Source organism: Cibotium barometz, chromosome 30 (genome assembly GCF_041138505.1).
Source record: "Cibotium barometz isolate CiBa-2024 chromosome 30, ASM4113850v1, whole genome shotgun sequence".
NCBI classification, from domain to species: Eukaryota; Viridiplantae; Streptophyta; class Polypodiopsida; order Cyatheales; family Cibotiaceae; genus Cibotium; species Cibotium barometz.
This window is the reverse complement of record NC_141075.1, coordinates 27889267-28033445: the sequence shown is the minus strand read 5'-3', so window position 1 is coordinate 28033445 and position 144179 is coordinate 27889267. Positions and strand designations below refer to the sequence as shown.

The 144179-nt window shown below is 39.8% G+C and overlaps 2 protein-coding genes across 3 annotated transcripts; both read right to left on the bottom strand.

Moving 5' to 3' along the window:
* Positions 1 to 20020: 20020 nt before the first annotated feature.
* LOC147621344 (uncharacterized) lies at positions 20021 to 21470 on the bottom strand. The gene is made up of 3 exons (XM_086824542.1): positions 20902 to 21470; positions 20688 to 20804; positions 20021 to 20111 (listed from the first exon to the last, which is right to left on the bottom strand). Exons 1-2 carry the CDS (start codon positions 21403 to 21405, stop codon positions 20754 to 20756), a joined length of 555 nt encoding a protein of 184 aa, XP_086680668.1. The 5' UTR covers positions 21406 to 21470; the 3' UTR covers positions 20021 to 20111; positions 20688 to 20753.
* Positions 21471 to 37523: 16053 nt separating this feature from the next.
* Positions 37524 to 105454, bottom strand: LOC147621343 (homeobox protein knotted-1-like 1). Of its 2 annotated transcripts, XM_086824540.1 has the most exons (5): positions 104678 to 105449; positions 104467 to 104589; positions 104250 to 104385; positions 49321 to 49577; positions 37524 to 37962 (listed from the first exon to the last, which is right to left on the bottom strand). In XM_086824540.1, the coding sequence occupies exons 1-5, from the start codon at positions 105176 to 105178 to the stop codon at positions 37795 to 37797; spliced, it is 1185 nt and encodes a 394-aa protein (XP_086680666.1). In that variant the 5' UTR covers positions 105179 to 105449; the 3' UTR covers positions 37524 to 37794. The 2 variants fall into 2 exon arrangements, with proteins under 2 accessions (XP_086680666.1, XP_086680667.1); XM_086824541.1 differs by lacking the exon at positions 49321 to 49577 and having other exon boundaries at positions 104678 to 105454.
* Between the last annotated feature and the right edge of the window lie 38725 nt (positions 105455 to 144179).

Here is a 144179-nt window from a genome sequence, read left to right as displayed (position 1 = left end):
CGACTACACATTATTAAACTTTCTAAGTCATTACATGCTTCCAAATGAAAATCACTTTTGCACATCTATTGGGAAAACATAAAAGAAACAATGTTGTACTGGATTTATTAGATCTTTGTGAAAGGACAGAAATAAAAAGTTTGATAAATTTTACCTTTTGGTTTTTTCATTAAGCTTACAAGGAATACATAACGTTTACAATAGGATAGGATATTTTATATTTTATATAGAACTAAAAATGGATAAAAGCACAAGAAAATTTAGAGACATTTACAAGCAATAAAGAGAGCGTGGAAACTCATAAGTATGATGAACAATGCCTCGCTAGTAGCTACTATACTATAGTAATTTGAGAGAGAAAAATACATTCCTTCATGTCCTTTCCATGGCTAGGATTGAGGCTAAGAACTCAATGAAACTTGTAAAAAGTCGTCTTCTATAAATCCCTATGTACCAGCAAAGGCATAACTAGGATTCAATTTGAGAATCAAATAAATTCCTAAAAAATTATCATCTTAAAATTCTCATGATTCACCCAATCCTAAGAACACTAAGCTTCTACATTGATTCAAGCTAACTAGTACATTTTTTTATCAATTATGTTGATCCATGCTAGTTATAATATACGTCACAAAAATATCTTCTTCTTTTTCTCATGAGGTATTATTCCATTCCCAGTTGCACATGGGCATTTCATTTGGTTGCACACACACCATACTAGTCACCATATACACAATTTTAAGAACACTAAGCTTCTACATTAATCAAAGCTAACTAGTACATTTCCTTTATCACAAGTTCACAAATACTTACGCTAATCCAAGCGAGTTATTTTATGTCATAGAAATAACTCTTTTTTTTTCATGAGGCCTTATTCTATTCCTAGTTATGCACGAGAATTTTACCACACACATACCATACTTCTCACCACAAACACCCGAGTACCACGAGGGGTACCACCCTTCCAAATACCCTTCCTTCACACCCCTCCCATACCTCCTCCTTCCCCCTTCTTGCTCCGAACCACCGTCGCTCCAAACCCTTTTCGCTTGTCCTCGTTGCCTCCTACACTGCGCATCCCCCGCATGCGCCCTCTTCTGCCCCCCTGGGCCCTGGCTGTTCCATTTGTGTGCCTCCTCCTCTTCCCATTGTGCATCCATGCCTTGTACTTGTGCCTGCAACCCCCACGAGTAGCTCTTCCACCATTTCCCCGTGCTCGAGCCTACTGGTTCTCCCTGCGCCCTCCTGCTTGCCTTCGTTGTCTCCTATCGTGCCTCTCGCCTTCCATCGACCGCCGTCTCCTCCTTTGCGCACTGCCACCTCCTTATGAGCTCTCCCGGTCCTCTTCCGTCTGCATGTCGCCTCCCATCATTTTTGCTCCCCCTTTTCCTTTCATTTTTAGCACGTCCTGCTCAACCCCTCTCTCCTCGTCTCTATTGTGGGACTTCCCCACTCCTGTTCCTTTGTAGCGCATTTCTAGGTTTTTTCTTTTCAGTAGTTGAGGCTTCCACTTGCCTTATTCCCACATGAGGACTCCATCTTAGCCGCTCCATCACCAAATCCACCCTCAAATATGATCTACTCCACCCTTACTACCTCTTCATTGGCCTCACTAGAGGCACGCACCTTGGTGTGCAATTTTTTTTTGGATGCCATCCTGCTCCTGGCCAAGTCTGAGATCTCCTTCAACGAACTCCTTCAACGAGCTTCCATCGATGAGCTCCGTGGTATCACGGACATCTAGCTCCTTGGCAATGGGTAAATTCAAGTGGCGTTTTCCTCTCCCACCGTTAAGAGAAGACACTGTCGCAATGCCGTACAAAGCTCCTAGACTTACTTTTCCCCATGGAAATCCTGTTTCTACTAAAATTTGGACCCATTGGCGGAGGCCATTGGCTCGGGATCCCCAGCAGAGGCTATTGGCTTCTCAAAGACAATGTTCTTCATCGACCTTCCCAAAGTCGTCGCAGTTGCCAGGGCAGCATGGATGCTCATTACTATCCATTCAAGTAATACTTTCTTTGCCACAAAATTTCGACACTTGGAGATTAACATTCATTTTCAGCCGCTTGAATTCTTAAGCCTTCTAGGGGAGTGCTCCATCTGGCAACACATGGGGCACCTTGAGCAATCTTGTCCCCACCGATGCAGTAGTGAGAGGCCTCCACAGCTCGAGGAGCACAATGATTGCAGCCCTCCACCCTCCCCTTTTGCTTAGATACTTCCTCATTAGAGGTAGCCTGTTTAGGGGGGGTTTTGTTCCTCTCACCATCCTTGTGACTAGCTATAGGGACTGGAATGTCACATCCCATGTTGTTAGACTTATTGCTTGCGTAGGCATGGTGGGGTGTGCCTAGTACTCAAGACCCCTACTCGTAAGGGCTTGGCCTAATCTGCAAACAACATCTCCAGATCCTAAGCCTGGTGAATGTTAGGATTCAATACGTCCCCTTTTTTGGGGAACCTCACATCCACTAACCCATGGGTGCTCTCACATCCTTGCCATCATCTTCCCAGAATCAATTGATGAAACAATGTCAACACCTCAGTCTATTACCTTGAAATTCAAGTCTTGGCACTAAAACCCAATGCATCACTTAAGCTGTGAGAAGAGTTTTCCAAGTTCTATCAGGAACACAATTACCAAGCTATTGAGCAAGTCACCTGTCAACATTGAGCAACAACATCTCATATTTGCAATCATAGCCAAACCTACAATGAGTACCACTAAATTCACTTTCAGGCAACACAAAAGGAGCTATTGCGATGTCCCTGATCCGTGAACCATGAAGAAGAGTCAAAGAGAATCCATAGATGATGCTACAAGCTAGTCATCAATGAAAAAGGATTCTTTGGAGCCCGGAGATTGTCTTTACCAAATACTATCATTGATGGTGGAAGGTTGTAATTCACCAACACAACTGGCCACACGCTGTATGCGGTGCTTTTGAAACCAAATGGATTCACTCCATCCATACCTAGGCCAAGTCTCAAGTTTCTGGGCTCTGTTTTAAAGCTGGGCCACTCATCTTCAATATGCTTCCAAGTAGGAGTGTCTGGGGGAATTCTCCACATGCCATTATCCGATCGATGTGAGGAATGCCATGACATGAGCTCTGCTATATAGATTTACACTTAAACATGTGTTTGATGCGAGGAATTATAGGAAAGTGTCGCAAGACTTTACGAGGTACATCAAAACTCTTCACATCTGTTCTATACCTTGCTTCACCACAAGTGGGACAATGTCGAGCCTCCTTATGCGTCCCACAAAAGAGAATGCAATCATTGACGCATGCATGTATGCGATCAAAATCCAATCCTCCAAGAGATGTCACATAGCGTCTCGCTATGTCTCTTGAGGTGGGTAGTCTATTCCCCTTTGGAAGCATGTTTGATAATAACCTACATCCAATATCATCAATTAGTCCTAAATCCTAAACCCTAAATCCTAAACCACTAATTCAAATTTGATGATCCCATTTGCATATGGCTTGCCTTCACAAAATCATATGTGCTAGCTTGCATTTGTGCTTTGATGCAATCATGTATATACTTTTATTTTTGCAGATTCTTCATGGATCCAGGTTCTTCATCCGATCCATTTGCATACGGCACTTGGATGATGGAGATGCTAAATCATTTTAGGCACCATCTTGGTCCAGTTGCGCTTACAGAGTACATGTATGCCCATCCCCCTCCTGGATTGCCTAGTATCGATACCCCGCCCCCGAGTATCCATGTCACTCCACTGCCGTCTATGCCTGCGAGTCTGATGAGACGACATGTAGCTTTTCCTCTTCCACGTCCACCGAGGAGACATACCCCGTCCCAAACACACTCACGCACACCCTCCCAGGCACCGTCACATCAGGGCTCACAGCCACCATCACGTACTCCCTCACAGCCACACTCACGTAGACAATCCCCCACTCATGACTCCACCCACAGTACAGAGAAGAGCAAACGCTGCAGTAGGAAGAGTGGGAGTGGAGGATGCGGCGGGTGCTTTGGTAGGGGAGGTAGTAGGGCGCATGGTGAGAGAGGAGATAGAGGGAGAAGAGTTAGAGGAGAGAGTGAGGATGAGGAGGAGGTGAGAGAGGTGGAGAGAGTGATCTGCTATGATGTGACGGATAGGGACGGACAGTGATGGATGCGAGGGGAAAAGAGGTAATGGAGTACATGTGTGGGGTAGTATCAAACTTGTATAGAAATTGTTTTATTAGATTTAAAGATCAAAATAGCCGATTTGTTGGGAAGGTGATAGATGTTGTACATAGTCGGTATCCCAATCCCCCACATGCGACATTCTCGGATATATGGGGAAGGACGCGAATCAGGGAGATCTTAAGTAATAAAAGATCTCACCTTAAGAAACTCGCGTACGATGATAGGCTAAATGTAGCTGTGGGTGGCTATCCTACCGAGAAACCTGCCACTATGCACAAACGCGAGTGGAAATAGGCAAAGAAACAAGCAGAGGCTGGCGTGAAGAGCAGGCAGCATGTGGAGGCACGACGGATCCAGATGAAGACCATTGGATCTTCGCATTTCGGATCTGGCGGTGTCGAGTCATGGAAGGCAGAGTTCGTATCTTGCCACTTTATTTGATTGTTTACTTAATTCATTGATTCTATGATTGTTTTAATCTTACAAATTGTATTGATTACGACGGGTTATGGGGAGGAAGCCCACAGCCCACGATACTAGGTATGCTCGTCGACATAGCAGACGTGACATGTGGGCCCTCTTCAGAGCCGAGGGACGTATTACGGACACGCAGTTTGAGATGGCCATGAGACCATACGATCGACAGGTACTTGAAAACTCTAAACGAATGATTTTGGTTTATTGAATTACATATATATATACTTATATACTATATATTACTTGAACATGCACAAGCTGCTGCTGCACCTGCTGATGATCCTGCCACTGATGATCCACTCGCCGCCACTGTAGAGGGTGGACGTGAGCACTACTCATCGGACATTCTGACCGATGTGAGCTCATCTGATCATGGAGGGAGCAACGAGTCATCATCTGGGTCTGAGTAGTACTCAGACTTATAGTATCACATTCCATATTGAGGATGTGGTTGTATATATATTTTTGTAACTGAAGCCATGAACTACCTCGACATATGGACTCCCTTATATATGTGTACACATAAAATTTTAATAGTAATATTGAATCGTGAATTGATAGTATTGCATTCATGTCTGTCTTGAATTGTGTATTGACAATGTATGCATGAAGGGACATCTTATGTTATCCCTTCTAATTCTAGGGAAACATAAAGTAAAGCATATGGATGTTTATCTCAAACCGTTGATTGATGAGTTGGAGGAACTATGGAGAGGTATCGCGGTGGTGGACATTAGTAGGCCTCCCTTCTCTCGACACTTCGACTTAAAAGCAATGTTGATGTAGACAATGCATGACTTTCTAGGATACAACGATTGTTCTGGTAAGAATTCTAATTACCTCCCTACTCTAATACTATTGGCTATATTAATTATAACTATTGACTTTATTATTCTAACTTATATTTATATTTTAACAGGTTTGAAAACATCGAGTAAACATGCATGTCTTGTTTGTGGCCCTTCGTTAGTACATGAGTATGCTGACGATTTGTGTAAGACCATATTCGATAATCATCATCGATTTCTCCCGTCAGATCATCCTAAATATGTTGCTAGTAAGAGTAACATTCCTCCACAAACATGCAAAAGATTGAAAGCATATTTGGGAGTCTACAAATATTCTTCCTCCATATGGCATGAACAAGTATAGTAGTGTTTTTCAATCTTGTTTTGTGTAGTCTCTAATTGGATTAAAGATCACATAGAGCAATCCCTTGTTTAGGTACTCCATTTTTTTTCGGCTACCATATTGGACCCATCTTAAGATCAACCATCTTCTTGATCCCATGCACATCTTCAAGAATATGGGATCTGGTATTTGGGAACATGTTATTGGTAAATGAGATAATGTTAGCGTACAAGAGGACTTGTGGATCGCAGGACATATGAGTCAAGCTTGGCCACGAGAGGAGGGTGGACACGTTCGTCTTCCGCCTGCACCATGGATTATATCAAAGAAAGAGGAGAAGCAGGTAAAGCAGTCCATCACCACTTTGCGTACTCCCACTAGATGCATGAGATCATTGAAGGGAGCCTTTACAACCACTAAGAAAAGAGGCGCTGAGTAACTATATGGGATAAAGTCCCACGATTGGCACAAGATGCTCCAAGTAAGTGTTTTCCAAGTCTTGTACGTTGAAATTAAATTTTGTAATGCCATAAACCATACATACATGTGCTCTTATGTGCGCAGTTCATACTACCTACTAGCATCGACCATTGTGTAAATAAGAGTTTGAAAAAATGTATTTATAAGATGGGCGAGCTTGTGAGGTATGTAAAACCCATGTCGGATCACCCTTCATTATACTTTGCAAAATGAACGTGCATGAGGTATAACGTACTATTCATTTATTTTTACATATGTTAGTTCCAAAGCAATTGATCCAGCCACGTTGGATGATGCGCGTGTCATGGCAGTGGAGGTGGTTTGTTTGGTAGAGAAGACTTTTCTGCGAACCATTCTCACAAGTCAACTACATCTCATTGTGCATTTAGTGGATGAAATTGCTTTATGTGACACTGTGCATGCACGTTGGATGTTGTTTATAGAGCGCTTCATGAAGACCTTAAAAGACTTTGTGACGCAAAGTGCAAGGCCCGAAGGAAGCATGGCCGAGGGTTGGTTGATACAAGAGTCTCTTGTATATATTTCAGAATTTCTTGGTCAGGTGGACAACTCTTTGCCACGACTATGGAGCAATGAAGAGGACTTAAGCATGACCCTTATTGTGCCTCAAGGAAAAGGACAGAGTAAAGTAATTGACAGAACCTTGATTGATGATCTCAATTTCACTTGCATCCTTAATAGTGATGTGATGAGCAGATGGGTTAAAGATATGAGGATGCAAAGACAAAAAGGCAAGCAGAAAGAGCTCTCTTTCTTCGGAGGCAACATGGCTCTCGTAAGGCGTACCCTAAGTATCTAGAAACACTTCCGAATGATATCCATGTTGATTGGTTGCATGAAGAAATGGAGAGAGCAGAGAGCGACGAGGGGCTGCATATCACGGCGGAAGAATAGAAGTATGCACGAGGATGCATGTTAAAGGTACATAGAACTAATGTTTTGTATTAGTTGTAAGTGACTTGCTTTTAATATTTATTCATATGGCTTACACAAATATTGCTTCTATTTTGGTCCAGTGCACTATGTTCAATGCTATATGGTGTGAAGGCAAGCATTTTCGAACACAAAGAATTGATGAAAAAAGGAATACACAAGATTACGATGTCATTAGTAGCTTTGAGAGAGCTAATGGAAAAATGGATGATTATTGTGACACAATCCAAGACACATTTAGGCTTGACTTTCGTCGCTTTGTTGTGTATGTTTTGGATGTCAAATGGCAAATGAACGTGGTGGAAAAAAGACCTAATGCAACGATAAAACGCCATGCAAGTGGCTATGTAACTATTGACTCTACAAAGTTTTGGCAAACAAAGAAAGATAGGCTCGTATTGCCATAACAATGTGAGCAGGTACGCATTTTTTTACTAATCTGTTTCATGTATATATATATCTAAGCTCGTGTACCCCTTGACTTTTGATATGCTAATTAATTACTACAATATGTGTATTTGAGTAGGTTATCTATCTACCAATGGTGCATGACATTAAATGGTGGTACGTCATCCCTATTACACCACGTTCCAAAGTGATGTATAATACATTCACTAATATGGAGCATTGGAGGATGTAACAAGCCGCAATGAAGATGATGTCGAACATGCCAATGAAGATGTTGTGATCGATGATCAAGAAATAAGAGATGATAATGATAATGAGGATGAGCGTACCATTTCTCATGATCATGAGAATGACCCTACCATTGAGGATGATGGTGATGTTGATGAGGATGATCAGGACATCGATACCATTATCAATGGACAGATCCCACTCCAACATCAAAACAATGGCTCTAGCCACTTCTTTCAATGCTCATAAGCATGGTCATCACAAAAATGGTTTTCACCACTCGCAGCAGCATCATCACTTCAACCCTAAGGGGGGAACCCACAAGCATTCTCATGATAGAACCCCTTACTCCAATGTGCAATGCACATATTGCCACCATCATGGGCATAAAGAGAATGACTACCGCACAAAGCAACGAGCACTCTCCAACAATAACAACAACAAAAATCACAACAACAAGAGGCCATTTGGTAGGGCTCACTTCACTGGGATTCAAGAAGGTAATCCAGATTCTACTCCTACTTTCTATAATCCTCTTACTTTTTATCATTACCCTCTCCACCTATTTACTACTAGTATTTTACATAATACTCCTCCTCCTACTATTTGGTACCTAGATACTGGTGCAATCCACCACATGACCTTTAATCTCTCATGGCTATCTAACTTTACTTCTCTTCACAATCCCTTAGATGTCGACAGCCTACAATGAGCCAAAGGATATGGTGAAGTTGTCATCACTCGACCTAATGGAAAATCTACCTTACTCAAGAAGATTTACTATGTCCCATAGTTAAGGAAGAATCTCATCTCTATTAGTGAGCTTAATGATCAAGGTATTGAGTTCAAATTTGTCAAAGATGACTGTTATATCATATCTATAGATCATAATGGCAAGAAGATTACCTTTGTATGTCCTAAAGATGGTAAACTTTACCCTCTTGGCACTACAACTACATCAGCAAAAGCCCTCTCTACCGCCATCAACACCCCTATAGAAGAAGAAAACTTACTGTGTCACTATCGGCTCGGCCACATTTTGGTCGATGCCTTGCATCAAATGAAGCATAAGAAGCAAAGCTAAACACTTTCCCTTCCCAAAATCCTCATCACGAGCTTCTAAGCCCCTTGGCTTGATTCACACGGATCTCTGTGGCCCCATGCAAACCACATCATTAACGGAGAATAAATATATGCTTCTATTTACAGATGATTATACAAGATACATGTGTATATTCTTTCAGAAAAATCATCTACTTTCATCAAGTTTACATTTTTTCAAGAGTAGGTGGAGAATCAACATGATAGAAAGATCAAGACATTAAGAACCGATAATGGTGGTGAATACGCTTCCAATGTCTTCAAGGAGCATTGCCATGCACATGGCATACGCAATCAATTTATTATCCCTGACCATCCTCAACAAAATGGGGTGGTAGAAAGAAACAATCGCATGCTTGTGGAGGCCGCTTGCTCCATGCTCGTTGTGGCTCGTCTTTCTTATGCCTATTAGGAAGAGGTCATCGCCACCGCTTGATATCTTTAGAATCAATGTGCCACTTTGACATTCCATAGAAGAACCCCATACAAACTTTTGTATTGTCATGCACCTACTCTTTTTCATCTTCGGATCTTTTCCGCTCTCGCATACCCGCTCCATACTGGCCATCAAGCAAAGTTTGCCGCCAAATCCTAGCAAGCTGTGTTCTTGGGTTATGGTGATTGTTTTGGGTACAAAGCATAGCGACTTCATCATCCTCCCGAGAGTCGGCAATTCAGCTTCAGTCGCTCGATCATCTTCAATGAGGATTCCCTCATAGGCTGGGCGTCCACTTCTTCCACGAACACGGGCTCGGCATCAACATTGTCCACTAGCTTGCCATGTTCTTCATCCGATAGCCCAGCATCGTCCTCGCTTGGTAACCCCCATTGCTTACTCAACTACGTCCCCTCTACTTCCCACACCACCCCGGCCCGCTTGGTGTTACTCCCCACTCGAACAACCGCATTACCCATCGCATCAAGCCTCTCCAACTCCCACCAAATGTTTTAACGACACCTCTATCACTTCCACTGTTGCTTCAAAGACCCGTCTAAATCTGGGAAGCCCTGCCTACCCACCTACCACCTGGCTATGCAGGGCCACCCATCCACTTCCACTCCCCCTCTACCTTCCCCACCTCATGACGCCCAGCTCTCTCCCCCTTCACAACTACAACATGGCCATATGTAGTCATTTTCAACTTCCCCTAGCTGCCACCCGCCGCCGGCATTGCATGGCCATATGTAGTCATCTTCAACTTCCCCTAGCTGCCACCCGCCGGCATTGCATGGCCCTGTGAAGTACCTCAGGCTTCCCCTCTATAGTGCAGTCCCTTATCATCTACTTCAATCCCATTCACACTTTGTATGCAGGCTCAAAGGCCTATCTATGGCTTGAAGCAATCTCCACATCAATGGTACCATCGCATGCATGATGCTCTTATTTCTTGGGAATGGCAAAGATTACTCACATATCACAACCTCTATGTCTTGCATCATACCAATTGGTGGGCTCTCATAGGTCTATATGTAGATGACATCCCTATCACCGCATCTAATGAATATATGATGTATCTAGCTGAAAGTATGTTTCAAAGTGAATTTCCAATCACTGACAATGGGCCTATAACATATTTTCTTAGTATACAAGTTATACGTGATCCCCATGGAAACTTTATCTCTCTTTCCCAAGAAAAATATATTGAGGAAATACTAGCCCATGCTCATATGTCTCAATCTACTCCTACCCCAACCCTTATGGTAATTAATGCTCATCTTGCACCTGAGGATCTCCCCTATATTCACATAGATAGAAATTTTATGCATGATATTCCCTATGATCATATACTTGGGAAAATCCGTTATTGCATTACTTGCACTCACACGGATGTATGCTACACAAGACACAATCTTTCTAGAGCACTGTATGAGCCACGCAGGGTGCATGGTGTAGCCCTCAAAAGGTGTCTCTGATACCTACATGCTACAAAGGCACATACCTTAACCTACTTTGTAGGAGCATGCCCTCTATGTTTATCGGCCTTTACAAATGCCGATCGGGGAGGCCATGATCCTCAAATAAAGAGCACCTCAGGTTACCTCTTCTTGCTAGATGGTGGATCCATCTATTGGGAAACCAAGAGACAACTTTCAGTATCCTCTTCTACGCCCAAAGCAGAATATGTTGCCGATTCCCTCGCCGCCCAAGAAAATATGAATTCTCATCTTTCAAATTATTGGGAGGACATATGAAGTAAAGAGGTTCTCTTTTTTATCCCCCCACAAACAATAATACGCCTTTATAAGCCTTTGAATTTACATTCTTGCACTTTGTTGTTTTCAATTTGGTGCAAGCTTGACACCAACCCATTCTACTTTTTACCTTGGGTAGCCTAAGATACTAAAAGAGTATGCTTAAACAAAGGCTACGGTTAAAAGAGACACTGGTATTTTTTTTAAAAAAAAAGAAGAAGAAGTCGCTTCGTTTGAGCTTGACATCGTCTGATATGGGTACGTTTTGTTCGATAGTAAGATGAAAGCAAGCATGGCCACAACATGCATGAGTTAAATATTCAGTCTAAGCGGTCATGCTGGGGAGGAGGGGGTATGAGCTTGGGTGAAGGCCTACCAACAGGCGACGTAATTATGCCTCGCAAAATTTCGACCGTGATCATACTCCTGCAACTTTGGCACCACAGCTGATCGTGAAGTACTGCTCCACTCGCTGCCTGATCACTTTTAAAATCAGTATTGGCTGTTGCCTGCATTGAGACATCTAGCTGGTTGTGATGTCGGGGTGGATCCTTGCTCGGATTAACTGAGCTAAGATCGCTTTTCCCTTAATTGTTGTATTCTATGGAGGCGGCTTCCTGATTACTTAAACTACAGTACCAGAATCACCACATCCACGTACCGACCTACAAGTTGGACCTACAAGTCATTGCAAACTTGCACCAAATTGAAAACAACAAAGTGCAAGAATGTAAATTCAAAGGCTTATAAAGGCGTATTATTGTTTGTGGGGGATAAAAAAGAGAACCTCTTTACTTCATATGTCCTCCCAATAATTTGAAAGATGAGAATTCATATTTTATTCTCATCTTCTACAAGCCCATAAGCCAACAAGTCCACAAGCCGCTAAGTCTGCAAGCTAATAAGCGGATAAGTCTGTAAGCCATTAATCGCATAGTTTTGCAAGCCAGTAATGCTTACAGTTTTGCAAGCATGTAAGCCTAGAAGTTGATAAGGCGATAACCTCGTAGGTATGTAAGCCTATAAGTATATTATAAAGTAGTAAGCCCGCAATCTTGCATGCTTATAAACCTACAATCTTGTAATTTGGCAAGTCGTCAAGCCGTTGATCATTCAAGCCAGTAATTCCAAAGATCCACTAGCCATTAAGCCAAGCCGATATGCCAATAATCCTGAGGTCCCTAAGTTTGTAAGCCCGCAAGTCCACAATTTAGAAAGCCGGTAGTCCCACAACTCTGCACGTTCACAAGCCGACAAAAGCCCATACGCCAAAAAAGTCAGCAAGTCCACAAAGCTTGAAAGTCTCGAACCCGGCAAGTCGCCAAGCCTACAAGCCAATAAGCACACATTTTCGTAATTTTTGATGCCTATAAGCCCGCAAGGTCATAAGACCACAAGCCAATATGAAACCACCAAGCCCACATACTCGCATTTTTTTAAAGCCACTAATTTTAAAAGATGGTAAGCTCCCAACAATCCCATAAACTAGTAAGACAAATTCTTAAAAAGCTCACAAGGCTACAACCATGCAAGTATGTTAGCGCATAAACCCCCAAGCATGTGAGCCTACAAGCTTACAATTTTACAAGTTAATAAGCCCATAATTATGTGAAGGGATAATCATTTAGCCACAGCGGCTGTTGGAATGTGTAGGGGAAATGAGACCTGAAAACTGAGAGCAGAATATGCAAAAGTGCTGGAGAAGAGATGTGCGTTGAAACTCTGATATATACGCACTATATCCGGTACAATATGTGGGGGGGAGCAAGGTGCCCCTATACATATGTACTAGAGTAGCGAGTCAGCTTTGTATAAACAGGCCAACAGCCCGTACAAGGCCCCACGTCCAGGTATGACCTGGTCGACTCGCCCAGACCAGGCTTGGCTTGGTTGCCTAGCCTCTAAGTGGGCCCCCATAGCGCTTAAGATGGCTGAGAGACATGTGAAGATCCTGACACTCCCCACGTTCCCAATAGACCGTCAGTTGGATGGGAATAACTACGTCATCTGGAAGGTAATGATGGAATCTGTTCTGGAGTCTTATGACTTCACTGATTTCATTGTTGTTGGGGTTCCACGGTCGGAGGTAGAGGAAGGGGAGTTACCGTCGATTCGTAGGACCAAGAGGCTCAGGCAGAGTTGTGGGACCGTGTCAATGCCAGGGTCCGTTCATTCATTTTCCTCAACTCCACACCGCAAGTAATCAATCATATAAAGCATACGACGCTGGCCAAAGGTATATGGCAGCATTTGGCTTTTCTTTATAATAGGGTATCGCCTATGAAGAGGAAGCTCATACTCATATATATGTAAGCCCGCCACCAAGAAAGTATACAAACTAGTAAGCCTACAAGCCTATAGGCTCGTAAGCCTACTAGTCTCTGATTTGGTAAGCCATTAAATCCTTAAACCTACAAGCTAGCAATCCCACACATCTGCATGACATTAAGCAAAGATGGTAAGTTGATAAACCCGCATGTCCTTAAGCCCAAAAGTCACAAAACTTCAAAATTAATTTAGCAAGCTAATAAGCGTGCAACTCTACAAGGCCATAAGTTGACAAAGTCAACAAGCCTGCAAAGCGGTTGGCCCATAACCCGATCACAATTCAACAAGTCTGCAAGTCGATAACCTTGAAATCTTAGAAGCCAATATTTGTCCAAGACCACAAGCCAATAAGCCCAAAATTTTTAATTTTTGGACGCTTGTATACCCACAAGATTGTAAGCCCACAAGCTAATAGGATTGTAAGATGCCAAGCCCACATGCTCCCAATTTTAATGGTAAGTATCATTAGGCAAAAATATGAACTCTCATTTTTGTCCCTTAAGGATTTCCACATCTAATCTCTCTAGAAAAATGGACTCAGTGTGAAATTTTTATAAATTAAATCAAAAGATGGAGAAGGTTGCACATTTGGAATCTACTCATCGAGACCTTTCCAATGATATATAGCATGATGGAAAATTTTGATTATTCAAGAAGTTTTCAAATTTATGATGATGTAGCATGTAACATCATCACCAATTTAGGGACTTCTTGAATAGTCGAAATTCAAGAAGTCCCCAAATTGGTGATGATTATTCAAGAATGACGTGATCACCAATTTGGAGACTTCTTGAATAATCAAAATTTTTCATCATGCTATATATCATTGGAAGGGTCTCGATAAGTAGATTCCAAATATGCAATCTCTGCCAACTTTTGATTTGCTTTACAAAAGTTTCACCATAAGCCCATTTTTTTAGATAGAGGAGGCGTGAAAATTCTTAAGGGAAAAAAATGAGAGTCCATATTTCACCTAATGGTGGATCCACAAGTTTCAAGTCTATAAGCCCACAGTCCCATAGACCAATAAGCCAAAAAGATAACAATATCGTAGATCTACAAATGGATATTTGTTTTCTAGTAAACGCACAAGCTTGTAAGCATTTAATCTCATAGTTTTACAAGTCTACAAGGCTATAAGCAAAAAGTGCACAATTTCATGAGCTGATAATCTTGACTGTAAAATGACAAATCCATAACTCGACGAGATCACATGAGAGGCAAGGCTTCAATCTTACAAGAATATAAGTCCATAAGCCATTAGTACTCTCTTTTTTCCTAAATTATATCGCCTTGTATACATTCTTCTAAGACATTAGAGTTTTCTAATATTCATTATGTGTTTATTTATATGTAAGGAGACATTGGAGCTCTCAACAAGCTATGACACACTTCTGACAAGCAAGCAATCAATCCCTCTTGTCCTAAGGTAAGCATCACCACCTTCTTTTTTTTAGATTGATGACATGCCCTCAAGTCCTTAGAAGTAATTTTTTAGTAAGGATTTTACACCCTTCATACTCACAGAGAGCTTCTGATGCATGCATAAGAGCAATATTCTTGAATAAAATCTCTCTAATCTTCTAATGCATGCATTAGCGCTCTCTCATATACAAGTATAAGAGTTATCTTATGCAAGAATATGAGATATAATGATAGATGTGGTTGCATTAGATCTATCTTATGTAAGCATTAAAATCTCTTAATGCATGCATTTAGAATTAGATCTATCTTATGCAAACATTAAAAGCTCTTAATGCATGCATTCGAGCTCTCTCATGAATGCATGCATTAGAGCTCTCTCATGGAAGCATTCGAGATCCTAATGGAAGCATAACTATATGCATGAATAAAATCTATCTAATTCATAATAATTTTATGTGTCTAATATCTCTATTGCATGCGGCATGCATATCCACTCTTTATTAAACACAACTTACTCTCTCTCAACATGGCCAAACAACAAGGATAAAGCGGGTCAGAGAAAAAAGGATTTTAAATTTTTAAATTTGAAATGAAGGTATAAATTTTCATGCAGGGATCACACTTGTCACCTATACATGCATTTTACGGATTTCTTGCTTGGAAAGAGCTCTTAATACATGAATAGATCTATTAGGCATATATAGGCATACATGTATCTCTCTTATACATGCATTGTAGAGCTATATGCATGTGTATGGATCTTAAGCATGCACTAGGAATGATCTTATGTATCATAGGGCTCCAAATATATGTATTCTAGCTATTAGGCATGCATAAACATCTTATGCATAAATTAAAGTTGCCGGATATACATATAGGTGTTATACATATATTAGGAAGATTTTATTCAAGTATACAGTGTTAACAATCCTAATATGGGATTTATCATGGTGTTAGACAAAAGATTAAGCATAAGATTAAGGTAGATTGAACCACACCAAGAAAGCCATTGCTAGAGAGAGACTAGAGAGTGCACTCAACAACACTCCTCTATTGCATATACATATTGTTAAACCATACAATAAGACTTCTAATATAGGCAGCCATTGAATCAAATAACCTTTATATGTAGCGCTGCACTCTCCACATTCGTTTCCACCGCACACAAACCACACACTCAAATATCTATGCTCACTCTTGACTTTTACATTCATCCATACAATTTAGCATTACTACGCGTGCAATGCATCTTTCAACACTTCCCCTCAATGTGAAATTGGAGTGTCATCTCAAATGCACCTAGACTCCGTGAGGCTACTCATGCATGTGTCAATCCAGGTCTAGAATTCACTAGAAATCAATTTGAGTGCCACAACACTCGGCAGTACACCCGTTTGATGAGCCAGCTACTTGCACATCCATCTCAAATGTAACGTGAGATGACTACACACACAAACAAATTTTCTTTTAATCTCTCATTGTCTTGGATAGGAGAACCCACATACTTGGATGAAAAATTATAAAACATTTTGGTCGAAGTTGGGTAGTAGACCGGATGTAAAAAATCATCCATGGCTTTCTTTTTTTAAAGCCGATATTTACCCACTATTTTAGAGCAGCACGTTGATGAATGAATTTTCTACAAATCCGTTTTAGCCACAAGTTGGCAAGAAACCCAAGTTTAATTTAATGCGTCTGTGTGAACCAAACTTAATTAGCACAAAGGTAGGATATTGCTAGAAAATGGTTACTTCATTATATGCACTGTTTTACACATAGCCTCATTATATAGGCTTTTGATACATGATAGATTTTGGCTCACATTAGTAGAATCACAACCAATGAACTCTAATAGAGCTCACTAATCAACTCTCAGCCTTATTGTATTATGCACTCTTTAAGCTCTCTCTCTCTCTCTCTCTAGAAATGCCTTTCTTAGTATGGTTCAACCCACCTTAATCTTATGCTTAATCTTCCCATATTAGGATTATGAACATGGTATCAAAGTTAAGGTGATTCAAGGCTAGGAGCCATAGCTCCAATACCATGTTAACAATCCTAATATGGAATTGATTATGGTAGTAAACAAAAGATTAAACATAAGATTAAGGTGGGTTAAACCACACCAAGAAAGCCATTCCTAGAGAGAGAGAGATTAGAGTGTGCACACTAAACGACGCTTGTCTATTGCATATGGATATTTTGAAAGCATACCATAAGGCTTCTAATATAGATGGCCATTCACTCAAATCATCTTTACATATAGCACTGCACTCTCCATATGAGTTGCGGCCACACGCACACACCACATCTTGAATATCTCTCCTAACTCTTCACTTTTACATTCACCCATTTATCCATACAATTCAACATTACTACACGTGCAATGCACGTTTCAACATATAGCCCTTATGCAACCAGTATGCATATAGCTCATATCCATGCATTAATTAGAGCCCAAATGCAAGGATTAGAGCACATAACTCATATCCATACATTAAGAGCTCTAATTGATGCATTCAAAGCTCTAATGTGGAAAATACATACATTTTAACTCTTATGCTTATATAAGACATATCTTATACATGCATATAGCTCTTATACATGTGTGAGAGCTCTTAATTCATGCTTATGCTTGCATAAATGCTACATAAGAGGTACTATCCATGCATGAGAGCTCTTATGCATGTATTATCCATGCATGAGAGCTCTTATGCATGTAAGATAGAGGTTTTAATGAATGTATTAGAGCTCTTATACAAGTTGATGCTTGCATAAGAGAGCTCTTATGCATACATTAAGGGCTCTAGTGCATGCATAAAAGTTCTCCAATGATCTAATTTCAATTTTTTTTTGTATGCTTTTTCTTGTAGGTATTTCTTAAAATAACTCAAGCTATCACCCCCTCTTGACTAAGGTAAGCATCACGACTTTATCCTTTAAAAAAAATTAATGATGCACCCTCTAATGCTTGGGAGCTTATTTTAAGATCTAAGCACAGTATGCATGAAGGTTTCTCTATGCAATTTAAACTATTTTGTTCTTTCGTTCTAATTTTCATGTGCAAATAGCTTTAGATATGGCCTGTTTGGGTGCCCACAAGTTTTATCTAAACTCTTTGAACAATGAGTTACATGTTTTGGATGAGCAGGAGCATTGGACGAATCACAAGCCATTCACATAGTGTATCTTGAAATAAATTATTGCCTCTTGGATTAAGAAATACATGATGTGAAGTTGATGAAGCATGTCATTTTATATGCCCTAATGCATTGAAAAGGATCACCACATGATGGAGAACAAGAAGGAAACATAGATCGGATCTAGGCCAACCCAAAAACCAACTCTATCATACTTAATTTAATAACATATTTTTGTTTACACCACTATGTATGTGAATTTAATAACATGATAATAAGAGATCCATATTTACTTGTTTATTTTGCATGTTTTATATTTCTAATATAAATTAGCAGTAACAAAATTCATGTTTGGGAGATTTCTCCCAATCAGTTCTTTTTTTACATCTATACAAGCTCTAGTATAACCGCCGATCCATAACACTTACATTGATGCTGAATATATGACACCGTCTAAACCTCGATACTTTTTCTTTTTCTTCTTGAAACCATTGATATAACCATTAAAACACCCCCATAAGTAATAGTGGGTTTGCATGTCACACCCCATTATGGACTCTAGCAATGATTGTGAAGCTTAAGTAAATTTTGAAATAGTTGTGTGTTCAATTCTTGCCATCGCCCTGTTAGTGCTATTGGCATAAGAAAAAACCTAAAAATTCCTATATGCACTTAGTCATTTATTTCATTTTTACCACCTAAAATTATGAATACAATATATGTGTTTGCAAGGCATATATGGACCTTCCTTTATCTCCCTTTGGGTGAAATCATTGCATGAACATCCAAGAAGTTTTACGTAATATGTGTGCTGCTTTACTACTGGCAAGTGAGATACATGCACTTCAATGGGCATAAAATATTCTCGTGTACCATACCACAAAAAACCACCCACAAGTTAAATGCATAGTTATAATGAACCATGCATTTTAAATGAGTCATAATTTGAGGACCATAGTGCATTAGCTTGTAGAAGCTACCTTGTCTATCTGTTAAAATTGCATATGGTGTACAAAACCTTACAACTTCTAAAGTCAAACATGAAGTCCAGACATGCCCAAATTCATAGTGCAAGTAACTCCATCTCTATTAAGAGGCTACTAGGATCTAAGTCCTACTAAGGTGTGTGTCTTACCATAATGACATTGAAACAAGGGTCATAACCATCAAGAATCACCTACAACTTAGCTCTAAGAAAATGAATACAATCTCAAAGTGATACAAGCTATACCACCAACAAGAATGTGTCACAATCTCAAGTAGTGTTACTATCTTGACTTAAAAAATTACAACATTATGATTATGTGAATAATCTCTCTCTCTCTCTCCCTCTCTCTCTCTCTCTCTCTCACCTAAGGATAGATTTTGAGGAGGTGTGGGGATGAAAGTCCCAGCCCCGCCGCTTGACCAATTTCTGGCAATGGCACACATAATTTTGATTGGTGCCCAAAAAATATCGTGCATACAAAAGTTGTATACATTTGTGCAAGGTGTGAACCAATACTCTTGCCTTCCCATACGCGACCTGTATCGACTATGCTACACAATTCATCGTTGATGTATCGGTTTTGAAATTAATTTTAAAATGATGCGTTCTGATTTTTTAGCCAACGAGTCAAAGGAATCATTGAACATGGGACGAATCATGAGAAGAAAGGCTAAAATTTAACGGCTTACCCTAACCTTTAATTTGCAGGCCATAAACTAGATTGACCTTCACAAATTAAATATGTATGTTTTTGTCTAAAATTTATTTTTTTTCCCAAAATAGTGAGCTTTTTTGCAATCCTATTTTCTAAGAAGCCTTCTCTTGATGCCCTATGGAGGCTTCAAATTTCAGCATTGGTGAGGAGGCACCCTTCGCTAGACGACTAAGATAACCCTCCCAATAAACTCCTCTCTCTCTCTCTCTCTCTCTCTCTCTTCCCACACATACACACACGTACCCACGTTTGAGCACGCACCTTTTTGAGGCTTGGCTAAGCGTCCTGAGTTGCATCTCAATGTTTCTACGACTTCTTGGAACGGGTGTGCGAGTTGATCGTGATATCTTTGTAACAAATCCGAGTACGTGTCCTGAAACCAGGCTTTAAATTTGGCACCCGTACGGGAGCCTTTCACAATTTCAAGTGCCAAATGGCACCTCCGTTTTCTGGTAAAAGTGCCAACGTGGCACTTTGAAAAAACAAGGGAAGTGCCCAATGGCACCTAACCTTAGGGGTCTAAGTGACCAGGGGTATATATCCTATATAATATATATAATATAGTAAATATATATAATATAGTACACAATACATAATAAATATGGAAAGTCTTCAATAATTTATGATGCCTTTAAAAATTCTCTTGCTATAATGTATTTTGTGTGATGAGAAGACGTCTATTGAATTGTGAAAGCTTAATGCACTTACAAAACTAATATGTTTTCATTACTCAAAGTAAAGTGGTTTGTTATTAAAAGGGGCACTCAAAATTCTAGCCAAAGGTGACATTTTGGCACCCATGGTTGATGGCAAAAGTGCCACTAGATTTTCTATGGCACCTAGACTTAGGTGCCAAATTTAAAGCCTGCCTGAAACACAAGTTCGCCGTTAGGAACGGTTCTTTCTGAATCCGATGGTATAAAAGGAGAGGTCAAAGTAAAAAACAGACCATGAATTTATCCAATTCTGGCTGCACTCCAATAGCACTAGGCGTTTCTGATTGGAAGTGCCGGAGTTAGTTTGTGAGTTCATCTAGTCTCCTTGAAACGTCTGGCGTAGCACCAAACTACGGCTCGTTGTCAACATGAACCCTTGTTAGCTTAAAATATTTTGTCGGGATGTCCAGAAACTGGCAACGACGGAAATGGGAGAAAATAGCTCACCTTGCGGCAATTCGTGTACGCTAACACGAGCCGAGGGTAGTAAGGGTGCGCGATGATCTGTGCTTTTTTGCTATCCAAATCCAAATCGGGCTCATGTAATGAAGTTGTAGGGGGGCTTAAGAACCTTGGCAAACCCAACGTTCGACCTTCCACCTTCACAATTTGCTCGGCTTTGTGCTTGCCGTTGGAAGCCATCGTTCCATGGTCTTGCCCATCGAAGCGTCTCACACAGACGTGATTTTGAGGCTCGGCTTGAACAAGATTACTAGCTGTAGTGGGATGATTAAACACACAACTTTCAGGGCTAGGCTCGTTAATATTGTTAGAATACGTGATCAAAGCCTCCTGAAAGGCCATAGCTGCATTAAGGTGATGATGTTGATCCGGCCCTTGCACTTGCTCTTGCTCCGTGATGAGAGCCATCAAGGAACCGCCGGAAAAATTAGCCGGATCAAAGAAGGGCAGTTGTACGGCACTGGATATGCAGTGGCTGCCGCAGTCCATGAAGTTGGAACCTTGAAACCCTACAAGCAAGCTTGCAGAAAGAATACCGAGGGAGCTTCGTAAGAGGATGAAGCTGAGGCAGACATCAATAAAGTTGAGAGTTGAATTAAAGGCGTTTTAGGTTGGGCGTCGGGGTAAGTAAGCGTTGGGGCCCGGCGTAAGACTGTAGTTCTACAGCTACGGCATATATATATATATATATCTATATGTATATATATGTGTGTATTATGCTATGCTAAAGCACATGATTACAAGGAGCAGTAAGTTTCAGTTTGTCGGTGGCACTTGTTGCAAGTAGAACGAGAAATACTAAGTTAGAACACTTTAGTAAATTACAATCTGCAGTGATCTGGATTCTGTCTGTCTAGGCTCTCGGAGGTAATGTCACATGTGGAGTGTGCACTGATAAATACATTAATGCACACTCTTGCACAGTTGCACTCATCAACGACATGCTCGTTTTGACTCGCGGCGCACTGCGCGCAGGGGGGTGTGCTGCACTGCTGTGTTTTGTCTCTTCACTCTCGAGTCTCGAGTCTCGAATTGAGTCCACGCACCACGAGCAGGCCCTCCGTCAGGCCTTATTTTTTCAGTCTCCCATTCCCGAGGCTGTTCCGTTTTCCAAAACAAAGGCTAATCCTCTGACTCCAAGGCCCTCTTTAAACTGATCTTCCTTTGGCCACCGTCGAGCAGAATGCCTCAAGGCGGGAGCCTGGGAGCCTGGGAGCCTTTCACCTTAGCACTTACCGTTCATGGAAACTTTGGTTAAGTGAAGGTAAAGGTCCTTGATTGCGCAGCCCCTCGCTTTCCTCGTACCGTCCTCTTCGGCGATAATCATAAAATATTTCATGTGCAGCTGCTCGCTGCACGCTACATGTGACGAATCGATTCCCGTTCCTTTCAGATTTCCCATCACACCACCGTCGTTAATGATGCTGGCCCTACTTAATTTTATACATAAACAGAAACATACATTGACATTATTATCACTTTTTGACAAATTCTATGGCATCTCCCAATAACATAGGCTACTATAGTCTTCCCAATAACATAGGCTACTATAGTCTTCCCTCAAGCACTTTTCGAGTTGTGATCTCTTCTCACTTGTGGTTTAACTAAGCTCCATAAGTTCTTTCTCATTAAATTTCCCTTCACCTTTTTTTTCCAGGTGTGAAACTCTATGCCATTGAATTTATCAGGACACTTAGAATTAGAAGCCATGATTGATTGATGTGGATGCCATAGACAGGGAGGTCTTACCCCACTGAGGAGATATACTCGGGGCAGTGTCTACAATCCCTCTACAAGAGGTGGCTTTCTTTATGGCTTTCAGGTTAGGTTAGGTTGGTTGGCCTGCTCCACTGCTCGTTTGTTGGGACACTAGTTTGTCCGGAATCATAGTACATACTTTTAGAATAAAAAAGATTGCTGCGATTCCGTGGTGCTCAATCTATCTTGTCAAGGTGTCCTTAAAATATACTTTTACACTATTATTTTTTCCCAAAAAATGAAATAATTATATAGTATTTAAAGAGTAAAAGTAACACCACATATTTGATCATGTCCATCCATCTATGTTGAAATCAAATTTATCACCATCATATTAAAAGTTTGCTTCTTTTATATTGATGATGGTGCTTTTCTCTCTCTAAGTGAGTGGGTTCACACATCATTGTCCTTCCCAACAATCACTCCACAACAACGGTTGATTCACATATCTTACACATTTCCAACAAACACATGGTTGCAAGTGTGACGAGGATGGAAGAAGTACTAAGCTTGAATCAATACATGATTGAATATTTCCCCACACTTGCAAGCCTATGTAGGATGGAAAAAGTGAAAGTGGTGAAGTTGGGTGGAACTAAACAATAAGTCTAAGTAGAATTAATTGGAAGATGTCATAAATAGGACAAGTCGAGAAGTAGAACTAATTGAGAGGTGTCATAAATAGGACAAGTCCAGAAGTAGAACTAATTGAGAGGTGTCATAAATAGGACAAGTCGAGAAGTAGAACTAATTAAGAGGTGTTATAAATAGGACAAGTCGAGAAGTAGAACTAATTGAAAGGTGTCATAAATAGGACAAGTCGAGACATAGAACTAATTGAAAGGTGTCATAAAGAGGAAAAATTAGTATTACATCCAAATTGGAAAAAGTGTTCGTGGTTTGTAAATAAGGGAGAAAGTGGGATTAGTGTGTGTTTTTGTGGTACTAAAAAACAAGAACACAACTGTCTCTTTACAAAGTATTTACAGGCTATTGTATGTTTCATTAATTAGTGTCCACAAGCAGGCACTAATTAATGAAGTAATAAGGTTTAAACCTTACACGCTACCCGAGGTGCATGTGACGAATCGATTCCCGTTCCTTTTAGATTTCCCATCACACCACCATCATTAACAATGATGGCCCTACTTTAAAATGGTAACTTCTCTAAATTTTTGAGATAAACATATATATATTTTGAAAAGTTAACCTAGTTTATGGCTTTCAAGTTAGGTTAGGTTGGTTGGCCTCATGGTTGCTTTTTGACGTGTAGACTTGCCCATCAAAACTGACGGCCTTTTCCCATAATCACCCGTTCTTGAGCTCCTTAATGTAGTTTTTGACTTCTCTCCAAAACATTTGTAAGTTAATTACGTTCAAAATGGCCAAAAACATGCATGAGGGGTGTCAAAAATCAACCATGGTTGTCTTGCTCCACTGCTAGTTTGTTGGGACACTAGTTTGTCCTAAATCATAGTACACACTTTTAGAATAATAAAGTTTGTTGAGATTTCGTGGTGCTCAATCTTGTCAAGGTGTCCTTAAAAAGATACTTTTACACTATTATTTTCCCCCCCAATAAAAAAAAATAATCATATAGTATTTAAAGAGTAAAAGTAACATAGGTTTATATATTCTTCCATGCATCCACATGAACAATTACAACGGTTTTTGTTTTCCACTATAGCATATAATAGATAAAATAATGTTGTTCCTAAGAATCAAACTTGCCAAAAGGCTTATATGTAGCATAAGAGGTTTGTAGAAATGTTTTTCACTAGCATATGCAACAAATATGAAAAAGCTTTTAGAGGTTCTTCCCAAACCCAAAACAGAAGGGTGTGGTGTATTCTCACTTTTGGAGAAAACTAGTAAAATATTACAATGAAAAAAAAATCATGATCCCACCAATTTTATCAAAAGTCTTTATCAATATGATTTTTTGACTTTATTTTTCATGCTCCTTAATTTATAATATTGAGGATCCTCATTTGTTGGATATTTCCTTATAAAAACAAATACACTATGTTGGTTTCAATGGAAGGATATTAATAACAAGATATTAATAACACCTCAAGATGTCTCTAAAAATATCATGATGGTTTAATTACAAAAAACCTTATAATTTTTACCTAATTAAGTAATTAAATCATAAGTATTGCTATAATTTTCACCTAATTAAGTGCACAAATCATAAGTATTGCTATAATGTAGTACAAGTAATAATTAAAAGAAAGTATTTGTTTCATGAAAGCATAGATTGATATATCATTTCAGGCATTTTCTTCCTTGCATCTTAGAACAATTTGGTGCACTTTAATCACTTATCCCTAAGACCTACACTTTCAAGGGCCTAACAACAAGTATAAAATTTATGTTTGGTCATCTATTCTTGATCAAACAAAAGTAAAAATGTTTCAAGGGCCTAACAACAAGTATGAAATTTATGTTTGATCATCTATTCTTGACCAAACAAAAGTAAAATGTTTTGTTGAATCTATTAAAAATCCCATCAAAAACCTATAATCATTTTATTCTTTCCCCAACATTTTCTCCTCGTTATAAGGAGAAGGTCACTACAAGAAAATGAAGACCATAGTTGAAAGGTAGAGCCATGAATTAGTGAGAAAGTAGGGCAAGTACACTATAAGGGAATCACCCCATATCAACACCTATATCAAAGTACTCTTAGGCTTGAATGTTTTCTGCATTTTCCCCTCCCATAGTAGTTTCTTGGGCATAAGTGTCGAGATACACGTGCTATCAGTAACTTCATCGATTTAGGCATACTGATGATTATACTTACTATGAAAATAAAACAATCCATTAGTACTATGTAATAGACTAAAGGTTCGGTGTTACACTACTATCGTGCCGTAAAATCGGGATAGAAGCCCCCTAGGCTCGTTGCAGTTTCTACAATGCATGCAAGGGGAGCCCCATGTTTTCTTACTCATACATATGCAAGTGAAGATCAAGACAATCATATTCACATATAAACATTGATAGATGAAAGATAACAAATCTTGCACAAGATTGAGGCCAAATATATTTTCATTACTAAGTCACTCAAGACGTTTATCTACGATTGGGGAAAAAGTGCAATCCCTTATCATAGAAAGAAAAAAGTAATCCCTTGTTATAGGCAAAACAAAAATATAACAAAATAAAAGTCTAGGGAGTTGGAGTCGAGCTATTGTCATGCTTGCAAATTGGAATAGGAGTCCCTTGTTCTAGTTGTACTTTCTACAATGTATGCAAAGGGAGTCCCCTATTTTCTTACTTATGCGTATGAAAGTGAAGGTGAAGACAATCATATTTGCATATAAACATTGAGTGATGGAAAAAAAAATCTTGTGCAAGATTGAGGCTAGATATATTTTTCATTACTTAATCACTGAAGAAGTATATCTTAGATTGGGGTGTAAAAGAGTAATCACTTATTACAGGCAAAACAAAAAGATTAAAAAAATAAAAGTATAGGGAGTTGGAGTCACATCGAGGTCCTTCATCATCTTTGCTAAATACATAAACACACTCACACATTATAATTATTATTGTCTCCCCTTGTAGCTTCAGACTTTACTCGCATTTTTGATAAATCACACACTTAGACATTATGATTATCGTCACCTAGCTTTAGCCTTTACTCTCCATTTTCCATTACTTTCTAGTTGCACATACGCACTGTTTGTAGTAACATGATTCTAAAACACAACAAGACTAACACAAGTGAAATGCAATTTAGAAAAAACAAAGAGGTTACAAATTTAGGAATGTAATTACTTTCCATGCTTTCCAAGTAGTGCCTTTAGAAATAATAATTCATTCTTCTTCTTACACCCTTTGAAAACAGATCCTCAAAACCCTGTAATAATGAAAAATCATATTCATCCTACATAGGGGGTGGTCCAGTGCTTAAAGCTACATACATATAAAAAAAATAAGCATTGATTTTCTATTGTGACAAGATAATCTTTATTTCTTAAAATATAAGATACAATTCAAGAAAATATACTTATAAAGACTACTGGGATATGAGCCACCACCTCCAACGCACTCAACAATCAAGGTAATATTGATGATAATACTTCAGTTCCATATAGCCCAACTAATTACTAAAATGGAGCAGTACAAAGCTCACATACGTTATCCCCTTAAATCTCTAACATATTCTATTCCTAATATATCAGTACATCCATCCGAAAAGGTGGGTTTCCATATGAATCCAAAATCCTAGAATCAAAATAACCCCGTGGAACATTTGTTAACCCTGGACTATCTCTAACCCCATTGGGCCTAACCGGTATATGCCCATAAGGCTAATAAAAAAACAAACTATCCTCATGTATATCCTACCCTTGGATGCCATGTGCACATATTTGTATAATAGGTGTAGTGCCTTAGAGTGGTTAGTAGCCTTTTATAAACCCTTTTCCATGATGAGTCAGCTAATGAGTCACTCAGGAGTCCACTAGATAATCATGGTCAAGTGTGCAAGTCCCACACATGGACCAGTGCCAGTCCATGCTATGAGTAATGATGTAGAGATATATTGGGAATTGTTTAGTTAGGTTAGGAGTCTTACTGTACGTATACTTTGTTATGTAGGCAAGTAGGCACAGGGGAATTCTTATGGGCTAGCTTAAAGGCCTTGCCTATAGGTTTGTGGAGGTGATACATCATCGGAGTATGCATATCGATCATATTTTTAGCAGATCCAGTGATATTGACCTCGAGTGGTTTACATTTGATCTAGGTATTTTCTTAGATCTAGTGTTATTGGAGATTGATTTATAATGGGATTTAGGTCAATATGTAGGGACACCATTGATGATAGAGTTTGTCTATACCTTTGGGGATGACCTTAGTGGCCTTGGAGATTCCATTGATAGTAAGTTGGTTGATACCACTTATCTCTCTTATGTAGACACTTTGTGAGTGCTTAGTGAATGGTGATCTTTATGATGATCCAATTTTTATTTTAGAGGGAAAAAAACATATAGAGTGTCTTGCACATGGAGATATTCTGCATGGGTCGGATCATACTCATACATACATTGATATGGTGGATCATGTCTTTGACTTTTCGAGTGGTGCTACATGGAATGATGGCATGAGTTCACATTTGACTATTCAAAATGACCTTGAGCTATGTTCATTTAGCTCCACGGGTGTCGACATGAGCCTATGTTCTTTGGAGCGAGGACATTTTCCTTTGGATGCATTCTTTGCCATTTGAGGAGCATAGTTTTTGGATATATGGTTCGACATTCCGATGCATCTGTGACATATTTCATTCTTGGCCTACACGATGATTCTTTTGTGCCAGGACCATTTGACATTCTGGCCAGGAGTTTTGAGATTCTTTGGTGGATACCTTTCGTGCCAGATTCACATTGTGGTCATGAGGATGGGCTTACGAGTTTTCCTTTCAACACTAGAGATACTATTTCTTTGGAGTTGAGCTTTCTTTTTGATCCAGGAGCTGCTACCATCTCAGCTTCGAACAGTTCGGGATGTATATCATACATGTCCTTTTGATCCTGGAGGATACTTGACTAGCTTCGTCATTGAAAGTGGTTCTTTATCCTCTCCACTTGCACCAGATTATCGTGGGACCATTGCCTTGGACTTTTCATGCCTCAGATTTCCTTTTGATCTAGGCAGTTGCATAGATACCCTCATCATGTGACGGGAGTCCTTTATCCTTTCCATTTGACCCTGGGGGTCATATGATTCATGTATGGGTCTTCTGCTACAACGACATTTAGTCATGGATGTGATTTTTGGCTTTTGTACATAGCCACTTGTATATGTCTTTTCTTTGGGCACGACCACTCTTTGATTTCGAGCACAAAATCATTGTAGGAGGGGATGGTTTGTAACGAAGTAGTTTTCATTGCACATGCAGATGGGGAATGAGACCTAGGCACTTGGGCTTAGGGACATTTACATGTGTACTTTTTTTGGGGGGGGGGGGGGCTTGGGCTATATTAGCTATAGGGCTAATCGATATTGTACCCATTTTGATCATTATACTTTCATGAGTACTCTTACTCTTTGGAGCTCTAATTTTCCATGGTGAAGTTAATTATGTGTGTTGAGAAGCTATGTGTGTACTCCATTATGAGTGCAATAGGTGCTACTCCCTATGATGAGTGGGTCATGTGTACTCCATGCTAATGAGTGCAATCCCCTAGGTTTCCTTCATTGAGTTGGTATCAGAGTAGGCTCCCTTGATTGCAAATAGACAATGCATTCTCAATACAGGATTTAACATAAGCATCAAAAACAGAGTTAGAGTAAGGTTATTAACCATAAGAGTCATCTTAGTGCATAGCCCTTCCATTGAATCAAACCAATTATAAGCATTTAAAGAGGCACATACAGGAAAATGATCAAAGCCATGAACAGAGAGATCTACAAATATATCACAAGATGGAGGTAGCCAGTTGTCATTGAGTGCATATATTTTGTCAAGTCTACACCATGCTCCTAAATGAGAGAAGGAGTTATAAGTGTAGCCAGTAGAGTCAGCATGACTGTTGATCCATAAGTCAAGAAGCGAATGAGAATCACAAGTTTGATAGCTTGATTTGAACAGGTCTAGGGGTAAGTACATGCTTGGGTAGTCTAAAGATCTTGTTCATAGTTAATTGTCCTAGAGAACCTTTTTGTTGAGAATAAGTCCTGGGGGATTTGCCATAAGGGACAGTAGTAGGGATTCTAATCTTGCCAAAAATTTGTTCTTCTAGTACTAAAGTTTTACTTCCTGAATAGATTGGGATGAGAGGTGAGTCTACGCCAAGAAGATTGGGGCAATTCCTTGTAAAGTGACCTAGATGCCCACAGTGTGATAACAAGATCCAACCAAGTTACCCCACTTCACGTAGATTAATACTTTCTCCCCTAGGGTCTAAAGGGAAGACTCACTTTTGAGCATGCTTCATAAGCTCGTCAAACTTCTAATTTTGTCATTGTTTCTATTATGTTTTCTAACTTCTATACTATCTATACTATATAAACGAGCTTGGCTCAGTTGAAAGAATATAATTTCTAAGATATATATAAATGTTGATATTCTAAAAGGGGCAATTTACTTGGGAGACCCGTCATTTCGTGCTTGTTCGGTCTCCCTTTGCCCTCCCTTCGGGTTCTCTTACATTGATTGGTGTTCCTCCTCGCATGTTGGAATTCTTCCACCGGACAGAATTTTTTCCCTAAGCCTAGGAGCTTCTTTCAAAAAAGAAGTCCTGATTTTGGTAGCGCATTTGTAAAATTTGCATGGCGAGCTTGGAACTTTCCTGCCACGGATTTTGGGCGATTTTCCGATCAAGGGATTTTGGGCGGTTTCCCGGCCATGGCTCAGCAGGAGGTTATGTATGGCCAGATCTCGCAGCAAATGAATTCCTCAGAAGCACCAAAAGAGGTAGATTCTCCGCCACAACCCGTGCAGAGGCTGTCGGAGTATGTAGGGTTTGTCCCCTTTCATCAACAGAGGCACCCTGCTCCAAGACAGGTCCAGCCATCTCTCTCTTTAAGCTTGGAATGGCCGGATGCACACGGTAGTGTAAACTTAGTATCAGCAGCAGCAGGGGGGTACTCTTCGTCCAGCGTCTGCCGGCCCATTTGAAATACGGCCATCTGATGTCCATGCTCTCGATGTACGGCCAGATGGTACTCGCTCATTTGACCTTGAGCAGCAACCTTTCCAACACACAGAGCAACCAAATCATCCGACCTATAATACCAACCATGGCAACATCCCTGATGCCTATCAAAACACATCAGGGCATGGAGCGTGATCATGCTGCTGGAGCCCATATGATGCCCACCCACGATGGTGGTGGGTCTCCAGAGCAAGCTGATGATAACATGCACCTTCAGATTGTTCCAGCATCTGAATTTCTGCTGCATGACAAGGGTGGCCACCAGCAGCACTACCCTTCAGCGTCAGCTACTCATGATGATGTGATGCACGATAGTTCATATTTTCATACACATGAGAAGATCCATGGAGTGGAGCTCAAGTTTTAGCTCTGTTGTACGTGACTTTCTTCTCCTCTACATGGAACAAGTTATAGTGAAGGCGGTAGGGTTACCATAACGCACAGTTCTGCCATATTGCATAGTACAAATGACCAATGAACAAGCATACCTTTTTCTTCATATTGCTTTTAAGTTTACCATAATGCATGTGATTTTCTCATGATGTAGAGTTCTTGGTTCCATCCAAATGTGCATGTTTTTTTGATCGGAGATTCATGTATAGTTCTAGGGTACACCTAACGTTCATGGTTCTCCTTTTTTGCACAAATGAAGCGATCCAAGGCTAAATGTAGTTGAAATGCGGTGTAGGACCCATATTGATGTACAAGTCTCTTATTTTTGCTCCAAGAAAACGATCCATGATGTAGAGTTCCCGTTTGCACTTTCTTTCTTCATTTCTTCTCAAGTGGAGCTATGATTGTCTGGTTTTTATAATACTAGAAGTAATCAGAAAATAACTAGGTTAAAAAATGGAAACATATATTTGGAATTATTATATAATTTTACTTATTTTTTAAATAAAATGATGTGTTAATAAAATTTGAGAATGTATATGTTTACATATATAGTGCATAGCTCCAACCCATCGGAGATGGGACACGCTACTATTGCTTGTATTTATGAATTTTGATATCCACATAAAGAGATAGTTCATTGCTCCCCACACAAAAGATAAGTATGAGTATTACTATAATAGTAACTACTTTTGTATCCATAAACTGCTACGGCACTGACCCACCCATGTATAATCTATCCCTTTGTACACTACTGCCACGTGGTTAGAGAAGAAAAAGAGGAGTTGGTTTTATTAGAGGAGATTAGAAGAGATACTAGAGAGAGTGACACATAGCAAGGGAGAAACTTGTGCCTAATAGAATAGATATATCCACCAACCCAGCACTCGATGTTTTCATTTTGTTGATAGGCATGTATGTACTACATTCTTTTTGGAAGTTACACAATCACCAACATTCTTGAGTAATGACGGTATTCTACATTTTTGACTCAATGCATGTAATTTTTTAAAAGTATTTTACGAGTATTAAAAAGCCTTTGTATTTTGATAGAATCTTTGGTACTCTAAGATTTCATAAATGAGCAAATTGGTAACGTTTTCTTCACCATTGACTCTTGTGTCTTCTCTTCAAGAAAGAGACTCCACAAGCATCATTTTCCAAACCTAGTACTCTTTCGAAAAGTTTGTTAAGTGTCATTTATTTCTGTTGTTATTTGTGCTACTAATTTTCTACTCTATAGCGAAGAGTGTTGAAGGAAGGAGAAAGAGAGACACGACACACCAAAGATAGCTCCCAAAAGTGTGTGAAAAGCACACCGAGGTAAGGTTTATATAGGTGAGACCTAGGGTTAGGTTGGGCAAGCTATATATAGCTCCAACACCCCTGCTCAAATAAAGGTCTCTAGTTGTGGATTAAAAAACTCTTGGGGAGTAACAAGAGAAAAACCCACATCCCCGATATATACCTACCATTTATTATTATATTTGAAGTGTTACAAATAGAAATATTGTAAGTACAATGGTCACAAAGGTCCTTCATAGCCTGGAGAGCAATAGAATGGTCCAAATAGATGTCCAATAAGATAATATAGTAGCATCAACATCCATTAGTTGTCAAATAGAATGGTCCAAGCAGATATCCTATGAGATAATATAGTAGCATCAACATCCAATAGTTGTCCAAATAGATATCCAATAGAATGGTCCAAACAGATGTCCAATGAGATAATATAACAGTATCAGCATCCAATAGTTTCCCAAATAGATGTCCAATAAAATAACATCAGCATCCAATAGTGGTCCAAATAAATGCCGAATAGAATAACATAGCAACATAGTTGTCCAAATAGATCTCCAATAAAATGGTCCAAATAGATGTCCAATGAGAGAATATAGCAGCATCGACATCAAATATAGCAGCATCGACATCAAATATAGCAGAATATAGCAGCATCGACACCAAGTAGTTGTCCAAATAGATGTCCAATAGAATAACATAGTAGCATCCGATGGTCATCTCGTTAAATAGTTGTTCAAATAGATGTCTAATAGAATGGTCCAAATAGATGTCCAATGAGATAATATAGCAGCATCAACATCCAATAGCTGTCCAAATAGATGTCCAATAGAATAACATACTAGCGTCCAATGGTCATCTCGTCCAATAGTTGTCCGAATAGATGTCCAATAGAATGGTCTAAGTAGATGTCCAATGAGATAATATAGCAGCATCAACATCCAATAGTTCTCCAAATAGATGTCCAATAGAATAACATAGTAACGTCCAATGGTCATCTCGTCCGATAGTTGTCCAATAGAATGGTCCCAATAGATGTCCAATGAGATAATATAGCAGCATCAACATTCAATAGTTGTGCAAATAGATGTCCAGTAGAATAACATAGCAACATCCAATTGAATATATGAATCAATCATACGTCATCTGTATAATACCAACCATAACTCGTGTGTGCACCCACTTGGTAGGCTGTATCATAATAAGTGAGCATAAAAAATGATATGCTAAACGGCATAAATTATATGGCCAAATGACTTAGAGCATATAAAATGATATGCTAAACGGCATAAATTATATGGCCAAATGACTTAGAGCATATAAAATGATATGCTAAACGGCATAAATTATATGTCCAAACGACTCATCAAAATCTTAAGCATAAGGCCAAATGGCATAAATTATATGGCCAAACTGCCCATCAAAATCTTAAGCATAAGGCCAAATAGCATAAATTATATGGCCAAAACGTCTCATCAAAATATTAAACATACGGTCAAACGACATAAATTATAAGGCCAAATGGCTCATCAAAATCTTAAGGCCAAACGGCACAAAAATGAACTTATCTTAAAGTCTACGTAAGGTTGTAAAATCTTTACATCAATCAGAAATACCTATGCCATCCATGAAAAAAAGAAGAAGAAGCTATTACCCATTATAAGATAATATATACATGCCAAAATTATATGTTATCTGCAAAAGGCTCAAGAGATTAGTATTTCGCATTAAAATCCATAGCCTATAAACATTGTAAGGCAATGTATACATGCCAAAACTAGTTCTAGAACTATAAAGCATGATGTGATGATCAAAACCCATAGCATGTGAACAAGCGTCAATTGTAAGAAAAATGGATTAAAACCACAGTATGTGAAAAAGCTGCATAGCAAGCCTATATCCAATCATAGTGCTTAAGTGTCGACATGATACACAATTGTTATCACATACAAAAACACATAATTGTTAGCTTTAAATCTTAAGAAAGTGATAAAATGCCAAAAAGATTAAAGTTTCTTTACTCGCATGCAACCTAGATAGAAGTTTCTTTTTCTACATGCAACTTAGATCAAAGCTTCTTTTCCTCTCATGTAACTAAAATCCAAACTTCTTTACATGCTTGCAACTTAGATCAAATCTTCTTTACTTGCATGCAACTTTTTCCTCTTCCTCATAATCTTGGACATGCACTTGCACTCACGAAAAGATTTTCAAATTATTTCATGCACAAAGTGACTTGATATCTTACCTTCTGCATGCACACTCACAATCAGACCTTGTTAGAAAATAAAAACATATAGGAAGCTATGAAAACTCAAGACATGTCATATCTCTAGCGAGTAGCAATAGTATCACATAGAATCAATAATCTCCATAAAATAGATATACTATGTCAATATTGATTTTTATGTGAGTACGTATTAGAAAAGAATTGAATAGGCTAAGATTCAATAAAGAATTGAATAGGCTTAGAGTAGATAATGGATATAAGGGAAAGAAAAACATGCATACAAATCTGTGATATAAAACAAAACTTGAATATGATTATAAATAATTAGGGAAAGAAAAACATTCCTGAAATTATGTGATGGAGAACCGAAGTCGAAAACTTGAAAAAAAGATCTACGTAGAACTCTCAGAGTAGATAATAGATATAAGGGGAAAAAACATGCATCCAAATCTGTGATATAAAACATATGATTAGAAATAATTAGGAAAAGAGAAACATTCCTAGAAATATGTGATAGAGAACCGGAGTGGAGAACTTGAAGAGAAAATCCACGTAGAACTTTAAGAGAAGATCCCAATTTGTATACATGAAGGCATGAAGCATACACAAGAGATAATCGATGTATTAATTGGTCACATCGATAAAGCGTTCTTCTATGTGATTAAAACTTCTGTGTTGCTCCAGAATTTTTTTGTGTAGAATTTAACGAATCTGATGTGATGAGCAGTCTCAAAATGTGTTAAAACCCTTAAAATGACTCTTAGATCATCGAATTCCGATATCGTATGAAGAAGGAAGCCATGAAAACTCAAGACATGTCATATCTCTAGCAAGTAGCAATAATATCACATAGAAATAATAATCTCCATAAAATAGATATACTATGTCAATATTGATTTTTATGTGAGTACGCAATAGAAAAGAATTGAATAGGCTAAGAGTGAATAAAGAATTAAATAGGCTTAGAGTGTTGGAGCTATATATAGCTTGCCCAGCGAAGAATTGCTAGCAACGAAAATCCAAGTCGCAATACTAATACAAAAGAAGCATTGAAAGGCATATTCTATTTACAAGAGGATCTGTTAGCAATTTTGTTGAAAGGCGTGTTCTTTTTACAAGAGAAACTTTTGTCAATTTTATTGCTAGATAGCCTATCACTTGCAGTGAATAGTTTCATGTCCTCTGAGATCATAGAATCACCTATTAGTAAATGTGTAGCATGTCATTGTGATTCCCTCTAGGACTACAAGTGATACACAAGTTTTGGGACGAACTTTAGTATCATTTTGTAATGAAGTAGAGTTGCGATGCAAGTTGTGATAATGCTAATTTGCTTAAATGATGAAGTTGGGTTGATGAAGGCACATGTTCTTAATGTGGATTCGAAAATGCTTTTAAGAACTATCCCAACAAAGTGACAATACTCATGTAACCTTAATCAATGCGAGCTAGCTAACTCATGCAGAGCTGTGCATTTACACCAATCTTAACATAGACGTCTCTTGCAACCAAAATTTGCTTCTATAAATATATTATTTGTAACTTGAAAATGCTTTTAAGAACTATCCCAACAAAGTGACAATACTCATGTAACCTTAATCAATGCGAGCTAGCTAACTCATGCAGAGCTGTGCATTTACACCAATCTTAACATAGACGTCTCTTGCAACCAAAATTTGCTTCTATAAATATATTACTTGTAACTTGCCATCTGGCAAGCAAAGAAGAGCCCCACTTGGCAAGAGAAAGAGAGATCTTTCACATAGGAGAAAGAGAGATCTTTCTCCTATGTGAAAGAGAGATCTTTCACATAGGAGAAATTTTTTATTTTTATAAGTATTTTTACGCATGCCTAAATGCATTGGGACTCACAATTAGTTGTCACCATCAAGTCATTTTCTCATTGAATATATATATATATGTATATATATGTATAGGAGAGTTTCATATTTTTGGACTTTTAAAAAGGAACGATCCTTTTCCACAAGCCTAGATGCATTGAGCCTCACAATTAGTTGTCATCACCATCAAGTCATTTGCTCATTGAATGAGTTTCTTATATATAAACACACACACACACACACACACACACACACACACACACACACGCATACATATATACACACACACACACACACACACACACACACATATGAGAGAGTTTCTCATTTGCTCATTTGTTTTCCCTAGCACACATAGATGCACACACATAATATTATATTATGTGCATGTCTGTGAGAGAGAGAACACACATACATATATATATGTATTTATAGGTATGTGTATATGTATATATAAATAGATGTATATGTATGACAATATAAACACATGCATGTACATGCACACAACGCACCACATGCACACAAAAAGCACACGCACATAAAAAAATACATGCACACACTCGCATGCACGTGCATACACAAATATGCACACTTACACGCACATACTTACTTAACCTCAAACATACACATACATGCATATAAACATACATATATATACATACACGCATACACACTGAAATACACAAACACGTGCACACATCGATAGGCACACATGCATACATAGATGCATATGCACACATACTTATACGTGTACATGCACACAATCTCACATATGCATGTGCACGTGCACACATAGACACAAAAATATCCACATAAAAAATGTACATACTTGCACACACATACATTCGCATATGAACACACGTTCATATATATATATATATATATACATGTATGTACGTATGTATGTATATAATTTTATGTTTATTATTTAAATACATATATATTTAGAATATATAAATATCTGTGTATATGTGCACGTGCGTGGATGTGTGTGTTATACATATGTGTATGTGTGTGTACATATATATATTTTTGTGTGTTATACATATATGTGTGTGTACATATACATATATATATGTATATGTATATGTATACAAACACACATATATACATACATATATATATGTGTGTGTATGTATGTATACACACACATACATATATGTATATATATATAATATATATATTATATATACATATATAATATATATATATATGTATGTACGTACGTACATATGTATGTACGTATATATATATATATATATATATATATATATATATACACATATGTATATACATATATGTCTAAACACTGACCTGTCGAAGGCGGGTCTCGGCCACTCGTATCTATTATGATCGAAAGACAAATCTCTAATGATCTCCGTTTAAGCTCGCCCACTCGTGTCTATTATGATCGAAAGACAAATCTCTAATGATCTCCATTCAAGCCGCTTTATAATTATTTAAAGCACAAAAGCGGAAGAGGGGGTCATTCAGCCTACAGTATATGAAAGTCGGAGAGGGGGTCATTCAGCCTGCAGTATAATTTACACACAAGGCATTTGAAGCTATACATGTCCGCTTATCTCAGGATCACCAAGTGTACAGTTGGCGATCATGAAAAATGTGACACGTACAATTATAGGAGAAACTATACAAGAACTAGTTAGAATGGCTCAGTATTGGGCTACAAGCCTGCATTACATGATGCAAACAACGAAGCATTATTATCCACCATCACATACTTCATGTCTTCCGAGGGTTTCCAATGCCGTTTCCTTTGATTGATAAACCAGTTGTTTATCTGCTTCTGATCTAGCCCAGTTGTTTCTATTAAATTCGCCTTTTCCGTCTCCTGCACAAAATTATCAGGACATCTTCTGTGATTAGAAGACAAAGTGCATTCGTTGTGTAGCATGTTGCAGTACTACTGATTTTTATATCGTATAACACTGTATCCTGAAAACCATGTAGCATTAATTACTGAATTGTATAGAACTTGCAAAAGGAAATGTTGCATTAATTACGGAATAAATAAGCTTGAATTATATAGCATTGGAGGTTTGTTCTAGTGGTTGAAAGGGTGGTTTGTTTTAGTGGTTGAAAAGGTGGGTTGTAACATGGAGATATAGGTTCGATCGGTGACTAAACACTTGATACTTACCGTACCCTCGCTTTGTAAAGGATATGAGGTGTCTTCACAGAGTACTTTGTTCTCTTGTGGTTGAAAAGGTAGCTTGTAACTTGGAGATATAGGTTCGATCCATAACTCGACACTCGATAGTTACCTTTTTGTAAAGGATACTAGTATTGCACCCGCGCGTTGCAGTGGGCTGACCAAGGTTCTAGAAAAGAACTATTCCCTCTCTACAACCATCTCTCTCTCTCTCTCTCTCTCACACACACACACACACATGCCCTCTCCCTCTCTCTCTCACGTACACACTCTCAAATGTTGAAACTCTCTCTCTCTCTCTCTCTCTCTCACGTGCACACACTCTCAAATGTTGAAACTCTCTCTCTCTCTCTCACGTGCACACACATATACACACCTGCTCTCTCTCTCTCTCTCTCTCTCTCTCTCACACACACACACACACACATATACACACCTGCTCTCTCTCTCTCTCTCTCTCACACACACACACACACACACATACACACATACACACACACACACATGCACACACTCCCTCTCTCTTCTTACACTCTCCCACACATAGAAGCGCTCTCTCTCTCTCTCTCTCTCTCTCTCTCTCTCTCACGCACACATACACATATGTAAATATATAGTATATACAATATTATATTTTAGATACATAAACCTATACATAGACACATATACTTATACATATATACATGTATTTAAAAAACCTTAGATGAGAGCATTTTAGAAATCAAATTCTTTATCTTGTTTCTTGCCCAAGCTATGCCCTTCAAAAAAAAGAAAGAAAGAGAGGACCCTTTTCCATGGATTGGTATCTCTTTTTCACCTTCATGAGGAGAGATTACCTTGCATTTGGATTGAAGCTAAAAGGATAACCCAAACCTCAAAATGCTAAAGAGTCTCAACATATGCACCTTTCATGTCCTACAAATCCTTCCTTGATGTAGATTCAAAATAGATTGACCATTAATTACTTTTCTTTGAATGCTTTTGGATAGGAAGATGTAGTTGTCTCCCCCTTTCACACATACCTTACGCATATCACAAAGACATGCTTTCTCCAAAATAGGAATTATAAATATAACTTCGTTACCGTCTACAAGCTACTACTATAGAAATGTAGCTCCATAAGAGGATTAAAAATTAAGAAACTTTGCATATGCATATATAAAACTAGACTAGGATTTCCTCAAGGACACAATGCTTTGGTTGAGATTCTAACTAAATTAGATCCCTAGGATTTAAAAAATTTTCTCTTCCACCCATAACAAGGTCCTCATTAAGGGTGAAGGGGGGTGAGTCCTTTCCAGTTTCCTAAGTACTATAGCAAGGCTGTCCCCTAACCCTCTTTATCTTGTAAAAGCCATGGCTAGTCATTGAGATTCAAGGAAAGAGACCTACAAGGTTAATTTGGAATATTGTGGATTTAGTAAGTAAAGATATCAACAAAGGAATAGATTCCCCACCAAAGAGCATCACGACAGTCTCTTTGTTATAGCTTGGTGTTACTACATGTGCTCGGTTACCCAAGTTTGTCTATCTAGCATGTGGTATATTGGAATTTGTTAAGCCCTATTTTGGTCCTACATTGACTAAATCAGCACAAAGTCTCACAGGATGCTGGATAGGTGTGGGACGGTGTGTTGGCACCTGCTATTTTTTGCATAGTGCCCAAGGGGACCCCTATGCAAAAAAGAGTAAGTTTTGGTGGGACATCATGTACATGTGGTGTTTGATGGGGGTGAAATTTTGTGAGTGGGTCCATGGGGCTACTACGCCTCCACTCAGAAAGTTTCACCACCATCGGTTATCGACGGATGGGCCGTATGGTGTGTTTCCACATACCTTGTACATAACGTCTTTCTACCACAAGCTGATGGTATAGTATCTCAGACAGAGGTGGCCTAGAGAGTTATCTTTCAATGTCCCTAAACATTTGTTGTAGAAACTATCAATCCAATGATTTAAAGTATATTTTTGTGAGGTATAGGATGATTTGTTAAGTAGGCTCATTGTCCATGGCTTGTAACAAAGGAAAGAGCCATGAAAAAAGATAAAGAAGACATTTGTCAAGTAGTCTCATTGTGCATGGGTTGCAACAAAGAAAAGGGCCATTGAAGGATTTCCTCTCAACCCACATCCAAGCTTGCACTCCCTCTCACAAAGGCACATGCTCCCAAGCTTCGAATGTATTTTTCACAAGTCCACCAATCTAAAATCTTCATAACTCCTTCAAGCATGTGTTTACATCCAACCTCTTCTTTGCTTGAAATACCCTCTCATAAAGCTTCTTTCAAACCCCTCCTTTGTGCAATTAGAAGAGATTAAATGGTGTGGAAATCATCTCAACCTACATCCAACCCACTACATCAAATCTTGGTGTTTTTTAGAGAGCCACCAGAGGGCAACAAAAATTACCTAAACATTCCCCCAATTATTTCACAAGATGTATGCACTCCTTGAGCATCACTACTCCCACTAACTTGGGCTTATTCTTTCTTCTAGCTTGACATCCCCCTAGTTATTTCTTGCATGTAGTAGGAAACTCCCTCTTTGAATTCCTAGTCAATATCTAAAGCCAATTTCAACCCATTGACATGGATCCTTTAGGGGACTATCATAGCGACATTTATACGGAGATACTAGGTATTTCTAGATCACACATCCACCCTTCCCTCGTGAGGTTCTAGAAAAATCCTTGTGGTGTTTTTGGCTTTCAAATAAACACTATTTGGCTTTGTTTTAGTCGATCCTACAAGAGGGTTGAGGGAACCCAGATTTTGGCCAATGTAGCTAGAGTTGCCATTTTTTTCAATATTTTGTCCATTTGGATGAGCATCTTGATTCATGAGACATCTCAATTTAGGAGATCAATGGAGCATAATTATTTCTCCTTGACTAACATCCCCTTCGTGACCTTTTTCATGCAAGAGGATAACCACCTCTTAATATTTTTTAGTTAACAAATAATTAAAGGGCCAAACGTAAATCACCAATAACTCTTTTGAGGAGGATATTGACCCCTTTGGTAGCTATAAATACCAGTTTTTTCACAATTTTAGACACCAGATTGACCCCTCCCCCCTTGAACTCTAAGTTTTGGATTTGGGGGAACCATTTGTAGTGAAACCTACAAGAGTGAAAGTACAAAATAGTTTTTTTTTATATCCATTTCAAAACTTTTGCCCAAGAAACCTTTTGGACTATTTGTTTGCTTGAAATGTCTTTTCTTTCTAACTATTATTTGGATCAATCCCATTGACACAATTAAAGGGTGTTTGTAACATCTAATAGAATACTTAAGTCATATATAATAGTGTAGAGCTATTATATTCCTAGATTGTATGTATCACAATCTTGGTTCCCTTTCTTACTCCAGGGGATTTCAGCTTAGTTTGACTTAGTTTGAGACTCTCAGGACTTGTTGGAGCCTAGGTGCCTTCCTTGCTTAAGGAGACTAAAGCTTGACACAACTAACCCTTGGTGTGGCTTTTCCTTATGCCTTGCTTAAGGAGACTAAAGCTTGACACAACTAACCTTTGGTGTCGCTTTTCCTTATGCACCCATGCTTATTTATTTTAATCTAACCTCCCTTTGAGAGTGGGAAATCATGGAGGGAGGCTCCCCCTCTTCACTTTCTTGACTCCATCATTTTGTCATGTTGTAATCTCGTTTTGAGTGGATGCTTTTTGTCTACTAATATAGGAAACTTTTTTCTAAGAAAATGTATTATCAAAATTGTTAGATACCCGTAACGCCGCTACGGGCGTTACCACGAGAGGGGATGGCCTCTGACTTGCCACCCATCCATAGAGGAAGAATGAGGATTGCCCCTCATCCCCCAGGCTATATAGTGTGTGGCCTGCCGTCCACACTAGCCTGGCCACCCATGACTCCGCATGGGCGTCCTCTCCCACTGAACCCCGGACATGGCCATCCGGTCTGCCGTCAGTCACAGGCATTACAGCCTACGTGACATTACCCCCCCTTAAGAAGAGTTTTCGTCCTCGAAAACAAATTGGGAAAACCTTTTGGAAATTGCACTACGGCGTTCCCAGGTTGCCACCTCCTCATCCCTATCTGTCCATTTAACAAGTACCTCCTGGTACACTTTATGTCGGGTTTGTCTGTCACAATACTCTAGAATCTTTTCAAGTTCATGTGGTATCTTTGGTGGCTCTATCAAGTCCACCAAAATCTCTGGAGAAACTACGTTCTCTAACCCGTGAACTGATTTCTTCAGTTTAGTAACATGGAAGACAGGATGGACTTGAGAACTCTCCGGTAACTCAAGTTTATATGCTACGTCCCCAATCTTCTTAAGGATTTTAAGGATTTTAAAAGGACCACAATATCTCGGAGAAAGTTTATTACACTTTCCCGTTTTCATGGTTTCTGACTGCGCAGGAACCTTGAGGAATACAAAGTCACCTTCTGCAAAGGTCACCTTTCTTCGTCCTTTATCCGCATAAGTTTTAGCGCAATCCTGAGCGCTACGAATGCTCTCACGTGCGGCTCTGAGCATATCATTCATATCTTCAAGGAAATCCTTGACAGATTGAATCTTCTCCTTTTCTAGGCCTACAGCCATCGGAGATCTCAGCTAGAATCCATACATTAACATGAATGGTGTAAATCCAGTCGCTGAGTGTTTGGAGCTATTATAGGCAAACTCCAATAAGGGCAAGTACTCTTCCCAATTAGATTGCTTCTTACTAACATAAGAACGCGACATATCCTCTAGAATTTGGTTAACTCTTTCAGTTTGACCATCAGACTCCGGATGATCTGCCGTACTCATACTCAGAGTAGTATCCAACTTTTTGAAGACTTCCCTCCAAAAATGACTGTTGAACTTTCTATCTCTATCCGACACTATATCTACGGGGGCAGGCCATAGAGCTTGTAGAGATGTTCAATAAAGAGTTTTGCCAACTCTGGCATTTTAACAGTTTTCTTCGTGGCAATAAACTTTGCCATTTTAGTTAACCTGTCCACTACCACCCACACCGAGTCATTCCCTCGACTCGTCTTGCGTAAACCGGTAATGAAATCCATGGAAATGCTTTCCCATTTCCCTTGAGGAATCTCCAGTGGATGGAGTAGTCCTCCAACCTTAAGACGTTCATGTTTATTGACCTGGCACTTACTGCATTTCAGCACATAAGTCTGGACGTCCTTAAACAAACTAGGCCAATAAAACTGTCTTTTAACTAGTGCATAGGTCTTCTGAATCCCAGGATGACCCGCACTTGGACTATCATGACTTTCTTTAAGAATTTGGGCCCAAAAGTCACCAATAGTTGGTACACATATTCTAACCTTGTAGAGTAAGTACCCGTCGTCAATGGAGTAATTAGCATATTTCTCCCCCTGACGAAGTTTATCACTCCCCTTTGAAGCCGTGGCAGTCAAAGGTGATGAAGGGCCTACGTCAGAACTCTCCGGTTCCAAACTATACCCAGAAGACACGGCTAGTCTCTCCGGACTAACTCTCGCTTCCCTTCTCATTGCACCTTCGGCTAGTCTCTCCGGAGTAGCAATACGTGCCAACGAGGGAGGTGGTCGCGTCTATGAAGAAGTGCGTACGCGTATAGCGCGCCAGACCTCTGTAAAAGATGGATCGTACTCACATAAACCACGTAGGGACTCCAAGAAATCATTCTTGAAGACTGTGAAACTAAGTTCATTAATCTATGACATGCGACTAAGTGCATCTACCACCACGTTATACTTACCTTTCTGGTAACGTATCTGAAGGTCAAACTCCTGTAGAATCTTCGCCTACCGAGCTTTTCTACCCTTCAGTTCATTTTGACTTGAAAGCCATTTCAGACTTTCATGGTCCGTCCGGACCTCAAAAGTAGCACCATATAAATAATGTCTCCACTTTTTCAGTGCATGAACTATCGCTTATAACTCTCGCTCGTAAGTCGAGTAGTTACGCTACGCACGATCTAACTTTTTACTATCAAATGCAATTGGACATCCCCTTTGCATAAGTACGGCTCCAATGGACTCATTACTAGCGTCTGTTTCCAAAACAAACGGCTCATTTGGATCCACAATAGTCAAAACAGGTGCAGCTGCTACAGTCACCTTAAGCTTATCAAAGCTTTTCTGTTGGGCTTCCCCCCAACTAATGTTTTTTGTTTTTGACCGTATAACTGGCCAGTCAGCGGGACTGCTATCTTCGCGTAGTCCTTCACATACTGTCGGTAGAACCCCGACATGCCAAGAAAAATCTGCAGTTCCTCGAGATTCTTCGGCGCTGGCCATTTAAGAATAGCCTCTACTTTTTCTGGCTCCATCCGCATACCATCCGCGGATATAATATGGCCAAGATAGTGAATTTCTATTTCAAAAAATTGACATTTGCTCTTCTTCGCAAATAATTTGTGCTCTCGCAACAACTCGAACACTAGACGCAAATGCTCTATATGTTCTTTCTGTGTCTTACTGTACACAAGAATATCATCTAGGAAAACTACTACGAATTTTCCCAGATATGGATGTAAACTACTGTCCATCAGCGTCATAAACGTCGCTGGAGCATTGGTTAGCCCAAATGGCATAACCAAAAACTCAAAATGCCCGAAAAAACGGGTCCTAAATGCTGTCTTCGCAACATCTTCTGCTTTTATTCTAACCTGATGATACCCAGATCTCAGGTCTATTTTTGTGAAGTATCTCGATCCATAGAGTTGATCAAACAACTCATCCATGCGTGGCATTGGATACTTGTTCTTAATCGTTATCTGATTAAGAGCCCTATAGTCTATGCACATCCACATAGATCCGTCTTTCTTCTTTACCAGAAGAATAGGCGATGCCCACGGACTTGAACTAGGCCGAATAAAGCCTTTGTTCAAATATTCCGTCAATTGTTTTTCCACCTCCTGTGCCTCGGAGGGGCTAAATCTATAAGCAGGTTTGCTTATAGGTTTTGATCCTGGCATAACTTCGATGCCATGGTCTACTTCTCTAGATGGTGGTAAACCATCTGGTAAATCATCAGGAAAAACATCCTGAAATTCCTCTAATAAATTCATTAAAGTATCTACGTACTTTTTCTTTAATATCTCATTCACCTTGGATTTTTTCTTGTTTGAATCACATGCATGCCAAACAGGGTTTTCAAACAGTGGGTCTCGTCCAAGGTTATTTTGTTTTTCTTGTTTGTCTACGCAAACATCATTTATCGTTTCATCTACGGAAACAGAATTCAAAAGAGGGTAACAAGCATATACCTCTGCTATCTGGTCTCTGCGGACCGCTGTACACAACTCCATGGAGGAAATAAGTGGTGTGGCAGGGACAGTACGGTCGCCCTGTAGGGTGATGGCTCTACCTCCGTGCTCAAAACATAGCGTATTATGTAAGTAATTCTGAGCTAGACTAGGGCCCAAGCCATACAGCCACTCCCTGCCTAGATATACATTTGCTCTGGCTAAGTGCATGACCTGAAAGTCAAGCGGAGCCTCGTAGTCCTGTATAGATAATGGGACCCCCAGTACTACGGTATTCCATACCGTTTTGTCATATCCGTTGGCTAGGCCAACAGTATACTCATGATCACTCCGAGTTTCAGTCAATCCCAACTTCTTGACTAACAAGTAGTTCAAGAAGTTGTGGCTAGCTCCATCATCAAATAAAACTGTGACTCTACGGCCACCTATGGTGCCATACATGCGCACCATGTCATGCGGACTTACAGTAGGCTGCCACATCGCTAGTGTCACTGAACAAGCGTGATGCTCATCACAATGACACACTGTCACCTCTCTGAACTCTGCGGAACTGAGAGGTAGTCTCTGCACTGTATGCAACTGCCTAGAAGATTTACCATCTTTTTTGGGCTCGTTGCCACTCGTGCTGGCTTTAGGCTTTGGACACTCAGCCTTCGTGTGCCCTACTTCATTGCAATTAAAGCAGCGATTTTCCTTTCGCCCTTGAATATACTGCTCTTTCTTTTGGATTTCGGTGTCTCTTTTCTTCCTGGATGGTCACGGTTTTTTAGACCAATGACCACCCTGTCCTTCCTGGTCCGTCCTATCCCCTTGTTTCTCACTGCGGAATCCTTTTCTTTTAAGGCCTGACCTCCTCTTTTCACTACTCTCGGCCCTGCTAGAACCACCACGTGCACTACGGCGCTTGATGTCATCAAATATCTGTGCATATTGAATTGCCTCTGCTAAGTCTTTAGGCTATAAGGGCTCTACGTACTCAAGGTAATCATCTTTGAGGCCTCTCTTGAAGCCTCGCAATGTCTGGAATGCATCGATTCCCTTTAGCTTGAGTACTATCTCCCTGTAGTTTGAGATGTACTGAGTTAGGAATTTGTTCTCCATCGAGCACTTGTCCCATAACTCCCAGCTTCTATCTGCCTCATTAACAGGCAAAAATTCTTTTCGAAACATCGTTTCTCAAATTTCGTCCAAGTGGCAGGGCGAGTTATCAAACTCATCCACCACTTGTACGCTTTGCCGGTTAATGAGAGGCTAGCCTCTACGGGCTGTATACGGCTAGGCTGCTATCGTAGCGCGTGCAAATCTGACCACTTTGCTAGAAACATAATGACTGATTCCTTGTTTCTCTCCTTTTTCTCACCACCAAAACTAGGCGGTTTTAAGTCTTTTAATAATGACGAAGCTGTCGCTACGGATGGCCCCGCAGGCGCATTGGCCTGTACTCCTGCAATTACTGGCGAGGCTACGCTCACCCGTGCCACAAGAGCTCGGGTACAACAAGGAGTCAGAGTACTAGCCGAGGCGGCTGTCAGTGCATCTAACCGTGTGGAGATGCTCTGTAGCATCGTGACTAAATCAGCCTAGACTTTACCCATAGTGTTCTATTTGGCATTAAGATATTTAAACAGTCCACTAGAGAGCTCCGTCTCTGTCAGGACATCAGCAGGGTCCAAAAGGTCATAATCGTCATCGTTATAATCCAAGAGGTCCTTCTCGGTCCCCTCGGCGACGTCGGTGCTCATGTCCTCTAGCTCGTCGACCAGAAAGGGGTCATCTGCCAATGCGGCCGCTGCGGGCTCGCTGTGTCCTAAGACGGGGTCAATAGACGAGGAGGGCACTAGCGGATCATGCGTGATCGACGAGCGCACTCCGGATCGAACAACGGTCGGGCGTGTACGGCCTGACAATTCGGTCGGGGTTAAACCCACGATCGAGGACAAGAGACTGGAAAAACCTAGAGAAGTAGAAGGCGGTGGGGACACTACGCCTAGCAGACATTTTTTATTCTTGCAAAAAATAATGCGAGAACTCGGAAATTACTAAAAAAAAACGCTAATAAAATGAGCAGTGGTGGAGAGAAAATAGTCACTCCCCTTTACGGTCGCCTGTCGATTTGTTTTGCGTTGCGAGCCTCTACAAGGATGCTTCCGGGATGCTCCGATCCACGAGAAAAATGCCCGCAACTCATATCAAAAATAAATTTTTGTTCGGGAAACTGTGCCTGAAAAATTCGGATTATCCCTTGTCGGGATTATCCTTCCTCCCCAGTCGAGAGAGAGGGTTTGTTTGAATTGAGTTTCATTTTTAATTTAATTAAAAATGAATAATAAAAAATATATATATATTTAAAAAAATAAATGATTTTTTCTTTTTTCTTTTTTCTTTTCTTTTTCTGGCCGCGGTGGCCGCCTGTTGGCTGGTTGGCTGGCCGTGGCCCTGGCCACCCGCCGCTGGGCTGGTCACCTAAGAGCTGGGCTGGCCTGCCTGGGCGCGCGCTGCCGTGGGCCTGGGCGCCTCCTCGTCTGACGGCACTCCACGCAGACTTTTGTTCACGCCCCCGCAAGGCTGTTCGATGGCGCACACGTGCTCAGACGGTACAAAGGTCAGCAAGTCGCCCCCGGGTGGCGCACATAATGGCTCTTTGCCCTGGGTGTTTTTGCCTCACACACAGCAGCTCCCACACGGAGCTTTAACGCAGCTCGTGGGGCTGCCATTTCCGTGGGCTTGCTCTTCGCCCCCCCCCCCCACACAAGCTTCTCTTCGGTGACAATTTCAACGGCAGACAGTGGGGCTGGTGTCCGCCCCCCCACACACAAGCTTCAACGGGCAGACAATTTCAACGCAGAAAAAAAAACAAAACGAAATTGCTTTTGCTTACCTGCGATGCTGCTTGCTGTGTGTGACGGGGAGAGAGAGAGAGAGAGAGAGAGAGAGAGAGAGAAAGAGAGAAAGAGTTCTTCCCTTCAAAATCTTGGCCACCTCCCTCCACACACTCCCTTGTCGAGATAAGGTGAGAAGATGAATGGTTGAAAACCATCAAGTGGGCTCTGGTCCCCCGTTCACGCGCGGACTCTCACGATCCCCTCGAACCACGATCTGATACCAGTGTTAGATACCCGTAACGCCGTTCTACGGGCATTACCACGAGAGGGGACGCCGGCCTCTGGCTCACCACCCAGCCATAGAGGAAGAATGAGGATTGCCCCTCATCCCCCCAGGCTATATAGTGTGTGGCCTGCCGTCCACACTAGCCTGGCCGCCCATGACTCCGCATGGGCGTCCTCTCCCACTGAACCCCGGACATGGCCATCCGGTCTGCCGCCGCCGTCGGTCACAGGCATTACAGCCTATGTGACAAAAATGGTTTTAATAAGTAGAAGATATGTGATTTTTTGGATCCATTGCGCCACTTCTAGATCATACAATTTGTCTCCCCCCACTTTTTCACCCTTTTCCTTTCATATGTAATATCCCTTCAAAGGCGGTTGGCTATGATGGGAGGCCCTTTCTTAACTTCATTGCATCATTACCTCATCAAATGGTTGTATTTTTGTTTTTATTTCATGCTTTTTATCTATGAATAGAAGACACTTTCTTGGGGAAAAAGTATATGAAACCATAATTTTTACAATGGTTGCCCTTGACAGCTATAATCTACTACTTTAATGGTTTTAATTATAAGATGAGTTATTCTTTTTTATCTAATGACCTATTTTTTAACCACATAACATATTTAAACATTTCTTATATTATAAATAAACATAATTGAAATGATCGGGTTCAAATTGAATCTTACAGTTGGGTATGGCCATTTGTAATGTTGAGTCCACCAATCAAGGAGCTTTTGCCTTGACTGTTTTGGTAGCTTTGATTTCTTTCTTTTCTTGAGGAATTGTTTCTTTAGAGCATCAATACATCCACCATATTTGCGTAATAAATGCTCCTTAAGCTTTTGGTCCTTTGCTAGTGGATCAATCATGTCACAGTCTACCAACTCGCTACAAGCATCGTCTTCTTCCACCATCCAACCATTTGCTAGCATGTGCTCATCAACTGCACATTATTCATAATAAAATTTAAATATTAAAATTTGTAAGTCATTACATGCTTCCAAATGCAAATCCTTCTACACATCTATTAGGAAAGAATAAAAGAAATAATGTTGTTCTAGATTTTTTTAAAATATTTCTAAAAGGATAGAAACACATTGTTTGATAAATTTTTCCTTTTGGTTTTTTTCATTAACCTTACAACTTACAAGGAACACATCACATTTTAAATAGGATAGGATATTTCATTTTTTATATAGAACTAAGAATGGACATGATACAATTTATATGATCTATTGATTAAAAGCATAAGAAAAATCCAAAGACATTTATAAGCAATAAAGAGAGCGTGGAAACTCATAACTACAATGAATAATGTCTTTTAGTAGCTACTATAATATAGTAGTTTTAGAGAGAAAAACACAATCCTCCATGTCCTTTGAAAGGCTAGGATTGAGACTAAGAACTCGATGAGACTTGCAAAATTTAATCTTTTATAAATCCCTATGTACCAACAAAGTTAAAACTAGGATTGAGTTTGAGAATCAAAGAAACTTCTGAAAATTTATCATTTGAAAATTCTCATGAATCACCCAATTCTAAGAACACTAAGCTTCTACATCAATCCAAGCTAACAAGTACATTTCCTTTATCAAGGACACTAATTGCTCTATTGATTCAAGCTAGTTATTATATACGTCCCAAAAATGTCTTCTTTTTCATGAGGTCTTATTTCATTCCTAGTCGCACATGGGAATTTCACCTAGATACTTATGCACACACACACACACACACACCATACTACTCACCACACACAATCCTAAGAACAATAAGCTTCTATAATGATCCAATCTACCTAGTACATTTTCTTTGTGAAGTGCACTAATTGGTATGTTGATCCAAGCTAGTTATTATTACGTCACAAAAATAACTTCTTCTTTCGGCCTTATTCCATTCTTAGTCGTTCATGGGAATTTCACCTAGCTACACACACTATACTACTCACCACGCACACCCGTGTACCTCAAAGAGGTACCACCCTTCCAAATATTAGCCACTTTGTAGGCCACGACCGCCTATTCCATGAGGTTTTATTCCATTCCTAGTTGTACATGGGAATTTCACATAAACACACACACACCCTACTACTCACTACACACACACACACACTTGAGTACCATAAGGGGATACGACCCTTCCAGACATTGGCCTCTCTATAAGCAGTGGACAAGCCGTCTATTCCATGAGATCTTATTCCATGCCTAGCTATACACGAGAATTTCACTTGGCTACACACACACACACACACCATACTACTCACCACACACACTGAGTACCAATCTTTGGACCCTTCCAAATATTGGCCACGTTGTAGTTAGTGGTCAAGCCATGGGATGAACCCCCACAAATTCCTCGCTCGACCGATTGGAGTGAACACCATACACAACTTTGGTAGAACTAGGCGTTGCAAGTCGAGTGATGATTTATCCATGTTACCATCGTCTCTGATCCAGCGCGTCAGCTTGAAAGGGGTAATCACCACACACACCATACTACTGACCACACACAAAAACGAGTACCACAAGGAGGTACAACCCTTCCAAATATTGGCCACTTTATAGGCAGTGGGGGGGGACAAGCCGCTTATTGCATGAGGCCTTCTTCCATTCCTAGTCGTATATGGTAATTTTATTTGGCTATACACATACACACCATACTACTCACCACAAACACACCCAAGTACCACAAAGGGGTACTACCCTTCCAAATATATGCCACTATGTAGGCAATGGAGAAGCCGTGGGATGAACCCCCACAATTTACTCGCTCCACAATTTGGGGAATAAATAATCGACGTTCGTGCTGGAGCAGAGTAGGAGGCGGCGGCAACGGCACAATGGACTGGGTGACCAAGCAAGCTACGCGCGACCAGGCAGACGGGGGCAACCTGCAACCCAGCAGGCTGAAGGGCGATAGTGAGCGGTAGCAACACGAGAATCCTCATGTCGGCAGGGCATCTCCAGTGGACGCCTATGCGGCATCACAAAATGGGGATGAAGGGTAACTCAGACCATGGCGGGCTACAGCATGCCTGTGGCAGAAGAGAGAAGCTATTGAGACATCCCTGAGCAGATACACATCCGTGAACCATGAAACACCAAACCTACAATGAGTACAACTTCCCCTTTCAGGCAGAAGAGGAGCTATTGAGATATCCCTGAGCAGTGACACACCCTGAACCGTCAAAGAGACATTCCATAGATGATGCTACAAGCTAGCCACCAATGAAAAAGGATTTCTATGGAGCCCGCAGGTTGTCTTTGCCAAATACTATCTTACACCTCGTGGCAAATACACATTGTGCTACGTTTTTTTGCGATTGTTAGCATTAATAGTTTTTTTTAAAAGGGTATGTGGTAAAATTTTACAAATCAAATCATAATTAGTAAGAAATTATACATCAAGATTCTTTGTTTCAATAGCTTTCCAATTATATATAGCATGATAGGAAATTTTACATTGTGGGTCATCTTTGGATCTTGTTAGCACATCCAAAAACTATGTCAATTAGCAATGTCCCGAGACATGATTTTTTGAGCAAGTTAACATGCTTTGACCCTACATTCTTCTCTTGCAAAGTTGATGACTACAACACTTTTTGAGTTTTGATCGTGGCCTCTAAAAGATCATATGAAAGGGCACTTGAATGCCTAGTGTGAACTTCCAAAGGATTTACAAGTTTCCAAACAAGTCTCATAATGGCTAGTGGACCTATAGTGTAAATATTTCCATTAGGCACACTTGACAATGTGGAAAGTCATAATGAGGATCTTTACAAAGTGGTTCAATTGCCTAAAAATGAGTATCACTAAAAGTTGATGTTTCCTCGGCATACCTCCCACAGTATGGCTATATCTTTGAGTCGGTGAGAATACTAATAATGTCTGACATTCTATCCCATATTGTAATTGAGAAGCAAGATTATTTTCCAAGCATGAAAGTTCAAGATGAGAAACGAAAATACACCCAATCTTCCATTACAATAGAAAATGTCTCCAAAAAGATGCATATACACATGTGTAACATATATATAAATATATATAAGATTACATACATATACGCATACGTAACATAACACTTATAATGAATTTATATATTTATGTATGTTTATATATATGGATTCATGCATCACTGGAACTGAAGGTTGACCTATGGGTATCCTTCGATGGAATCATGGAGACAGGTCTCTCCCAAAGAGACTAAAAGAGGGCCTCATCCATCTTATCCCCAAAGAGACTAGGAGCCAAATGGAGATCTACTAGTGGCACTCCTCAGTACAACCCCAAAGAGATTGGCAACCAAATGGAGATCTACTAGAGGTACCTCATCGCAACCTTGGGCACACCCTATAAAATACGTGCCAAAACAATCAACTTGCACCTTGAACCTCACCTTTCTAATCTTATTTATGACACATACACATGTTTCATTTCGAATATGAGTATCCTAGAAAACATCATCACTTTTTGGAGGGTGACTTCCTCTACCCAATGGAGTAGAGGAGATGCAACATTGTTTTTCTTTCTTGACTTCAACAAAGAAAATGAGAGGGTGGCACAGGATTCCTTGGAGGATACCATGTTATGGAGAAGATTCTTAACCTCTAGGATAGTATATTGTAGATAAGATTTGCAACCTCTAGGATCTAGCATGCTAGGGGAGGGGGGCACGAGGGAGGCTCCGCCCCCTACGCATCGTCCGACAATTAATTAAGTCCTCATATAGGGGTCAAGAAGATATTGTGTCTTGATCTCTTTAATTAGTATTAGAGGGTGCCTCCCTAGTCCCCATTCTTTTATTTTTTTTTTTGTTGAAGTAATGATCTGCTTCCTTAGGCACATGTCATAGGATTACAAAGCACTAGTCTCCCCATTCCCATCTTGGAGGAGTTTATAGATGCAAAGTTTGGGGATGAAAACAACAACCTATCTCTCTACCATCTCCACTGGTTTGTTGCCACCATTAAGGAGTTTTGCTTTACTTGAGGTGCCTCCATCAATTGACATTAAGTTATATGGTCTTTGGGTTAGCATAACTCCCAACCATGTGACCTTTTAAGGGCTTCTAATGGTAGGTTTTTTACATCAACTCCCATGTGGATAGACATTTCTTTAGAGGAGAGATTAGTCTCTCTCGTGAGCATTGGGAGAAAGCTACTCTACTAGCGTTATCTTAACACTCATTAACTCTCCTTGGTGGTGGTGACTAACAAGGTCCTCCTAGCCACACTGTCATGCATCACTTCATGTTGGGCATTCACTTTGACTTGAATTGGATAGATCCGGCAGCTCATTTGGAACTTCTTATGGGAAAAGAGGAACATGGAGCGTAATCATTTAGTCCGCTCGCATTGAAGGCCTCAACAAAATTAATCCTACAACCTAGAGGCAAGCATGGGAGAACTATGGAAGGACTTCCTTCTTGCTTGCATCTTCGCTCACACCCCTTCCCATAGAGGATAGTGGTCAACCGACATTACGTGCATCTTCTCTAAGGCTACTTTGTGCAAGCTTGGCCCTTCTTTTGGGGACAGTTTTTCCATGAGCCCCATTCAAGATTTGAAGGCCCTTTGTCCATTCCTTTTCCAAGAGTAGCCTCATGCAAGGATGAGCATCTTTGACATCCTGTCACGTGCACCCTGCACTGGGTACACAGTGACACACTGGCATGATCATCAGTACAACATTTGTACAGAAGTAGAACCTTTTCTAGGATTATTTGTCGTACACCATGACTCCATTGTGAGCCCTCAGTCTAGGGACATTCACACACGAGCTACCTAGGTGAGTCTCTGAGCTTTAGAGGTCAGTCAGATGTTAGTCCTCTTAACCCACTTGGAGAAAAGCATCATTCAGAAGCATGTAGTTGTTAACCTTAGCATTAGATGCATGTAAAGTATTTTAGGTTCATACACATAGAAGGGGGCCAGCCCTAAGCCAACCCCAAGGCAACCCAAGGGCACTATCATATATTCGCACAGGAGCCGACAGGTATTGCTAGACCCCGACCAGCATCTCAAGGCCAACTGATAGAAGATACAGTACCCGACCAGCATTTAATACTGATCGTCTGGCATTTAGTAGTCGTGAGGATCTTTTGTGCACCCGACTATACATTTCCTCAGTCATGGAACTTTTTGCATCAGTCGACAGCCTCCTAGGGGTAGTCGACTGCTCTTTGAGGAGGTATGAAAGGCATGGCCTCATTCCCACATTATTCATTCAGGTATACAATAGTGAACAACAGCAGTTTAGCATTCCTACTCATCTCCAGGCAACAAGGAAGATACTCTTCTACCTCAGCCAGCATATGTGCAACCCTACAATCATTTAGACGTGCATCACTAGCTAAGGAGAGTCTTCAACAGAGCCTCAACATACGGTCTTCCTCATCCTTGCGTTGGGCATTCATATCATTTGTACTCAGCATTGTACAACATTTCTCCAACGAATAATATAAGAAAATACTTATGCTTGCAGGAGGGCCCTTGGGACCCAATACTATGTCGTCTTCTATATTCTCTCTCTAATCTCTAAAGTTGATTATAAAGATTCTCACCACATAAAGGTATAAAGAAGGCTCTGTTATGCATTATCACGATCAACCATAATGCATGTAACATTGGTATCAGAGCATTAGGTTGGTAACCCAACTCCGCTACCTAAAGAAGTGAGAGCATGTGCTGGATGGTTAAATTGCAGCTCAAAAAAGAAACCCAAGCCTCTACCATGTTGGGAGAAGGAAGGAATGGAGGCACAAAGCTTCCAAATAGAAAAACGCTTCCACCAAGCATAGAAGAGCTCGTCAGAACAATGATGGAGCAAATAAATTCTCTAAAGATGTAGCTTACCGCCAAAAAAGAGAAGCCTAAATAAGGCATCTCAGATCTGCCAACCATAAGTCCTTCTATATATTCAAGAATAAAGAAGAAAAGACGACGAAGCAAAAAGAAAATAAGATGAAAAAGAACTAAAACGTCACTACAATAGAGCGGGAATGTAGCAACGTTTTTCAGCAACCTTTTTGTAGTGTTTTTGAAAGGAAAATATCAGGGGTCTCCAAGATGCTTAACAGCGATCTATCACTGCTTAGTAACGCATTTAGCAACGAAAATCGCTACTCACCAGCATCTAGCAGTGAATAAACGCTGCTATACTGTAAAAATATCTCGCTTTTTTGCCGCTTCTTTTACCGTCGCGTAGTTTTATCTTTTAAATACAATAAACTTGTACCCTGATTTATTTATTTTTTGTAGGTTTTTGCCTTGTTTATCACTTTTACCTCTCCTACCCTATCATCCTCAAGCTCAATCAAGATATGTATACTGTTTTCATTTATCTCCTATACAAACAAGCTTTCCATAAAAGCTATCTTTTGAGTATTTCCTTTCTCTTTTCTCTCTTTTAAGTTTTTTCTTTTCTTCTTTTTTCCTTCTTCTTTTTCTATAATTAAGAGCTCTCCATTAAAGTTTCATATGGTAAGAGATCTTGATTTTTCTTAATACTTTTTTTTCTCGACTTGGTTTAATTTTATAGATTTTCAACACACACAAGCCTCACAAGAGATCTGTTTCTCTTGTATGTTTCTTCTTTCATGCTTTTACATGTTTATAGGGTTTGTAAGCTTTAGGGATTTTAAGATGAGGGTTTGTTATTAATATATTTTTTCTTTATTTTGGTTTGATTTTGTAGATTTTCAACACATACAAGCCTCACAAGGTAAGAGATCTCTTTCTTGCATGTTTCTTCTCTTATACTTTTACATGTTATAGGGTTTGCAAGTTTAGGGTTTTAAGATTACAGTTTTTTTATTTTCCCATGCTTCATACTCTATGCATGCAGGTACCTTCCTTTGCATGGTGGTAGCAACCAGCGCATGCTGCTAGCTTCCTACGCATGCCAGTAGTAGCCTACGCAAGCCGGTAGCTTCCAACACATGTCGGTAGCTTTCAACGAATGTCGGTAGCAACCTGTGCATGCTGATAGCAAACTATGCATGCCCGTACGGTAGCTTCCTATGCATGCCCGTACGGTAGCTTCCTACGCATGTCCGTACGGTAGCTTCCTACGCATGCTAGTAACAACCAATGCATACCAGTAACTTCCTATGCATAAGAGTTTTAAGTATTTATCTTTTTTCTTGGATAGATGCAAAATAACTTGAGGCATAATGTCACATATGAAAGAGGAGTCGATATCCTAACAATATTTATAAGTATATATTAGCCTCAAATTGTATCTTATCTTTTAATTAAAGAAGTTTATCTTAAATAACAAGTTTCTAAAATGTTTATTTGTTTGTATGTCTATATACCTTGAAGAAGTGGATTGCCCCCTACGCAAGAGAAATATGATTTTGCATTACATCGAGGTTTGTAGGCTCTATTTGATAGGGTGCAAGATGAAAGATATATTGTTATTACTGGAGGAGATGCTTGGCAAGCATGGCAAGTAAGTACATTCCTAAACCTTAAACCTCTTTTTTTTTGCAAAACTAATTCTCACGTGTTAGTTTTATTGTGTTTTAGGATCATGTAACTAGAAACGATAGTGTAAATGTCCATGCCAATAGCAATGGAAATGTGAGAAGCGAAGGGGCTGGAGCTGCAAGGAACAATACCAATCGCATAGCATGAGATCTAGATAACCCCTAGCTTTATAAGTTTTTATTACGCTTAATCTTGTATATGAGTTTTTTGAAAAAATACACTTACGTAATTCTGCTAAGTATTGTAAATGAATTTCGACATTCCTAAAACCATGGTTTTCAAATGTCTTTTCTTTTTTGTATTTGTCAAGTTTTACATTACAGTTGTCCATGATGATGTGAGGTTATGTTAGTTTTACTGTGTCTACGTTAGAAAAAAAAGGGCTAGGATAAATTGGGAACTCCTTGTGCAGACTCCCCAGTCTATCCCAGCTTTTCTTTATTATACAATTTTTTCGCTGCTCAGCAGCGAAATAGCGCTGCTAGTTTCGCTACTACTGAGTAGTGAACCCGTTGTTGCAGCAAAAATAGCAACGTGTTTAGTAGCAATATAGACTTGACATCTCCGTTCCCTTCTAGTTATGAAAGCGCTACTATTTTTGTTGCTAAACCCTCATTGTATTGTAGTGCATGCGGAAGAGCAGAGGGATAGAGAAGCCACACGCAAATATGAGGAAGACCAATGCTGCAAAGAGAAAGCTGACCGAGAGTTCCAGCAAAGACTTAACTCAAAGACTCTGCAAATCCAAAATCAAAAAAAGATGACATAAATTCTAACGGCTCTTCCTCAGCAGGCTCCGAGCTCCTCGTTCTCCATCACCCCGACCACCATCGTCATTTGCAACTCTCCAAATTTTAGTAAGTATGATGATGCTGTAGTTACGCAATTTATTCATCAATTTACAGCACATTTTTCATTAGCTAAAATCATAGTTCCACATACAAAGTCCATGTGGCAACACCCCAACTCATTGGGAAAACCATTTACTTAGTGGCAACATTGGTCACAACTTCACACACATCCCATCACAGACCAATTCCATTTTTATTGGAACACCTTCGTGGCTAACCTCAAAGCCCGTTTTCTTCCACCACAATACATGACTAATCTTGAGGATGAGTTTTACAAACTCACTCAGGGTGGTTTCCCTATTTTGATCTATTCAAACAAGGTCAATACAATGGCCCAACCGGTGGACATATCGGAAGAAGATAAGTTCAAACAGTTCATTCGAGGTTTAGAAACTATTAAATTAGGTACCCAGTGAGGAATTTTGAGCCTTAGACATGCACGGGCACTGACCCTCACTCAAAATCAAGAGCTGATGCTGAACGGAGGTAAACCCAAGTACAGTCTATCCCAAATCCCCAACAACAGTCATCTACCCACAACAGTGATCTACCCAGAGTAAGGGGTCTTCAAACAACAAAAATCAAAAGGACCAAAAGAAAATTCTTCAAGTCAATTGGGTAATAAGAAAGATTCTGCCCAAGAAGACTCTTTAGGAGAAATCTAAGGAGGACATCACTGGAGGTTTACTCCAGTCCGATGAACAGACAGTACAGGGCAGAGAACCATTATTTCTTCTGTCACACTGTGGGACATGGAAAGAAAGATTACACTAAGTTCCAAGCTGCAAAGTCTACTAAGGCATCCACTTCCACTACAGCACATCGAGATCATAGCAACGTTTTTTGAAGGAAAATATTGGGAGTTCTCAAGATGCTAAGCAACGATATTATTTCGTTGTGCTGTGAGCAACGTGTTTAGCAGCGATCTATCGTTGCCCAGCAGTTCTATTTCCCTGTCAAGAAGCAAAAAAATGCTGCTCAGTAGCGTCTATAGCAGCGAAGAAACGCTGCTATACTGTAAAAATATCTCATTTTTTTGCCACTTCTTTTGCCGCCGCATAGTTTTATCTTTTGAATACAATAAACTTATAATCTAAGTTTTTTTTTGGGCAAGTTTTTGCCTTGTTTATCACTTCTACCTCTCCTACCCTATCCTTCTCAAGCTCAAACAAGTTATGTCTATCGTTTTCCTTCATTTCCTATGCAAACAAGCTTTCCATCAAAGCTTTCTTGTGAGTATTTCCCTTCTCTTTCTTCTCTTTTAAGTTTATCTTTTCTTCTTTTTTCCTTCTCATTAAAGCTTGACCCTAACCCTAGCTTCTACATAGAAACCCTAATAAAGAGATTTGATAGAGAGCTCTCCATCAAAGCTCTCTATTATGTTTTCTATTTAGAAGTAAGGGCTAGGGTTAAGCTATAATGAGAAGAGTAAAAGAAAGATTCAATAAGTTTTCTATGTTATGCAAAATTTTTCATTAAGATTTTTACTAAGATTAGAGTTTTGTATATGCTTTCTATTAGGGTTAATATTAGGGTTACTAATACTTTTTTTTCTTTATCTAGTTTGATTTTGTAAGTTATCCACACATAGAAGCCTCATGAGGTATGTGATCTCTCCCTTTTATGTTTTCTCTCTTATGATTTTACATGCTATAGGGTTTGTAAGTTTTAGGATTTGTTATTTTTTCTCCCGTACATGAATAGCATAGCTCCTCTCTAGAGGTCGCCATATGCCTTAGCCTCATGTATGAGGCTAGTGCATAAAGCTTATGCATTAGCCTTATGCATAAGCCTCATACATAAGAGTAGTGCATAAACCTCATGCATAAGACTCATACATTACCAAAGGTATAAGCCTCATGCATGAAGCTTATACATAAGGTTTATGCATGAGACTTTTGTATAAAGCCTCATACATAGGCCTCATGTATAAAGCTTATGCATTAGGGATAAGCCTCTATGTATAGCCTTATACATAAGCTTATGCATGAGGCTTATGTATTAGCTGTATGCATAAGCATCATGTATAAAGCCATATGCATAAGCCATGTATAAAGCCATATGTACAAGTCTTATGTATAAAGCTTATGCATATGGCTAATGCATAAGCCGGGTACATAAGCTTTATGCATAAACCTCACGCATAAGCCGCATGCATGAGGCTTATGTATTAAGCTTATCCATATGGCTAATACATAAGCCTCATGTATGTGGCGGCTTATGCATAAGGTTTATGCATAAGGCTTATGCATAGCTTTATGCAAGCTATGAATGAAGCTACGAATGTGTAGCCTCGTGCAAGATATGAATGCTATGCATAAACCTTATGCATTGTATGCACGAGCCTTATGCACAAGGCTTATGCATTTGACGAGTGCTACCTAGGCATGCACGTAGCTACCAAAATGCACCGGAAGCTCCCATTACATGCCGAGTGCTACCTAAGCATGCCGGTACTTACCGACTAGTAGCTTCCTATGCATAAGAGTTTTAAGTATTTATGTTTTTTCTTGGATAGATGGCAAATAACTTGAGGTATCATGTTACACACAAAGGAGGCGTCGATATCCCGAGAATATTTGTAAGTATATATTAGCCTCAAATTGTATCTTATCTTTTATTTAAAGAAGATTATCTTAAATACCAGCTTTCTAAAAGGTTCATTTATTTGTATGTCTATACCTTGAAGGAGTGGACCGCCCCCCTACGCAAGAGGAATATGATTTTGCATTACAACAGGGTCTGCAAGCTCTATTTGATAGGGTGCAAGATGAAGGATATATTGTTATTACTCGAGGAGATGCTTGGCAACAAGCATGGCAAGTAAGTACATTCCTAAACCCTAAACCTCTTTGTTTTTTTAAAACCGATTCTCACTTGTATTAGTTTTATTGTGTTTTAGGATCATGTAACTAGAAATGATAGTGCAAATTGCCAGTAGCAATGGAAATGTGAGAAGCGAATAGACTAGAGCTGCAAGGAACAATACCAATCACATAGCATGAGATCTAGATAGCCCCTAGCTCCATAGGTTTTTATTACGCTTTATCTTGTATATGAGTGTTTTGGAAGCATACACTTACGTAATTCTGCTAAGTACTGTAATTGAAATGAGACATTCCTAAAACCATGGTTTGCAAATGTCTTTTCTTTTGGTTATTTGTCAAGTTTTACATTACACTTGTCCATGATGATGTGAGGTTATGTTAGTTTTAATGTGTCTACATTAGAAAAAATAGAGCTGGGACAGATTGGGAAGAAGTCCTTGTGCAGACTCTCAGTCTGTCCCAACTTTTTTTTATTATGCAGTACGTTTGCTACTCAGCAAGCGAAACTAGAAATGGTATTTTGCTGCTCAATGGGATACTATGGAAGTATGAACAAATGATGGAGTACTATGGGAGTACTTTGTGAGTACTATGAGTACTATGTGAGTACTATGATCCAAGGCTTTAGGGCTTTTGGGGACAGTGGTTTGAGAACAGTTTGGTATGAATACTATATGAACAAATAAAGGAGTACTATAGGAGTATTGTGTGAGTACTATGGTCCAATTACATGACTTTATGAACACCACCATTCATGACTGTTGGAACTTTGACTACTTTTTTGTTTCATCTCCTTCGCACCAATACCAAATGTGGATAAATATTGTACATTTCTCGCTATACTAGTGCATGGATTGAATTTCATTATGGAACTTGAAGGTGTAATTCTCAGCAAAATCCATGACTGAGACCACTACGTCATCCAAGATGTTTGCCATTCATTCTTTGTACTTGTTGTGGTGCCACTGAACTCTCAATTTGTGTGTAATAAAGATCTTCAGATGATGTTAAAACTGTTGGAGAGTAGTGTGGATGGTCTTGTTTCTTTGTACACCAAGTTGATTCTCTTCTTATCACCTCCTTTCTTTAGTGGAAGGGTAACATACTCATAAGTCCTCCATTGGAATCTGATTGCTCACGAGGACATAGAGGCACTAGGTATGGACCACACTATTTGCCCTTACCCATCAAGTACGATAATCGGTGCCATTGACATTCAACTTCCTTTGGACATACCACAGAAGTCCATAACGCTTTCATCGATTTATATGTACTGCTCTTTGCAGCACAATATGTTTCTTGATTTGGTCGACAAACCCTGCATACACAATCACAATCCTTCGTATGCAAAGATAAATTATCACACGGCATCTGATTTATGCCAGCCAACAAGAAATCAATGCATACATGAGAAACACAACAACATGTATTTCTCTCCTTAAGCTTCCTCACATAGAATGGTTTCAACTTTTTAAAAGCATGAAGTTAGATTTCACATTCACAGTGTGCTCTTCCTTGAATCGCCCAAAAAACTTTTTCTCCATAAAATCCACAACCATATGTTAGTCTAGCTAGACAACATATAACCAGATAGTACTTGGACTCTAATTCTTGGGATAGTACTATGCAAAGGACACATCATGTACTACAAAATAGTATTATAGTACTGTACTTGATAAAATTATCCAAAAGGTACATTACAAACATCCGTGTTGAAATATACAAGTGAATAGGGTGTGTGTGGGAACAAGCTCTTGGATAGAGGCTGTAAAAGAGAAGATGTAATTGTGAAAGAACCTGTGAAAAGGTTAGAAGAATCTACTGGGAGAGAATAATGGGTAGCATGAGGGAATTTAGGAGTGTGGAGATATTCTGGGAGATAATCTGGGAAAAGAGAAGAGGTGGAGAGAATCAGGCAAAAGGTGGAGATATTCTGGGAGTAAATCATGGAGAAATCAATGGGATTTGATGCTTGATGTAAACTCTATAAATTGAGGCATAGCCCTAATGAGAATTTGCTGGTTTTTGAGTATCCATGCCTACATTAATCTATCTGCTAATTATTCACTAATTACGTCTTAATCATTTCTTAATCACTTTGTTAATCATGTTGATTCTAGTGTATGATCCACCATAGCTCATCATTTTGCTCAAATTTCAACATGGTATCAGAGCCATGCCTAGAATCAACCAGATTTATGAGCCCATTAGTGAATTAATCAAGATTAGTAAGTAATTAGCAAAAAAAATCAGTTTTTAGTGAGTTTTTCATCTTCCCCTTCACCCCCAGCCAGTGGAGGGTCTCTAGCATCTAGCATACTCAAAATTAGGTCACAAGCTTCTAGCTGAGGCTAGCAAACATCTCCATCTTCAAGCTCAGCAAGACGGCGTAGCAAACGGCGCAAAAACGAAGCAGAAATGAGTGATTTCGCCGACGCGTTTTTTCTGAAGGAAACTGCAGATTTCTCTTTGCTCCAATCAAATTACTTCAATTCCTCCTAACCCAAGGGGTAATCAAGCATGCTCTACAAGCTGGTGAAGACAGAAATCAATTTCATCAAGTCTACAGAGAGATCCAAGCTCTTCATCAAATCTGCAGGTGACTTTGGTAAAATAGAGATTAAGCTTTCATTATTTGGTCAAATCTTGTGTTTCTTGGCTTAATCCTCTACTAGACTCATTGCTATTGATGCCTTTGAAAGAATTTGAGCTCATTTGAAGTGGAAGGCATCAGATCTGGGCTCCCCGCATACTCTATTTTTTGCACACAAACCAGAGCATTAATTTGCTAATCAGTGATTAATCAGTGCTAATCACTGTACTTTGGTGCAATTGAGGGTTCAAATTAACCATTAGGTATCTGATACAGATCCCTATAACTTCAGATTTCAAATCGGAGTTGGTTTGATACTCCAACCATCCCGTACAAATTGGTTACCCTTAATTTAGTGTAATTTCTGGAAAATTGTGCTGATAAAATTGTGAAAATCATCATTTTGCATTTAACCCTTGGTTAATGCCTGTAAATCTCACTCAAATTCAAGATTATTCACAGCCAGAGTTGCATTTGGAATGTGCATGAGAATGAATGCTATACACATTATGTATTGGGCACATTTTATCAGTGTAAAAATGGGAACAGACACTGCCCTTGTCCAGATTAAGGTAAGAGGTAAGACCTCCCGCATAAATTTGGGTTTGCATTGCATAATGATAAAAGATGAACATCAAAAGCCCAAAGGAACTGTCAGCAAAACATTGAAACATGTTGCTCACATGGAGCAAAATGACCTGACGGACGAGCTCATGGCCCCAACCATGAAAGAAGAAGAATATCTCTTCCCAAGAAGAGGATCCACACCGAGAAGAAGATCTGAAGGAGGACATGGACACGAGAAGAGAAGCTGCCACAAGAAGAGAAGCTGCCCCGAGAAGACTGAAAGAAGAGACGGATGCGTGGAGAGATGCTGCCACGAGAAGAAGACTGAAGACAAGAGAAGATGTGAGGCTCCAAAGAGTGAGGAGCCATGTGAAAATCTCTGAGAGAGAGAGAGAGAGAGACCCCACAACCCAATGTAACCTGCCCCAATAAAGTAAAACCACCTCTGAGCCACCGATGATGTAGGCCACGTGGTAGATGTATGTGTGAGCACTTTAGTCAAGGTCGCGGGCAACTATAGTAAGCCTTAGACACATAGAGAGAGAGAGTGTCAAGGACTATGGGTTTAGGGATCTGAGGCACTGGTCGCAGGCTATCAAGTAAGAGAGAAACTTGATATAGGGTCCAGGTGTGCTGAGATTACTTGAGGGGAGGAGTAGACACTAGTCGCGGACTGCCGAGTAAGGGGAGGCAAACTTGGTATAGGGTCTAGGTGTACTAGGAGTATTCACTTGAGGGGAGGTGTTGAAATATACAAGTGAATAGGGTGTGTGTGGGAACAAGCTCTTGGATAGAGGCTGTAAAAGAGAAGATGTAATTGTGAAAGAACCTGTGAAAAGGTTAGAAGAATCTACTGGTAGAGAATAATGGGTAGCATGAGGGAATTTAGGAGTGTGGAGATATTCTGGGAGATAATCTGGGAAAAGAGAAGAGGTGGAGAGAATCAGGCAAAAGGTGGAGATATTCTGGGAGTAAATCATGGAGAAATCAATGGGATTTGATGCTTGATGTAAACTCTATAAATTGAGGCATAGCCCTAATGAGAATTTGCTGGTTTTTGAGTATCCATGCCTACATTAATCTATCTGCTAATTATTTACTAATTACGTCTTAATTATTTCTTAATCACTTTGTTAATCATGTTGATTCTAGTGTATGATCCACCATAGCTCATCATTTTGCTCAAATTTCAACAATCCGTACATAACATCTTTATTAGATACACATAAGGTAGAGAAAATTGTAGAATGTAAAGAAGAATAAAATTAATGGACAACAATCCTATGGATTTTACTATGCAAAAGGAACATTTTGCACTATCGTATAGTACTGTAGTACTATACTTATAGTACTACAGTAGTATATTTATAGTATTATACATAAGGTACACTACAAGGTAAAGAACATAGCAAAATATAGTAGTTGGGCTACAATCCTTGACACAGTACTAGTCAGAGGGAACATATTAAACTACAGTATAACACTGTGCAAAGGGAACATTCTAAAATATAGTATAGTACAACAATACTATACCTTGATATTACTGTGCAGAAGAAACATAAAAAAAAAAAACCTAGCAAATATAGTCCTTGGAGTACAACATACACATAACTTGGATAACAAAGCATAATATAGTACTTGGACTACATTTCTTGGGACAACTGAGTAGAGGGGAGTATTATAGCCTATAGTACAATACCGTAGTACTATACTATTATAGTATTGTGCTGCAAAAGATACATTTTAGAGAACCGTAGAGTTCATCTTTAGAGTAACACACTTGAAAAGTTGTGCAAAAGGTATATCCTAAACTAAAGTTTAGTGCAATTGCATAGTGATTTATAGTAGAAGAAACCATATTGGTTATACTATACTCTACTATATTGTAGTATACTTAAGTACCCTTTCTGAATCTATTTGTTTATGTTAAAAAAAGCTACATGGGTTCAAGTAGAACCAATTAAGTATAGTTTAGTACTTTTTTTTTATTTCATTGTCTTATAACACTAATTCACAGAACTAATATCAGATACACATTACTAAAAACACAAAAGTTGCTTACAAAATTACCTCTATCATCTCCAGCAAATGCAAAGGGTGGGTTTTGTATGTTCGCACACCGACTCTTCTTCAGCATATGTACTTGTTGGGCGAAACGCGAGTGTTGAACTTCCAAAACTTTGTGACACACTCCACAACTTCTTGACATAGACAATCACTTCTAGGTTTTCGCAGTCCATTAGCCCATCTAAAAGCCAAGTCATGGATGTCCACTCTATGCTTCTTCATAATGCATGGATGAATGCCAAGAGCAACTGTAATTTTCCTATCACTGTGCCTCTAAGTGGTGCTCCTCTAGCAGCCAATTTGTCTTTGCTCTATCTACATTTGACATGTGTCAAAGATTGCCTAAGTTTCCAAAGACACACCGTCATTGATGGAAGATGTAGTCATCACTTCTCGCATGTGTTGGTGATATAAATACGTTAAAGGAATCTCACTCTTTGCTCCTAAATCAAGTCTACGAGTTCTATGTTGGAAATATTTAACCAATTGCAAGGCTAGGTGTCATAGATTCCACTCGCAGACTCTGGATCTTACACTTGCATTACTCGCTAGCATGGGAAGGGTCTCAGACATGTTGACACTTGCCACTATTTCCTTATTACTGTTGCTACAACCATCAACTTGCTCAAGATCTTATCACTGTTGCTTGCACTCAAATTGATAATTGATGATGAATCCATACCTAAAACAAGAAGCTCTTTGTTACTATAGGTGGTTAGATTGACAAAGGATGGTGAATCCATAACTATAACCACAGTGACATTAGAACATTTCGGAGGTCATTTTGGAGGGCCTTTTAGAAGAGAGAGAAAATAGCTGTCAACCAATGAGCAAGCAGGCAATGTAATGTTGAAAATTAGCTATATTCATTTTAAAAATCTTAAAAAGTTTTTATGTATAGTCCAAAAACAATCATATTCATCTTAAATAAATAACTTTTTGGAGAATCTGACAGAAATTGCATTGAAGACGCATGTCCAAGTACGGATGGAGAATTTTTCATCCTTGATATCTTGTCTTTTCTTGTCAAGGAGGGAAATTTTAAAGTGAGCTCCCTTTGTATGTATTCTTCTTCTCGTTTTGCTCTCTTTATTCTCCTAGCTATGCACTGCTTTCCTTCATCCTTCTACTCTAATCTTTCAGTTCTGTTATATTTTTTAAACAATGGCATCATGTCGATCATACCCTGCAGCATCGGAGGACATTAACAAAACACTTCAAAGGCCAAGGAGACCTAGATCATCAGTGTTTTTTGTACTTATCTTCAACACAGTGAATGAACAGAACCAATGGATACAAGTTCAAATAACCAAGGGAACCTGGGTACTTATGCAACCAAGAAGATGAAAACATATAAGCAGCAAGAACATTTTCATAACATTTTCATAACGTCATGGAAGGGTAGAATCAGACTTCAAGATAGAGAGCGGAAGGACAACTATAATGGAGGTGCTTGTGCAACATGTCTACATGGACAACGAGCTTGTACTTAGCAGAGAGGATCAATCATCCTTGCAACCACATAAAATAAATTATAATCCTCTGAACCTCAAAGAAATTCATTATTGTTATCAGTATTAATACCATTAATTATTGAATTATTATTCTCATTCTCCGGTTCAATTATTTATATATACAGATGTGTATCCCTCATCAGATGAAGAGTGACAACCAATTGAGTGCATTATTGGGATCATGATTGTTGTACATACACACATTGGGGGCAACTGCAGTATGAGGGGAGAAGTAAAAGAAGCCTTGCAGATGCAAGTATTTTTTTTTAATGACCAGTTTTACTATTTATTGGACAAAGATAATACCCATGGATGCTTGGAAAAGCTGCCTCTCCAAGCATATTTGAACCACATAGATTGGCCAATTCCTGATTCATGCATTATAGAATCTGTTAAGAGTAAGCTTTACAAAGACGTGCAGAGATTACTACAAGGGAGTAGCCCCACACGGATAGTGAAAATTGTGCTTTATCTGCTAATAACTATTTTTGTGGAGCTTCTCAATGTCTGTCAAGTTAAAATTGCAAAGACTATGCTCATTTCCAAAAATCTAGATTCTACATTCTTGGCAACTTTACTTGACAAGAGCTAGGACAAGAAAGTGCATAAAGAGATCCATTGATAGATATCATCAGAGATGGTGAATGTTAAGTACATGATAGCAACACAAACATTCATCATGTCATATTGGTACAAACGGTCTCGTTAATTAATCAAAGAGGACATGTCTTTAGTTACATAAGAAATGTTACAAACCTTCACTACCTATAGATGTAGTGGGCATGTCTTTCAAGAATGTTACAAAAAAATTATCTACTGGCTCACATCAATCTTTTGAGGTGTATGTTCCATATCTTTATCTGTGTCCTGGAGCTCAACTCGCTCCTCTTCTTTTAGCTCCTTGTTTTGGTCTTCCGTAACATTCTCATCCTTCTTCTCTTACTCACCCATATTCTCTTCCTCACACTTCTCTTCCCTGCCCTCCTCACCCTTCTCATCTTTCTTCTCATCCTCATCCATCCTCTCCTCATCCTCTTCTCATCCTCATCCATCCTCTCGTCCTCAACCTTCTCTTCCCTACCCTCCTCAACCTTCTGTCCTTTTTTCCCCGCCTCCTCATCCATCTTCTCCTCCCAACCCTTCCCTTCTCCTCCCTCCTCATCCTTCCCCACTTTTCCTTTATCATCCTTCTTCTCCTCCTCATTCATCTTCTCCTTCTCACCCTTCTCTTTCCTACCCTCCTCAACCTTCTATCCTTTTTCCTTCTCCTCCTCACCCTTCTCTTCTCTCTACCCTCCTCCTCCTCCTCTCCTTTTTTCTCCTCAGCATTCTTCTCCTGCTCAACACTCTTCTCTGCCTTCCCATGGTTGGCCTCTGGTTGAACAGGTCCATCGTCGAGACGAGAACCTCAACCTCATCTGGGAAAGTAGGTGCGTTCTGTGGGGTCTTCTCATCGGCACATCTTAAGATCATCCGTATCAACGGCAAGAGAAGAACGGTAAGGAGGGAAAAGGAGAGAAGGAAGAAGAAGGCAGAGAAGAGAAGGGTGAGAAGGAAAAAGGACAGAAGGTTAAGGAGGGCATGGAAGAGAAGGGTGAGAAGGAGAAGATGGATGAGGAGGAGAAGAAGGATGATGAAGGAAAAGTGGGGAAGGATAAGGAGGGCAGAGAAAGGACTGGTGAGGAGGAGAAGATGGATGAGGAGGTAGGGAAAAAAGGACAGAAGGTTGAGGAGCGTAAAGAAGAGAAGGTTGAGGAGGAGGGATCAGAAGAAAGATGAGAAGAGTAAGGAGGGCAGGGAAGAGAAATGTGAGAAGGAGAATATGGGTGAGGAGGAGAAGAAGGATGAGAATGTTGCGGAAGACCAGAATAAGGAGCTGAAAGACGAGGAAGGAGTTGAGCTCAAGGACACAAATGGAGATGTGGAACATACACCTCAAAAGATTGATGTGTGCCAGTAGACAATTTATTTGTAACATCCTTTAAAGACATGCCCACTAGATTTATAATTAGTGAAGGTTTGTAACATTTCTTATCAAACTAATTGAAATGTTTTCTTAATTCAGAGACTCATAATCCTAGACGTAAATGATCTACTACTTCTCAAAAGGCAATCTGTTCCTTTCAATATTAGAGCTGCGAGAACATTTCGTATAAGGTATATGCATATGATGCTGAGGCCAAGAGTGGCAAATTTTGTTAAGTTTGTGCTCTATTTTTTTCGAGCTGCCATCCTCAATGGTTCCACAAATCTTGGAATCTATGATCACAATGCTTTGCACAGAAACAGGTTTTGAGCCAAGAGACTTTTATTTTATCTACAATCAAAGGGCTTGTGAAGTGCATCCCAATATGTTTCATCCAAGAAAAGAGAGAGTCCCGTTGTACACTAAGCCCTTTGCCATTATCCATCTACCTATTAACATACATGATACTTTGTTGATAGATGATACCCCTGAGAAGGGGATATTTAATCCAGAGCACACTTGTATATCACCCCTACCTTTTCATGGAGATGTAGATGATAGGTTTTTGGAATAGACACTAATTCTTTATTTAGAAGGAATTAGTGTGACTTTTATTTTATCAACGATCAAAGGGCTTGTGAAGTGCATCCCAGTATGTTTCATCCAGGCAAAGAGAGAGTGCCATTGTACACTAAGCCCGTTGCCATTATCCATCTACCTATTGATATACATAATACTTTGTTGATAGATGATACCCTTGAGAAGGGGACATTTAATCCAGAGCACACTTGTATCACCCCTACCTTTTGAGGGAGATGTAGATGATAGGTTTTTGGAGCACACACTAATTTCTTATTTAGAAGGCTTCTAAGATTTTTCTGGCATAGTTCCAGAATATGTAAAAAACAATCCATTTAATTGAAGTAATTTCTTATAATAAATCAAAGTAATGACTCATATACATTGCAAGCTTTCTTTCATTGCTAATATAAAAAAGAAGTACTGATAATATAAAAAAGATGTACATTGTTTTGCAATCAAAAGTGTTGATAATATAAAAAAGTACATTGTCTTGGATCAAAAGTACATGGGTAATTGAAGTTACATAGAAATGATAATTACTTTGTTCTATAAATGTTTGTAAAATAATTATCTTTTCTCTTCTCTACAGTGCCTTTCTTCCATTGTTAAAGAAAGGAAACTCTGATGGCATCTCATGTATGCATTTATCTATGATATCTTTCCTCAAATGCTATAGACTGCATAGCTCCCGCACTTAAATGACTATAAGCAAGGTTGATTCTACATCATATACTTTAATATCTACCACCTTGTTGCCCTCTAAATTGGCCGCTTCTTCATCCATTGGAACTAGCTTCCCTTTGATGTAACGAGACTGTTTGTACCAATATGACATGATGAATGTTTGTATTGCTATCGTGTACTTAACATTCACCATCTCTGATGCAATCTGTCAATTGATCTCTTCATGCACTTTCCTGTCCTAGCTCTTGTCAAGTAAAGTTGCCAAGAATGTAGAATCTAGATTTTTGCAAATGAGCATAGTCTTTGCAATTTTAACCTGACATACATTGAAAAGCTCCACAAAAATAGTTATTGGTAGGTAGAGCACAATTTTCACTATCCGTGTGTGGGGCTACTCCCTCCTAGTGACTGCTACACATCTTTGTAAAGCTTACTCTTAACAGATTCTATAATACATGAATCAAGAATTGGCCTATCTATGTGGTTCCAATCTGCTTGGAGAGGCAACTTTTCCAAGTGTCCATGGGTATTGTCTTTGTTGAGCAAATAGTAAAAATAGTTTTAAAAAAAATACCTGCATCTACAAGGCTTCTTTTACTCCTCCTCTCATACTGCAGCTGCCCAATGTGTGCATGTACCACAATCATGATCCCAATGATGCACTAAATTGGTTGCCACTCTTCATATGATGAGGGATACACATATGCATACACAAACAATTGAACCCGAGAATGAGAACAATAATTTAATGATTAATGATAGTAATACTAATAATAATAATAAATTACTCTGAGGTTCAGAGAATTACAATTTATTTTATGTGGTTACAAGGATGATTGATCCTCTCTGCTAAGTACAAGCTCGTTGTGCATGCAGACATGTTGCACGAGCACCTCCTTTATAGTTGGCCTTCCGCTCTCTATCTTGAAGTCTTTGATTCTACCCTTCCATGACATTATGAAAATGTTCATGCTGCTTGTACGTTTTTGCCTTCTTGGTTGCATAAGCACCCAAGTTCTCTTGGTTATTTGAACTTGTGTCCATTGGTTCTGTTCATTGACTATGTTGGAGATAAGTACAAAAAACATTGATGATCTAGGTCTCCTTGGTCTTTAAAGTGTTTCATCAATGTCCTCCGATGCAGGGTATGATCGACATGATGTGAACCGATGGTTTGTACCATTGTTTAAAAAATATAACATAACTCAAAGATTATAGTAGAAGGATAAAGGAAACCAGTGCGTAGCTAAGAGAATGAAGAGAACAAAACGAGAAAAAGAATACATACGAAGGTAGTTCACTTTAAAATTTCTCTCCTCGACAAGAAAAGACAAGATATCAAGGATGAAAATTATCCATCTGTACTTAGGTAGGTGTCTTCAATGCAATTTCTGTTAGATTCTCTAAAAAGTCATTTATTTAAGATGAATACGATTGTTTTTGGAATATACATAAAAAAAATTTAAGATTTTTTAAATGAATATAGCTAATTTTCAATGTTATGTTGCCTACTTGCTCATTAGTTTGGTGGCTATTTTCTATCTTCTAAAAGGCCCCCCAAACGACCTTAGAAATTTTTTAATGCTAGGGAGAGAGAGAGAGAGAGAGAGAGAGAGAGAGAGAGAGAGAGAGAGAGAGAGAGAGAGAGCCTTCAATCAAGAGCAACCTCATACAGAGAGAGAGCGAGAGAGAGAGAGAGAGAGAGAGAGAGAGAGAGAGAGAGAGAGAGAGAGCACTGTGGCTATGGCGCCCTTAGGTTCAGGCACAAATAGGGAGAGGGAGGGAAAACACACTATGGCTATGGGGCGGACACGACTTGAGGCCTTAGAGAGTGAGAGTGGGAGAAAAATTATAACGGCTGTATGTAATTAAAAGACAACTTTCAATTTTACTAGATGTGCCATCTTTTGCATGTAATGAGCTTTTATTTTCTCCACCTAATTAAACATCACATTAAAAAAGAATCCATTATCTAACTCAATAAACAACTTGATCGATGTTGAAAATCCGTTTGAATAGTAGAAAGTAGTAATTTTCACCCTCTACAGTAATTACTCTTGTTTTGCCAAAAAGGATACTATTTGGGGAACTCTATCATGCTTAGACCCCACACGATAATCAAAGTATCTCCATGGTGTGATGGAAGTAGGATTCAATAAGTTATCTTCAAAAATACAAACTTGAAAGTAGCTCGAATACCGTCACAGTACCGTATACATCTCATAACCCGCCACACGATGAGGAATCTCATTTTGGAAAAGAAAAGGATGATGATATCTTTTGGTGCAAGTATTAAGAGGTTAGAAATCAACACATATGCACCACTTACCTCCCTTCTTTAGAGACACCACCACAGGTGAAACCCATTCTCCACCAGAAAGATAAAGCCTGCTCTCAAAAGTCAATCAATCTCTATCTTCAAGGCATCATGTTGTGTAGTCCTCAATCTTTGAAGTCATTGTACCATAGACTTTGCTTGGGTTTTCAAATCTATCTTATTCTCACTCATAGTCACTCATCAAATATCCATATACTTTGTAGAAAAGAGTTAGGAAAAACTGTTAATAACAAGCTTATCAAGGAAATCCTCCTCTTCCTCCCTCAAAGAGGGTCCAAGCATCTTTGAATTTTTAGACCTCTTCTCATGTTCTAGCATGGTATCCCTATCCAAAACATCAATAACACATCCATACAAATCTTGTTGACTTGTAAATCCTCTTCCTCATCATCATAAGAAGATCTTGTAGAATAGGTGTTAAAATCTCCTCTATTATAGGTCTCCTCCTCCTCTATAACTCTTGGGCTTGTCCACTTGAAATATTTTACCTTAGTTGATGGTCACCATAATGCATAAGAAAATCTCCCGTCTTCCACTTTTGGGTGATGTTTACTTGTTGCATCCAAGGCCATCCCAAGATAAGAATGGTCGCTCTATTTTCCTTAAGAGGAGTAACATTGTGTGGTGGATGGGTAATGGCCTCTACTACACCATCATCAGACACACAAGAAGAAAACACAATGGGATCAGGACTAGATGACATTGAAATCCCAATTCCAAGGGCACCAATCAAACTTACTCGTGTCCTTAGCCCTTCAGTTGACATCGTTAGACACCACAACACACTCCAATCTTGCCCAATTGAATCCTCCAATTTTCCTCCCAGGTCCGCATTGATCTCCAATACCTTTGACCTTCCAACCAGAAGCCTCAACTGACCCCAGCTGACACATAGCTGACTAAACCTATCTGAAAATTGCTTTCGAATGGTGATGTTGACTCTAGTTCAAAATAAGTCCTCCAGCATCAGCTCACCTTATAACCACAACCCCAAGGCCACTCTTAACACTTACTGACCCTCTCTTGATCTTCTCCTAACACCTCTGTGACTGAATCCAACTAAGACTAACTGAGCTGACTAATACAGAACCGATTGATTCAATAGCCTCAATTGAATTAGATTCTTCCTCCAACGAGTCCTCTGATTCTCTCCAACCCTCAGGCTACTCTATCCTTGCAAGGACTCATCACCATGAACTCATAACTAATGGCAATTGACTCGTTGTTGACTCCAATCTACCTGAACTAATCAAACTTACTAAACTAACTGAGTTGATGCAAGTTTTGTGTCCTCAGTACTGACTCAGTAATAGCTTCCCAATCATCAGACTGATACACTCATCAAGAGCTTTCATCTCCATGGACTCAATCAAGCACACTCATTCACCACAACTAAATCCTCAAAACAAAAGACAAAACCCATTCATAGCTAACTCATAGTTGACACAAAACAAACTTGTTGACTTCTTCATATAAACAAAAACATCAGAGTGTCTCAACAACCTGACGCATGCGCTCACACATATAAGAAGAAAACACAAAAAATATCTAGAGTCCTCCATAGATCGACCACTGCGACACAGCTTCAAACTTTGAATCCACTGTCGCGAATGACAAATCTCTCACACAAAAACAACATTCAACTAACTTAAAGCAACTATAGTTGAGGATGACTCTTGATCTGAATCAAGTATCTAACAGAGTTTAGCTCCTCAAACATCCTAGGAGACACACCTAGCCAACTCTGGCTTCCAGCTCTCCCTCCCCTCTAATCAAACCATTTCTCCCACGCTACACTGGTCTCTTCTTAGTAAACTTGAAAAATTTCAAGAACTCTAGCCTGCAAACTTCATCAACTATCCTGTAGGAGATTCACTCCAATGCAGTCCTTCTCTGGTGGTCTCTCTAACCACACCATCGAAACCCACACTCGAAAATTGCCCCAATTCTCTTTCTTCAACTTGTCGCCCCCTTGCCTTCTTCCAAAACACTGCATAGCCCGGTTCTTACAATCGCCCATGCACTTTCTATTTTCATTCACACCTATGTTTATCCTCTTTGGTTTCCACGTTGCATTTGCCACTTGGGATCGATTACACCATATTATATACATTGTATCCATCTATACATTGTGTTTAGGATGGCCTCATGATTCTCCTCATGTATATCCCACTCCCCTAGGTGAAACACTTTCATGCGTTTGAGTACATCCTTTGTGCTTCAAACTCATCTCCTCTACAAACTAGTCTATACAACTTTATTTATAGCAAGAAAAGCATTATCGAGCATTTCATCATCCCCCTGGATCAAAAGGGTACATCATCTCCCTACAAATCTTTGAACTAAATTGATTCATCCACCTAGATCAAATACCTACACACCATCTTCAAACAACTTCAGTGTCCTGGTCAAATGGTAGCAAAATCCTTGCAGACTTACTATACAGCCTCCTTCTAATCTGTCTATTCATGTCAACTCTGAGTTCCTCACACAATTTAGAACACTTTGCACTTCTCTGTTCTTCCATCACACCTTCACACACATTTCTATTCTCCACATCATCAAATTGAATTCCAAGACTAACGTGAATTTTGATATCCAACCAACCCAAATCAAAAACTTGCTGCATCTCCTGGTCAACACCCTCAGCCTCCTCACTCCACAGTCTGCTGACAGCATCCAAAACCTCATCATCACTGTCATATAGTGCAGCATCCACAAAACGCATCAGCCTGCACACCATCATCTAGACCCATAGACTCTTCAAACAAAGGAAAGACACCCTCTAAAGTGTCATCCAATGAAGTATCATTATCCTTGCCAGTATCCATATCCTCATGTACAAATGACTACTCAACCATGCTAGCATCATTATCACCTCTGTCAATATATAAAGGTAGTTATTCCAGATTCTCTTCCTCATACTCTACCTCATTACCAAACAAGCCTACAAACCATAGTTACCGCGGAACGGGAACGTTTCGGGAACGTCGCGGATGCGAGAACAGGAGCGGGAACGGGAACGGGAGCGGATCGGGAATGTCGAGGAATGCCACATCATATGACATGTCAGCATATGACATAAAATGACATATGAATTCCAATGTTCATTGCGTCAAAATGTAGAGCCTTGTTCTAGCCCAAGTGGCAAGAGGGTAGTGTGGGTAGTTAGTAGCATGGCTTGTCACCTGTGGGGCAGCCAACCGAGCAAGAGAAGGGGCCAAGGGCCAAGAGGAGGGGCCAAGAGGAGGTAGGGAGAGTGTGGGGAAACCAAGGCTCAAGCCTCAAGGTGGAACAAAGAGTGTGGGGCAGCCAAGAGGAAGGGTGGAGTGGTAGGGGAGAGCAAGTTGCAACTCAGCAAAGGGGAGAGCACTTAGGTAGCACGCTTCAGCAAATGGCAAAAAAACAGCCGCAGCAGCAACAAAAGTTAAAACACGTCGCCGCTGCCCGTCGCCGCCGTCGTGCAGAGACAGACAGGCCGGAACGCCCGGAACGCACGTTCTGCCCTACGTTCCAGCGTTTCGGGGAACGTTCCGCCACGTTCCGACTTTACTGGGCATTCTGCGCTTCGTTTGCGCGTTCTGGGCATGCGGCATCTTCCAGACCGACGTTCCGACGTTCCAGGAAGGCGGAACGCCGTTCTGTGGTAACTATGCTACAAACTCCACACCGACATCCTTTAATGAAGTAATCCTCATCTCATGTTCTCGCGACATCTCCATCACACTATGGATCACCTGTTCCTCCAACAATAGACTCACCAACCTCTAAGCTTTCCATCAACACCTCACCGACATCTACTACCATCAATTTTAGCTCCATGGCCATGCAAACTGCACTTTCTGTCACTTCACAAACATGTCAATCCATTGTTTTTGCATCCTCTGACAGTGCAATCACATAGTGACCCATCACATGCACATTGCTTCTAGGACACACATCAAGCAAATTATATGTAGCCACTTTACTTGGTCTAGTTGGTGGCATACACAAACCAACTTTTCGTCTCATCTTCCTCTTGTAGTACACAAGAATCTTCATGGCTACACCATAAGTGAGAAGGTCTTTCACTGTCAATTTCTCTATGATCCTCTCATGTAGCATTTCAATGAACTTATCCATCTTCAAAAAGTCAGGAGGAACTTGATTCTCTCCCAAGCTCTTGAGCATCCTCCTTCACGTAGCTTCAAACCTATTCACAAAATCTGACACTTCCTCATCTTCTCCTTGGCTCAACTTGCAAAGCTCTTTCCACAAGTCCTTAGTACTGTCAGCTTTCCCATGTTTTCTCTTCAGGGCTTCTCTCAACCCATCCCAGCTTCCTGTCTCAACATATGTGGCTTCATACTCAAACCACTCCTTGGCTGCATCCTCTAGCAGCAAACTCACTATCTTCAGCTTGTAAGAATCCTCATCTCTCTTATTCCTTAGAGCAACCAACTCAACTCCCCTCAGAAACTGAGTGACATCCTCCCCCTTCTCACCTAAACACATCATAACCAAATCCATCCATTGGTCCTGAGTTGATCAACAAGTGGGCTTGAACTTGCTGCATGAAGCCCTAAGTAAGAACCTTTTGATCTTGAGTGGGGACACCAAAGAATGTGTGGGATATATGATGGCCTCTACTACACCACCATCAGACAAACAAGAAGAAAACACAATGGAATTAGAACTAGGGACACTGAAATCCCAGTTCTGAGGACACTAATCAACTTGAGTTCTATCCTCAACCCTTCACCTAACACCGTCAGACACCACAACACTCTCCAATCTCTCCAATCTGACCCTGCTAACTTCTCTAATTGTTCTCCTAGGTCAGTAGCACTGACCTCCAACACCTCTAACCTTCTAACTACAAGCTCGAGCTAACATCCAGCTAACCAAAACAACTCCCAACTGATACACAGCTGACTAAAGCTATCTAAAAACTACTTCCAAATGCTAATGCTCACTCCAGTCCTAAATAAGTCCTCTTGGATCCTCTACAATCTCTAGCATTAGCTAGCCTTAGACCCACAACTCCAGGGACACTCTAAACACTTGCTAACCCTCTAATAACCTTCTTCTGACACCTCTCTGACTGAATCCAACTAAGATTGACTCAGCTGACTGATACAGAAATGACTGATTTGGCAGTCGCAATTGAATCAAATTCTTTATCCCACGAGTCCTCTAACCCTCTCCAACCCTCTAGCTACTCTATCCTCACAAGGATTCAACACCATGAACTCCCAACAACTGATGACTGCTGACTCCAATATGTCTAAGTTGATCAAACGATCATCCGTGCTCAATGGAAAGTACGATCTAGATATGCTTAAACAAAGCAAAAAAAGAAAGAAAAGTGAAATTTGTTGACGTATGGACATGCTTAATTTGCATGATATAAAAAAATTTTGTGTATAGATTTGAGTTAAAAAACTTCTTGACACTTGCACCAGAAAATAATTGATACTTTTAAGTAAAAGGTCCAATGATTCTCCTAGTTGACTAGAAGAGTTTCTTCTCTTTTGTAATTCTTTTTTAAATTCGACGTTTTTAGGTTTAGAGTAAAATGTAAGTAATGTTTTATGCATTCTTTTTTCACAAAAGTAGTGTTTTTTTTAATGTTTGACATGAAAGTGTATCTTTTGTATCCATAAATTTAAAAAATTTATATATTTTTATTTTTTTTCAAAAATGAAGTTGAGTTACCATTTCTATGATTTTGTTGTCATTTTTCATGACTCACTATTAAAATATAAATGAGAGAGATGATGATTATAATGAGTAGTAGAGGCCTTTCTATTTGTCTTCATTTAGTTATTGGTTTTTTTATAAATCCCCTTTACGAGTAACGTGGAACTTGTAACTCGTAACTTAGCTTCCATGACGGTTTTAAAATGATATAAATAGTTTTTGCATTTTGGTACTTATAACTTAGCTTTCATGGTCCTTATAATTTAAGATTATCTTACCATGTCTTATTAAATTGTTCAAACAAGTTTACCCATTTTGATTCCCATTAAGATTTCTTTACCATGTCTTATTCAATTCGTTAAACTTGTATTATGATATTATTTGAACTAAAATGGAATAAATTGAAAACAACCCCTTAATCTCTCCTAAAATGATTTTTGGTCTTCTAGTTTATTGAGCCCATCGATTATAGCAATTCTAAATAGAGAGTATAATCATTGATAAAAGACCACTGATGAGCAGTGCTTATATCGATGAAAAAATACTATCTCTTATAAGAACTCTTCGACCCTGACACCCTGCCTAGTTTTATTCATAAAAGCAAGACGATATAAGTGTCTCTAATATCCCTATTCTAGTATAGTGACATACTCACAATTTTAAAGACAATTTGTGTAAAACATGGTATATCTACAAAGGCTACAAGTTACAAGTATGTAAGCTCACAATCCCATAAACTAGTAAGCCAATTTTTTAAAAATCTTGCACGCCTATAAACAAGCAAGCGTGTTTACAAGTAAACTCGCAAGCATGTCAGCTCAAAATTTCATAAGCCAATAATCACTTAGCCATAGTGGCTTGCGTATAGGAATAAAACCCTGTATATACGACCTATCCATCGAATGCCTTGTATATAATCTATACATGTGTACAAGAAGTCAATGAATAGTTACCTTATACAGACGTAGCTATACATAGCAACTTATGCCATAGTGGCTTTTGCATAAGCAACCTATGCTTAAGCCAACTAGCCATAGCAGAAGTGTCTATGCAACAAGCAGTTGTATGGGTGTTTGCATGTCACGTGCATCCCACACTTGGATGCCACGTAGACATTCTCAACAAGAAGGTGCAAGACCTGGAGTAGAAACTGGTCCCATGTGAGCCCAGTCCGGGACGAGTCAACCAGGGTTCCACTCTACGTGTTCAAAATCAAAAAATTCAGCGGTAAGAGCTTCTACAAATTCTCTTCACCTACTATACATTCGCGTGCTTGACCATTGATAAGAGTTATTATGTAAAATCTTGAACTTTATGAATAACTAGCATAATGTTTTATGCATAAGCTTAAAGCCTCATGCATAAACCAAAATTGTTATACATAAGCATAGAGCTACGATAACTATACATAGTCACTTATGCATAGGCCACTTATTCTAATGCTAAGTGGCTTATGCAAGCGGACTTATACAAAGACCTCTTATATGTATCCACTCATGCTATGGATAGGTGGTGTATGCATAGATTTCTTAGGCATAAGCCATTATGGCAAGTGACTATGCAAAGCAGCTACTTATACATAAGTCCACAAATATACATTTGTTTATCCCTTGTTATGTATAAGCCGCTATGGCTAAATGATTATACATATGCTGACTATGTATAAGCTACTATGGCTAAGCGAATTTATGAAAGCCTCTTCTATAGGCTCATAACTTGAAGCTTCATGGTGATTGCTCCTCTCAATCCCTAATTTCATGCTATCTTCCTAGTCATTGCAGAATTTTTTGTGCCTTTTTCTCCTCCAAATCTCTTGGAGGTAAGCTTTTTCTTTTCTCCCTTCTCTATTTATTTTACAGTATTTTCCTTTTATTCTATTCATTCTCTCATTATTTTTATTTTCCATTTTATTATTTTTAGGGTCTCTTCTTAACATTCGACAACCTTCAACTCTCCACCCAATATCTCATAAATCACTAAGAGCTCTAAATTAATTTCATTGTTTGATGAATTCACACTTTTTTTATACTTTTTTAGAATTTAATTTTCTTAATTTTATTGCTTTCAGGCTTAAACATAGTGCATCCATTATGCTCTTATCTATAGACTATGCTCTTAAGATTCAAGCTTATGCATAAAGATTTAAAATGCTTAAGGTATGTGCTTATGAATAAAGCTATAACCACAAAGCTTATTTAGACACAAGTATTAAAACGCTCTAACTTTATGCATTAGCTTTGTGCATAGGCACAAAGCCCAATGCTAATGAACAAAGATTAGAGCTTATGCATGTATCTTATTAAAAGCTCTATACTTATGCATGAGATCGTGTTTTATGCAAGCCCACAACTTTCTAAGACCACAAGCTTGCAAACTAATAAGCTTACAATTTGCAACCCTATAATTTTGCAAGACAATAAGCCATCAATTTTGCAAGTCAATAATCTAGCAAGTGAGGGAGTTGAGAAGCCAATAAGCCTACAAGAGAAGAAGCTCGCAAGCTAATAAGCCTACAACTTGATAAGCCACAAAGCCGATAATCATATACTTTTGTAAGCCAATGAGCTTGGAAGTCTGTAATTTTGTAAGCCGATAAGCATGCAAGCCTGTAATCCCACAAATTTGTAAGCCTGTAAGTTCGTAAATCGAGAGGTCCATAAGCCATAATTCCACAAGTAAGCAAGTCTACAAGCCCATAAGGGTACTAATTCATAAGATTATCAGTCCAAAAGATCACATATTTCCAAGCCCTCAAGAAGACAAGTTTGAAAGTTGATAAACCCATAAGCATGCAAGTCTATAAGCTGGTGAGCTCATGAGTATGTAAACCCAAAATTTTCACAAGCAAAGAAGCTCAAAAGGCAATGAGCCTTCAATTCCACAAGCCAATAAGTGCGTAAGCCAAGCACACAATTTTCACTACAGTAAAAGCAAGCAATAAGAGGCTTATCTGCGATGTTTTAGTGACATTTTATGTTACATCACTAAAAGCAACATTATAAGCACCGCTAGACATCTTTTATGCGTAAGAGAAACTGAACAATGTTCCTTACAGAGATGCCAAAAAATTAACTTTTCAAACCCAACCGATGCAACTGACGTATTTATTCTTGTTGGAGAAATCAGCATAAACCTATACTAGGTAGAAATCTATGTTGAAGAGAGGCCTCCACCCTCACCATACCAAACAAGTGTTGTGTTTGAGGATCTATTTGAATGCATCAATTTGTGTTTGTGGAAGCCTCAAGAGGGTAAGTGCCCAAAGTGATTTGCACACACCCCACTGTTGATAGAGTCCCCTCCTTCAATAGTCCATGAAAAGTGATGTCAAAAGATCGCACATAAGATTACCAAGCATGCATGAACACACTTTAGGGAAAAAAGATCGTCCTTGCGGACTTAAACCTCTCCAAGAGAAACAACTATCTCCACATGGGAGGATTCCTTGAATTCTGAAAAAATGGTTAAGCTTTTGACTATTTAGTTTTTTGCAAATAAAAAACTAAAATAAAACAACCATATAAATGTCCACTACGACTCGGCCAAGCCCATGAGAATCCACAGTTTTAATGCAAAGGAACCATGATTAGACATATGGTTGGAAGCTAGCCAAATACACCGCTATGGGAAACCAACCAAGCCACACTAAATGGAATCCAAAAACCGCCATCTTGTAAACACCACATTCTAAAAGTGCGTGGTAGCATTGATTCGGACCCAAGTCAAGGCACACAGAAGATCTTTCAGCTCTCTCACAAGGCCAAGGCACCACACACAAATCACATGTTAAAGAAAGCGACCACGCAACCCTTACATAGAAACCCCTCTTGCTTATGCCCATTCGCTGCTCCTGACATTTGGTGGCTATGATGGTAATGATACTCTTGCTATGCATAGCATGCTAAGAGGTCTCTCTCTCTCTCTCTCTCTCATGAGTACATGTTCATATGTTGAAGCTTTTTTTAATCAATGTTCCTCACGCTTCTTTAATACACTAATTTTTTCCTTTATAAAGACAAGCACAAGGCTTTCAGCCAACTTTGGCTTTCTAGAAAGCTAATTAAAAAAACACTTCTAAAGTTTGATTCTTAATTAAAGTTATACATAGATTTAAGAAAAAACTAAACCTTTTCCTTCTATAAGACCTAAGCCACAAGATATTTACCAAAGAAAACAATGATAGAGAAACTAGGAGAAAAGGTTGCCCCCGACAAGATTCCCAAACCGAACCCAATGCCGATGTGACAATTTTAAAAAGAGCAAAGTCGATGTAGATGAATATGTGCATTGACACATGTTTCCGACCAAACACACGTCAAAAACCCAAGCAAAAAACTCCCATCACAATGACTATGTATAAGTTGCTATGGCTAAGTGAACATGTAGAATCCTCTTCTATAGACTCATGGCTTGAAGATTCATGGTGAGTACTCCTTTCAATCCCTAGTTTCATGATCTTTTACTAGCCACATTGATTGTTTCACTAATAACGCTTTGTGGCTTTATCTCTTAGAGACCAGTTTTTTTATTTTCTCCCTCTATTTATTTTACTTTATTTTCTTGTTATTCTATTCATTCTCTCTTACTCTTATTCTATTCATTCTCCCATAACTCAAGGAGATCCCAAACTATTATGGAGTGGCTTATTCATTAAGCTTTAAGCTTGTGCATAAAAATCCATGCTACTAATGAATGAAGATTAAGCGTATGTATGACACAACTCTTACATAGGACCCTATGCATGAACAATAACTATACATAGTCACTTATGCATAGGCCACTTACTCTATGGCTAAGTGGCTTGCAAGCAGACTTCTACAAACACCTCTGATTCGTATCCACTCATGCTATGGATAGGTGGTGTATGCATAGGTTTCTTAGGCATAAGCCATTATGGCAACTAACTATGCAAAGCAACTACTACTATTAGAATTGTGCATCTCAATGTTTTGGGGATTTACTATTTATCTGGGATTTTATTGGATTTTCTTCTATTTATTTGTCCAGGGCCAGTTGGCCAGCCCTAGAGGCAGTCAGTCGTGTCCCTACTTCACTATATAAGGAGGTCCCCATTATTCATTCATTCAGCCACTTCCCTTGCACATAGTTCAACACTCGCTTGCTAGACATTGCCATTGTAAAGCTTTAGTTCTGTTATAAAAGGTGATCTTCTCCAACTCTGTCAATCTCCTTTGCACTCTCTCATATGTTTTATGTTTATGCTTCCACCTGTGCTGTCTCCTTCATGGTATCAATGCTAAGGTCCAAGCTTCTCCAAACTCTACAAATTTGCCTACTTTGCTGTGTGTTTTGGTGCCATCACTTCTCCTATTGTAGATCAATCCCATACAGTAGCTACATTTCAGTACCTTGCTATATTTCTGGTCCAGCCCTCTTCTGGTTGCTATCGGCTTTCGAGGCAGGTTTTGAAGTGTTTTGGCTATGTTTTCTTCTACAACATCTATTGGTGCTGTGTTGCTTGCTCGTTGTGCTGCTAGCCAAGTGGCCCTACATTGTCTTCTTCCTCCACCAGTCCTTGCCCTTTCCAATAGGAGGTTCTCGGTGGATCTTTGACTATTTTGCTATTGTCCCATCTCTTTCTCTCTACGGTTTGAGAGAGGGTTGATTGGTCTTGCTGCCTCGCTTTGTTGGAAAGCACTTGAGAGAAGTGTTTGAGAGGTGAGATTTGTTCTTTGTTGCTGTGGATATGGCTCCCCCCTTGTAGGAACAAGGATGACAAGCTGAAAGGACCCAACTATGCTCATTGAAAGCTTCATATGCAAATCTAGCTCATCCACAAGGGTTTGTGGGACATTGTTCAGGGCACTCAAAGGAAGCCCAAGCATCCTCAAAAATCTAGGCGATGGACTCAGGATCAAGAGGATGAATTTGCTGTGGAATTACAATACTAGGAGAATCGAGACTCGAAGGTGCATTTTGTGCTTATGCAGACCATCACAGAGGTCTCACCGACAGTGAAAATTCGCACCAGTGCTCATTAGGTATGGTCAAAATTGGAGGATCTATTTGTAGGAGATTCATCATTGAGAGCAATTACCTTGCAGGGAAAACTCTATGGCTTGTTATTTCCTGAAAACAATTCAATGCAGTCTTTTCTCATGAAGGCCAAGGTTATCATGACCAGTACTGGATATGGGTGTTGCTTTGTCGTCTTCTCAGCTGGCTGCTCTTAACCTCATCATGCTTCCTCCGGACTATGATGTCATTTCTCAATCTTTGCGGTGCTAGGTCACATCCACTCAGTTGGATTTTGATGATCTTAGCTCCCTACTTTTGGAGGAGGAGTCGTCATTTCTCATCTCACAGGTTAAGTTGAAGGTGTCAGCCAATAGTTTTGATCAGGCACTTTCCTCAGTTCAAAAGAAAGGTCAGAGTCGCTACTTTACTTGTGGAAAAAGAGGCCATCTGTCCAAATATTGTTTGTCCAAGAAGAAGGACAAGGCCAAGGGCAAGGCTTCATCTCAAAGAAAAGGCAAAGACATGACACATGATAGTGATACAGATTCTAGTACCACTTCTAGGACTCCCAGGGTGCTTCGGACTTAGCAAAACCCAGATGGTGTACTTCTCCAGTACACATGCAGTTTTCCCCCATGTGCTTCCAGCCAGAAGAGGCTTGTGGGTAGGAGAGGGGGCTGATTACAACTCCACCTACTGGTGCATGGGGATGGTGATTTGGAGTTTCAAGCATTAAACATCTGGCAAGACTTGGTTATCTTTGGTATAGCAGAGATTATGAATTGGATCTATTCCAAGTTCATTGTTCGAGGCTTTTGGAACGTGATGCATTCCGTCCACTGTTGGGATTATGGGCGCGGTGTGTCAAGCAGCTCATCATCTATTCTTGGAGTTCACTGCACACTTGTGTAGGAATTCGTGGCCAAACAAAGTTCCTTATTGTTCGTGGTGGCAACTTATTTCGAGGAAACACGTTAGTGGGTGCTCTCTTTGAGATGATTCCAATATTCGCGGTGCTCGAGGGTACATGGTTGCATCTTCATCGACTTATCTTCTTCCAACTCTGACACACTATGAGCTACAGAGAGGGTGTTAGAATTGTGCATCTCAGTGTTTTAGGGCTATAATATTTATCTGAGATTTTACTAGATTTTCTCCTATTTATTTTTCCAAGGCCACTTGACCGGTTCCCTACTTCATGTATAAGGAGGTCCTCATTATTCACTCATTCATCCACTTCCCTTGCACATATTTCAAGGCTCAGTTTCTAGCCATTGCCATTGTAAAGCTTTACTGCTGATATAAAAGGTGATCTTGTCCAACTCTCTCAATCTCCTTTGCACTCTCTTATATGTTTTCTGTTTATGCCTCCGCATGTGCTATCTCCTTCAGCTACTCATACATAAGTCGACAAATATAAATTTATTTATGCATTGCTATGTATAAGCCGCTATGGCTAAATGATTATACATATACTGACTATGTATAAGCTGCTATGCCTAAACGAATTTATAAAAGCCTCTTCTATAGGCTCATGACTTAAAGCTTCATGGTGATTACTCCTTTCAATTTTTAATTTCATGTTGTCTTCCTAGTCAATGTAGAATTTTTTGTGCCTTTTTCTCCTCCAAATCTCTTAGAGGTAAGCTTTTTCATTTCTCCCACCCCTATTAGTTTTATGCTATTTTCTTTTTATTCATTTCTCTCATTATTTTTACTTTCCATTTTATTATTTATAGAGTCTCTTCTAAAGTCGACGACCTTGAACTCTCCACCCAATTTCTCATAAATCACTAAGTTTTTAAATTCATTTCTTTGTTTTATGAATTCACTTTTCTTATACTTTTAAGGATTTATTTTTCTTAATTTTATTGCTTTTAGGCTTAAAAATAGTGCATCGATTATGTTCTTATCTATAGACTATGCTCTTAAGATTTATGCTTATGCATAAAGCTTTAAAATGTTTATGGTATGTGCTTATGCATAAAGATATAACCATAAAGCTTATTGAAACACAAGTATTAAAATGCTTTAACTTTATGCATTAGCTTTGTGCAAAAGCACAAAGCCCAACGCTAATGAACAAAGATTAGAGCTTATGCATGTATCTTATTAAAAGCGTTATACTTATACATGAGATTATGTTTTGTGCAAGCGCACAAGTTTCCAAGACCACAAGCTTGCAAGCTAATAAGCTTACAAGTTTACAACCCTATAATTTTGCAAGACAATAAGCCATCAATTTTTCAAGTCAATGATCTTGCAAGTGAGGAAGTTGAGAAGCCAATAAGCCCGCAAGAGAAGAAGCTCAAAGGCTAATAAGCCTACAACTTGATAAGCCACGAAGCCGATAATCCTGTACTTTTGTACGACAATGAGCTTAGAAGTCCGTAATTTTACAAGCGATACGCATGCAAGCCCGTAAGCCCACAAGTTTGTAAGGCTACAAGTCCGTAAATTAATAGGTCCATAAGCCATAATTCCACAAGTAGACAAGTCCACAAGACCATAAGCGTACTAACTTATGAGATTAAAAGTTTACAAGCTTGCATATAAACCATCAAGAAGACATGTATGTTTGCAAGTTGATAAGCCCATAAGCACGCAACTCTATAAGCTGGTAAGCTCATAAGTCTATAAACCCAAAATTTTCACAAGCAAAGAAGCTCAAAAGCTGATGAGCCTGTAATTCCACAAGCCAATAAGCTAGTAAGCCACAAGTCCATAAATTGATAAACCTATAAACACACCATTTTAATTACGATAAAAGCAAGCAATAATCACGCTTATTTGTGACATTTTAGCGATGTTTTATGTTACGTTGTTTTAAACGCTGCTAGACATCGTTTATATGTAAGCACCACTAGAAGCCACGCTTGACGACGACTCATAACAACACTGAAAAAAAAACTTTTCAAACATCACCAACAATTATTTTTGTCCCCCAAAAGATTAATGCATAAAACTCTATAAATAAAGCTTAATCCATCAAACTCTATGCATGAGGCTTCATGCATGAGACTCTATGAATGAGCCTTATGCATTAAGCTTTATGTATGAGATCTGTTTATGAGACCTCATACTCTATGCATGAGCTCTATGCATGAGCCTTATGCATTAATCTGTATGCATGGGATCTATGTATGAGGCCTCATACATGAGACTATGCATGAGCTCTATGCATGAGGCTTCAACATTTGAGACACTATGCATGAGCTTTATACATTAAGCTCTATGCATGAGCTCTGTGCATTAGCGTCTATGCATCAAGCTCTATACATAGAGCTAAATCTATAAAGAGTTATGCATACATCTTATGTATAAAACTTTATGCATAGACCTCATTAAGCTTTATGCATGACCTTACGCATAAGGCTTATTGCATAGCTAAAAACTTTGCTTTTTGTGGCTAGTTTTTGGGTTTCTTCTCCAAAGAAGATCAACCGCGTACAAGCCTTCTCACAAGCAGCCTCTTGACCTTGCTCTTTGTTTTTTTTGCACCTTCAGATGTCGAGGATTATTTTTCTTGCATTTGTTTTGCCTCTAAGCCTTATACATGCATGAGGCCTTATGCATACATGGTCCTTATGCATTAAGGCTCTATGCATGAGACTTATGCATTAAGGCTCTTTGCATGAGGCTCTATGCATAAAGCACTATGTATGATCCTTATGCATTAAGACTCTATGCATGAGCTCTTGGCATTAGAATCTATGCATATAGCTTAATGCATAAACGTGATGCATTAACCTCTATGCATGAGGCTCTTTGAATAAAAAGCTCTATGCATGACACTACAAGAGAATGAGAACATAGCCGCGCAACATAGTCGCGTAAACTAGAGAGAGATGGAAGTGAGATAGGGACCATGGGCAAATTTACGATCTCGTGGGATTTACATGGCTATTTACGCAGCTACATGCATGGATATATGTGTGTCTATATGTGCCTCTATAAGCGCATCTATACTGATATAGACGCGCTTATAGACGTGCTCTGTTAAAAAAAATTGAATAATCCCGCGTCGATCCCGCAACTATTTTTGCTTTCCCTCTACTATACATAACTGTAAGTTTTTGCAACCCTCTCTTCGTCTCATGATGGCTGCACCTCACCCTTTGTCCTCTCCTCACAAAGTCTCCTCTCAAGTCTCCTCCTAAGTCTCCTCCTAAGGACGATTCCTCATGTGATAGTGGTTGCAAGATGAGGGTACTCACTTTCGTTCACTCTCTCTAAAATTGGGACATCCATGCATCTCGGGCGGAGTACCTCGATCGTGATAGTGCCGCGAATTAAAAGACGACACGTGCCTCCCGAGCCTAAATCGACATATCTCGATCGAGATGCCAACTAATGCCACGCTAGCAAGTCCGGTTTTCCAGGCGTCATCCATGTCACCAATACATGTCACCGCCACCACATTATCTCGATCGAGATATCTATGCCACTCGGATCCACATCAGGGCCACGCTGTATCCTCCTAGGCATATTTGACCAGCACATCTCCATCGTCCACGTATCTCGAACGAGAAATTAACATCAAATCGCGACCATTCATTGTTCGAGTAATGGGATACAATCTCCACCGTCCCCATATCTCGATCGAGATGCTGAGACCAAATCTCAACTGTCCAAATATCTCGATCGAGATACAGAGATACAATCTGCACCGTCCAAATATCTCGATCGAGATACGTAGATGTAATATCCACCGTCCAATTATCTCGATCGAGATACGTAAACGCAATCTATACCGTCCATTCACGTACGTTGGAAGATGCGATCTCGGCCGTTTAAATATCTCGATCGAGGTATATAATGAATCTTGACCGTCGACATACCTTGTCGTGGTAACGACTTTAAATCGTGGCCATCCATGTACCTCGAACGAGATAGTAATATCAAATCTCAGCCGTCGATCCTTCCCCAACCCTAAAATTAGGTGTGTGTCTTGGCCGTATGTTGCACTAACCCTAATATCCAGAGCGTTAATCTTGCAAACCCTAAATTGCATGATGTTACCGAACCTCGATCGAGGTTATAAAATCGGAAAACTTTTTTTTTTGCCTCATTATCACAAGTCGTTTTCACTCTCCTTGCTCTCTTGATTTGGATTAGCATTAGTGAGCCCATTAGCATTGTTTTATAGCTTCATTAGTGCTACTTAGCACTAAGCATTAGACCCTTCACATTAGACCTTTCACATTGGACCTTTGGCTTAGGTTTTAGCATGAAGTCACACGAGGAGGGCCACGAGGAGGGCCACTCATCTATTGCGGACCTCCTCGCGGAGATAGACCGCGAGTTAGCGGCTATCCGTAGGAGTGCTAGAGACACTCCGTCTACATTACATATCGTGGCAGACTTGGAGGCGATGCTTGCGTCTCTTCATAGCCTTCACGATATTGTTTATGTAGATGAGTGGATAGCCCACCACCGCGTTGCTCCTGTGTCACATGGCCTGACATATCGTCAGGTCTATGATCTTGCTCCTATTAGGGATGGAGCCTACCTAGATCTTTTCCTCGATAGTCGTGGGATGAGGCCTGGGGCGGGAAAGCCCCTTACTATTTCGCGGTGTTCGCATCCTCGTATGGCGGCACATATCTATAGTCGATATGTTGCCGCATATGGGAGGATGCCGAACAACCGCCAGATTCCCATATACTTCGCAAAGCAGTTATATGCGGAGTTTGTCTTAGGGGAGGAGGTGGATTACACCAGCCATCGTCCGGGTGGTGGTGCTAGCCGAGGCCGTCTCCAGGACCAGGGTAGGCGGCCTCCACCAGCCCTTCGTGTAGCACCTACCACAAATCCTTCATTTGTGCCATTGTCGACAGTAGAGGCTCTTGGCACCCAAGTCGGCATTGACGTACGGAGTACCACGGAGAGCATCCAGCACGTGGTGCGCCTGTTCTCACGATCTATACCGACGACAGATGTCGAGGTATTTACATATATATTACGTCTTAAGTTTTTTTTGTCATTTATCTACATGTTTATATATACTTTTCTATATTTTTACATGAGCAGCATGGTTGATTGTGTCACGTAGGTTCCCACACCTACCACTGAGAGGCTCACTCAGGAGTTGGTAGAGGCGAGAGCGGAGATTGACCGCCTCAGAGCTGCATTAAAGATGGTAGAGGTAGCTACTGCAGAGGCACAGCATCTGAGAGAGTCCGACATCCAGCAGGTAGGTTTCTCTTGCACGTAAAAGAGTTATAATTAAGGTCCTAAGTTATAAATTTCTTTAAGTAATACCTAATGAGAGACTAATCAATTATTTTAATGCTTTACTTTTTTGTGTAGGCTCGGACCGAGGTAGAGAGCTCCAGAGCTGAGGCACAGCATCATCAGATTATGGAGCAGATTGCCCAGCACAGGGCAGAGCAGCTGATGTTGCATGTTCGAGAGTTTCGTAGATCCTCGGACGTGACAGTGCCTTACCTACCTTTATATCCACGGCCTGTCATCACTGAGGTTTTTTGACGACCTCTCCCGCAGGATGCACCACCCTTCCTACGTGATGCGTGCTGCGCTTTATGTATCGAGGACATTGATAGTACAGGTGGATATGCCCTGGGATGTGGACATATTTTCCACTTGTCTTGCATCACCCAAGAGCTAGGTCGACGCGTGCACGGCAGGAGGGGCATGCTGAGAACTGGACTAGCTCCTGGGTGATGCAAGACAAGTGGAAAATATGTCCACATCCCTGGGCATATCCACCTGTACTATCAATGTCCTCGATACATAAAGCACAGCACGCATCACGTAGGAAGGGTGGTGCATCCTGCGGGAGAGGTCGTCGAAAAACCTCTATGAGACAGGCCGTGGATATAAAGGTAGGTGAGGCACTATCACATCCGAGGATCTACAAAATTCTCGAACATACAGCATCAGCTGCTCTGCCCTGTGCTGGGCAATCTGCTCCATAATCTGATGATTCTGTGCCTCAGCTCTGGAGCTCTCTACCTCGGTCCGAGCCTAAGCAAAAAAGTAAAGCATTAAAATAATTGATTAGTCTCTCATTAGGTATTACTTAAAGAAATTTCTAACTTAGGACCTTAATTATAACTCTTTTTACGTGCAAGAGAAACCTACCTGCTGGATGTCGGACTCTCTCAGATGCTGTGCCTCTGTAGTAGCTTCCTCTGCCATCTGTAATGCAGCTCTGAGGCGGTCAATCTCCGCTCTCGCCTCTACCAACTCCAGAGTGAGCCTCTCAGTGGTAGGTGTGGGAACCTACGTGACACAATCAACCATGCCGCTCATGTAAAAATATAGAAAAGTATATATAAACATGTAGATAAATGACCAAAAAAACTTAAGACGGAATATATATGTAAATACCTCGACATCTGTCGTCGGTATAGATCGTGAGAACAGGCGCACCACGTGCTGGATGCTCTCCGTGGTACTCCGTACGTCAATGCCGACCTAGGTGCCAAGAGCCTCTACTGTCGACAATGGCACAAATGAAGGATCTGTGGTAGGTGCTACACGAAGGGCTGGTGGAGGCCGCCTACCCTGGTCCTGGAGACGGCCTCGGCCAGCACCACCACCCGGACGATGGCTGGTGTAATCCACCTCCTCCCCTAAGACAAACTCCGCATATAACTGCTTTGCGAAGTATATGGGAATCTGGTGGTTGTTCGGCATCCTCCCATATCCGGCAACATATCGACTATAGATATGTGCCGCCATACGAGGATGCGAACACCGCGAAATAGTAAGGGGCTTGCCCGCCCCAGGCCTCATCCCACAACTATCGAGGAAAAGATCTAGGTAGGATCCATCCCTAATAGAAGCAAGATCACAGACCTGACGATATGTCAGGCCATGTGACACAGGAGCAACGCGGTGGTGGGCTATCCACTCATCTACATAAACAATATCGTGAAGGCTACGAAGGGATGCAAGCATCGCCTCCAAGTCTGCCACGATATGTAATGTAGACGGTGTGTCTCTAGCACTCCTACGATAGCCGCTAACTCGCGGTCTATCTCCGCGAGGAGGTCCGCAATAGATGAGCGGCCCTCCTCGTGGCCCTCCTCGTGTGACTCCATGCTAAAACCTAAGCCAAACACAAAGGTCCAATGTGAAGGGTCTAATGTGAAGGGTCTAATGCTTAGTGCTAAGTAGCACTAATGAAGCTATAAAACAATGCTAATGGGCTCACTAATGCTAATCCAAATCAAGAGAGCAAGGAGAGTGAAAACGACTTGTGACAATGAGGCAAAAAAAAAAGTTTTCCGGTTTTATAACCTCGATCGAGGTTCGGTAACATCATGCAATTTAGGGTTTGCAAGATTAACGCTTTGGATATTAGGGTTAGTGCAACATACGGCCAAGACACACACCTAATTTTAGGGTTGGGGAAGGATCGACTGCTGAGATTTGATATTACTATCTCGTTCGAGGTACATGGACGGCCACGATTTAAAGTCGTTACCACGACAAGGTATGTCGACGGTCAAGATTCATTATATACCTCGATCGAGATATTTAAACGGCCGAGATCGCATCTTCCAATGTACGTGAATGGACGGTATAGATTGCGTTTACGTATCTCGATCGAGATAATTGGACGGTGGATATTACATCTACGTATCTCGATCGAGATATTTGGACGGTGCAGATTGTATCTCTGTATCTCGATCGAGATATTTGGACGGTTGAGATTTGGTCTCAGCATCTCGATCGAGATATGGGGACGGTGGAGATTGTATCCCATTACCTCGAACAATGAATGGTCGCGATTTGATGTTAATTTCTCGTTCGAGATACGTGGACGATGGAGATGTGCTGGTCAAATATGCCTAGGGGGATACAGCGTGGCCCTAATGTGGATCGGCATAGATATCTCGATCGAGATAATGTGGTGGCGGTGACATGTATTGGTGACATGGATGACGCCTGGAAAACCAGACCTGCTAGCGTGGCATTAGTTGGCATCTCGATCGAGATATGTCGATTTAGGCTCGAGAGGCACGTGTCGTCTTTTAATTCGCGGCACTATCACGATCGAGGTACTCCGCCCGAGATGCATGGATGTCCCAATTTTAGAGAGAGTGAACAAAAGTGAGTACCCTCATCGTGCAAGGTAATATCTATCCCACTTGTCTCTCCCAACTCTTCATATATTCTTGGTTTTGGAATGGTATGTTTAGAATTAGGGTTTTTGTTTGATATTCTCTTTTCTCTCTCTCATGCACAGGCTTCTTATGTTTAAAATTTTTGAATGGTATTCTCTTCTCTATTTCTCTCTCTCTCTCTCTCTCTCTCTCTCTCTCTCTCTCTCGCTCTTTCTTATGCATAAGCCTAAGAGGCTTCTTATGTGTAAGAGGTTTATACTTAAATCTCCTTATGCATAAGGCTTAAACCTCCTTGTGTATCCATGCTATTCACACTTTCAGGATTTTGTATTACTAATTCTTTTCTCAACTTTTTGTTTTGTTTTGTATGTCTTATAATCCTCTCTTTTAACTTCACCAAAAAGAGGTAAATGCTTTTTTCTCTTTCTTCTCTTTTTGATTTTGTATGTATGCATTAGGTTCTTAGGGCTTTTGTATGTATGCATTATTAATCCTTTCCTCACCCTTTTGTTGGTTTTGTAGGTCTTCTAATCTTCTCTTTCAACATCACCAAAAAGAGATAAGTGCTTTCCTCTCTTTCCTCTCTTTCTTATCTTTTTATCATCTCTTCTTCTATTTTTATCTATCAAAAAGAGGGGTTTTGTTTTGTAGATTCTCTATGCATAGAGCATAATCTATGAATAGAGTTTTACTCATAGAGCTTAATCTATGCATTATGCTCTATTCGTAGAGCTTACTGCATAGATTCAGCTCTATGCATGCATTCATAATACATAGAGATCTATGCATAGATGAAGCCCTATGCATAGAGCTTAATCTTTTTGATTTTGTATGTATGCATTAGGTTCTTATGGCTTTTGTATGTATGTAATACTAATCCTTTCCTCACCCTTTTGTTGGTTTTGTAAGTCTTCTAATCTTCTCTTTTAATATCACCAAAAGAGGTAAGTGCTTTCTTATCTTTCCTATCTTTTTATCCTCTCTTTCCTCTATTTTTATTTACCAAAAAGAGGGATTTTATTTTGTAGGTCCTCTATGCATAGAGATTAATCTATAAATAGAGCTCTAATCATAGAGCTTAATCTATACATTAAGCTCTATTCGTAGAGCTTAATGCATAGATTAAGCTCTATGCATGCATTCATAATGCATAGAGATCTATGCATAGATTAAGCTCTATTCATATACCTTTATGCATGCACTAAGCTCTATGAATACATGCTTAATGCATAGTGCTGGGGTACGGTTTAGTTTAGGCTAGCGTAGCTTGCATAGTGCTTTATGCATAAGCCTCATGCATAGCTTTATGCATAGGCTTTATTCATAAGGCCTCATGCATGCTTTATACATAAGCCTTATGCATAGCTTGCATAAGGCTTGCATAGCGGCATTGTTTGCATAAGGCTTGCATTGTGGCATAGCTTGCATAGGCTTTAACATAGCTTGCATAAACTTTTGTATGTATGCATTACTAATTCTTTCCTCACCCTTTTGTTGGTTTTGTAGGTCTTCTCATCCTCTCTTTTAACATCACGAAAAAGAGGTAAGTGCTTATTTATCTTTCCTCTATTATTATTGCACTCGTGGGGGTGGTGGGGATTTGTTTTGTAGGTTCGTGCATAATCTTTATGCATAATGCTTTATGTATGCTTTATGCATAATGCTCATGTATGCTTTATGCATAAACCTCATGCATAGCTTTATGCATAAGGCCTCATGCATGCTTTATGCATAAGGCCTCGTGCATAGTTTTATTCTTAAGCCTTATGCTTAAGACCTTGTGCATAGTGCTTTATGCATAATTCTCATGCATGCTTTATGCATAATGCTCATGCATAGTGCTTTATGCATGCTTTATGCATAAAGCCTCATGCATAAGGCCTCATGCATAGCTTTATGCATAGGCTTTATGCATAAGGCCTCATGCATAGTTTTATGCTTAAGGCCTCATACATAGTGCTTTATGCATAAACCTTATGCATAATGCTTTATGCATAAGCTTCATGCATAAGGCCTCAAGCATAAAGCATTATGCTTAAAGCTTTATTTTGCATAAGTCCTCATGCATAAATTATTATGCTTAAAGCTTTATTCATAAGACCTCATGTATGCTTTTTACATAAGCTTTGGCATAGCTTGCGTAAGGCTTTCATAACGGCGTAGTTTGCATAAGGCTTGCATATAGCAGCATAGCTTGCATAAGATTTTGTATGTATGCATTAATAATAATTTTCTCACTCTTTTGTTGGTTTTGTAAGTCCTCTAATCCTCTCTTTCAACATCACGAAAAAGAGGTAAGTGCTTTTCTATCTTTCCTCTATTATTATTGCACCCTTGGATACTAGGGATTTATTTTGTAAGTTTGCGTATAATCTTTATGCATAATTCTTTATACATAAGCCTCATGCATAGCTTTATGCATAAGGCCTCATGCATAGCTTTATGCATAAGATTTATGTATAAGGCCTCATGCATAGTTTCATGCTTAAGGCCTCATGCTTAGTGCTTTATGCATAAGCCTTATGCATACTACTTTATACATAAGCTTTATGCATAAGGCCTCATGTATAAAACATTATGCATAAGGCCTCATGCATGCTTTATGCATAAGCTTTAGCATATCTTGCATAAGGCTTAGGGCTTGTATAGCGGCATAGCTTGCATAAGCTTTTGTATATATGCATTGCTAATCTTTTCCTCACCCTTTTATTGGTTTTTAAGATCCTCTAATCCTCTCTTTCAAGATCACAAAAAAGAGATAAGTACTTTCATATCTTTCCTCTCTTTCCTCTATTATTATTACACCCTTGGGTGCTAGGGATTTATTTTGTAGGTTTGCGCATAAGCTTTATGCATAATGCGTTATGAATAATTCTCATGCATGCTTTATGCAAGGTCTCATGCATAGTTTTATGAATAAGGCCTCGTGCATAAGATCCCATGCATAGCCTCATGCATAGTTTTATGCATAAGCTTTATGCATAAGATCTCATGCATAGTTTTATGCTTAAGGCCTTATGCTTAGGGCTTGCATAGCAGCATAGCTTGCATAAGCTTTTGTATATATTCATTACTAATCTTTTCCTCACCCTTTTTATTGGTTTTGTAGGTGCTCTAATCCTCTCTTTCAATATCACAAAAAAGAGATAACTACTTTCATATCTTTCCTCTATTATTATTGCACCCTTGGGTGCTGGGGATTTATTTTGTAGGTTTGCACATAAGATTTATGCATAATGCTTTATGAATAATGATCATGCATTCTTTATGCATAAGGCCTCATGCATAAGCTTCATGCATAAGGCCTCATGTATAGCTTTATGCATAAGCATAAGGCCTCATACATAGTTTTATGCTTAAGGCCTCATCTTTAAGGCCTTATCCATAGTGCTTTATGCATAAGCCATCAAGCATAGCTTTATGCTTAAGGCCTTATGCATAGTGCTTTATGCATAAGCCTTATGCATAAGGTCTCATGCATAGTTATATGCCTAAGACATTTTGCACACCGTAAAGACTGCTTTATATATTTTAAACAACACAAGGAGAGCTTAGTGGATGATTGCATTAAAGCTGTCCACAAGAAGTATCATAATCCTCATGAGACCATAGATTTAACAGTAGATGGACACGACACAAAATCAAAGAAATACTTAAGAATAGGAGGTCTCTAGTAAGGAGACGTACAAAAGAGGAGAAAGCCCGAATAAGTGCCGCTCAAAATAAACACAGTAAGCCATCTACTACTCATAAGGGCGAGTGGAAGAAAGCCAAGAAAGAGATCTTAGAAGGAGTAGTGAACCAGGAACAACAAGAAGCGTGGCGAATACAAATGGAATGACATGGATTGTCGCACTTCAGATCTAGAGGTCGTGCATCATGGGAGGCCGAGTTTGTATGTATAGTGTAACTTCATGCCTTTTCTTTGTATTCTCTCTATTTGAGTTGTGTTATAATGTTTGTCTTGTGATGTAGCATGACATTGTGGATAGAGATCCTACCCCGGTAGAGACTGGCTACCATCGTTGTTTGCCACAGTAGAGGAGATACATGGAATTACCTTCACGATAAAGGGATCATCTTCGACGAACGATACAATCGAGCAAAGAGATCACCAATGCAGGTAATACTTTTTATTTTTATTTACAAAACATGTTTCGATCTTTATAATACTTTCTATTTTTATTTATATATATCTTCACTTTGTGTAGGCACAAGGTGGACAAGAAGGAGGACAAGATGACTCAGAAAGTGATGACTCCTTCGAGTAGTTTCCTGCTAGTTTTTCTTTATGTATAGTTTTGGTTTATGGCGCTGTGTTTCTTTTTCAAGCCTCATGTGGCTACCATCATGTATGGACAACTTCTTGGATATAAAATGGAATTTTTCATCATCTTCTTTATGTATCTATGTTTTTATTTAAGCATTATGTGGCTACGATCATGTATGGATAAATTTTTGGATATAAAATGTAATTTCTCATCTTCTTTAATCAATATTTGAAGTGTGTTCACAAATCTTTTTGTGCATATCTATCTTTAATTAAGTTTTTATGTTGATATCTTTGTTGATCTTAATTCGTCTATATACAAGTAAGCAAAACCTTAAACCAGAGAGCTGCCTGTGCAAAAAATGCAACTGCATGTGCAAAAAATGTAGCTGTACATCTACATAAGCAGCTCTGATATTTTTTTAAATTCCAAAGGGAGTCTATAATGAAGGCTATATGCGCATCTATACGTGCGTCTTTAAGCACGTTTGTGCTGATATAGACATGCTTATATGTTGAGATTCAAGCTCGATGACAGCTTGTGCCAGTTGCATTATGTGCTAGCGTATTAGGTAGTAGCATGTGTGAGACATAAATGACCGTGTCTAGTTGGTCATAGTTGTGTGGACAGTAGCTAGGGTTAGGAGTTGTGTGGACAGTAGCTAGGGTTAGGAGTGTGTGGACACAACACAAGTAGTGTGTTGTAGCTTTTCTATTATGGCTTTATGCATTGTGTGAGATGCGACATGGCTTCCCTCTATGGCTAGGATTTGAGTAATATATTATGGTTTTCTCTTATGTGTGTGATCCCTCTTCCTCTACCTATTTTTCATCATGGTATTAGAGTAGGGTGCTCTATTTTAGGGTTTATGAGGGAGTGAGTGAGAGAAGAGGGAGAAGAAGGTGTGAAGCTTGCCATTGAAGCTGTGAAGCTTGGAGCACACCAATTTTCAATAGATCAAAGAGCTTTGCCTACCGGGAAAACTAAACACCCTTGAGTGGATTGCAGGTGCAAAATCACAAACAGTATCAGATTTGAGTTGCCCAAAGCAAAGAAAAATTCTATTTTACAAGCTCTCGATTGAAGCTTGATAACGGTGAATGTATGTTGCAAATGGTTGCAAATTTGGCAAAGGTTCATGTATCTGGCAATGGGAATGTGTTGGCAACTCATGTGCAAGCCCTAGAGTGATTATGGAGAAAGTGTGATGCATTGAATGTGTTGGAAAAAATTTGTTTTGAAGCCCTCACAAAAAACAGTGAATAGATGCTCATTTTTTATGCAATTAGAGCCGTTTTTTACAAAAAATCACAAGGTTGATGGCTTGGGTGCATGCCTAGGGGTGTTGGCAACTCATATATACCATCATTAGCCACACATAACTCCGCAATTCCCTCTTATTATAGGTGGCACAGCCTGGGAGGCTAAAACATAGTAATTTTTAACCTTTTTTGCTTAGTTGAGGTCCAACTAAGGCTTGGTTGATTAATTCCTTGCATAATTTTCTTGGCAATATTATGGTACACATAGAGGAGAAGGATGCTATGTTTTTGTTTGGAGAAGTTATACATTTGGGAGTCAATTATGACCTGATTAAGAGTGTTATTAATTGTGATTAATTAAATAGAGGATTGTTAATCGACTAATTACTCACTCAATTTTGACAATTGGTCTAATTCCTTTTACAAGGAGTTATTCGACATCATTGCTAAGCTAATGAATGCGTGGTCACTCAATTCAAATAAGATTTGAAAAAATTAGAGTGCCTTTTCTACTGGTTTTACTGGTTTTTCTTAAAACGGAGAAGAGGATTTGATATTTCTGGCATGTATGTACCTTGGTTGGTGTTAATATGCAACATCGATCTTATTCGGGTGTAAATGCAAGTTATCCACACTTGATTGAACCACTATATTGCAATTTGAAGCATTTGAAAGCCTTAAAAAGTGCGCCAAAATATGATATTTTAGACTACGTATACTAGTTCAATTTGAATGCACTCAGTGTGATTTTCTACATCAACAGTAAAGTTAGTTGAGTACTTTGAAGTATTTGGCACACTTATTAGAGTGTGGTTGAGCTGAGGAAGACTCATTTTCAGAATTGGACATGTGCAAAAGGTGCTTTTATATTGAAAAAATATGTCAGACAACCCAAGTACAGATTGTGGGTGAGAAGTTGGATAGAAAGAACTTCCAAGCATGGAAGTATAGGATCAAAAGCTTTCTGAAAGGAAAAGGATTTTGGAACCTTGTTACAAGTGCAGAGCTAGAGCCGAATCTACCCCAACAACCTACATAACAACAAGTTGCAGCTCATAAACAATGGACAGAGAGAGCATACATAGTTTTGCATTACTTGTCTATATGCATCTCGGATGCTATACTCATACATATACATGATGCTGAGAATCCCAAGGATGCATGGGATACTTTGGTAAAGCTGTTTGATACCGATACGAGTGCTTTAAGTCTCAGTTGAGACAACAGATTCACAATGTGAAGCGGAAAAGAAGGAGTATTCATGATTATGTACAAGAGATTAAGAAGTATACAGATGCATTCGCAACTATCAATGCCCCCATGCCTGATGATGATTTGGTAGACATTTCCTTACATGGTCTTGGCAAAGAGTACAAGTCTTTTGATACATCTATCTCTGTTCGGAGTACAGGTTTACCAGATTTTGATGAGTCGGTTTCACTCTTGCTTGTTGAGGAAATCAAACTCGGTGACCCTTTTCATGATACATCTACTAACCATGATGATCATGGCAAGAATAAGGCTTTCTATTCACAAAGGGGATTTAGAGGCAAGGGGAGATTTACATCACGAGGTCGTGGTGTTGGTCATGGATGGCAGGAGAGGTCACCACCACAAAAATTTTCAGCCTTCATATGGTACTAGAGGTGGTCCTAGATATTTACCCCAAAGAAGTAGAGGTACTTCTCGTGGAAGAGGATGTTGGCAAGGCCAACAAGCATCTATGTAAAATGTGGAATGTAATTACTGTGGAAAGTTTGGCCATATGGCTCATGACTGTTACTGCAAACAGAATGATTTGAGAGAGTATAGAGCATAGCATAGTGGAAATTATGCAAATAGTGAAAATTTTACATCAAACAGTCATGATGGTAGTGCAAATTACTTGTTTGCCATGAAACATATCGTGGAGTCTATGATGACACATGGTAACAGTGATGATAGTTGGCATATGGACTCTGGAGTATCAAACCATATGACTTGTCATGGGTGAATGGTTTGAGCATATGAAGCCAATGGATGTGAAAGGCTATGTGGAGTCAGGTGATGATTCTCACCATGCAATCACTTATGTTGGGAGTGTGCCATTGGTGATGCACAATGGTGAAATGAAGTCTTTGTCAGACGTCTTATATATGCCTTTTATTACAAAGAGTTTGGCCTTAGTTGGTCAAATGGTTGAGCAAGGTTTACAGATTTGTTTCAACGAGCATGGTTGCTTCGTTGAGGATTTCAAAAATGGATGTAAAGTCATTGCCAAAGACAAGAAAGAAGACAGATTATTCAAATTGGATGCTAAGATTCCTAAGTTGAAATCGGCTATGTTCTCTAAAAGCCGAAATATGGTACAAGACATTGAAATGTAGCATAAAAGGATTGGACATGTGAACATACAAAAGTTAAAGAACATGCAAGCAAGACGCATTGTTGGTGGGCTGCCTAGATTCAAATATGATGGGAGTATGCATGTATGTGATGCTTGCCTATTTGGAAAGCAAGCAAGGTTGCCATTTCCTAAAGAAGACAGCATGAGTAGCAGGCCACTTGTGATGGTGCATAGTGATGTATGGGATCCTGCACACAAAGCCCATCCATTAAAGGCAGCATATATTATCTGACATGCATTGATGATTTCAGCAGAATGACTTGGATTTACTTTCTCAAAGAGAAGAGTAAAGTGTTGGGAAAGTTTATGGACTTCAAAGATTTTGAAGAGAAGTAGTATGGCTGTTGGATAAAATGTTTGAGGACAGATGGAGGTGGTGAATACACCTCACATGCTTTTGAGAACTTCTTGAGAAAGAATAGCATAAGAAGACAACTAACTTGAAGGTACACACCTTAACAAAATGGTGTTGCTGAGAGGAAAAATAGTCACTGATGATGTGGCTAGAAAAATGCTCAATGAAAAGAGCATACCAAACTTTTTTTGGATAGAAGCGTGTGCCACTGCAGTGTATGTACTTAATAAGACACCCACAGATACCATACATGAAAGTACACCAGAGATGCATCTTACTGGTTTTAGGCTAGACATTGGACACCTCAAAGTGTTTGGTAACATAGCTTATGTGCATGTGCCAGATGAGAGAAGGAATAAGCTAGATCCTTACGCAAAAAAGTACATTTTTGTTGGGTATGCACAAGATCTCAAGGCATATAAATATTACAATCCACATACTAGGCAAGTGCTTATTTCAGGAGATGTGGTGTTCGATGAACTTGCTAGTGGTACAAGGCAAAGAATGAGGGTGTCATTGATTCTATTGATGCTGATGTGTATGTGAACTTGCCACAAACAAGTTCTACTTCTATGTTTGGGATAACAGAGTCTGAGAGTAACACTATACGGCCATGGTCAAGATGCTTGAGACATAATAGTGCGAGCACTGGGAGTAATATTGTGGATAAAAGAAAAAATAAGGTTAAAGGAATTGGCATTACAGGTTATGAGTCGTCAAGTTCAGAAAGTTTGGATAAGGAACTTGACATACCAGTTTTACGCACACCAGGTGCAAGGAAGGATAGATATGTGCCTCCACACGCTAGAGTGATAGGTATTCAAAGTGATCCGCATGCATTACGGAGATCCCAAAGAGTCAGGTATCTAGTTGCCCAAGCATCATCTAAACTCCAATACTCTTATTCTTTTCATTTATATTTATTATACCCTTGGATTACCTCGGATTATAATTTTATATACATTAAGCTTATGCCTAATAACCTTAGTAAATGAAGCTTATACCTAAGCTTCCTATAAAAGCTTTATGCATAGAGCCATGCATTTTAAGTGAGTCATAATTTGAGGACCATAGCATAAATTAGCTCAGAGGAGCTACCTTATCTATTTGTTCTCATTGCGTATTTAATGTAACCTAACAACTTCTAAAGTTGGACATCAAAACCGCACATGCCCAAATGCATAGTGTTGGTAACTCCATTCTTATAAAGAGGCTACTAGGATCTAAGTCCTACTAGGGTGAATGTCTTATAATAATGACTTTCAAACAAAGGTCCTAACCATCAGGAAACACCTGCTGCTGCTGCAGGTTAGCTCTAGGATATGAATACAATTTCAAAGTGATACAAGCTATACCACCAAACAAGAAGGACGTGTCACAATCTCAGCTGGTGCTTATCATCCTATCTTGACTTAAAAAATTGCAACATTATTATTATGTTAATAATCTTCTCTCTCTCTCTCTCTCTCTCTCTCTCTCTCTCTCTCAACTAAGGATAGATTTTGAAGAGAGGGACGGATGAAAGGTCAAACCCCACTGCCCAACCAATTTCTCGCAATGGCACACCTAATTTGGCAAAAACGTATCATGTATACAAGATAAAAAGTGTTGTGTACATTTGTGTGCAGGGTGCGAACCAATGAGTCTTGCCTTCCCATATGCGGCTTGCTTCTAGTATGCTCTAGGATTCATAATTGATGTATCGGTTTTAAAATTAATTTTAAAGTAATGTGTTCTTGGTTTTCAAGCCAATAAATAAAAAAGGAGCCGTTGAACATGGGCCAAGTTATGAGGGGCAAGGCTGAATTTAAAAGCCTACCCTAACCTTCAATTTGGAGGCCATAAACTAGATTGACCTTCAAAAATTAACTAAATATCCAGTAAACATATATGCTTTTGTAAATTTAAATTTTAAAAATAGTGGCTCTTTTCTGCAATCCAATTTTTAAGAGAGCTTCTCTAGAAGGTTTGAAGAGGAGTGAGGGGAGCCCTTCGCTGGAGGACAAGGTAACCCTCCCAATATCATCATAAACCCCCCTGGCCCCCTCTCTCTCTCACTCACTCTCTCTCCCCCCACACGTAACCAGGTTTGAGCACCGACCTTTTTGAGGAACTCCGATGCAGCCTCGGCTAAGCGTACTCAGCTGTATCTCAATGTTTTTGAAGAAGGTCATGACTTCTTGGAACGGGTGTGTGAGTTGATCGTGATATCTTTGTAACAAATCCGAGTACGTGTCCTGAAACACCAGTTCGCCATTAGAAACGGTTCTTTTGGAATCCGATGGAACTAAAAGTAGAGGTCAAAGTTAAAAACAGACCATGAATTTATCCAATTCTGGCTCCACTCCAATAGCACTAGGCGTTGGCGTTTCTGATTGAAAGTGCCGGAATTTGTTTGTGACTTCATCTAGTCTCCTTGAAACGTCTGGCGGAGCACCAAACTACCGATATGAACCCTTGTTAGCTTTAAATATCTTGTCGAGATGTCCAGAAACTGGCAACGTCGGAAATGACAGAAAATTTGCGTACCTTGCGGCAATTCGTGTAAGCTAACACGAGCCGAGGGTAGTACGGGTGCGCGATGATCTGTGCCTTTTTGCTATCCAAATCCAAATCGGGTTCATGTAATGAAGTTGTAGGTGAGCTTATCAAGCTTGGCAAACCCAACGTTCCTTCCACCTTCACAATTTGCTCGGCTTTGTGCTGGCCGTTGGAAGCCATCGTTACATGTTCTTGCCCATCGAAGCGTCTCACACAGAAGTGAGTTTGAGGCTCGGCTTGAACAAGATTACTAGCTGTAGTGGGATGATTAAACACACAACTTTCAGTGCCAGGCTCGTTAATATTGTTACAATACGTGACCAGAGCCCGCTGAAAGTCCATAGCTGCATTAAGGTGATGATGTTGATCCGGCCCTTGCGCTTGGTCTAGCTCCGTCATGAGAGCCATCAATGAACCGCCGGTAAAATTAGTCGGATCACAGAAGGGCAGTTGTACAGCACTGGATATGCAGTGGCTGCCGCAGTCCATGTAGCTCAATATATGTGATCAATTGGCAAACGATCCTTTAGCTGTAGTATAATCGGAGGAAGACGGCGCCTTAGCTTTACTAAACGATGGAAGCGCAGTAAGACGGCCTTGAAACCCCTACAAGGAAACTTGCAGATCGAGCTTCGTAAGAGGATGAAGCTCAGCCAGACACCAACTTTAAAGAGGATGAAGCTCAGCCAGACATCAATAAAGTTTAGAGTTCAATTAAAGGTGTTTTACGTTGGGCGTTGGGGTAAGAAGTGTTGGAGCCGTTGGGGTAAGGGTTATGGCCCAAGTTCTACAGCTTCCGCATATATCTAATAATAATAATAATATAGATATGTGTATTATTTTATGGATACATAAAAGCTTGCCAAGAAAAGGTAAGGAGTACAGGGAGCAGTAAGTTTCAGGTCGTCGGTGGCAACGTGCAAGTAGAACGAAAAGCCACTAAGTTAGAACACTTGCTAGTAAGTTACCTTGCTGACAGTCTACAGAGATCTGGGTTCTTCCCCGCTAGGCTCTCGGAGTTATGTCACTTGTGCAGTGTGCACGATAAAGACACTAGTGCACCCTGCACACTCTTGTACAGTTGCACTCATCAAGTCATCAACAACGTGCTCGCTTTGACTGGTCTATCAAAGCGACTAAATATTTTTAACACCGTGCCCTGCCGCGGCGCACTCTCGAGTCTCGACTCTCTAGTCTCGGCATTGAGTCCACGCACCACGACATTCTAGCAGGCCCTCCGTCAGGCCTTATTTTTTCAGTCTCCCATTCCCGAGGCTGTTCCGTTTTCGAAAACAAAAGCTTTCTTTTTCCTTGCCTAAACCTCTGACTCCAAGGCCTTCTTTAAACTGATCTTCTTTTGGTCATCGTCGAGCAGAATGCTTCTAGGCCCTTTGAGCCTGGGAGGCCTTCACCTTAACACTTACCGTTCATAGAAGCTTTTCTTAGAAGAAGGTGAAGGTCCTTGATCGCGCAGCCCCTCGCTTTCCTCATCTCGTCCTCTTCGGCGATAATCATAAAGTATTTCGTGTGCAGGCTTCTCCGTGCACGCTACCCGGGGTGCATGTGACGAATCGATTCGCGTTCCTTTCAGATTTCCCATCACACCACCGTCATTAACGATGCTGGCCCCACTTTCAAATGATAATTTCTCTTAACATATATATATATATATATTTATTTTGAAGATCAACCTAGTTTTTGGTTTTAAGGTAGCTTGGGCCTTCAAATTTTTAGCCCTGGTTGGCGTGCTCCACTGCTACTTTGTTGGGACACTCCACCTTGAGTCTGTCTTGAATGTCAGTACATACTTTTAGAATATAAAAATCTTAGGCAACAAATATATATATATATATATATTGGTCCTAAAAAAAGAATAATAAAATCTTGTCAAGATGTCCTTAAAATGATACTTTTACACTATTATTTTCCCCCAAAAAAGAAATAATCATATAGTAATTAAAGAGTAAAAGTAACACCACATATTTGATCATGTCCGTCCATCTATGTTGATCACCATCATATTAAAAGGCTACTTCTTTTATATTGATGATGGTGCTTTTCTCTCTCTAGGTGAGTGGGTTCACACATCATTCCCCCCCCCCAATAGCCACTCCATAACAACGATTGGTTCACATATCTTACTCATTTCCAACAGTCAAATGGTTGCAAGTGTGATGAGGATGGAAGAAGTGATAAGCTTGACTCAACCCATGTGACATGATTGAATTTTTCCCCACACTTGCAAGCCTATGTAGGATGGAAAAAGTGAAAGGAGGAATGTTACCGATCAATGCTTGTACACCAAACATGTTCTATAATGATCATTCTGACTCGGATTCCTCTTCTTACATCTCATTCATGATTTCCTTATTGTGAAAAGGAATAACTCATAGTCTTTTTAATCTTAGTCATAAATCAAATTGAAAGTGTAACATTAACAAATCTATGCCATGAAGAGTAAATTGAGTAGCAAACAAATTTTTATAGAAGCCAAGTTGTTTTAAAAAAGGGATAAATTTAGAATCCTTGCATTATTTTACCTATGATTGTTTTGGTATTATCTTGTTCATCTGTTTTCCATTATGCGTATGACAAGCATTTGAAGGAGATTTTATGAGGTGTCGAACCAAGGTCACATTAGTTGCCACCACCATAGAAGATATAAAGCTCATGAGCGGAAATTTTGGAAAGCCACATATTAAAGGCTCACCAAGCATTAAAGAAGATGTTGATGCAAGGAGGATAAAATGATAGTGTCATAGGAAGCTCGCCAATGAAACAATGCTCCTAACTAGAGTGGAACGAATGTTCGGGATACACTTATTTTTCACTCTTGTTGAAGCCATGAAATTGAGGAAATAGCCATATTTCATTAATTTAAACTAATATTATAATTTCGATAATCAACTCAGTTCCTTCTTGAGAATCTCTCAGGCAATTTATTTGGATTTTCATCCAGCATTGTTTCAACATGAGACACCTATTTCCTAAACACTGGGTGGAACTAAACAATAAGTTCGAGTATAACTAATTAATTGGGAAGTTGACATAAATACGACAAGGGGAGAAGTTGGTTGGTGGAACTAAACAATAAGTCTAAGTAGAACTGTTACATATCCGTAACGCCGCTATGGGCATTACCACAGGAGGGGACGACCTCTGGCTCACCACCCAGCCATAGAGGAAGAATGAGGATTGCCCCTCATCCCTCAGGCTATATAGTGTGTGGCCTGCCGTCCACACTAGCCTGGCCGCCCATGACTCCGCATGGGCGTCCTCTCCCACTGAACCTCGGACATGGCCATCCGGTCTGCCGTCGGTCTCACAGGCGTTACAGCCTACGTGACATTACCCCCCCCTTAAGAAGAGTTTTCGTCCTCGAAAACAAACTGGGGAAACCTTTTGGAAATTGCACTACGGCGTTCCCAGGTTGCCACCTCCTCATCCCTATCTCTCCATTTAACAAGTACCTCCTGGTACACTTTATGTCGAGTTTGTCTGTCACGATACTCTAGAATCTTTTCAGATCCATGTGGTATCTTTGGTGGCTCTATCAAGTCCACCAAAATCTCTGGAGAAACTGCATTCTCTAACCCGTGAACTGATTTCTTCAGTTTACTGACATGGAAGACAGGATGGACTTGAGAACTCTCCGGTAACTCAAGTTTATATGCTATGTCCCCAATCTTCTTAAGGATTTTAAAAGGACCATAATATCTCGGAGAAAGTTTATCACACTTTCCCGTTTTCATGGTTTCTGACTGCGCAGGAACCTTGAGGAATACAAAGTCACCTTCTGCAAAGGTCACCTTTCTACGTCCTTTATCCGCATAAGTTTTAGCGCGATCCTGAGCGCTACGAATGCTCTCTCGTGCGGCTTTAAGCATATCATTCATATCTTCAAGGAAATCCTTGACAGATTGAATCTTCTCCTTTTCTAGGCCTACAGCCATCGGAGATCTCGGTTGGAATCCATACATTAAGTGTAAATCGAATCGCTGAGTGTTTGGAGCTGGTATAGGCAAACTCCAATAAGGGCAAGTACTCTTCCCAATTAGATTGCTTCTTACTAACATAAGAACGCAACATATCCTCTAGAATTTGGTTAACTCTTTCAGTTTGACCATCAGACTCCGGATGATCTGCCGTACTTATACTCAGAGTAGTATCCAACTTTTTGAAGATTTCCCTCCAAAAATGACTGTTGAACTTTCTATCTCTATCCGACACTATATCTGTGGGCAGGCCATATAGCTTGTAGAGATGTTCAATAAAGAGTTTTGCCAACTTTGGCGTTTTAACAGTTTTCTTCGTGGCAATAAACTTTGCCATTTTAGTTAACCTATCCACTACCACCCAGACCGAGTCATTTCCTCGACTCGTCTTGGGTAAACCGGTAATCAAAACCATGGAAATGCTTTCCCATTTCCCTTGAGGAATCTCCAGCGGGGATGGAATAGTCTCCAACCTTAAGGCGTTCATGTTTATTGACCTGGCACTTACTGCATTTCAGCACATAAGTCTGGACGTCCTTAAACAAACTAGGCCAATAAAACTGTCTTTTTACTAGTGCATAGGTCTTCTGAATCCCAGGATGACCCGCACTTGGACTGTCATGACTTTCTTTAAGAATTTGGGCTCGAAAGTCACCAATAGTTGGTACACATATTCTACCCTTGTAGAGTGAGTACCAGTCGTCAATGGAGTAATTATCATATTTCTCCCATGTGTCCGGTCGAGCTCGACCGCCGCTACGGGCAATCCGACGTATTGGGGAAGTCATTGGTAAGCAAATGTCTAGTAGTACTCACGCAAGCCGTGATTTGGTATTTCAACCAAAACCCCAAGGCAAATTTCATGCCTTGATTTTGCATCATGTCATTAGCACAGAATCTAATGTACTGTAGAGCACTCTAGTAGCGCAAGTTCTTAGACTATGCTACTAGATATTTGTAGACTACGCTACCATGTTGCATCACCAACTTTAAAACTTCTCCTTGGAAAGCTCTACGACCATAGGAGAAATAAACTAGAGCCAATCTAATCATGCATCACAAGGATTAGTTCCAAAGTTGAGAGATACTTTCTCTCTTAGAGTAACATCTTTGCACAAGCATATGCTCTAGAATCTTGTTGAGTTTCTAACTACCATCAATCTATGGATGGTTAAACTCCACTCTAACTACCATCAATCTACGGATGGTTAAACTCCACTCTAACTCAGAGTAAATGTAACTTTTTGAAGATTTCCCTTCAAATATAACAATCAAACTTCCTATCTCTTATGCCATACTATATATACGGGCAAACCATATAGTATGTGGAGATGTTTGATAAAGATTCTTGCACCACTACGGGTGTCTGGAGTTACATCCAATCACTTACAACTCTTTGTTGCTATTACCGGACACATCCCTTCAAGTATTGTCTGGACTCACACAACTATTCGAGTTTATGTGATATTTGAGGATATCCCTCCTTTCCCTCAAGAAAGGTTTTTGTCCTCAAAAACTCTACTCTCAAGCGGACTACGCGCTAGTGTCATAGGTCCAAGAACAAATCTAGACCGTGTTTAATATCATATGTTATATTCTTGAGTCCTTCCAAGAAACTTTTAAACATCTTGCAACGAAGATGTGGTATAGTGTCTACGCACATATGGTGGTACTATTGATAAACTGCTTTGCAACAGATCAGTGGTTTCACACTTGTAACAAAGTGCTTCATTGTTGCATATTATTACCCTTCATAAGCGGTTACACACTTATGAATTATTTGGGTGGGTTGTACCATCTATCAAGAAAAATTCGAAACTACTAATAACCACATTATCAATCCATAGATAATGACTGAGCTTGCTGCGAAGCCATAGGTTGCTAGATAATTGATGGTAATTACACAAGCCCAATGTCTCATTACATCATACATTCAATATAAATGCAAACATCACAGTACTTCGTGATGATGAACTTAGGAATTTCATCCTATCCCTGTTTGGTGTTGGTATGAAGTATAACTATGAGAACATTATTTGCTGCCTCCTCATTATAGCGGCAAAGCTACCTACCCATCACAGGTGGCAATCTCTACCAAGCTATAACCAATGACAAGCAAATAAACGAGTACTCTTGTAAGAACTTCATAACCATATCTCACACCAAACTCATAATCACTACGGATTAAATGCCAGGGCTTGCAAAATTGAATGTTATCTGATAGGTAGAGGGGATCATCAAACTACAGATGACCTTGACAACTCACTAGGACTAGTGATGTGTAACTTTTAAGTTACTCCACTCTCCTTGCTTTCCATACCATCGAACAAATTGGTCCCTCGATTTGAGCAACGTCAACATATTTCTGAGTACCTCGATACTCATGAATTGTGGTTCGGTAATTTAAAATGTTGATCTAGAGTATCTTTCACTCGAGGATCTTAATTTTATTAGCAGCTATGTATTAGTAGTGAGTAACTACGTACCCACTATCATCACACTAGTAGCTCCATACTAGTCTGTGAGTAACTCCGTACCCAATGGCGTACCTCCCCCAAGTGGGAGTACCATATACAACCATCTATAACAAGATGCTTAAGTCACTTGCTGCTAAGAAGTGACTACACAAATTGACATACTAGTCTGTGAGTAACTCCGTACCCAATGGCGTACCTCCCCTGAGTGGGAGTACCATATACAACCATCTATAACAAGATGTTTAAGTCACCTGTGCTAAGAAGTAACTACACAAATTGACCCCTCCATTGCACATTGCAGTACAATTTCTGGTATTACAATACGAATTTTTGGACGTCCTTATCATAGAGGTCAACTTAAAAACTAGTGCATAGGTCTTGTGGAGTCTCGGCTGACCTAACCACACCACTGGTGACTTCCTACAAAAAATGTGGCGCCGAAGTCACCACCTATGTACTTTAACTCCGTAGAGTACATGGTCTTCATCTATCATCTATGGAAAGTTGTAAAACATTCCTGCGATGGATTTTTATCACCCTAAAATTATTGTGCACTATTTTAGTGTGAAGAGCTTTTTTTTCCCTGGGTACCATGGTTCACCCCAAGCTCATCTGTTGCTAAATTCTCCGATTTAACAAAAGATATGTCTGCCTCCGAACACTCCAGTTCAGCCCCAGACTTTGAGTTTACTTCTTAACACTCCGGTTAAGTCAAAACTCACCAGATACAGTAGGATTTACCACTAAGCTCTCCGGCTTAGCCTCCTATCCTAACTCAGCTCGATTTTATGTACACTACATATGTCGGATCCGATACTAACAACAACCAGGCTCATCTGGAGTGAGATACTACTCACTATTGCCATGTAAAACCTTATTAAATCCTAGAAATTCTCCACTCATTCCCCAGGGGTCATATGACTTATAGGGTTTACACGCACATGAACTTGTAAGCAAAATAGCCTATCATGCAATATTACAATTGCTTATGTAGGAAAGTAATATATTTCCCAAATTCATATGGTAGCAACTAAAATGTGCTCACAATCGCACACTTATGTTGAACATAGGCAAGACTACGCTTGCAAAATGCTATAGGGCGTCCCCCATGCATGAAACTGTCCAACCAAACTAGTCTTACTGCTAACCTCTAGATTTAGATCACTCCGAAACTAAATCACTCTGTTAGCACTAGTACACCATCATGGTCTTGCTACCTAGAGCTTCTCCGAACTCTGTAACTAGGTTTTATTCTAACTTATGGCTATATTTGGTAATTTTCAAAGTTCAAATTTTATCTTGCACACTTTATCACTACAGACAAGTGTACATACAGACCTGCCAAAGAGTCAAGTTACATGCACAAGCCTTGGCGTCCCATTCCACCAAGACTACAATCGATTCCGTGAGAATTTGATGTCCCATACCATCAAATTACCACCAAACCAATTGATGTGACATATAAAAAGGCTCTTTCCCCCCTCGAAAGATCACCACAAACTCTCGAGCAGTGGGATGTCGACGCATGGCAATAAAAAGAAGAGAAAACCATGCTAGTAAGTTTAAGAACAGTTCTCTTCGTCGATCAACTTCTATAAGGGCATTGAGCATTACATCTCAAGACTATACCCCTTCAGATTTACCTTTGATTTCTACAAATCAATCCTAAATCTGCTATTATTATCTAGGCGTATGCTAATCCCTCAGATTAGTACTCCTAGATAAACCATTCAATTGAGTACTGCTACATATCTGTAACGCCGCTACCTACGGGCGTTACCACAGGAGGGGACGGCCTCTGGCTCACCACCCAGCCATAGAGGAAGAATGAGGATTGCCCCTCATCCCCCAGGCTATATAGTGTGTGGCCTGCCGTCCACACTAGCCTGGCCGCCCATGACTCCGCATGGGCGTCCTCTCCCACTGAACCCCGAACATGGCCATCCGGTCTGCCGTCGGTCTCACAGGCGTTATAGCCTACGTGACAAGAACTAATTGAAAGTTGTCACAAATTGGACAAATGCTTTCCATGCTTGCTTGAGTAATCTTATATTTCGTAAAGCTTTGCTTGCTTAGCTATCAGTTATATATTAAGCTAGTTCTTTAACACATGATATATGATAATATACGTAGAAGAAATATATAAATATATAAATATATATATATATATATATACTATTTTATTATGTTAAACGGATACAATATGTTCCCAAACATATATTTTAGATTTTTACTGCATGTTCATGCACTATATTCAACAAAAGTGTGCTACTATTTTTCACGCGTAAAAAGAACAGGCATACCTACCCATAGTCATCATTCTCATCAATCCAAGGATTCTCGTAAACCTACAACTTGGACTAAAAAATTTCTTACTTTCTAAAATACCGTTTATCATGAATTGATATGGTAATTGGAATTTTGCAAACTCGGATTTTTTTAGTATAGTATCCCATATAGTAAATCATTGTATACATATTTCTCCATCTTTTTCTAGTTTTTTTGTAGAATTAACAAGGTCTTACTCATGTATAAACAACTAATATTTCCACTCATACAAATGAATACCGCTTGAATAAAAATAAAAATAACTGACAATTACATATTTTAACGACACGAATGATTTTTTTATGTGGTATAATATATTGTGAATACCTCTCTCTCTCTCTCTCTCTCTCTCTCTCACACACACACACACACACACACACACACACACACATGATAGTATGCTCATATATTTCTCCATACATCCACATGAACAATTACAGTTGTTTATGTTTTCCACTATAGCACATAATAAATACAATAGTGTTGTTCATAAGAATTAAACTTGCCAAAGTCTTATATAAGGGATAAGGGGTTTCAAATTCCTTTCACAAGCATGTGCAAAAAAATAGAAAGCTTTTAGAGGTTCTTCCCAGACCCAGAACATAAGGGTGTCTTCTCACTTTTCGACCTAAAACGTAAGGGTGTCTTCTCACTACTAGCACAAAATGAAAGAAGAAATCATGATCTCACCAATTTTATCAAAAGTCCTCCTCATATTAATATCAATATGATTTTTTGGCTTTATTTCTCAGGTTCCTAAAATAATTTTCAATATTGAGGATCGTCATTTGTTTGATATTTCATTAGAGCCACAAATACACTATGTTGGTTTCAACGGAAGGACATAAATAACAAGATATTAATAACACCTCAAGATGTCTCTAAAATATATCATGATGGCTTAATTACAAAAAACATTATCCTATAATTTGCACCTAATTAAGTGTACAAATCATAAGTATTGCTATAATGTAGTACAAGTAACAAAAATCATAAGTATTGCAATAATGTAGTACAAGTAACAATTAAAATAAAGTATTTGTTTCATTAAAATAATAGATTGACAAATCATTTATAGCATTTTCTTCCAGGCATCTTGGAGAGATTTAATGAACTTTAGTCACTTGTCCTCCCTAGGACCTCCACTTTCAAGGGCCTAACAACAAGTATTAAATTCATGTTTGATCCTCCATTCTTTAAAAAGCCAAAAGTGAAAATGTTTTGTTGAATCTTTTGAGAATGCCCTCAAAAACCTATAATCGTTTTATTCGTTCCCAAAATTTTCTCCTCATTATAGAAAGAAGCTCACTATAAGAGAATGAAGGCCACAATCATAAAGGTAGAGCCACAAACTAGTGAAAGAGTAGTGCAAGTACATTATAAGGGAATGACCCCATACTGACACCCATATCAATGTACTCTTAGACAGTTTTTTATTATTATATTTTTTCCCTCCCATTATTGCAACGGTAGTTGTGAGGCTTTGGCTCAAAAATCACAATACAATTCAAAGAGAATAGAATTTGCACAAATGTTCGAGACAGAAAGAGAACAACTCTGTATATAATTAAGAAAGTTCTTACAACAATTTGATATGAAGCACTCTTGGAAGAAAGAGCTCGAACCACCCGACCACCCCCGAGCTATCTCACTTGCACTCTCACTCTCATTCTTATGAACAGCTCACACACGCACTCTCACTCGCACTCGCACTCATAATCGTTTTTCTCTTTCATGTTCTCGAAGTTCCTCTACTTCCGTCGAAAAGCCAAAAGTAGCCCCTTTTTGGGTTTTCTCGAATAGTGTGCCATATTTTTGGCGATAATTTTCACTCAAGCAAAGTTGTTCTATGTACAAAATGAAAAAAACTCTCTCATACAAAACTTCTCCTAATTCCACCTCTAACCTAATCAAAACTCATCCACGAAAATGGTGACTACCTGAAAACGATTTTAACCAAAAAAAATTCTACAACAATTTTTTTTTCAAAACATGTTAGATGTCCTAACAAATCATTCTACACACTTTCTACAACATGAATTTCCAAAAAATGTTTATATAAAATTATGAAGTGTCACAATCACCCTTTCTTTGAGAACTCTATCCTTGGATTTTAAATGAAGGGAATTATGCATGCAAAGAATCAAAGTCTACCCAACGAAGCATCTTCTACGTGATGTACATCCCACTTAACCAAAACTTCAACTATAGTCCTATTTCTAATTTACCTAATTCTTCTGTCCAAAATGAATTAAGGTTCGACCCTCAAACTCCCATCTTCTTGAATCCTAAAATGGTCCTGCAAAACATGAGAAGGATTAGCAATATAACTTTTCAATGAACTCACATTGAAAATAGGATGCACACTTTTATATTGCTGGGAAATTCTAGTTCATAAGCCAATGTGCCCACTCTCTTTAAGATTTTAAAAGGACCAGCAAAAAGGGGTGAGAGTCCCCTATCCTTCGCAAGAATTAAGTTACTCTTCTTAGGAATGACTTTCAAAAATACCATATCACCGGCTTTGAACTCACAAGGTGCATGCTTCTTGTCATAATAGAGTTTCTGTCTATGTTGAGCCTTCTTGATACACTCCCTAATAGTCTTGACTTCCTCATCCATCAAGCATCTCTTTGGAAAGCTCAACTCGATTCTCTAGGTCTGAAACGTTCACCAATGTATAATAGTTTTGTTCATAAACGGCCTCGAAAGGTGCCACTTGAATGGAGCTATGCCATGAACTATTGTAACAAAACTTGGCTAAAGGTAAGAATTCAATCCAATTGGTTTGCTTTTCATTGACATACATTCAAAGAATATCCTACAACGCTCACTCGGTTTACTCTCTCAGTTTCCCCATCTTTGAGGATGAAATGTCATGCTCATCTTGAGCTCATTCCAATGGCTCTAAATGTGGCTTGCCAAAAATTAGATGTGAACTTTGAATCCCTATCAGACACTATACTTTGAGGGATAACATGCAAACAAAAAATTTCTTTTACAAACAACTTGGCTACCTTAAGAGCACCATCATTCTTCTTCATAGGGAAGAAATGAGCCATCTTTATCGACAACAACAAAAATACTGTCATATCCTCCTTAAGAAGTGGGTAATTTAATGATAAAGTCCATTGAAATCAATTTCCACTTCCTAGAAGGAATGTCGAAAGGTTGCATTTGACGTGGCATTCTATGTTGTTCAATCTTCACTTGCTGATATCGCAAACACTCTATAATATAGCAGTGGATACCACTCTTCAAACCAGGCCAAAAGAAATCTTTTTAGGCCTTACTATATGTTTTATTATATCCAACATGTCCAAAAATTGGTGCATCATGAAAATGATGAAGAATTGTGGCCTTAAGAGAGGATTCACTAGGCACACAAAGTCTCTCATTATAATACAAATTCCACTTAACCAAATGGAAATTTCCCTCAACTTTCTCAGATGAAGTCTTGGCAATTCTCTCTAGGATTCTCACATAAAAGAGATCTCTCTCAATTTCATCTCTAATGTTTTCTATTATGTCCGAAGGAAAGACCGTTCAAGGAATTAATCAAGGGTCGCCTACTTAGAAGCATCAGCCACCACCTCCTCCTTACCCTCAATGTATTTGATCTCAAAATCATACTTGCATAGGAAGTCCATCCACCTCCTTTGCCTATTGTTCAACAAAGGTTGAGTGAATAGATATTTGAAACTTTGATGATCAGTCCGAATTTCAAACTTAACACCAAGTAGGAAATGTCTCCAATGCTTAAGCACATGCACAACTACGGCCAACTCAAGATCATGGGTAGGATACTTCTCTTCATGGCTCCTAAGCTTCCTCGACTCATATTCTACTACTCATCCACCCTGAGAGAGAACACACCCAATTTGTGTTCCACTAGCATCACTAGATACTACAAAAGGTTTCCCCATTTCAGGTATTTTCAAAACACAGTTCTCAACAGCCTTGGATTTCAACGTGCTAAACGCTACTTGGCACCTTTCGTCCCACTTGAACTTTTTTTCTTCTTTGGTTGGATCGGTCAATGGAGAAGCTATCTTAGAAAAGTCTCTAACGTGTTTTCTCTTCCAATCCTATGAAGCTCCTCACATCTATCACACACTTGGGTCTAGGCCATTCTTTAATCACTTTATTCCTCTTGGGATCTATGTGGATACCCTCCTTAGAAATGACATGGCCTAAATACACAATCTTGTCCTTAGCAAAGAAACACTTTCTCATCTTTCCATACAACTTGTGATCCCGCAACCAGGGATTTCATTAACGTCTTCACAATTTCGTGATCACGTTAACAAAACCTATTGTTAACATATTAAAACTTGTGATCACATTGTATATTCACATGACCTGAGCAATGACCTGCCAGAACCCACTAGTCCCGTAACACCTCCGGGCTTTTGATTTTCCCGGCGGGCCCGTCGGAAAATCTGCTTATCCCGCAGGCCCATCGGGAAAACGAAAGAACACCGGCGGGGTACTATTCTGTTTATAAACACTGCCCGACACCCATCGTACAACTTTTGGGGAGATAGTCCTTGTTTTGGGGGCGTGATATCTCTCCTCAAAGTACTTGTAGAGCTCTCGAGTTGCTAAAAGTGTCCTCTTGGGAAGAACGTCCTTATCTTAGGGGCTGTCGTCTTTCCTTGTAGGCACTCCTAAGGCTATTGAGCCACTCGTCCTTAGTTCTTTGAATTGGGGGCAGGGTGTGGTTCGTAGCTAATACTTGCGGAGATTTAGGGACAAATTTGGAGTCATTCAGCTTTGCATTTGAGCCACGTATGTAATCTACCTCATTCTGCTTTATGAATGGTTTGATGGAGCCAAGAGTCCTGCTTAGGGGCTTGTATTGGTTCTTGATACTTGATATAGTTTAGAGTAGATAAGGGTCTATTGTCCTATACTAGAGTATTGGGCAAGCATAGATCTTTGATTTTCTTTGTGAATGTTAGAGAAGGTCTATTGTCCTATACTAGAGTATTGGGCAAGCATAGATCTTTGATTGTGTAAAGTATCCTTAATTGGGTACAAAAGGCATCCTTCATTGGGGGTGCAATGTGCATGATAGTTTCGAAGTAGTTTTGTAGTAAGACCTTGCAAGATAGTTTGAAGTAGTTTTGTGTTATGTGATGATCTTTTGTATTTGTCAAGATAGTTTCGAAGTACTTTGTTTGCTAATGTATGTTTTGTAATACGTGAGTGACTTTGTTGTTTTTCATTTGTGTATTCATTGTTATATGCTTGGTTGAATAGGTTATTTGTTGAGATGGAGGCCAATGTTGGATCCAGTGATACCTCTAATAGAGTCCAAATTTCAAATAGCAGGAAAAAAAAGGCACCTGGAATAGAGTGGCAATATGCAATTAACGTTGGTGATCGATTCATAGATTGGGAGTGTAAGCTATGCCATGCAGTAAAATCAGGTGGGGCGCCTCGACTTTGAGAACACTTTTTAGGCGGACTGAAGAAAAAGTCATGTACCCACCCCTCTGCACCCTGCTGTAGTGGCCAAACGCATAAGAGAAGAAATTCAAAAGAAAGATTCAAGAAAACATGACACTCCTATCGTTAATGTATCAAGGCAACAAGAACACTGTTGTTCTAATCATCAAACTCCCGCTACATCGCCTACTTTTACCCCGAACGGCAATGTGCAACCAGAAAGTAATCTACCCAGTGCATCTTCCTGCAAGCGAAACTTTGACGTAGGAAATATACCCATGCGTCAAACTTCATTGCAAGAAAGCCTACGTCAAGGTCGACTCGATGATGCACAACTCACCCTTGCTGAAGCGATTTACTTTTCTGGGAGTGCTATGATGATGGTGGACAGTGAGCATTGGAAGAGAGCATGGAAGAAAATTGGTGAGTTTGGACCAGGGTTTTCACCGCCTACATACCATGCTATGCGAAATGATCTATTAGAGAAATGTTATGCGCAAGTAAAAGAACGTGTACAAAGAATAATTCTTAGCAATATAGAGCTTTCTGGATGTAGTATAGTAAGTGATGGATGGTCTAATGTACAAAGAAAACCATTAATTAATATAATGGTTATTTCACCTAGAGGTGAGACTTTCATCCGTGCCGTGGATTCAGCTGGTTCAATCAAAACTGGGGCTTACATTGCTCGAGTCATTAGCTCTGTGATAGAGGAAGTGGGTGCCAAAAATGTAGTCCAAGTCGTCATGGACAATGCAAAAAATTGCAAAAATGCATCCAAAATCTTACAGCGACAATATCCACATGTTTTTCCGGTAGGCTGTAATACTCATAGTTTGAATCTTGTATTAAAAGATTGGTATAAATCTGATGATACCAAATGGTTTGCCTCAATCGTCGACACTGCTCGCCAGCTTGTGAGATTCATGCTCAAGAGACAGAGAGTGTTAGATATTTTTCGACCTCGCATGTCAGTTATGTTAAAGCTTCCAGGCGGAGACTAGGTTTTGCACTCACTTTTACACTTTTGAGTCTCTTCTTAGAAATAAAGATGCAGTTTGCGAAACATTTACATGCATGGCATTTCATGACTGGGAGAACACTCAACTTGAAAAAGTGAAAGAGAAAATCAAAGTCTTGAAGGCAGCGCTTACGAGAAGAAGTTGGTGGAACAGTGTGATGGATGCATACCATGTAATGATGCCTGTTATGTATGCTGTACGAAGTCTTGATCAAAGAGCGCCTAATCTCGGGAAAGCATGGATGCAATGGTGGACTGTCCAGCGGAGTTTGGAGTGTCCTGAGAAATTAGAGCATTCAGTGGTGGAAAAGCAATGGCGTGTACCATTCTCCAGTAGACAAAGAAAAGTTCTATTGAAGTACTTTCATGCTAGATGGATTGGAGCACATTCACCACTACACAGTGCTGCTTACATGTTAGATCCTGAATATTGGAATATGGATTTGATGTCCAACGTTGAGGTGGTGCAAGATTTTTATAAAGTGGTAAACACTTTCTATAATAATGTTGATGATCGTGTAAAGTGCATAAAGGAGATGATCTCATTTCGATTGAAAGAGGGTTTATTTTCCAACTCCCTTGTTCAACAAATGGCTAAAGAGCAACCTGCATGGAAGTGGTGGATGATGAATGGTGGTGAGCATTATGCTTTATTGCGCAACCTTGCGATGAAGGTTCTAAGTCAGTGCTCTTCAAACTCAGGCTCAGAAAGAAATTGGAGCATGTACAAATATATTCACAGTACTATTCGCAATCGACTTCTTGCAGATCGAGCAGATAAACTTGTTTACATGTATTGCAATGAAAAGATCTTGCCAGACATTGAAAGCGAAGAGTATGAAGAAGATATGCCCAGATGGATGTACAATTGTGATGATGTAGTAGACGAGAACTTTGATGTTGGACGCACGTTGTGCACCACCCTTGAGATAGAAGACAATTTAGACATTGACTTAGATGAGCTTAATTTAGAAGACGAGAGAGTAAACGGTGAAAGAATTTTGGAGCAAGATACTGACATAGAGGAAGAAGTCATTTCATTAATTTCATAAAAAGTACTTGTACAAATGATCGTATTTGGAGAAATTATCAATACAAAAGTAGGATTTGTCTTTCTTAGCTTTCATCTTGAAATAAATTACGAATTGCACTAGGAGTTGCATCTAAAGGTCCTGGTGGTTTATATTCGCTAGTCATGCCGAACACTGTATAAATACCTTGATTTATTGGGACACTGCACAATGCACATGTGGAAGTATTTTGCATTTGCCTCACTAAACATATTAAGTGGTAGTAGTGTCCACAGGGTAGTATATACTGGCCGCTCCACCCATCGAATACTTTGTAACATACAGGACATTGGGGGGTGGAGGAACTAGTAGCCTCAGCAGAAACTCCCACAAGATTAGGATGTATCAAAAAATGAGAGATGTGGTTTCCTTGGTGCACAGGAGCAATACGTGAAGAGATGCTCTGTACATCTTGGCTGATCTTTGTGAGCTGCTCTTGAATCCCTCTATTGGCCGGGGAGGAGTTGACGCTTGAGATAATCGCTCAGCTTCTTTCTCCTTCTCTGCTAGCTGTGCCCCTAAGCTTTCTTTGACCTTGTTTAACTCCAATCCAGCGCCCTCCACCATGAGAGCAAGTTCTTCCCTTGTGAATGTCACTGTCTCTTCACGTATGTCGTGGGTGTTGACAATGGCCTCTCTAGAGGCGAAGTCCATTGGAGTTTCTAGGATAAATTGAGCATATAGCATCTTAGCAAAATAGAGTGGAGCGTCGGCGTTATGGAGAGGACGACCGTACACCTCCAAGAAAATGCGCTCGGCATTAGTTTTGATATCATTGTGAGTGCAACGTGAAATCTTCCATCTTCCCTTCTTAATCTTGCCATCTGGTATTTCCTTTATCATCTCTGTGGTTATGCGTTTGTTTATGTCTTTCCATTGGGCATAAGTAGGATTTGTCCATTTCGACAACCTGCATGCTGTTCTTGTAGCTTCGCGGGCTGTCAGGCCATGTGCAAGGGCCTTCATTCGCTCATATGCCTTCTTGGCTAACTCTTGATGCTCGTTTGCTTGCGCCTCTGCCATATCTGCATGAACATAAATGAGTTTAGGATTTTAATGAACTGTAAAGATCAACGTAAGATAAATTGGCCATTACCCTCAAAAACTTAAAGTTTAACACCACGAGAGGAGATATGTATTGCAAAGACTCAATAAGAAATATCCACTTGACTCCAAAAATACTTCAAACAATGCGCGCACATCAAATTTTGAAGAGAAAACATAAACTTAAACACCACAAGAGGAGAGAGATATTGCAAAGACTCAATGAGATAATATCTCAAACAATGGACACATCAAATTTTGAAGAGAGAAACAAAGTGCCATTCTTGAAACTTAATCTCCTGATACTGTATCATTACAAAATTGGGGTGAATGACACCGATTGCTCTATAAGAGGACGTTGTGCCCTCGTTGGGTTAGTATTTAGTGATCTAAAAAATTTAACTACTTGCAAAATTGATTTTCGCTCATCGCGATTAGGCAGAAACATCCAATTTTTGACTCTTTGAATAATAGTATCCATGGTAACTTTGTCATAGGAACTATTATCCATCCACAACTCTTGTACTTTCTGCCAAAAGTCATATAAAGTTTGTAATAAATATCCCAAGGCAAAAACATCAGATGCAGGAGTGTATGCATCTGCCAAAAACGGATCATAAAGCTCCGGGGCTATCCACGGCCGTTTATTTCGCTCTCTGTCTGCGTAGGAGACCGCCTGTGCCACTGTCTGCTTCAAATACAAAATTGAGAGACACTCGTTTTTTGGGCGCTCTCAGCAGTAACCCCCAATCGATAATACCTATGCGTAGCTTCAACTCTTTTGTAAAATCCAACACTACATTGAATGGATGTAGGTCGGTATGTACAATTCCTGCCAGATGTGCTGCCGCTAGGCCTTCCACCAGGGCATGCATAATATGTGGCATGGTTATTACTATTTGTTTTATTTTAGAAAGTTCTAGATGACTTAAAGGAATATTATCGGGCGGGGGTTGTCTCCATCCTCGATCCAAACGGAAAATTGCTCTGGTGAACTCATTGAATCTGAAGGGAACCTTCAGAAGAGTATCACCAAGCGAGCCGCCATTATAGTATGGAAAAATAGTGATCCAAGGAGATTCTTTTGTGAAGGCAATACACCTGACAATCGATGGGTGTAGAACCTGCATGCCCTGCTCTGCCTCGAAGCTCTCGAACTTGGCACTGCCTTCTCCTTTGTAGTGCTTTCCGCAAAAAGTAATGTGCTCCGGCAAAAATGATATACCTTTAACTGTATACTCTTTTACTATGCCAAAAACACCAGAGCCTATTGTTCGCCCTTCGAACAGATCCTCGTGCGGGATGCCAATGAGGTGTGTGCACATAGAATTGTAGATGGTACGATTAATGACACCTGTACCACTTGCATCTGCCTGGCTGGACGTTGCAGCGACGTCCTGGGCAATGCGCACTCTTTTGGGGAGGGACTCTGCATCCAACGCCTTCATGCGCTTGCTCTTGGCTCTTTGCTCGCTCCATACAACGTCCCATAACTGTAGACATTGCATATTAGCTTCAGGCAGGGCAGTATCTCTAAGATCATTGCATGCTACACGCATGCTCCCTAAAATGGTTCGTGTTATATGTTGATGGTTGAAATCTGCTATCTTCTGTCTATCAAGCAACTCAGCGTTGCCTCCGCTTTGAAGCCGACGCTGTGCATTTTCCCATATCTGGTCTATTAGATCTCGAGTATCTCAGACTCATTGATCTTTTTGATGACATCATCAGCACATTGTGACACTGTGATGACTGCTTCAATGCGAATTGCTCGTAGCACGATTTTACGCTCTTCAGGGGAAAGCATGTTGGTCGTCTTCGTAAATCTAGTAAATATCACTAAACACAAAAAAACAGAATATCAAACATTACTGAAATCAACATCAAGCAAACGTGAGAGAACAGCAACAAGTGTATCATTACTTATCAATGTTCAAACAAAAACGGAATATCAAATAATTTTAATGAACTGAACATCATCCAATACATCATCAAACGTGAGAGAACAGCAACAAGTGTATCATTAATGATCAAACAAAAATAGAATATCAAACAATATTACTGAACTCAACATCATGCAATACATTATCGAACGTGAGACAACCGCAACAAGTGCATTATTACTTATCAAGTGTATACATTATCGAACGAGAGAGAGAGAGGGAGGGGGAGGAAGAGAGAGAGGTGACAGATAGAGAGAGAGGGAACATTAGATGACATTTTTAATAGTTTTGTGATTTCCTAAAGAGAGAAAAATAATGTTTTGTAATCCTAAAGCACTCCTCATCTACACACCTATCGTGATAGAGAGAGAGATGTGAAGTGTATCATGAGAGAGAGAGAGAGAGTTGTGAAGTGTATCATGAGAGAGAGAGAGAGAGAGAGAGAGAGAGGAGAGGAAGAGAGAGTTGTGACAGATAGAGAGAAGAAATATTAGATGACATTTTTAATGTTTTTGTGAGTTCCTAAAGAGGAAAATAATGTACTGTTTTAATTTTTAAGTAAATAGAGGGAGAAAAAAGAAATTATTAAGAATTATGTATATTTTAAAAGGAAAAAAAAGAAATCCTTATCTACACATCTATTGTGTTGTGAAGTGTATCATGAGAGAGAGAGAGAGAGAGAAAGAGTTGTGAAGTGTATCATGAGAGAGAGAGAGGGGGTAGGAAGAGAGAGAGATTCATTTTTTCGAGTTACGAATCACGATATTATAAAATAAAACGTTTAGATAATATGATGTAAACTTTGATCCATGAAATACTCATGCCGCGTTAGCAACCAAGTATTGCATGGATCAAACACAATAAAAACAATACAAGTCAAATCAAACAAATTTACGACATTTTTTCGACCACGTTAACGATCATATGCCGTAATATGCAAGCAAATTTACGACATTTTTTCGACCGCGTTAACGATCAAATGTCGCAATATGCAAAAAACAATTTATGCACTAGCGGACGACACCAACTTGCCGCGTTAACGACAAAATGCCGCCCGATTCTATGGGAATACGAATAGGATACGAACATACACTGGCCGCGTTACTGACCATATGCCCGCATTTGACAAAGGGAAGGGAAGGGAAGGTGACATCGCCATAACGATACTATGCTTGCCGCGTTACCGACTAGTACCGCTACGGCGTGCCATACTTACCATAGGACACAGACTAGCCGCGTTACCGACTAAGTGCCCCAGGGTAAGCACCATTCCGAAGAATGGCCTTACACACACACCTGTCGTGTGGCGGACCACCCACATCCTGCCGCGCATTGCGACAATGGGCGGCTGCCCGCACGAACACACACCCACATACACATCCCTCGTGTGGGCGGACCACCCACATCCTGCCGTGCATTGCGACAGTGGGCGGCTGCCCGCACGAACACACACCCACATACACACACACACACACAAGTTTCATTACCTGTGTATGCTGTCAGCAATGAACTCCCAAAGGCCCCCCCGGGCCCATATATATAGGAAATTGTACCCCGTCGGGCTGGATGACGACCCCGTCGGGACCCGTCGGGGTTTCCTTTTTCTCGGCGGGACCGTCGGGTATAGCAAAAGCCCGGCGGGATTTTATCCGGTTACCAGGTCGCTTGCCACCGGCTTTTTTGGGAACATGTTAACATGTTAACATGTTAATAACACGTTAACACATGTTATTAACAAAAAAAAATTTGTGATCACGTGAATATAAAATCATTGCCTGCAACTTTTGAAATGTTTTCCTAAGATGAATTTTATGATCTTTTCCATTCTTTGAATACACAAAAATATCATCTAAGAATATAAGAATGAAATCATCCAAATATTCACAAAACACATCATTCATCAAACACATGAAAGTAGCAAGTAGTCAATCCAAAAGGAAGAGCAGTGAACTCATAATGCCGATATACCGAGTCCTAAATGTAGTCCTAGGAATGTCCCCTTCTTTGATGCAAATTTGGTGGTATCCAAATCACAAGTTAATCTTGGTAAAGAAAGTGGATCCACTCATTGACTCAATAACTCATCTGTGTGAGGTAAAGGGTACTTATTGTTAATGGTCTACCTATCCAACTCTCTATAATCAATGTAAATCCTATATGTGCCATCCTTTTTCCTTTGAAACAAAACCGAACTACCCCAAGGAGAAACACTAGGTCTAATGAAACCCTTCTACATCAAGTCATCCAACTAAAGCTTCAACTCTCTCAACTCATCCCACATTAAACCTATAGGGTGCCCTAGAGTAAGGGTGGGTTCCTGGTTCTACCTCTATGGCATGATCTAAGTATCTAGGAGGAGGCATCCCAGTTAGGTCATCAGGAAAAACATCACGATATTTATCCACGAGGAGTTTCTTTACATACTCGAGATGGTCTTTCGTTAATCCCATTCGGATTAACAACATGATCCTCAATTGAGGACATTAATAAGTGTCATATCAAGGCACTATAAAGGTTCTACATTATGAGATATTGGCCACCCAAGGCCTAGTTAATAAGTTTTGGGCGCCCAAGTGTGAATAAGGGTCAATTATATATAAGGTATTTTCTGATAAATGAAAAGGACACAATCCCCTTTGTGCTATTGAAAGCTCTCCCCTTATGCTTTGTGAGAGAGTGAGAGAATTCTAGCATTGTGCCTCTTTCATGCTTGCGTGCTTATGCTTGTGTGAGAGAGTGAGAGAGAGTTTAATTGGTCTATGTGATGGTGTGAGCGACTCCACAGTGACAGTGTGGAGGTCGAACTTGGAGTTTGGAGCTTTACAAGCAAGCTTGGAGGCCTCAAGGGACTCGAGATCGAAGCATTGGTAAGTACCCCACGATGGTTGTGTTCTATTGCTAATCCATTAGGTTAATGTTTAGAGTTCCCTCTTGGATGTGAGGTAGCCCATACCGGAACACCTTTGTTTCTTTCATACTCTTTGAGTTTTAGCTCCCATTGCATAGTATTCATTATTGCCTTTGCATTCTGGAAGTGCATTGTGTGGAAATGAAAAGATAAGGTGTGTGTGGTTGAGAAAAAAGTTATAGTTTGATGACGTGAATGTTGTGGAGAGTAGTTTAGGAAAGGATTCATTGGGTACTCTTGTTAATTTTGAAGTTAGCAGCATCACAAAAAACACCAACGTGAAGAAGCAGGTTCGATGTTGTTTTCTTTATTTTTTATTTAAAAAAATGATAAAAATAAAAAATATAAGGGAAAATTGATTGAGCCGCCAGGAACTTGCATTGCATTCTTTAGCATTTGCACAATCTAATTTTCATTTGGATAAGTATTATGCACCCATAACCACAAATTGTCAATTAGAAAAACTCCACGTGAAAGTGCAGGAAAGTTCTTCACGACGTGAACCATTTCCCTGCAGTTTTATGCCCACGAGTCGCTCACAAAATCAGTGCCCTGATTTTCACTGGAAATCATAGGATTACATTCCAAAAATATAAACCCTTATCCTGACACTTATAACACGGTGCAACCCACCAAAAAATGGATCATGTGAAAGTGCAGTAGACCTTCACGCTGCATGAACCATTTTTAAAGCAGTTCACGGCATGAAACACCTTCTGTTTCACGACGTGAAAGAAATCTTGCAGGTTCACATGATGTCCAAAACTGATGGATTGACAAAACTAAGGTTGTGAGGGTGGGCTAAAGAAAGGAAATTTGACTAAAAGAAGGAATTTAACCCTAAGGAGGAAAATTGTTAAGCACGTGAAAGTGCAAGAAAACCATTCACGACGTGAACCATTTTCCTGTAGTTTCATGACGTGAACCGAGTCCTGTTGTTTCACGACGTGAATCGAGTCCCGTTGTTTCACGACATGAAACATTCTCTACTAATTCACGCCTCCTGAATAGAGCGATAGAATAAAAAATTGAATCAACTTGGGTTGATTAATAGCTTATCAAATCATACATACATGCACTTAAGATCTGGAAAACTCATCGGAGATGATCTTACGCCTGAAGACAGTGCATCAAATCATCCAAGAACTTCCTACCAAAGAAGTGTGAGATCAGGACATTCTACAAGCACACACTTGAGTGTTTTGAGAAACTTGACCATCGTGGAAACCAGTAGTGAAGAATCCATGGACAAAGGGCTGAGATACGCTGGGTTTGGGGAAGGAGATAAACCACACTACCCAACCAAGTCCAGTGGAATCATTGATATATCCCGAAGAGGATTATTTGGTCTCCAAACTAGTCATGTGATGAAGAACCACAATCTCAGGGCATGGGTCCGTTAACTAGCACTGGACTCGGTCCAAGACAAGAAGTGCCATTCCAAGCGTTGAATTCTAGGCTGTTAAATACTAACACTCCTCGAATTAGACGAGATATGGAAAGTGCAGTTAGGGACGGGTCAAATATTCTTTCCCACCACCAAGGAAATGGAATTGGACCTCCACCGAAGTGAGGTAGAACGACAACTCCGAGAATTGAGCTTAAGGAAACAAGAGCTTGATACTCGTAGGGCAAGAACTGAGAGAAAGGAGACAAGAAGTGCTAACCCACTCCAATCATGAGGAAAAGAACCTGAAATTGTAGGTAGAACCGATGGAGAAATTTCGAACTTGGAACCCATCAGGAATCTAGAATGGTGGAAGGGTTTACAACTGGAGAAGAAGAGGGTAACATAGCTAACTTGGCTGTAGAAGTAGAGGACCGACTCTATACCAAGAAGGATATTAAATTAATGATCAATCACCCTACATTCTTACAAGACATGGAGCTCTTAATTACACAAAGACACAGAGAGGCTACTATTGGGGAATCCCACCAGGGTACCACAATTGGACCAATCCATGAACCCGAGATACCTAGGAAGAGCCAATACAGGTAGGGGATGAGGTTTAGGAAGGGGGGGAGCAATTCCCCAAAGACCTTGAAACAATCCAGCCATGGACCTTAATGTGGCCACAAGGGCAGACTTGTTAAATATGGCAGTAGAGATGGGTAGGGGGATGGTCAGGGAACTAGGCTCTACTCTAGAACCCTGACCATCCCACATAAAACCCCATATCATTTCAAAACTTGTCCAAAAGTTCTCTGGGGATGGGGATCCTATCTAACATGTAGAGGTTTTTGAATCTACATGTGAAACTTCCAGACCGGTAAGTGACGTGACCATGATACATGCCTTCTCGCTGACGTTAGAAAGGAAAAGCTCATCAATGGACACGGTTAATTTTACAAGATTAAAGAATGTTTTTGTACCCAGCTTTGCACACAGTGGTGACAGATGGAGCCATGTGGCACAACTACATAACATCAAACAAAAGAAAGATGAGCGGATGAGAGACTATGTCTCTCGCTAAAGCACTTAAATTCAAGATGAAAACTTCGGAAAAGGTTGACAGATGATCAATTGCTACCTTGTTTCAGGAGAGGAAATAGAGAGTCTGACCATAAAATGCATGATTAGCTGTGGTACTAGCTCGACCAACTACTCTTGATGCATGCTGCAAATTGGCAATCGAATATGAAGGTAACATGTTAGAATTGCCACAACCCGCCAAAGATGTTAAAACATTTACAGCAAACAACCACTTCTTTGCGTGTCTCGAGTCACCAAGAAATTGGAATTCGAAGTAAGCAAGTTGGATATATGACCGTGGATGAACTCAGCAATGCCATATTAGAAAAATTAAAGGTCAGGGAAGGAAGAGAGACGTCGGGGTAGGGGCATAGTCAACTTTACCCCCCGCAGGGATTTGGTGTGGTTCTCCATGTGCCGACTAAATCATACCACCACCAAATGTCCACAGTTAAGGGCAAGACCATTACTTTATTGTGCGCACTGTGTAAAATTGGGAAACCATGACACGTCTTGTACCCGGAACATCCCCCTAGGTAAGTAGATTTCCTACTTACCTAGGGGGATGTTTCGGGTACAAGACGCTTCGCCCTTGCCACCACCAGTTCTACTGCCCACAACCACCATAGGCTAAGATCAATCAAGTAATGATTGAAGAGCCATCAGAAGATGTTGAGCTGGTGCGGAAATTATAACTTAGTGGTGGGGAATACTACGAGGACATGGGTGAGGTCACGCCACAATATTATGTCCTATAGAATAATACACCAGTACCTCTATTTCAAACCACGGTAGAGTGGAAGGGTAAGGAAATAAACTCAAATATGAGAAGAGGACCTTTCTAATGCTATGGCTACGGTGGGTCACATCTAGTAGCCGAGTGCCCAAACAAGAATATGAATCATACACACCAACCACAATAAGTGGCAACAATGCCCAATGACATGCCAGTGCTCACCTCCACTAAATGTGGAATTGATCATTTGATCAAGGATTGTCCCTACCAAGCAAGTGGTTCTGCTTCTACTGCTAATCAGGCCACCATCCGTACAATTAGTGTGTACAATCTTGGAAGATCACACCGCCCAATGTCCTAACACGAGCTCAAGCTCAATTAGGAGACAAGGGAAGGAACTGGGCGGATGCGACTATTTCTAGAACTGGCCACGGGAGAAGAGTGAAGAAACTAGGAAAGGGGGACACACGGGTTAAAATCCAAGACGGATCTAAAGAAGATACAATTGATACAATTGATACCAGATCCACACAATCAAAGGAAGAAGGGATCAATGTGGGAGGATAAGACCTGGGAAAGCAAGGAGAACAACCAGTAACTCCAAAGGGGGTTGGTGAGTATCCCAATGCCGGACGAAGAAATAAGGAAGCTAGAAGATGCCAAAGCCTTAGTCAAAGAGTACCAACAACTTCATGAAACTAAGCCAAGGGCCAATCGAGTAAGGGATACCATCTGTCCAGGAGATGAACAACCTCGGAATAGAGTCTTGAACATGCCAACCCCGATTCTCCGGAGGGAGCTGAAGAGGACTTCCAAACAAACACAATGACTAGAATGTTTGAGGAAAATGAGTTGGGGGGATCTATTCATTCCTTCCCCTTGGAAGAATACGAGACACCCCGATGGGAAGAGCACTCTATATCCAAGGAACCCACGGATATAGGAAGCCTCATGGTTGTACTATCTACACTTGTCTAGATGCCCTTGGGGTAACTGTTATGCAACTCACCCACCTTATGGACATATGTAAAATAATGGGTGAAGGAGGGAGGTCTAAGGCTAGCCGATAATATTGATGATACTCTGCCACCCTTGGGGCAAAAAGACCCTTGAAGCATACCAAGGAAACGCGAGTCGTTTAAGATACCAATTTACCAACTGGGACGCTACTATGAAAGTGATGACTACAATCCCGATTTATCATAATGGATACTAGGCATTGGCTATTCTGGATGGTGGAGTAGGTGTCAACATCATTACCAAACGCTGCTAGGAAAACTGGGGGAAGCTTGAACTAAAAAGAGTAGATCTAATAGTTAAGATGGCTAATGGAACATCTTCGAGACCCATTGGGCTTTTGAAAAATGTTAAATTCAGACTTCTTACATTTCACTATTGTCATACATTTGTGGTCATGGACTTCCTATGCCAACTTGATACATATGACATAATATTGGGATGACCCTTTATAAGGGAATCCAAATTGGTGCATGATTGGGCCTTGGATCATGTATATGTACGCAGGGACTCACAAATCTTGAAGATTGATCTAAGAGCATGGAAAGCACACCCCATGGAAGGGCAATTGTTCGGTAATGACTCGGTCACAACGGAGCAAACCACATCCCTTCAGATATGCCAACCTACAGAGGGGGAGACCAAGGATGACGAGGAAACAAAAATGTATGCATCACTACCTCCCCCGGACTTCAGTGAAAATTGGATGCATGTGTTGGCTACGATTGATGTAATGCAACCCAAGGGATCCCAGTATTTGGAATCTACCATTACCACGACTTCTATCTACATGGTTAATTGGCAAACCATACATGAGGAATCATAAGGGGAGACATCAAGTACATAAGGTACTGTGACACGAAGTCGTACCAATGTTCAACGTTTTAGACGATGGGCAGAGATAGAAATGGTACCTAGCCCAACGAGGCACCCTGCTACCTAACGGATGCCCAATGGTTGAGATACCTTGAGGCTACAAAGGTACATGATGAATTCTCAAAGGATTGGGGCGAGGAGTTGATAAAAATATCATTGGAAGGGAGGCACCAAGAGAAAATCACCCTTCAAGAAACTGATACACCCAAGCTTACAAAAGCGGGACACCAAAAACGTAACAAAGCCTTAGTTGAGGCAAAGTGTGAGGCCAAGAAGATCATGACAAAAGCCAAAAAGGACAATCAGATGTGCTTTGAGTATGCGACCATTTCAAGAACTATATAGTAGATGATCGGTAGGGTAAAAGAGGAAGGGCTGTCGGCATCATACGTTGGTCCGACAGAAGTCAAGGAGGTTGATATTGCGGAACCAGGGGAAGAAGCACGGCCCATATACATTGCTAAGGATTTGACTTCTGTAGAGGAAGAAGAACTCATTGCTCTCCTCAAGGAATATAAGAATTGTTTCACCTAGAATTAAAGGGAAATGAAAGGGGTACCGCTGGAGGTGGTACAACATACGATTCCAATTATGGAAGGCTCAAGACCAAACCAGGAAGAAACCATACCAGATGAATCCAAAGTATGCAGCAATTGTAAAGGAGAAAATTGATAAGCTCATACTGTAGAATTTATCTATGAGATTGAATGTACGGATTGGTTGTCACCTATTGTGATAGTGCCTAAAAAGAATGGAAAACTGAGAGTATGTGTCGATCTTAAAAAAGTAAATGCGACCACTCGAAAAAGGACCATTACCCACCATTACCTTATATTGCACATGTCTTGGAAAGAGTGGCTAGGAGGAAAGTGTACAGCTTCTTGGATGGGTTTTCTAGGTACAATCAGGTGTCCATAGCACCAGAAGACCAACATAAGACAGCCTTCAATACAATGTGAGGGACATTTTCTTACAAAGTCATGTCGTTCAGTCTCACAAATGCCCGGCAACCTGTCAACGATTGATGTGCATAGCTTTTATGACTACTTTTGCAAAAGTGGTTGGAAGTGTTTATTGATGATCTATGTGCACATTCTCGATGGGAAGATCATTTGACTTGCTTGAGGAAAGTGTTTTAATGTTGCTGATTATATCGGATATCATTAAACCCCTTGAAGTGCTAATTTTGGGTCACATAGTCTCAAAAAATGGTATACCCACTGATGATAGCAAGGTCAAATTAACCCTGGAGCTACCACCGCCTACCAACTACAAAGGAGTACAAATTAACCCTGGAGCTACCACCGCCTACCAACTACAAAGGAGTACAAATTAACCCTGGAGCTACCACCGCCTACCAACTACAAAGGAGTACAAAGGTTTATGGGTCATGTGGGTTATTACCGTCGCTTCATCATATTTTATGCTGAGATAGCCAGACCCTTGTACAAACTTCTAATTGTCTTTGAGTGGTCCAAGGAGTGTCAAGAGGCTTATGATCATCTAAAGCAAGTGCACCTATTTTGCGACCCCCCAATTGGGATCTCATATTTTACGTCCACATCGATGTGTTAAATTTTTCTATTGGTTACATGCTAGCCCAACCTGGTGAGTTTAAATTAGACTACCTAGTTTGCTTCGCTAGTCGTTAGTTGAATGATGCAGAGGTGAACTACACCACTATAGAGAGAGAAGGGTTGGCCATGGTCTATGCAATCAAGAAATATCGAGCATCAGTGATGAGAAGGTCATGTACATACCATTATGGACCGCAGCAAATTAAGGAAAACAAATCACTGCAAAGGCAACACCTCAGAAAACAGAATATGCACCCACTGTGTTGCAATTGCCTACACAATACCCAACATACAAGGGCACACATAAATGGGTGCCCAAGAATCAACTCGAGGATCAACCAGAGAAAAAGGAGACAATGAGTAATAAACGTATTCAGGGGAAAGCCCAGTTCAAAAGTCGGCCATTGCCAACATCTACTAAGTGGCAAAACTTCAAGCACTTGCAAAGGTCTCATGAATGACTGTCGTCAGTAATGGGTCTGAAAAGACCTACGACGAGCACAAGGCTACTATCAAGGTAATACATTAATATGGGTACCCAAATCAAAGTCTATGGCTAAAACCACATCAAGTTCTATTACAAAGAAATGTGAGGGCTTGCAGATCAACTCCCCGAGAGAGCCAACACCACACCTATACTTGTGTGGAGGATAAAGAAAATTCAGCCAACTGAGAGTGGAGAATGACCTAGGCAACAACAATACCTACTCTGAATATAGAATGGAACAAGATATGTGACCGTATAGGCAAAGGTGTTCCAAATGGAAGCAATACACAAGCAGGCATAGAAACAAAAATATTCAGTTGGGTGGAAGGAACAATAAGAAACTCCCAAATAGAATTAAAAAATTACATCAAAAAATGCCAAAAAGTTCCAAGGAGAACCCTTGGTTTTCATGGTAAAATTAAAGGGACAAGGTAAGCAATGCATCATCATGTGTATGTGGGACTGTTTAAGCACGAAAGATAAAAATTCGATCTTATAACCTCCACATGAAGCTACAGTATTACCAGAGCACTCTCCATAGCCAGGCCAATCATGCATAGTCCACATAAGTATTCCTCTCAATGTTAGCGCACGTTGTTCAAACCTCTTGGAAATATCATGAACTTTGATGCCCTCCCATAGAACACGAAGCTCCTCAACTAAAGGGGCTAAATACACATCCATGTTCTTTACCTTGTACTTTATAGGAACTACCAAAGACAATAAAAGATGCCCTTTTTTTATCGCTAGCCATGGTGCTCTTTTATATGGATCCGTTGGTTGATCTTGCTGATCTTCAACGGAGATTCCATTTTGATATGTGAATATATTGCCGGTTCCTATGAGCTAGGAACTATCGAAAAGACCCCTGAGTGAACAGGTGGTGAGCGTTCTGGTTGCCAATGATGCCATAGGTACACCGATGATTGGAAATAAGGATTCAACCGAAGATTTTGAGGATTGTGATCAGTGACACAATGGTTTCATTAAATGATTGTTTTAAAGATAGCTGATGCTAAGAAAAAGGCAATTTCATATTGGGTGTGTGAGTGGTGTGACTAGTTTTAAGTTTGCATGAATATCCGGCTAGGGGGCCTGGGAACTCTTTTCCTCCTTGGTACCCGGGACAAAACCTAACCAAATTCTTAATTGTTGATCCCATCACTACAGTGATTGGGTGGTTGGCTAACCCATGGGAATATAGGCTGGACTGATGGATCCTTAAATTGAGACTCAATTCTATTATGGTATGATAGATGAAGTAAATCCCGGACAAAAATTGTTCTATGGAAAAGAATCAATGGCTGTGCCTCTCAATGAGGAAAAAAGCGTTGGTCTCTATGATCCAAGTGCAATCTTTTTCTTGATCTGACATGGGACTTACGGGTTTGGTCAGATCAGTTCAGTTAGTTAAGGCTTTTGACTACATTAGAGAAAAGTTATCTTGGAGGAATCGCCCGTGTTTTCCGGGCAAGGGAAGTTTTTCCGGGATCGGATTTGGAAGAACCGATGGATTAGTCTCTTGTCCGGATATCTGTGTGTGCGAGGCCCCGAGTGTGAGACCCTGCCCCACGCTAGAAGTGCTACTTCCGTTGCTAGAACCCCTGAATTCGTTGCGCGGTGGGGATAGGGACCTCACAATTTCCAAGATGAAATGATGAAACTAGCCCAAGGACATTGCCTATGGTGGTCTTTATATTTATCCTTTACAAACTACATCATCTACACACTATGTCCTGGACTAGCATATGTGCATCATACCCTTCTACAACCTTTTTTCTCCTCCTCTAGGCTTGTTTATGTCAGGATTCCATTCAATGGCAAAAACCCCACATATTTTTCCCAACCCCATGGTGAAATACTTTTCAGTGATTCCTATCTCCTGCTCTGATGTGTTATGGCTTCAAACTCAAGCTAATGACTATTTTTGGATGCATCCTGCCATCATCAAGATTCTTCAACTCGTAGCTTCCATTAGAAAATACTTCATGCACATCATGGCCCAAAAGTACTACCCTCGCCTTTACTAGTTTTCATTTAGCATGATTAAGTTTGGCCCCATCTTCATCAAGTCTTTTAAAGACCATGTCTAGCCTCTCCACATGGATCCATTTGTCACTATAAACACAAAAATCAACAAAAAAACTCTAGCAAAGGATCCAAGATATGGGCCAAGAACCCTATCCATCGAGCTTTGAAAACTAGCATATGCATTAAGAAGTCCAAAGGGCATAACCCTGCAACAAAGCACCCTCCAAGGAGTGATAAAATTGGTTTTCTTGAGATCTTTTGGGGATAATGATAGTTGTTGAGGAAAATATGCATAGGACATTGTGGGCCATTAGGAGAATACCACCTGAGAAGAAAGTGTTTTGGATTGATACAAAGAAGAAGGTGCACCAACATGATGGAGAGTAGGTCACCAAGACTAGTGGGGCCTTCTTTCTGGTCGGAAATAACATATGATGGAAAGCAAATACCTCTATGGATGTATTTTTGTACTCATGATGTAGAGCATACATGGGGTGTGTACAAACTTGTCAAGCACGCACTAGAGATGCCATCCACATGGCTCGTTAATCTTGGTACTAATGTCACAAAAGAGGACTCGCAAGTCTTAATCAAGAAGGGTTTAACTTGAAAACTACATCATTATCACCATTTTCAGTAGAACTAAGACGACAAAGTGTCATGTAGGTAGGACACAACTACCATTCCCTTCCATCTTCTAGAAAGAGAAGCAAAAAGTGGAGGCACAAGATATCAAAAGAAGCTGAACAAAGGCTTGTTGCAGCCCCGACATACTATGAATGCAACACTAGTGGAAGAGAAAACATTATTGGCAAGGAGTTATGTGATTTTTCGCTTGATAACATTGAATTTCTATGATGTGCACATCAAGGCTGAACCTTACTGCATATGTCAAGATTTTCAAAGGAGAGAGATGGACCAGAAATCATTTTTTGCATGCAAACATATGTACTATGTTTGCATGCATGTTCTAGGTTTACGACGCAATCGGCACATGATTATGCATCAACCAACTCTCTCTGTTAGGGGATATCGCCTTCATACTTGATCAACCTCATCTTATCAAACCAGAATCAGGACCATAGGCTAGCTAATTCACAAGGTACTATTTGGCATTTTAGTTTGCCCTAAACATATTTATTTAATCCTCGATAATATCTATTGTGTCTTGACAAGTAGTGCTCACATAGCCCGGTTTGAAGTGTGAATTTCCTAGTTGAAATTTCAAATTACTAGTTAGAGTTTTGCATTCATGCCCTTATTTTCCCAGTCAAGTTTTGGGGTTTCTAGCTATACATACCAGTTATGTGCATTTTTGAGGGCTAAATCCCACTTAATTCATAGCATTATCTTTATTTTACATGGTTGAAAAAAGCATTTTTTTCGACTACTGTGATGACAAGTTTAACATTCTTTTCGACCACTGTGATGACAAGTTTAACATTCTTTTTGACTTGACAATTTGCACCATTCTTATTTCTAAGTGACAAGTTTTAACCATTATTTATGAAGTGACAAATTGCACCTATTTTTGATGTTATGAGTTCTAGCCATTATTTGTGAAGTGACAAGTTTTGTGTGGTGAGTTGTAAACATTTAGTATTGATGGTTATCTATTAATGTGATGGCATATACACAAGGTAATTTTGTACTTCAAAAATTTAGTGGTGTTGTCACCTCCTATGGGTGATCATATGTGAAGTGAAGACACATTATTGAAAAAGCTCACAATTTTTCCATATTGGGATTGAAAGATTGAAATTAAAAACTTGCATTTTTATAACCCCCCACTCCAAGGAATGAAGTTCATCCAAGGGGTGGAGCCAACCGTGCCCAAGATGAGTTTCGTGATGAAGGATTCATGTTTGTGTTTATTAGAGATAGGAAAAAAAGGCACGGGCACAAAGTGGAACAGATGCACAGATCTCTACATCAAATTTATAGTGGATTTAAAGACACCAAGCAGGCTTTTCAGTGAAAAGGATCCTGTAAGGTTCCCCCCTTCCACAAATAGGGGAAACACTTAAGATAGTCCGCTAAGTCTTATCTTAGAGAAAATTTCCTACTCATCGACACCTTGACCATACAGAGATTCAAGGATACGATTCATAGGTAAGACCTAGTTCTATCCCGCAGGGGGAGCGTGGTCTTCTAAAATCAAATCACCCATAGGATAATTGATCACATAAATTTGGGCGACTACAAGACTTGATTTCTAGAGGCAACGCTTTTTTCCTCATCCATGCAAGGCACAGCCCCGCTGGCCTAGTCTTCTAGAATAGAGTTACCCGAGAACCTATTTATCTAGCATAGGGCTTTCACTTAATCTGTTGGAAAGCTACCCGACTAATCGGGTCCACCCGTCCGTAGGATGGTGCCGTCGGGGCATTCCATCCTCCCACTTTCCACCCTACTCACGTGTCAATTTGTTTTCTAATTAATCCTACCACACTGTTTGACATAAATAAACATGTTCCTTAATTAAGGCCCTTTTCACAAGGTTTGTTAAAACAGCCTTTTCCTACAATACAATCATACCAAAGACAAGATTTAAAAAAACAAAGTTTAATCATGAATCAATTTCATACAAGCCAAACTGGCTCTCTTATTCTTTTCCTTTATACCGCCGATGATCTAGAATTCGGCCTTCCAGCCTCCACATGCTGGGCAAAACCCTACGGGACCATACACCTCATCGTCGGCCGCCTGGCGAGGACTCAAGCCGGCCTGTCGCCCTCTCAGGCTCCATCGCTCGATCCTCCCGCCCCTCAGAGGGATGTCTGTGCACTGGGGTGGGCTAATTCACCGCACTATCCTGGGCCCTCAGAACTAGGCAGCATCATAATCACTCGCCTCAATCGGCAAACCTCATTATCCCAATGGTATGAGGGATACCATGGGCCAACTTCGGGTCTTACTAACGTCTCTGCCGTCCGGCTATACAAGCACAAGAACGGGGCAGCGTCAAGGCAGGGAGAAGTTGTACCTGTACCTTAATTTAACCAAGATAACAATCCATTTACTCACTAAACCATAGGACTAGAATCTATGTTACCTTCTTAAGAAAACAATCCTTTTCTCACACAGATTTTAGCATTTCAACTTGAGATTGTGATAAGACATTCTTTATTAAGATATATGTTAAAGAATACAAACTTTAAATAGTAAATCAATTAAATAGATCAATATTAACAATTAATAGAGAAGCCGGGGCCATACCTCAACCCCTAAGAATGATATATAATTGAAAAATAAAATATGTATATACCTTATAGAAATTTGTCGTTTATCGTTGTCTTTGCTCGTATTAACAAGAGCTTTAGAACTTGACATATGAGAATAGAGTCTTCGAATACCTTGTCTTTTGATTGAAATCATCCAATAATCTCCAAGCTTTATCTTCTCTTACTCATACTGTGACTCTTCTCTCTTTCTAAGGTCTATGGCAAAATAGCCTTCTCTTACAGGACTACGGTCTACTATTCTTTCTCTACAAGAAAAACTATGGAGTTTTGATCTCTTCCTTCGAAAGACCATAGAAATCTAAGCTTCTTTTCTAAGATATTAGATAAGAATGAAGGGATATATGCATCTCAAGCTCTAAGATTACCTTGAGACTACTTGCTGCCTTCTCACAGTTTTCTCTGTGTAGAGACCCTGACAGAAACAGCAAATTGTTTCGGCCATAACTCTCTGATCAAAACTCAGAATATGGTCATATAACCAGTCAAAAGAACGGGAAGGCATCTGGTCCACAAGCCATCGGGGGCAGAATAGGCAAAAACGTGTGTATATAGCCACAAACGCGCCATCTTTGGAAACACGTTGTTTTTCCACATTTTTAGTATGCATGGACTCTAAATGTGTAAAAGTACTCTAAATATGACCTCTTATCACCTAAAATCGAAATTCTATTTTTGGGGATACTTATCTCTTATTAATAGAACTATTCTTATGTTCTTATTTCTTTTAGGATTTTTGGAGCTCATATTTTTATTCTAACACTTTTCTAATGTTTCTAGCCTTATTGTCTCACTCTTTCTAATTACACTCTCTTTTCTTATTGAAATCTATATTAAAAGAGGCACATACATACATGGCTTGGGAGGGACCTTACAGATCCCATGGAGGGAAGGATGACAAGTATGGGAGATAAATTGTTGAGATAGGGGATGATGAAAGTTATCCAGTGTCAAAGGTTAGAATCCCATCATCAAGTTTAGTAGAAGGGGATGTCTGTACTTACATGCACATGGACATGTTCATCCCTAATTTATAGTAGATAAATATTAGGTGTAGGGTGATAGCCATGCTTAGGGTTAGGAAAAGCTTAATTTGGACACAACTACATGTCGATAGATTACAAAGGTGTACCTCTTATTGACAAGATTTATGAGAATTGTTTTTCATGGGAGCTGGACTGAAGAAGCAGCCAGCTAGTTCGTTACCAAAAACAAATAAAAGACATAGTCTAGATGATTGAAGATTATCTCTCTCCTTGTGGAGATTGGTCATAGATCAGGTTATTTATTATTCTTTTTGGGAAGTCCAAAGGCCACAAAACATGTATCTTTTTGTACTCTATGAATATATTGAGCTTTGGATAGAATTAGGTTGGATCAATTTTAGGGATTTGACACTGGTGTTGTGTGGATTAGGTTACACTATGTAGGACAACTCAAAGACTCTCCAATGGACTATTGGGGATGTGAACCTTATTCATTGGCCATGGTACTTGGTAAGGTCTTGAGTATACAAATGAGGGTCCTTGTGGATGATTTAAGTAGGGATTTTGAGATTGAGGAAGAGTTTAGGGCTTTTGGATTATTCCAGGTTATTATTATGCAGATGGATTTTGGATGTGGGTTTGTTTGGATTTGGATAGTGATAAACAAGACACTTAAAAACTATCAAAGCATTGGGGATATGAGGAATCAAGCCTTTTTATAGTGATAACAAGGTACTTAAAACATATCAAAGGATTGGGGATAGGAGGAATCAAGCCTTTAGATAGTGATACAAGGAACTTAAAACCTATCAAAGCATTGGGGATATGCGGAATCAATCCTTAGTGACGAAGGTGCACCAACATGATGGAGAGTAGGTCATCAAGACTAGTGGGGCCTTCTTTCTTGTTGGAAAGAACATATGATGGAAAGCAAATATCTCTATGGATGTAGTTTTGTAATTATGATGTAGAGCATAAATGGGGTGTGGACAAACTTGTCAAACATGCACTAGAGAAGCCATCCAAATGGCTTGTTAATCTTGGTACTAATGTCAGAAAAGAGGATTGGCAAGTCTTTAATCAAGTAGGATTTAACTTGGAAACTACATCATTATCACCAATTTCAATAGAACTAAGACAACAAAGTGTCATGTAGGTAGGACACAGTTACCATTCCCTTCCATCTTCTAGAAATAGAAGCAAATGTGGAGGCACAAGATATCAAAAGAAGTCGAACGAAGGCTTGTTGTAGCCCCGATACTATGAATGCAAAACTAGTGGAAGAAAAAACATTATTGGCAAGGAGTTATGTGATTTTTCGCTTGATAACATTGAATTTCTATGATGTGCACATCAAGGTTGATGAACCTTATTGCACATGTCAAGATTTTCAAAGGAGAGATATGGACCTCAAATCCTTTCTTGCATGCAAGCATATGTACTATGTTTGCATGCATGTCCTAGGTTTGTGATACAATCGACACATGACTATTCATCAACCAACTCTCTACGTTAGGGATGTCGCCTTCATACTTGATCAACCTTGTCTTATCAAACCAGCATCAGGACCATATGCTAGCTAATTCACAAGGAACTATTTGGCATTTTAGTATGCCCTAAACATATTTATTTAATCCTTGATAATATCTATTGTGTCATGACAAGCAGTGCTCACGTAACCCAGTTTGTAGTGTAGCTTTCCTACCTGAAATTGCAAATTCCTAGTAAGAGTTTTGCATTGCCTGAAATTGCAAATTCCTAGTTAGAGTTTTGCATTGCCTTTATTTTCCCAGACAAGTTTTGGGGTATTCTAGCTATACATACCAGCTATGTGCAATTTTGAGGGTTGAATCCTATTTAATTCATAGCATTGTCTTTATTTTACATGGTTGAAAAAAACTTTTTTTTCGACCACTGTGATGACAAGTTTAACATTCTTTTTGACTTGACAATTTGCACCATTCTTATTTCTAAGTGACAAGTTTTAACCATTATTTATGAAGTGACAAATTGCACTTATTTTTGGCATGACGAGTTCTAGCCATTATTTGTGAAGTGACAAGTTTTGTGTGGTGAGTTGTAAACATTTAGTATTGATGGTTATCTATTAATGTGATAGCATGTACACAAGGTAATTTTGTACTTTAAAAATTTAGTGGTTTTGTCACCTCCTGTGGGTGATCATATGTGAAGTGAAGACACATTATTGAAAAAGCTCACAATTTTCCCATATTGGGACTGAAAGATTGAAATTAAAAAATTACATTTTTATAACCCCCCACTCCAAGGAACGAAGTTCATTCAAGGGGTGGAGCCAACCGTGCCAAGATGAGTCTTAGGAAGAAGGATTCATGTTTGTGTTTAGAGATAGGGAAAAAAGGCATGGGCACAACGTGGAAGTGATGCACAGATCTCTACACCAGGCAAGGTTTTCACTGAAAAGGATCCCATGAAGGGAAGGATGACAAGTATGGGAGATAATTTGTAGAGATAGGGGATGATGATAGTTATCCAGTGTCAAAGGCTAGAATCCTAGCATCAAGTTTAGTAGAAGGGGACGTCATTTACATGCACATGGACATGTTAATCCCGAATTGCCAATAGATAAATATTAAGTTTAGGGTGATAGCCATGCTTAGTCTGAGGAAAATCTTAATGTGGACACAACTACATGTCGATAGATTACAAAGGTGTACCTGTTAATCGACGACAAGATTTAGGAGAATTGATTTTCATGGGAGCTGGGCTGAAGTAACCATGTAGTCCAGTTACCAAAAACATATAAAAGACATAGTCTAGATGATTGAAGATTATCTCTTTCCTAGTGGAGATTGGAAATAGATTAGGTTATTTATTATTCTTTTTGGGAAGTCCAAAGGCCACAAAACATGTAACTTCTTGTACTCTATGAATATATTGAGCTTTGGATAGAATTAGGTTGGATCAATTTTAGGGATTTGACACTGGTGTTGTGTGGATTAGGTTACACTATGTAGGACAATTTAACGACTCTCCTATGGACTATTGGGGATGTGAACCTTATTGATTGGCCATGGTACTTGGTAAGGTCTTGAGTATACGGATAAGGATCCTTGTGGATGATTCAGTTAAGGATTTTGGGATTGAGGAAGGGTTTATGGCTTTTGGATTATTCTAGGCTATTATTTGGAAGATGGATTTGGATTGTGGGTTTTTTTGGATTTGGATAGTGATAAACAGGGCACTTAAAAACTATCAAAGCATTGGGGATATGAGGAATCAAGCCTTTGTATAGTGATAACAAGGCACCTAAAACGTATCAAAGGATTGGGGATATGAGGAAAGGCACTTAAAACCTATCAAAGCATTGGGGATATGAGGAATCAAGCCTTAGTGAAGGTTTAGAAGGCTCTTATAGGTACAAGTTAAGCATTTAAGTAGGGGTGCATGTGTGTTTTTGGACTGAACAGGCCAATCCACAAATCAAGCCTCAATGGTGGCTACCGGAGCATATCCACCTCTCTCTCTCTCTCTCTCTCTCTCTCTCTCTCTCTTCTCTTTCTATTTTGTTTATCTATATATATGTGCAAACCTCATGATTTTGTAATACTCTATGGGTCATATTCATGTGTTTTATATGTGTAGAGCTATGCATATTCCCTATACATGGGCCCTATAAATACGTTTTATAAATGAGCTCTATGCATGGATCCATGGGATCTAAGAATAGCTTCGATAAATAGGGCCTATAAATGAGCTCTGTACATGGATCCATGGGATCTAAGCATAGTCTTTATACATTGGCCCATGGAATCTAAGCATAGCCTCTATATATAGGCCCATGGG

What these genes read in the sequence shown, in the direction of transcription:
- LOC147621344 (XM_086824542.1), bottom strand. Translation starts at nt 21,405, where the DNA reads ATGGACTGCGGCAGCCACTGCATATCCAGTGCCGTACAACTGCCCTTC. An exon ending in CGTACACGAATTGCCGCAAG is followed by an intron (nt 20,805 to 20,901) that starts GTGAGCTATTTT and finishes AACGAGCCGTAG; the next exon opens with TTTGGTGCTACGCCAGACGT.
- LOC147621343 (XM_086824540.1), bottom strand. Translation starts at nt 105,178, where the DNA reads ATGGACTGCGGCAGCCACTGCATATCCAGTGCTGTACAACTGCCCTTC. An exon ending in CATCGGAGTTCCTCAAAAAG is followed by an intron (nt 49,578 to 104,249) that starts GTCGGTGCTCAA and finishes AATAATGTGCAG; the next exon opens with TTGATGAGCACATGCTAGCA. An exon ending in ACAAATGGCCATACCCAACT is followed by an intron (nt 37,963 to 49,320) that starts GTAAGATTCAAT and finishes AATTTTGTGCAG; the next exon opens with GAGACGGAAAAGGCGAATTT.